This window comes from Dipodomys merriami, unplaced genomic scaffold (genome assembly GCF_024711535.1).
Source record: "Dipodomys merriami isolate MVZ:Mamm:240054 unplaced genomic scaffold, mDipMer1.0.p SCAF_3, whole genome shotgun sequence".
Classification (NCBI taxonomy): Eukaryota; Metazoa; Chordata; class Mammalia; order Rodentia; family Heteromyidae; genus Dipodomys; species Dipodomys merriami.
In genome coordinates this window covers 17532981-17677159 of record NW_027204492.1, presented here as the reverse complement: position 1 = coordinate 17677159, position 144179 = coordinate 17532981, and the positions used below count along the sequence as shown (strand labels likewise).

The window sequence follows — 144179 nt, the reverse complement described above, 5'->3', positions numbered from 1 at the left end:
GGATGGGAAGGGGAAACAAAGGAGGAGGCTACAATGCTTGATAAGAAATGTACTCATTATCTTGCCCATGTAATTGTAACCCCTCTGTATGGTATTTTCACAATAAAAAAAAAAAAAAAGCTGGTGAGAATGCAGGAAGAGAAAGAATCAGGGTAGGGGGAAGTTCTTTTACCTCCTGCATTTCGTTGACCAAATTCCCACACTGTTGGTGGGAATGTAAATTAGTACAGCCACTATGAAAATCAATATGAAGATTCCTCAAAAATCTGTAAATGAAACTACTTTGTAATCCAGCAATAGCACTCTTAGACATACACTCAAATCAATAAAAGTCAGTATACAATGCAACAATAGCCACATTATGGAACCAGCCTACATGCCAACAAATAAATGTACAAAGAAATGTGGTGCTTTTATCTTATTTCATAAAATCATATTTGATATTGATCAGTTATCAAAAATATATCTAATGAGATGAATAAACCTACTTGAACTATGAGATAGGTTAAATAACACTAATAATAATAATAATACTAAGTTAAAATAAAATGAAAACAATGTTTTTTCAGACCAAAGATTAATTAAGGAACAATTTAAGTAGCACAAGCAAAATCCAAACATGGTTAATTGTTAAACATCATTTTTATATGCATTCTCATCTGAAGGAATATAAATTTTTTTCATTTTATGTTAATATGAAAATAGGTTTATACATTTTAATTTATACTCTTTTGTCTTGAGAAAAATCCAGGGGCTGGGTAGATGGCTCAGTGGTAGAGCACTTGCCTTGCATGCCTGAGGCCCTGGGTTCGATTCCTCAGCACCACATAAGCAAAAAGAAAAAAGCCGGAAGTGGTGCTGTGGCTCAAGTGGTAGAGCTCTAGCCTTGAGCTGAAGAGCTGAGGGACAGCGCCCAGGCCCAGAGTTCAGGCCCCACAACCGGACCCTCCAAAAAAATAAAAAATAAAAAATAAATAAAAATAAAAAAATAGAAAAATCCAAACCAATTCCATTGGAATTTGCATCTAAATTGCAGTTTAGATCATTATAAAGTAGAGGTAGCAGGCTTTATGAACAAAGACCATTAAGTCAATACAAAATGGATTACCATTCCATCATAAAGGGAAACAAAATTATATCGTTTATGAGAAAATGGATGGAACTGGATATCACCATGTTAAGTGAAATAACTTCAAGACTCAAAAATACAAATGTCAGATTATCTCTCATATGAAGAATCTAGATTTCCTTGAAAAGACATAAAAGCACAAGGGAGCCTATTTAACAAGAGGAAGTACACTTTGAAATAAACATATTAAGTGAAGTAAGCCAGATCCAAAGAACATAGGTCCTGTGGTTTCCCTCACTTGTAATAATTAGTATATGTCTATGATAGTTCTAACAGATAATAGCTCAATAGCTATGTCCATATGACCATACAAGATGATGCTAAGCGAAATGAACTCCAAGACATGGATATAAGAGGTTTGTCTTTGTTGCTGTTATCTTTAATGTACTATGTGATTTCTTGTTTCTTTTGTGTGCCCCCCCCCAAGATTCATCCCATTGTCACTGTATTTGATTTTGGTACCCTGGGTGTGTATACGTGTTTATCTGAAATAGGGAAGGGAAGGACAGCAACAAAATGGTGAGACAAAGACAAAGGGAGAAACAATGCAACAGTGATGCTACTAAGACAATATGTCGGAAATGATCTGTGCAGCTAGGGGTTAGGAGGAGGGAAAGAGGGAGAAAAATGAGGGAGACAGTAACAAGCTTAACAAGAAATGTTCTCAATTTGAGGATTTGTTGTTGGGGGGTTTAATTTTTTGAGTTCCAAGTATATTTTAGATATGAGACCCTTGTCCGTTGTATGGCTAGTAAAGATCTTCTCCCAATCCGTGGGTTTTCTATTGACCTTGCTAGCTATGTCATTTGCCCTGCAGAAGCTTTGCAACTTTATGCAATCCCATTTGTCCAACCTTTCTTTGACCTTGTTGTGTTTCCGGGTCTCTATTCAGAAAATTTCGGCCTGAGCCAAGGAGACCTAGGGTTTCTCCTATTCCATTCTGTAATGTTTTCAGAGTGTCTGCTTTGAGTTCAAGGTCTTTGATCCATTTGGAGTTGATTCTGGTGCAGGGTGATATATAAGGATCAAGCTTAAGTTTTCTACATGTAGTTAACCAATTTTGCCAGCACCATTTACTGAAGAGGTTGTCTTTCTTCCATTCTATTGTTTTAGCTCCCTTATCGAAGATTAGATGGCTATAGGTCTGTAGGTTCATTTCTGGGTTTTCAATTCTATTCCATTGGTCCTGAGGTCTGTTCTTGTGCCAGTACCAAGCTGTTTTGATTACTATGGCTTTATAGTAGAGTTTGAAGTTTGGTATTGATATTCCTACAGCAGTGTTCTTTCCGTTGAGGAGCGTTTTTGCTATTCGGGGTCTTATATTTTTCAATATGAATTTTTGGATTGCCTCTCAATAAATAAGTGGGCGAAAGACTTAAAGAGAAACTTCTCTGAAGAAGAAAGAAGGATGGCCAATAGACACATGAAGAAATGTTCAACATCCCTAGCCATAAAAGAAATGCAAATCAAAACAACATTGAGATATCACCTCACTCCAGTTAGAACAGCAAAAATCAAGAACTCTAACAACAACAGATGCTGGAGGGGATGTGGACAGAAAGGAACCTTACTTCATTGTTGGTGGGAATGTAAACTTGTTCAACCACTTTGGAAAGCAGTATAGAGGTTCCTCAAAAGACTTCACATAGATCTCCCCTATGATCCAGCAATCCCACTTTTGGGCATTTACCCAAATGTTTACAAACAAGACCACACTAAAGCTACCAGCACACCTATGTTTATTGCAGCATTATTTACCATAGCTAAGATATGGAACCAACCCAGATGCCCCTCAGTAGATGAATGGATCAAGAAAATGTGGTATATATACACAATGGAATTCTATGCCTCCATCAGAAAGAATGACATTGCCCCATTTGTTAGGAAATGGAAAGGTTTGGAAAAAATTATATTAAGTGAAGTAAGCCAGGCCCAAAGAAGCATAGGTCCCATGGTTTCCCTTATTTGCAATATCTAGTATAGGTATGAGTCAAGTGGAAAAGGTCAGATAATGTGATGTTAGGAAAATGAACCCTTAAATATGTATTTTAATGTTTTTTCTTTCATGCATGTGTTTCTAATGCATTTATAAGATTATTTCTTTGTTGCTTTGTATGTCCCTCCCCCACAGTGTAACCCCCGCTTTCACTATATTTGATGTCAGTATAACATGTGGAGGAGATGGGGACAAACAAGTCGTTTAAGGATTCAGGTGGACCTGTTGCAACAATGAGAAGTACAAAATGTCATGTCAAAACCAGCTTTACAATGTCGGTGTGGGGGGGGAGGGGGTATAATTGGGTGGGGGGAGGGGGGAGGCTGGGAAGGGAGGTGAAGGGTAAACAAAGGAGGAGGCTGCAATGCTTGGTTAGAAATGTATGCATTATCCTGCCCATGTAATTGTAGCCCCTCTGTACAGTATGTTCTCAAATAAAATAAAATGAAATTTAAAAAAAAATAAGTGGGCGAAAGACTTAAAGCGAAACTTCTCTGAAGAAGAAAGAAGGATGGCCAATAGACACATGAAGAAATGTTCAACATCCCTAGCCATAAGAGAAATGCAAATCAAAACAACATTGAGATATCACCTCACTCCAGTTAGAATGGCAAAAATCAAGAACTCTAACAACAACAGATGCTGGAGGGGATGTGGACAGAAAGGAACCTTACTTCATTGTTGGTGGGAGTGTAAACTTGTTCAACCACTTTGGAAAGCAGTATGGAGGTTCCTCAAAAGACTTCACATAGAACTCCCCTATGACCCAGCAATCCCACCTTTGGGCATTTACCCAAATGTTTACAAACAAGACCACACTAAAGCTACCAGCACAACTATGTTTATTGCAGCATTATTTACCATAGCTAAGATATGGAACCAACCCAGATGCCCCTCAGTAGATGAATGGATCAAGAAAATGTGGTATATATACACAATGGAATTCTATGCCTCCATCAGAAAGAATGACATTGCCCCATTTGTTAAGAAATGGAAAAACTGGGCTGGGAAGGTGGCTCAGTGGTAGAGCGCTTGCCTTGCATGCTCAAGGCCCTGGGTTCGATTCCTCAGCACCACATAAGCAAAAAGAAAAAAGCCGGAAGTGGCGCTGTGGCTCAAGTGGTAGAGCGCTAGCCTTGAGCTGAAGAGCTGAGGGACAGCGCCCAGGCCCAGAGTTCAGGCCCCATGACCGGACCCAAAAAAAAAAAAAAAAAAAGAAATGGAAAAACTTGGAAAAAATTATATTAAGTGAAGTAAGCCAGGCCCAAAGAAACATAGGTCCCATGGTTTCCCTTATTTGCAATATCTAGTATATGTATGAGTCAAGCAGAAAAGGTCAGATAATGTGATGTCAGGAAAATAAACCCTTAGATGTGTATTTTAATGTTTTTTTTTCTTTCATGCATGTGTTTCTAACGCATTTATAAGATTATCTCTTTGTTGCTTTGTATGTCCCTCCCCCACAGTATAACCCCTGCTTTCACTATATTTGATGTCAGTATAACTTGTGGAGGAGATGGGGAAAAACCAGTTGTTTAAGGATACAGGTGGACCTGTTGCAACAATGAGAAGTACAAGTTGTCATGTCCAAAACGAGCTTTACAATGTCGGTGCGGGGGTGGGGGGGTGGGGGGGGTGGGGGAGGGGGGGAAGGAATAGCATTGGGATGGGGGGAAGGGGGAGGCTGGGAAGGGATGTGAAGGGTAAACAAAGGAGGAGGCTGCAATGCTTGGTAAGAAATGTACGCATTATCCTGCCCATGTAATTGTAACTCCTCTGTACAGTATGTTCACAAATAAAATTAAATTAAATTAAAAAAAAAAAGAAATTTTCTCACTACCTTACCTCTGTAACTGCAACTCCTCTGTACATCACTTTGACAATAAAAATAAAATAATTTTTTTAAAGAATATAAAGGGAAAATGAGTAATGTGGGGGCAAACATGATCAAAGCACATTACATATATATATATATATATATATATATATATGCGATAATGAGGCCAATCATTTCTGCAAAAAAAAATGCATGATAGTAAAAAAGACTGACAGCAAAATTGAAATGAGTAAATGCTAAAACGAGAGGGAGATGAGAAATTGTGTACTTGAGGGTTGACATTAGGCATGGAATCAAATCTGGGAATCACACAGGATTTCAATTAAGTTAAATCTTTGCATAAAATAAGACTTTTGCGCAACTGAAGATCTAGAATTTCTAAAGTCAAGGAGTAAAACATATGGTCATATGTACATAGCTTTTGACCTTTTCTGCTTGTCCTAGATATATACTATATAAGATGATGCTAAGCAAAATTAACCCCAAGATTAACCCCAAGATAGGAACACAAGTGGTTTTATCTTTCTTGCTGTTGTTTTCATGTATTTATAATATACTATGTGATTTTTTTGTTTCTTTTGTATGTTCTTCCCCCATGGTATAACCCCTGTTTTCACTGTATTTGATTCCAGTACCCTACGTCTTGTATGTGCATTTTTCTAATTTGGGGAGGGGAAAGGAAATAACAAAATGCTGAAACAAGGATACATTGTAACGAGATGTACAAAACACTATGTTTTTTAAACTGTATTTTTTTGTCTTTTCTTTTTTGGTACTGGGGATCGAACCCAGGACGTTGTACTTGCTAGGCAAGTGCTTTGCCACTGAGCTACATCCCAGCCCAAAACACTATGTTGAAAATGAACTTTACAACTGGGGGTGGGGGAGGAGTTGGAGAGATGGGAAGGGAAGAAACGGTAAGGGAAAGACAAAGGAGGGGGTAAAAGTTATTGATAGGAAATGTAGTCATTACCTTACTCATGTAACTGTAACCCCTCTGTACAGTATCTTTACAATAAAAATATATACAAAAAAGGAGTAAAACATGATTTTACATGAGCATTGTATATGCTTACATGGCTTTTGTGTGGACTTGTTTTGTGAGGATCTTGCTTTGTAATAATACATATTAGCACCTTCTCTCAGTCATTTGCTCTTCCAAATGGCCATTGCCAATAATAGCTTTAACTCACCCCAGAAAATTCCATAAACTCTGGGCCAATGGAAGATTAGACAGCTTTGGCAAGTGATGGTCAAATATGTTTAGGGTATGAGTTAGTTTCATGAAGGAAATCTGAACTTTTGACTTGACGAGTGCTAATTCCTGCTAATTGCTAACACCTCATAATTAAATTGGCAGAAATTTCATTTCAGGGTCAGGGGATACAAAAATTGGCAGGCTTCCTTCAAGCCAGCCTTCTGAGAAGACTCTGAGATTGTGAAATGAACAGAATGTTTCCCCTCCTTAGTTCCATGGGAGATCCAAAGGGCACAGAGGATCACCAAAGAATGTTGTTTACCTCACAGTAATTACTCTTTAATGTGATTTAGACTATCAGTCTATTATATCAGTAAAAAAAAAGATAGGAAACAGTAAATAGATGCAAGCTGATGTCAAACTTCAACAACTGAAGAAATTCCTCATTAAAAATATTGAATGCTATTGGGGCACCAACCGATCACTCCTATAATCCTAGCTACTCAGAAGGAGGATCACAATTTAAAGACAGCCTGGGCAGGAAAAGTTCAGGAGAGTCTTATCTCCAATTAACTACCAAAAACGCAAAAGCCAGAAGTGACACTGTGGCTCAAATTATAGAATAATAGCCTTGAGCACAAAAACTCTGGGACAGTGCCCAGGCCCTGAGCTCAAACCCCAGAACCAGTGCATATGTACTATTATTATAATATGTGTGTACATATTATATAGATATATATACATATTTAGAGAGAGAATGCTTCCAGGTATGGTAAGTCACTGCTATAGTCCTAGTAACTCAGGAGGTTGAGACCAAAGCCAGTCTCTGGACACATACATCCTCAATATTCTTACTTCCAGTTAAGAAAGCTGGAAACAGAAGAAAAAAGCTGGAAGTAGAAACATGACACACTGTTAGATTGACAACTATGAGTGGAAAAGCCAAAGAGAGCTTGAGGGATTTAGTAGTTCAAGCCTCAGTATTCAGAAAAAGTTACGTGTGTGTGTGTGTGTGTGTGTGTGTGTGTGTGTGTGTGTGTGTGTGTGTGTATGTGTGTGTAGTTAGTTAGTTTAATGTAGGACACAAGACCTGTAGATAAATCAGGCTTTGCTGTTTGTAGTGGTCTACAGTTCATAGATGGCTTCCAATTAACATAGTCCAACATGCAATACAAGAAGTGTCCAAACTTACAGATATGATTTCAAGAATATTCACTTTCCTTCCTAGACCTGAAATTACTGGACTTCAGTGTGACATCTAATCTAGCCCACCATCTGTTTTTGTAAATAAAGTTTTATTGGAGGACAGTCATACCCACTCATTCACATAATCTCTATGGTTGTCTCTGTGCTTCAGTGAGAGTTCAGTAGTTATTAACAAAGAACCATAAACAGAAGAAACAAAATCACTGCTGATTAAAGAAGAAAGTAACCAACCATGCTTCTGGATCACAAAAGAAATAATCCTGAAAGAGAGCTGGAATAAACATAAAGCTAACGAGATCCCAGCCCAAACTGTAGAAATTTAGTAATGAAAGAGCTTGACATATAGAAGAAAAAGTAGAGGCAACTTGTGTTCCTGAAATCCTTATAACTGAAGATATTTCTGTCATGGATATTCTGAATCACCTAAAGCTTATGTTCACAAACTATAGACTGTCAGTCAAAATGAGCCCAACATGTGTTTTTGTAATTCAAGTGTGACTGAAACACCACCAGACCCATTCATTTTGTATTTTCAGGGACTATAGATTTATTACATATGCCTTTAACAGCAGGCCTGACATTTAACTATTTATTTCTTCTCCAGCCTCATCATCCTTTGGTCTTTCTCACTTGTGTGACCTTTAGATCATCTTTCAAGGGGTTTTTCTCTCTCTTAGATTAGCCTGGTATTCTCCAGCTATTGCAGCTGCATTTGCAGTCTTATTACCCATTTTCTGCAAACAGAAATGAAAGGAACTATATCTAGGGGTGATACTGTGACCTCACGACTGCATCCCAAATCATGAGTGATACAGGAAGCTTGAAATTTGAAGATTTAGTATCTGTTTAACAAATTTCTCCTAGCATATTGATTAGTGGGTCGATGTTATATCGGAAAAGTGTCTCCAGTGACATATTCTGGACCTTGTTCTGCTTAACATTTTTATCCAATGACTCAGATAAATTGTGAAAAGGCAAACTTGTCCCAATTTGATGACACAAAGAAAGCAAGAAGTCAGACGTAAAGTTTTGGATATCCAAATTAGCATTCAAAAAGACCTCAACAGACTGGAACTCTGAGTCAAACTGAACTAGATGAAGCATTCTTCAGCAAAGGGTGAAGTTGAGCATGGAGGTTAAAGGAAAATCAATTGTACAGTTACAAGAAGTAAACTAAATGGTTTCAGGGTAGCTTGCATAGAAAAATATAAGTATTCATTGTTACGTATAACATCACTAAGAATAGCTGGGTATTCTAGATGACTTTAATACAAGAATGTTGCCCCTATCCATGTATTAGGGATATATCTGAGTTTGTGGTTGAAATGTTTAGGAAGTCTATCATGTACAATGAGATAGAAGGACTGCAGCATACCTTGCACACAAAAGCATCCTGACTGTGAAGCATTCCCAAATCCCACACAGGGATTGAGAGGTTTCCCAGGCCACAAGACTTTCAATGCTAAAACCAAAAATGTCCTGAAGAAACCAAGCCAGTTGGTCACATCATACTAGGCTTCAACTGAATGTGTCTCTTTTCTATTCAGCAAACTGTTATACTTGTCCTTGCTGTATACTTGCTGCCTATTCTATCTGAGATTTTTCTTTCCCTGGATTTTCACATGGCTGTTTTCCTTCGTGTCATTTTGGTCAGAGTCCAAATGTCTCCTTCCTTGAAATCACATGTCTATAATAACAATAGTATTCTACCACTCTCTGTCGTATCATCCTGTATTATTTTGACTATCAAATTATTTTGGTGCTTGCCATTATCTAACCATTCTTTCTCTTTTGTTCGTTGCTCCATCCTTAGCAACCAGAACAGAAATGAACACAGAAAGTACTTGTAAGTATTTGCTAACTGGATGAATAAATTAATGAATAAGACTGCATGATCATGAAACCTAGATTGATACACCAAAAAGTTCTGAGAAATTTATCAAAAGATTGGGAAAATCTAGTACCTATCATCTTTCAGACCAGATCACACCAATCTGTATTTTGTGGAAATGGCTCTCATAAACATTGATTGCAGTATAGGAAAGGCGCTGGCAATTGGAATTTAGATTGCTGTATAGGGATTATTAATCCCCAGGAAAGTTGAGTTTGAGCTGTACACGTGCTCTGTGATGTGCTTTGAAAGTGAAAAAAAAGTCTATTTTCATCTTACAATTCTGGAGTCTTGCTGGCTCTGGTCAATCTTCAGAGATTTTAAGAAATTAAAAATTAAAAAGATTCAGAGGAAAATATCATAGCCAATTTCCCTTTTAGAAATACAACCATCAACTTTCTTTCTATTATGAACTTCCAAATGATATGGTTATTTTCTCCCAGGATTCTAGTCCATTCTATCATAATTAAATCCATAGCATCATTTCCCCTCAATGCTTCTGTAACCTTCTGAGAAATGGAATTGTCAGCAAGGCAAAGCCTGAATTTATCAGATGCCCTGCTTTTAGCAGAATGAGATTTCCATCAGGTGTCTGGACAGCTGAAGGCTTCCATTCCTACAGTATCTGGCCTCTATGCCAGTTCTGTCATCTTCATTCTGAAGCATTAACCATGTCCTCTGAAACAGTTCTTTGATTGCACTGCAATTTTTCCCAATTTGTGTGCCCCTAAAAAGGTTTCCCATCATATCCACTTTCAAATTTTGACAACTTTCAGAGACACTGAATATAGTATGAACATGCTGGGTGAGAAAGGAGAGAGCTACCATTCCTCTGTGAACAGACAGGAGGCATGACCCACAAAATTGGAATGTGAAGCGACTATCTGGCTGGAAGTCCTCCTCTTCTGCTGTCTTTCAATAGAGGCCTTTTCTATTAACCACCATATTCTTTGTACCAAAAAACTAAAAATCTAAAATTTCAGAAGGAAACATTAGTCAGAATCAGATGACCCAAAACAGTAAGATTAAATGTAGCCTAAAGTATATGAAGGGAAGAATCCACTTCAAGTGACATGAAAGGCTTTTATTTGCCTAAGTTGCCATTTAATAAGCACTCAAAGCATCATAGATTTTCCATAGTAATTTTTCTGCATGGTCTAGAACACAGGTAAATACATTGCTTTTGCATTAATCTAGAGTGTGTGTGTGTGCGCGTGCGGGCATGTGTGTGAGTGTGCATGCGCGCTGGCTCTGGGGCTTGAACTCAGGGCCAAGGTGCTCTCCTTTGGCTTTTTTGCTCAAGGCTGGCACTGTACCAGTTGAGCTACACCTCCATTTCCAGAATTTTGCACGTTAATTGGAAATAACAGTGTTACAGACTTTCCTGTCTGAGCTGGTTTTGAACCACAGTCATCAAATCTAAGTCTCCTGAGTAGCTAGGATTGTAGACATAAACCATCATCACCCAGATTTATTTAGAGATTTTTTTAATTTATTTATTTTTTTATTGTGAAAATACTGTACAGAGGGGTTACAATTACATGGGCAAGATAATGACTACATTCCTTATCAAGCATTGTAGCCTCCTTTTATTTTAAATATTTTTATTGTAAAGATACTGTACAAAAGTGTTACAGTTGCATGAGCAAGGTAATGAATACATTTCTTTTTTTGGGGGGGGGTCCGGTTGTGGAGCCTGAACTCTGGGCCTGGACGCTGTCCCTCAGCTCTTCAGCTCAAGGCTAGCGCTCTACCACTTGAGCCACAGTGCCACTTCCGGCTTTTTTTCTCTTTGCTTATGTGATGCTGAGGAATCGAACCCAGGGCCTCAGTCATGCAAGGCAAGCATCTACCACTGAGCCAACTTCCCAGCCCATGAGTACATTTCTTATCAAGCATTGTTGCCTCCTCCTTTGTTTCCCCTTACCGTCCCTGCCCTCCCACACCACCCCCAGCCCAGGCCAAAGATGTAAAGTTCATTTTTCGACACCATGTCTTGTACATCTCATCATCTCATTGTTGAAATGGGTCCACCTGTATCCCTATTTAAACAATTTGTTTTTCCCTTCCCCTCCACAAATTATACCGACATCAAATACAGTGAAAGCAAGGGTTATACTGTGGGGGAGGGACATACAAAGCAACCAAAAAATCATCTTATCAATATGCTAGAAAAAATAGCAAGAAAGAAAAACCATTTGAGTCCTTATCTTGGGGCTCATTTCGCCTAACATCAACTTATCTGACCATTTCTGCTTGTCTCAGACATATACTAGATATTGCAAATAAGGGAAAGCATGGGACCTATGTTTCTTTGGGCTTGGCTAACTTCACTTAATATAACTTTTTCCAAGTCTTTCCATTTCCTAACAAATGGGGCAATGTCATTCTTTCTGATGGAGGCATAGAATTCCATTGTGTATATATACCACATTTTCTTAATCCAAAGACTCCACATAGAGCTCCCCTATGACCCAGCAATCCCACTTTTGGGCATTAACCCAAATCATCACAAACAAGACCATACTAAAGCTACCAGCACAACTATGTTTATTGCAGCATTATTTACCATAGGTAAGATATGGAATCAACCCAGATGCCCTCAGTAGATGAATGGATCAAGAAAATGTAAATATCTTTTTTATAAAGACTAGGCCTCAATTCTCACCACATTTGCTGACCAGATGATTTCTATAAGGACAGTCACCAAAATTCTCATTAACTAGGTTAGAGGGAAATAAACTTTATTTAATGAGCTAAACATAGTGGATATCTCCTTTTTGTTTTCGTCTTGTTAATTTTGGGAGACTTCATTGCAAAGCAAGGATAGTCTGTAAAAGGAAACTTGTGTTGAAGATTAACATTATTGATTCTTAAACCATCATGAGTATCCAAATTGCCAAAGCACTTTCTTACATTTGAATTATGGCTACTTTTAATTCTACTTAAATATTTCTGATCTACAAATATGCAATATTGTGCCAATATTTTAAAACAACCTCAATGTATCCAACAAGGATATGTCAATTTATTTTTTTCTGTAGTCAGGAACAAAGTAACAGAACTTTGGACACCACAAGAAGAAATACCATTTTAATATTTGCACAGACACAGAAAAAATTGCATGTCATGAACTGGCATCTGTATTATTATAAATGCTGGGAAATTATTTCTAAGGTTTTTGGACACCAACCTCTTGTTATAGCCTTATTACAAGCTACCTCTGTGTAAATAAGAGAAGTATATTCAAACAAGTAGAAATAAATGTACATGATTTACCAGCACAGTTAACTCAAGATTTTCCAGCCTTCTAACCACAACTGGTAGCAAGATTTATTACCACAGCTGCTTGTTTAAACTTCTTTTCCTCGCAGTCGAAAGAATCAAATTTCTTCTTGGAGATTAGTCATTTGTGGGGGTGTCGCCAACTGCAAAATGCTTCTGTTATGAATGAGGTGCATTTCCCTGTTGCTGTCCTCCAGCCCTAAGTCAGTGAGTAATTTTCATCTCTTTATGTGTCTTTTCCGCCTACTATCAGGAACAAATTTTAATGACTTACACAGTCAAAGTTTCTTTAGTTGTTACTCAACTTGAAACTTCAGCTGGTATTGTTTCTGGTAATGTGATAAACTCACAAGGTAAGGTAGGATGAAATGGCATTCTGACACATGCCTACAAGAATGAACTCTAGGGGCTGGGAAGGTGGCTCAGTGGTAGAGCGCTTGCCTTGCATGCATGAGGCCCTGGGTTCGATTCCTTAGCACCACATAAGCAAAAAGAAAAAAGCCGGAAGTGGCACTGGGGCTCAAGTGGTAGAGCACTAGCCTTGAGCTGAAGAGCTGAGGGACAGCGCCCAGGCCCAGAGTTCAGGCCCCAGGACCGGACCCCCCCCCCCAAAAAAAAGAACGAACTCTAAGCTGAAAGACAGCTCTACATGGGGTGTGAAAGTAAGAAGAGAATGAAGGTCCTGAGTGGCCATACATGTTCTAGGTACTCTGCTCGACTCTTCTTTGAAAGAAATTATACATTTAATGTCATTACATAAGAATGCCACTGGGTATAAAGTGGATTCCTTTATTCTGCTAGAGTCTTTATGGGCATTATCTCATCTCATTCTTGGGACAATTCTCTGAGAAGCTAGGAATATTCCCATTTCACACATAAGTCACACACTGACTTCCTCAATACTGGGAAGATTATTAGTGGCTCAGCCAATATGTGAGATTCAATCCAGCTCCCTCCTTTGCTTGCTTTCTATATTTCAATATTTTGTCTTTGTATTACGAAGAGTTACCCAATTATATGCAGCACAAGTGTAAGCATAGTTTGAATAGATTGATGATATATCTAAATAAGAAAATACTAAACCCCCAAAGAGACTTCAAATTGGTCATCTTTGATAGAAGACAAATAGAACTGTGTCTTTCCTTTTTAACATTTCTAGAGACAAGCATTTAAATTTTTCTTTGTGCTCCTTTCAAAATTTCCGGGAACTGCTGCCGTTATGAAACCTTTTTATCTAATAAGTTTTCCCAGCATTCTTTAAACTCTGTTTGAAACCATGTGAATAAGGATAGGGTCTGCATATAACTGAACAAAGAACGACATTTCAGTAAGCCCATCAGTTGCTTGGCATATATTATGTCAATTTGGGCAGGTCTGTTTGCCACTGAATTGACTGTTTTAACTACATATATACTTTTTAATTTACCACCCATTAGAAAGTGTTTTTTTTTCTACTTTACCACCCATTAGTAAGTGGTTCTATTATGACATATAAGAATTATACTCATTACCTTGCCCATGTACTTGTAACCCCTCTGTACAGTATTTTCACAATAAAAAAAAAAAGGAATTATAACACACCAGGTGCCAGTGGCTCATGCCTGTAATCCTAGCTACTAGGAAGGTGGAGATCTGAGGATTGCAGTTTGAAGCCAGTCCAGGCAGGAAAGTCCATGAGACTCTTTTTTTTTTTTTTTCGGTCCGGTCGTGGGGCCTGAACTCTGGGCCCAGGCGCTGTCCCTCAGCTCTTCAGCTCAAGGCTAGCGCTCTACCACTTGAGCCACAGCGCCACTTCCAGCTTTTTTTATTTTTGCTTATATGGTGTTGAGGAATCTAACCCAGAGCCTCATGCATGCAAGGCAAGCACTCTACCACTGAGACACCTTCCCAGCCCCAAGACTCTTTTTTTAAATATGTTTTTATTGTAAAAATACTGTACAGAGGGGTTACAGTTACATGAGTAAGGTAATGAATACATTTCCTATTGAGCATTGTCACCCCCTCCCTTGTTTTTCTCCTACCATCCCTTCCCTCCCCACCTCCCCAACTCTTCCCTTCCCTCCCAACCACCCCCCCCAGAAGTCGTAAAGTTCGTAAAGTGTCTTGTACATCTCATTGTTACAATGGTTCATCCTGTATCCTTGTTTCAGCATTTTGTTATTTCCCTTTCCCTCCCCAAATTAGAAAAATGTATATACAAGATGCAGGGCACCAGAATCAAATACAATGAAAATAGGGGCTATACTGTAGGGGAAGAACATACAAAAGAAACAAAAAAAATCACATAGTACATTATAAATACGTTAAAAGCAATAGCAAGAAAGAAAAAAAACCATTTTTGTCCCTATCTTGGGGCTTATTTCACTTAACATTATCTTATATGGTCATATATACATAGCTTTTGACCTTTTCATTAATCACAGAAAAAGCTGGAAGTGGCACTGTGGGTCAAGTGGTAGAGTACTAGATATGAGCAAAGGGAGATTATGGACTGTGCTCAGGCCCAGAGTTCAATCCCCAGGAATGGTACACACACACAAAAATAAGACCACAACAAAAAGGTTGAATATTGAATATTAAAGAAGTTCCAAGTACTCACGATGGGGATCCTCAAATTTCAAAATTATTTTTTAGTTTATGGATGAACCTAAATAAAGCTTCCAACCACATTTCAGTGCAGAAATGTAGCATATTATGAACTTTTGTGGTTGTTAAAGGTAAAGCTGGTAATCTACATAAGCCTCTATTTTTTTTTGTTTTTGTCAGTCGTGGGGCCTGAACTCTGGGCCTAGGAGCTGTCCCTCAGCTCTTCAGCTCGAGGCTAGCACTCTACCACTTGAGCCACAACACTACTTCTGGCTTTTTCTGCTTATGTGGTGCTGAGGAATCCAACTCAGGGCCTCATGCATGCAAGGCAAGCACTCTACCACTGAGCCACCTTCCCAGCCCCATACCTAAGCCTCTTTTAAAGAGCAATTATCTATTTGAATCAATGTCAATGATCACCTTCCTTGATCAGATAAAAATACTGCTATTTGGGATCTCAGAGGTCAATTTTCTCTGACTCTCACAGTCATAGAACCTTCTATAAGAACAGAGAAAGACATAAATTTCTTTTTGGTGGTGGTAGTGGTAGTATTTGGTTTTGCTTTTGTGTTTATTTTATTTTGGGCCGGCAAAAAGGGGCACCAAAAGGGATGTGAACAAATGTAATTCATGCTATTCATTGTGTTCATTATCTGACTTATGAAATGATAGCCCCTTTGTATAGCACCTTAATAAAATTATATTTTAAAGAAGAGCAGAGAAAGAGAGGGGAAGGAAAAGAGAAAGGAGAGAGAGAGAGAGAGAGAGAGAGAGAGAGAGAGAGAGAGAGAGAGAGAGAGAGAGAGAGAGAGAGAGAGAGGGAGAACTTGCATTACCACTAATGGACTCTTGAACAACAGAAGTTAACTCAGAAAAACAAATGAAATATAAATTAGTTAGAACTCCAGAACATGAAAACTAACAGGGTAAGCTCCTCCTCTTCTATCCTTATGTAGATGGTCTGATGCTCTCTGTGCTTTCTCAGAAATTGAGAGACAATGTCTCCAAGGTGTCTGAATTTGTTGTTGTTAGTAATTCCCAATATCAGCAAATCTCACCTACCTTCTTGTGACTGCTATTTCAACCTGGTCACAATGTTTCGAAAGAGACTTTCAAAGAGATGGGATTGTTTAACTTCATATTCTCACATATATTTTTCTCCAAAACTTATTCTTCCCTGGTATCTGTTATTTCCCCAACTGAGAGCCCTATGTAGTGGCTCAGTGTTTTAGACACTTCCCCCAGCAGTGTCTAATCCCAGAGGTGATGCCCAGATAACCACATCCCTCTTTCTAGGGATGACTGTCTCCTATCTACCATGGATTATAACAGATTCATTGCAATCTGATTCCCTTATGTTACCCTGTGTTTGTAAATGGTTCAGTTTGCATCCAGTTGGTCTTTCTTAGTTGCAGGCACACCAATTATTGCAATCCTTGCTTCCTTGTGTGGTCACAATATCATTGACCATTTTACCTGCCAGCTGCACATCTTGCTAAAATAAAACTTGTCTGCTCAGTTGATTCTGGGTCTTGTTTTCAGCATGTTCACCGTGCTGCTGCCCTTTGCCTTCATCCTTGTTTCCTACTTGTTCATTGTGGTTGGTTGTGCTGAGGATCTGTGCTGTGAAGGCCAGGCTCAAGGCTTTCATCATCTATGTTTGTCATGCTAATGTGCTTACTCTAGTTAACCAAAGGATTCCCAGGAAGAGGACAAAGTTTTCTCAACGTTTGATGAAGCACTTACTTTCACATAAAAATTTCCTTACTTATAGTGAGAAATAAGTATATAAAAGGGGGACTTAGAAAGTTAGCCAAAAGAAGTGAAAAAATGTAATATTTCTCTTTACACTCCTCCAATGTGCAGGGGGAAAAAAAACAATGAAATCTCTTCCCATTCTTTCAATTTATGTTTTTAAGCAAACAACAATAATATTAGTGAACATTCTATGATCACCACTAGATACTCATTAACAAATTGACTATCAATATTAACATGTTTGAGGCCATATTAAGATCTAAAGCCATGATTGTGCCCAAAACAATTCATAGAAAGTCTCACAGGAACCCGTGAGACAGAGAGAGATCTTTTCTCTTTTATTAACATCTATCAATTGTAAGAAGAATTTCATTGTGATGATATTCCTGTAAGGGAGAGCTTTATGCCTTAAATTTTTATGTCCCAAGTTTTTTGTTACCAAGTGCCTTCTTTATATTTGCCCCATGAAGAGGATAAAATTTATAACAACAGTGGTTACAATAATAGTATATCATTTGTATCTCATATCACAGTTTATAGGTGTTGGGCTCTATTTGAACCTAATGAACAAATGATCATTAAACTTATACCTCTGAGTGATCATATCTCATGGCAAAAATATCTGTTCAATGCAAAGCCATTTATCTTTTAATAAGTGCTTTCAAACCAAATTATTCTTGCTTATAGTCAAGTGTCTTGAAGATTTTACATCTTTTAAATATTAACAAATGTTTTCTCAACCAACACGGTTTCTACAAATATTAAATTTCTGTCATATCAATTTCTTACAAAAATGTCTAAACTGAAATTATTATGCGTTTGCCTTCTCCTGATTCTCTGCCTTCTCTTCCACGATGTGCTTTAGCGACCCCCTGGCCATTTCAACTCCCACTTCTCATACACATTTATGAGCTTTAGTATTTCTGCTCATCCCAAGAGTCCTCAGAGCCAAGACTGTGATTATTCTTCTCCATTTAATAAGATGCAATGTGTACTTTCTATTGTTGACAGCTAACATTTATTAGGTACTTTGTATCACGGTAACTTGTTGATTATTTTTCTCACCTTAACTTTTACCAACTGACTCCAGAATTCATCCACCACATCACATTCAGAAAGTGGATATGGCTTGTTTATAACACTTCCTGCCCTCTCACAGTCTTTTTGGGGGCATATGGTTCTCTGGCCATAATCATTTCTGTTCTTGCCTTTCTTTTTCTTCACATATTTCTTCTAAATGTTGATCTTTTACAGGTTAATTTTTTTTGGGGGGGGATCCGGTCGTGGGGCCTGAACTCTGGGCCTGGGCGCTGTCCCTCAGCTCTTCAGCTCAAGGCTAGTGCTCTACTACTTGAGCCACAGCGCCACTTCCGGCTTTTTTCTTTTTGCTTATGTGGTACTGAGGAATCGAACCCAGAGCCTCATGCATGCAAGGCAAGTGCTCTACCACTGAGCCATCTTCCCAGCCCCTTACAGGTTATTTTTTATGTAAAAAAAAATTAAAAACTGATCTTTTTTTGTAAGTCTTTTGCCACTACCATAAGCAAATGGAGAGTGACACCTGCTCCCTGATTGCTCACTCACTGCCCAAAGATCAAGAAACAAAATTGAAAATAACAATTCTTAATTCATCCAGTGTGATCCTCTTGTGTTGTAGATTTTTCTTCTGAATCATTTTTCCTAGACACTAAGGTGGGCAGGAAAAAGTCACACTATGCTTAGTTGGTGGTGCCATGCATACAATCCAACACTGCTTGGATTATTGGCAATAGAATCCAAAAGCCAGAGTTCAAATTCAAGCTCTACGTGTATGAGCTACGACATCTTGGGAAAATTGTTTAACTGATCTGTGCATCCCTTTTTCAATCTGAAAAGAAGAACAGTGATAAGAATATCTTTCTCCTACTGTTACTGGAAAGATTAAATCAGTAGCCCATATATAGTGCATAGAACAAGTTTTGGCACATAGTAAGCATCTCACTGACGCTAAATACTATTTTCTGAAAGCTTAAAAATATCCCTATTCTTTTTTGTCTAAAACTTATTTCCTTCATGCATTTTTCTTTCTAGAGTGCCTCACTAAACAGTTCTCTAATTTTAGAACACAGTAATATCACATTTCCCTTTGGCTCTCATTTTCATGACTTTGCTCTTAATCTACTGGACTCCTATTCCAGTTCCTCTGACCTATGCTTGATATATTTTAAGTAGAGACAGCCCCAAACTTAGGAATGAGTTATGCCTAAAAGCTAACTCATAAGTCATCAGCCTGGAACTTAGAGCACATTTTCCCATTGAAAAAGTGTATCTACATTCCAAGAGCAGTTCAGCAACACCTATTTAGATCATTATTCTATCACTAATACTAAAAGTAGACCTAGTGCCATTTTAAATATATTTATTGGATGATAGCCTGTAAGTTCCTATTTAGGATTCAAACAGGCAATCTTAGATGAGAATGTGGCTCCAAAAATGTAAATAATCTACCTTATTGAATATGATGGTCCATGTCTTAAATCAAGTTCAAGGCAAGTCTGAGCTAGATAATAATATTCTATCTCCTCCTCCCCAAGCAGCAATATTAATCATCTACCCTGATGGTCTGTGCCCCCACCCTCATGCCCCAGTGGATGTCTAAGGAAATATAGCAAGTTCATGAGGTGGACTTCAAAATCTGCTCTACAGACTACAAAAATAATTATTTGCGGGCTGGGAAGGTGGCTCAGTGGTAGAGTGCTTGCCTTGCATGCCTGAGGCCCTGGGTTCGATTCCTCAGCACCACATAAGCAAAAAGAAAAAAGCCGGAAGTGGCGCTGTGGCTCAAGTGGTAGAGTGCTAGCCTTGAGCTGAAGAGCTGAGGGACAGCGCCCAGGCCCAGAGTTCAGGCTCCACGACCGGACCCAAAAAAAAAATAATAATTATTTGCTTCTGGGAATTAGTCACTCCATTTCTTTTTATGCTGTAGCTGGTGTTGGAAGACTTGCTAGCACTGTGCCTGAGGTCATTTATATCTTAAACATTTGCTAAGTAGCTACTGTATGCTAAGAATGTGGTATATATACACAATGGAATTCTATGCTTCCAGCAGAAAGAATGACATTGCCCCATGGAAATGGAAAGACTTGGAAAAAATTCTATTAAGTGAAGTAAGCCAGGCCCAAAGAAACATAGGTCCCATGGTTTCCCTTATTTGCAATAACTAGTATATGTCTGAGACAAGCAGAAAAGGTCAGATAAGTTGGTGTTAGGCGAAATGGACCCCGAGATAAGGATTCGAATGGTTTTTCTTTCTTGCTATTGTTTCTATCATATTTATAAGATGATTTCTTTGTTGCTTTGTATGTCCCTTCCCCATGGTATAACCCCTGTTTTCACTGTATTTGATATTGGTATAATTTGTGGAAGGGAAGGGAAAAAACAAATTGTTTAAATAGGAATACAGGTGGATCCATTGCAACAATAAGATGTACAAGACATGATGTTGAAAAACGAACTTTACAACTTTGGCATGCGGTATGGGGGGGGGGAAGGGGTACGAGGGGAGGGGGAGGGGGGAGATGGGAACGGATAGGAAGGGGAAACAAAGGAGGAGGCAACAATACTTAATAAAAAATGTACTCATTACCTTGCTCATGGAATTGTAACCCCTCTGTTCGGTATTTTCACAATTAAAAAAGAATACAAATACAAATAACATTTTCTGCCTTTGAGAGGTTCACGTTAGAAAGGAAATAAGCAGAGTCAAGTGCTACATATATTGTCCATATTTGTATAAGTATAGAGACAAATTCTAGCTGAGCTACACAGAATATATTTAATACAAAAGGTGGCAGCTTTAGTAGAGTCTTTAGAGAAAGTTTGCCAGTTGGATGTAGGAGGATAATTTTAGTGGATGCAATGTGGACAAGTACAAATTCAAAACCCTGCTTGGTGTCCTTACAGATACTACCAACAATTCAACAGAACTGCAGTAGAGGGTATGAGAAATGTTTGGGGTACTACATAAAACTGGAGAAAAAAAGCAGCAGGCCAGATTGTGAGAAGACTGCTATGCTATATTAAGAGGCTTCCGCTGTATTTATTCTATAGGTCAGCAAACTATATCCTCAAAGAGCAAATCTAGCTGTTAGCTTGTAAAGCCCACAAGCTGAGTATGTTTTTCAATTTTTTAAGAGATGTAAAAAAAAAAGAGTAAGGAACATTCCATAAAGACTGTGTGTGTCCTACAAAGTCTAAAATATTTACTATCTGGCCTTTTAGAGGAAAAAAAAAGTGTGCGGACTCTTATGGGAGGTGATAGATAACCATTGAAAATTGTTCAGCAACCCAGTAAAGTATAACACATCGCTTTTGTTTTTGTTTTTCTTTTAAATTTTATTGTAAAGGTGATGTACAGAGGGGTTCCAGTTACATAACTCAGGTAATGAGTACATTTCCTTTTGAACAGTGCCATCCCTTCCCTCATTCTCTTCCACTTTTTCCCCTCCCTACTTCACTCTCCCCAAAGTTCATTTCCATCATAATCTCTAGTGGGTTTCACTGTTGAATTGGTTCACTCTTTTTTTTTTTTTTTTTTGGTCCGGTTGTGGGGCCTGAACTCTGGGCCTGGGCGCTGTCCCTCAGCTCTTCAGCTCAAGGCTAGCACTCTACCACTTGAGCCACAGCGCCACTTCCGGCTTTTTTCTTTTTTTGCTTATGTGGTGCTGAGGAATCGAACCCAGGGCCTCAGGCATGCAAGGCAAGCACTCTACCACTGAGCCACCTTCCCAGCCCTTGGTTCACTCTTTATCCAACCATTTCATTGCTTCTCCTTTGTATTGACAAATCAGATAAACTTATATACAAGACAAAAGGTACAGAAATCAAAAACAGCTATAGAAGGAGGCTGGGAAGGTGGCTTAGTGGTAGAGCGCTTGCCTTGTATGCATGAGGCCCTGGGTTCGAATCCTCACCACCACATAAGTAGAAAAGGCTGTAAGTGGCACTGTGGCTCAAGTGGTAGAGCACTAGCTTTGAGCTGAAGAGCTGAGGGACAGCACCCACGCCCAGAGTTCAGGCCCCACTACCAGCAAAAAAAAAAAACGAACAAAAAAAAAACTACAGAAGGTAATAGATCAAGAAAAAGGGAAGGAAAAAAAAGGAAAAATGAAATGCAACTAGTATAATAAAACATTGTTTCCATTTCTTTGAGTTCATTTCACTAAGCATCATTTTATATGATCTCATGCACCAATTATTGCACCTTTGCAATCCTCTCCTATGAATATCCTCCTTTACATTCACACAGTGAGAATAAAGAAAGATGTTTTTGGTTTGCTTTTAAAGAAAGATTGCTTTTCAAGGCTGTAGGCATTCACACACAGTGAGACCAAAGTGGAGGAAACCAAATGTGCAAGACTTTTGTGCCTTTGAGCATATAAAATAATATTTATTGAAATGAAAAGAAAGATTGCTTTTTTTTGCATCAATCATGAAAAACTGATTGAAAAGGTAGAAGATTTGGCACAGGAGGCCACTACAATAATCAGAACTACGTGGCCTAAAGTGGGTAGTAACATTGTGGATTTGGAAAAGACCTTCATTCTACAGTTCCCCCATTTGGGCTGTTTTGTTTTTTCATTTTTGCATGTAATTGTGTTCCCATTCAATGTATATTTTCTCAAGCAAGATGCTTAGCATAGATATAATAAGTGATCTTAGATGTAAGGGATCTCACTCTCAACACAATTTCTTTGCTAATGCCCAATGAGCACAAAGAGATATCAAATAGTAGGTTCAAAGGTATAGAAGAATAGAAATGTATGATATATAAACTGCATTTTGTTCAAAGAAAACACTTTTATTCAGAAATACTCGATATTTCTGATTCTTTGCTTGAGTGAACTCTGATGTTCACTGCTCATCAGCCACTTCCTTTAGAAAACCATGAGATGTGTCTTATTCATCATGAATCACACCATCATGAGACGCGATAGGAAAACATCTTGAAAAAACGTTCAGAAATGCCTGTGGCATTCAGTTTATGAGTTATCTTTTTTCCAAAATTAATCCCTGTTTTATCACCTTGACCATTTCCTATGTATTTTCCACATAAGAGAAACCCACAAATAAATGTTTTCTCAGCCTGTTTGACATGTCTAATTTTATCTCAATTTTATTCCAGATGTTTTCCTAAATATCATCTCAATGGAGCTTCATAGAAATGCAAAGTCACTTTAGAGATGAGCAAAAAATTCAAGGATCTGGAAGCCAAAGGATTTGTCAACAGTTACACATTGGTTAAGTAGTAGCAGTCAGCCTAGAAGCCCATAGATTTGCTATGGTGCTACGTCAAATAAGAGGTTCAGATCCACATTTGCTCATCAATTCTTTGTGATATTCACTCACATTTTGAGCTGTGAAGTCCATTATTGTGTTGCTGTTTCACTTTCTGCTTGCATTTGTGTAGCCCAGTACACAATGACACTAACCTTACTATTTCCTCATAATGTCCTCACCCAGTCAGTAACAGACATGTGTCATTTGCTCTGATTTTTCTTATTGTTGTCCTTAATTTCTTTTCTTTTTTCTTGTTTTGGGCACTCCATTAGTTTGATCTAAAATTGAAACTAGCTACTTTTCTCTCCAAAGCATTTGGCTTCATTTCTTTCCTTGAGAGCTTTCTTTAAATTATTTTTTCATCTGTACCAATCTTCTCTGACAGCTTGAAATGAAAGCTGAGCTGCTCACTCCTTGACCATTTCTCATTGTTTTCAATTCCTACTCTTACAAGAATTTGCTCATCTCCCACTTCCTTCTGCCAAATATCCAAGCTTTTAAGAAATTAATTTCAGCTATTACCATTGCAGGATGAGAAAAAGTGCTATCTTTCATTTTATATGCCAGACCTTGACTGTCTCTTGCCTATAAATCCTGTCAGTTGTACTGATCACTTTCTTTCTATATAAGTATACTGCAAAGTGTTAGCATATGCTTCCAAATAAATTTTCTGTTAAGTGTACAGTTTTGTACACAATTTTCTAAGTATTTGGCTTCACTGGCCCATTTCCAATTATCTCTGGCTGCATTCCCTTGTCTGAACTGTAATTGAAATGTTCCTCTCCTCCAAAACCACTTTATTTTATGAAGAATGCAGAAAGGATCCTGCATCTTTAATTTACAAACCCAAGCTCCTTTCCCCAGTAATGGATATCCTTGATGATGTCTTCCAATTCATATCTCCTGTATCAGATATTTGTATGATAATACTCTATCAAAGATTCTACCCTTCTTCTGTAGTCTCTTCCTCCTTTTCAATAACACTAAAGTCCAACCCAGACACCAACTGTAAAAAATTGGCAAACAGTATTAGCATTGTTGGGGGTAATTTTTGGGGGGGTGTATTGTTGGGGGTGTAAAGGAATGAGATGGATTATTTAAGGGTAAGGAGTAATGTAAAACATTTTGTTAAAAGACAAGAATTTGAGCTAAGTTTGGAAGCAAAGGTAGTATTTTAATAAGCAAAGTGTGTTATGCAATGGATAATATTCCAAATGATGGAAAAATACACACAAGTATATAGGCATGTCACAGTGCTTTTAGAAGGGCTAGTTCCTGTTGAAAGATGAACTACAAATGACAGTATGGTAAGGTGAGGTCTTATTGAAAAACATACTGTCAAAGTTCTTTGTATTCTATAGTAAAGAGCAGCTATCAAAAACACGTGCGTGTGTGCACACGCATGCTTGTGCGTGTGTTGATCCTGGAGCTTGAACATAGGGTCTGGACACTGTCCCTTAGCTTTTCTGCTCAAGGCTAGCACTCTACCACTTAAGGTACCACTCCACTTGTAGCTTTTTGCTTGTTAAGACTTCCTGCCTAGGCTGGTTTTATCCTCTATCTTCAGATATCAGCCTCTTGAGTAGCTAGTATTACAGATGGAAGCCATCAGTGCCTGGGACTGAGTCATGTAACAAACCATTAAATATTTACTAAAAGAATGGATAAATTAGCAAACAGTTAATGTCAAAATGCTTTATATTGGGTGACTAGGAAGAAAGCACCACTCTTGGGAAAGGAAGGAAAGAAGAGGTTTTATGGCTTTGGTCAAAAGGAAATAAATTAAGCCATGGCTGTAATGGAATATTTATCATTTGAAAGTCATCCAAGTAAAGACACTCACCAAATACAAAGATATACAGGTATGAGATGATGGATAGAGATAGAAATATTAGAAACCAACCATAGAGAATCAATAGTTAAAGTTTTAAGGGTTGAGGAACTACCATGCCAAAATCAGAGAACATATCAGAAGGAATGTCAATGGAGAATATGCATAAGGGTGAGAGGAAGAGAAAGAAGCAAGTTAGTGAGGAAACAAATAAGAGGAGTTAAGGGAAGCATTCGCATACTGAAATATGATTAGAGCCAAAGGAAGAGAGAAGTAAAAAGGAGGAGGAAAATGATTACCAACACTAAAATGTTTTAGATACATGGCCGAGAATGAATTCTGAGAAGGATTCAACTTGACAATTGGGACATTATTAGAAACCTCGACATATGATAGCATAGTAAATTGCAAGGTGTAAAAGCTCTGTGTAGAAGTGGGAGAGTGGAAGCAATGATGCAGGCTTCTTTGTGTGAGGTGTAGTGACAAAAGGGAGTGAGATATGCCATCGCTCAGGAATTTGCCAGGACTGAAGGACAGATTTTTTTTTCACTAGGGAGTCCACTGTATGAGTGTAAGTATAAGGAAAGGAACTTGGCACATACAGGAAATAAATTTATACCTATAGAATTGCAGTTAAAAACAAAATCAGGGAAGTAGAAAGGGGAGAAGAGAAGATAAAGAAGAGAATGAGAGAGGGGACTGAAATTTTATAGTAAAATTTGTAAGATGAAATGCAAGGAAATATCCTATGGCAAGATCCTTTTTTAGTAAGAAGTGATAGAAGGAGCTCATTGTGCAAGCGGGGTTTAGCTTCCTCCTCACAGGCTGAAAGAAAGCATAGGTTTAGATACAGAAAAGATGCAGAAATGAGCTTAAGTTGAAAGGAGAAAAATGCTCCTTTTAAATTGCTATTGCTTCGATCTCTATTCATCTCAATTCTGTGAGCAGGACTCCATCTTCAGGGAGCCTGTGGTATTTGCTGTTATGTGAACCACACTCCTTTTTTCTGTTTCACAGATGTTTTATGTAGAAACCCCCATCTTGTCTTCTTTCTTTGGTAACAGCTAGTTTACCACAGCTTTTCCCTGCTGTCCTTACACTTTTTATTACTGCCCATTAATCCTTTCTCTACTGCTACACAACATCATGCTTTTATTCCTCACCTCACCGTAAACCCTTTCACCAAACATTCAGAATCTCTAATTCCTTTTCATTTAGACCCTCTGATGAGTGAGGACTATAACTCGTTATGATTACATTACCAAGAAGCTGAACTGTGATAAGAAGTGACAGCCAGAGAAGAGATAAGAGAGGAGAAAATCTGGAATATTTTCACAGGTTAGGGGAATAGAGTCAAATTTTTAGTTTCTTTAAAACTAAACATTAAAGAAAGGGAAACATAATGAGGGAAGGTGACAATAATGGGTCAAAATGTAATCATAGGACAAAGGGTAAACCCGTGCAACAGCCACTAGACACTATGCTGGAAATGAACTCTACAACTTGTGTAGGGTCGAGGAATGGGAGAAAATGAGGGGGGGGTAACAGTGTTCAAAAAGAAATGTACTCATTACCTTACTTATGTAATTGTAACCCCTCTGTACATCACCTTTACCATAAAATTTTAAAAAATAAAAATGTAATGTTTTTAGAAGGGTAAACAAAGGAGGAGGCTGCAATGCTTGATAAGAAATGTATGCATTATCCTGCCCATGTAATTGTAACCCCTCTGTACAGTATGTTCACAAAAAATAAAATTAAATTAAATTTAAAAAAAGAAGAAGAAAGGGCCAACCACTTTGGAAAGCAGTATGGAGGTTCCTTAAAAGATTCCACATAGAGAGGAATGGGGAAAAAACCAGTTGTTTAAGGATACAGGTGGACCTGTTGCAACAATGAGAAGTACAAGTTGTCATGTCCAAAACGAGCTTTACAACGTCGGTGCGGGGGGTGGGGGGGGAGGGAGGGGAAGGAGAAGGATTGGGATTGGGGGGAGGGGGGAGGCTGGGAAGGGATGTGAAGGGTAAACAAAGGAGGAGGCTGCAATGCTTGGTAAGAAATGTACGCATTATCCTGCCCATGTAATTGTAACTCCTCTGTACAGTATGTTCACAAATAAAATTAAATTAAATTTAAAAAAAAGACTCCACATAGAGTTCCCCTATGACCCAGCAATCCCACTTTGGGGCATTTACCCAAATGATCACAAACAAGGCCATACTAAGGCTACTAGCACAACGATGTTTATTGCAGCATTATTCACCATAACTAAGATATGGAACCAACCCAGGTGCCCCTCAGTAGATGAACGAATGAAGAAAATGTTGTGTATATACAAAATGGAATTCTATGCCTCCATCAGAAAGAATGGCATTGCCCCATTTGTTAGGAAATGGAAAGACTTGGAAAAAATTCTATTAAGTGAAGTAAGCCAGGCCCAAAGAAACATAGGTCCCATGGTTCCTCTTATTTGCAATAATTAGTACTTGTGTAGGGCAAGCAGAAAAGGCCAAAGGCTATGTACATATGACCATATAAGATGATGTTAAGCAAAATGAGCCCTAAGATAGGGACACAAATATCTTTTTTCTTTCTTGCTATTGTTTCTAACGTATGTATAATGTACCATGTGATTTTTTTGTTGCTTTGTATGTTCCTCCCCCATGGTATAACCCCTATTTTCACTGTATTTGATGTTGGTGCTCTGCATCTTGTATATACACTTCTCTAATTTGGGGAGGGGAAGGAAAAAAACAAAAAGCTTAAATAAGGATACAGGTTGACCCATTGTAACAATGAGATGTACAAAACACTATGTTGAAAATGAACTTTACAACTTCGGTGGGGGGATAGTTGTGGAAGTGGGAGGGAAGGGATGGTAGTGGGGAAAAAAAGAAGGCAGCAATGCTCAATAGAAAATGTACTCATTACCTTGCTCATGTAACTGTAACCCCTCTGTACAACATTTTTACAATAAAAATGTACAAAAAAAGAAGAAAGGTCCAGGAAGGTCAAGTTTTGAGAATGAAGATGGAAGTAATGGAGTTAGAAGATAGGAGAAGGGAAATGAAGTTTTGATCATCCATTCTGGGCTATGGAGGAGAGAGCAAGCTAGAAAAATACTGCTTCATCTGCTAACATTGAGGGGTTTAAGTGGGACTGGAGGGCATACATGCAGAGGAACATAAAATCTACCTATATGTGAGATTCTTTTTATCAGAGTAATATTTAACAGTCTACATGTAGGGAAAGATGGCCTCAGTAAGAGTTAGAAGTAGGAAAATAGTCTGATTAATTCAAATGAAATAAAAATAGGAGTTGATTGCAATGTCCTAGGAATATGCTGTGTTTGAAAAACAAGCAGCCCATTTCCCGAAGGTCAGATGACATTTATGAAAGACCAGCCCATCCCTGGAACACATAATCAACCAAAGAATAAGATACCATCATTGAAATGGAAAAGTTTGTTTGTGTACCATTAGTCTCTTGAATAAAAGAATGGTTATGTGTTTTCCAACAGATCTAAATTGGAGAAGTACTAGGTCCCTCTGCATGAATCCAAAGATTCAGGGAGGCCACTTGTCAGGCCTACATGGTCATTGTTCCATTTCTAGCAGATGGACAACATGTACCAGCATGGAATATTGAAAGGCAGCCTTTTGTGAAGTCTATCTCTTGCTTTGTAAAGAACAGAGCTGGAGGAAATAGCTACAAATGAAAGACATTAAACAAAGGGTCACCCGTTATGATTTCGTCAAAGGCCTTGATTGAGTCAGATAAGTCCAAGGACTTGCTGGTGGGGGAAAAAAAGAAAGTGAGTGAATGAAAACATGTGCAGTTTACATGACTCTGGGCTCATGCTCTAGGGATAAGGTACAAGGCGTGATGGATCCTCACAAAGAAGGGAGAAACGAAGCAGTAACTAATACACTACCCATGTAAGGAGAGCTGGAATGGAGGTAAACACAGGACTTCCTGCGATTATATTAATACCTAATATGAGCTTAGAGGATAAAGTTCAGCAGGGAATGCTACCAGTAAGATGTAGCATCCAAAATGAGTTTGAAAAAGGAATAGACGTTTTCCTGATGAAAAAGTTGTGGCAGATATTGCGCCTGGAGATAAAATAGCCTGTCTGAAGGCATGAAGGCATTAAAGGGAGAAGCAGGTGTAAACGCAAGCCGCTTTGCTTGGCTGAAGCAGTGGGGGGGGGGGGAGATATAGGAAGAGTGGGAAGCATAGGGAATGGAAAGATCATAGCTTGTAAGTGTGAGCAGCAAGCAAAACATGAAAGGTGTGGACACTAGAATGCAACCTCAGTATAAGCTGTGAGTCTGAGACTGAACTCCGAGAAAGCAAACCTATGTACATCTCATTTACCAGTTCAGTCCCAATTTCTCTGCAATAGTACATAGGACAAAACAGATGCTCCCAAAGTAACATAAATGAATTCCATGTGAAAACCTATAGACATTGTTCTAAAGGCTGAGGTTTCCTAAATAATTGCAAGCAAAGAGGTGACACAGTTACATTTGGATTTTAGATAGACGTTGCAGGCTGGATGGAGAATAAATGGGTACCAATACTAGACGTGGGGAAGATATCTGTAAAGATATAGCAGTGATGGAGGTAAGAAAACATGGTAACTGTGAATGGTATTTTTGAAGATTAGTTAGATTCAAACAATACTTAAGAATAAAATTTAACAGGACAAGATAGTTATAGGACAAAGAAGATAGATAAACATGTCAAAGATAGTACCACCATTTTATATCTCAAAAAAAAAAGGAACCATAATTACTGAAGTAGGGAATGTTAGGAAGTAAACAGATCTTTGGGGTAGAAAGAACAGCACTGGTGGGCTCATGGCATTGAGGAAAGTAGAAAAGGTGAATATAGAAAGAAAGAAAATTAGTTCTATTTTGGAAACATTGAGTGTAAGCAATCTGAGGGATACTCAGGTAGCTACATACAACTCCAGTAACCAGTAGGATATTTGCCTAAATCTCAGAGGAAGAATCTAGAAATACTTATCTTGGAATCTGCTTACAGCTAGTAGTTGAAAATAATAATAAAAAAAAAAAACCTTTCGTTGTTCCTTTAATAGCTTCTATCATGTCCAAGGCACAGTAAGCTCTGTCTACAAAGCTAAACCATTATATCCTGAATTCCTAGTGAGTTATCTTCTATCTTCTTCAGAATATTCCCTATCAAATCCCAGGCCCCAGAATCATCACATGAAAAATCCCTCAGAATGGGTGAAATTTTCCACAAGGTGTGATTAGTGTGGCTTGTAGTTACAGCTCTCAACTTCTAAAAGCACATGGGTGCCCTCTAGTGGCTATCATGATACACAACATTATTTTCTCAGCATCCTCACCTTGCAACTTGTAATTTCTTGGCTAACAATGACAATTTTTCAGGTTTGACGAAATTCTAAGTACTTCAGATTTTGTCACGTGATGAGGAGATTGGATCAAACTTTACTCTCTTAATGCAATATATTTCGAAAGTAGCCCAATCAGTTGAGTGGAAAAACTAAGCTCTGCTGTCTAGGTTCTCAGCAAGCCTCAGGGACAACCTACAAGATGGATTAGTCAATGTTCAATGAGGATTCATGGTATTGATTAAAAGCTGGCCACAAGGGCTGGGAAGGTGGCTGAGTGGTAGAGCGCTTGCCATCCATGCCTGAGGCCCTGGGTTCAATTCCTCAGCACCACATAAGCAAAAAGAAAAAAGCCGGAAGTGGCACTGTGGCTCAAGTGATAGAGCGCTAGCCTTAAGCTGAATTGCTGAGGGACAGCTCCCAGGCCCAGAGCTCAGGCCCCACAAACGGAACCCCCCCCCAAAAAAAAGTTGGCCACAAGTGGCTCATACCTGTAATTCCAGCTACTCAAGAAGCTGAGATCTGAGGATCACCATTTCAAGTCAGCCCCAGCCAGAGTTCTTAAGATTCTTATTTCCAATTAATCACCAAAAAGTCAGAGGTAGATCTGTGTCTCCACTTGAGACACAACAACAAAAACCCTCAGGATAAGAGTTCAAGCCCCAGGACCACCAGGGGAAAAAATACTGATTAATGTGTACAGAGGTTTTCCATAGCAACTTCGAATGTAGTAGCATGTTAAAAAAAAAAAAATAGGGAGAACAAGAAACACATTTGCTATTTCAAAGAAAGACTATACTCCTACACATAGCCCCTATATGTTCTATAACAATAGAATTTATAATAACCCCCTTTCCACTATCCTCACTCCAACCTGGTTGATTTACCTAATTTGTCACAGGAAAATGATACTTAATTGAAACCAAAGGAAGATACTCTTAGGGGAGGAATTCACATAGGCTTAATGCCTATGTGCCTCTGATAATACAATATAATATTTACCAAAATGAATTCTAGGAAAGGAGAAAAATAATAACCTCATCCATTTTCTGGATCTCAGGCCACTCAAGTTAGTAAGCTACTTTGCCTTCAGTACTTTTGAAATTTGCAACTCTGACATGCATATTCAAGGATGCGGCGCTGTGGCTCAAGTGGTAGAGTGCTAGCCTTGAGCTGAAGAGCTGAGAGACAGCGCCCAGGCCCAGAGTTCAAACCTCATGACCGATTAAAAAAAAAAAAAAAAGAATGTGAAGAGTACTATTCAAAGCCCTTTAAAATCATCTTTGGTGTGCATGGATAAATGGCGCCCTACCCAGTTTTATGTATTTTTATTTTATTTCCCCCCAGTTTGGGGGGAACTTTCTAATGTTATGTGTACAGACAAATCAATCGCTCAACCTATTTCCAAGAAACTTGTAATAACACTAAATATTTTTCAAACATTACCTTAGATAAATATCAGAAAAATAATACAATGAAACCTCATTTGCTTGATAAAGAATATCTTGTTTAGGGCTGGGAAGGTGGCTCGGTGGTAGAGTGCTTGGCTTGCATGCCTGAGGCCCTGGGTTCGATTCCTCAGCATCATATAAGCAAAAAGAAAAAAGCCAGAAGTGGCGCTGTGGCTCAAGTGGTAGAGTGCTAGCCTTGAGCTGAAGAGCTGAGGGACAGCGCCCAGGCCCAGAGTTCAGGCCCCACGACCAGACCCCCCCGAAAAAAGAATATCTTGTTTAAAACACAGCTAATATTAAAATGAAAAACTGAATACTTCACTCATGAGCAGCAAAAAAGCAGCAACACTTTGTTTTTTGTTTTTTGTTTTTTTGTCGGTCGTGGGGCTTGAACTCTGGGCCTGGGCGCTGTCCCTCAGCTCTTCAGCTCAAGGCGAGCGCTCTACCACTTGAGCTACAGCGCCACTTCCGGTTTTCTGGTGGTTTATTGGAGATAGGAGTCTCACGGTCTTTCTTGCCCGGGCTGGCTTTGAACCGCAATCCTCAGATCTCAGCCTCCTGAGTAGCTAGGATTACAGGCGTGAGCCACCAGCGCCCGGCTAAAGCAGCAACACTTTGTAAGCAATAGTATTGACGTTTTAGCTAGCAGAGTAAGACAAGTCTATAAAAGAAACACATAATAGAAACTCACTATTTACAAATAACATTATTATCTACATAAAAATGACTAAGAATCTCTAAAAATCTTCTGCAACTGATAAGTGACTTTCCTATGTTGTAAGATACAAAATCAATATGTAAAAAAGTATATTTTATTAGCATACATTAATTGTATAATGAGGTTTCTTTGTGATACTTCCATGAATAGGTGCAATATGTTTCAATCAAATTCATGCATTCTACCACACTTCCTAAAACCTCCTCCTGTCTTTTTTTCAAACAGTACTTAGTGGCTTTGATAGTTTGATATTTATATATTATATATAAATATATATTATTTTGATGTTGATCTTCATCCTCCATTGCCCTCCCCCTTCCCACTAAAATTCCCTGCAGGAGCCCCCGTTTACATTCATGTCGTATTATTATTGTTATTATCATTTTAGGTCTCAATCCTTCAAAAGAGCTAAAATATACATTTGTCTCTTGGAATTTAGCTTAACTTGCTCAACATTCATTTCCTTCAAATAACACTTTATTCTTTTATTTAATTGTCATAATACTGTACAAAGGGGTTACAATTACATGGGCAAGATAATGAGTACATTTCTTATCAAGCATTGTTGCCTCCTCCTTTGTTTCCCTTTCCCATCCCTTCCCATCTCACCCCACACCCTGCCAAAGTTGTAAAGTTCATATTTTGACATAACATCTTGTACTTCTCATTGTTGCAATGGGTCCACCTGTATCCCTATTTAAACAATTTGTTTTTTTCCCTTCCCCTCCACAAAGTATACCAACATCAAATATAATGGAAACAGGGGTTATACCGTGGGGGAGGGACATATAAAGCAACAAAGAAATCATCTTATAAATATGTTAGAAACAATCACAAGAAAGAAAAAACAGGGGCTGGGAAGGTGGCTCAGTGGTAGAGTGCTTACCTTGCATGCATGAGGCCCTGGGTTTGATTCCTCAGCACCACATAAGCAGAAAAAGCCCAAGTGGCGCTGTGGCTCAAGTGGTAGAGCACTAGCCTTGAGCTGAACAGCTGAGGGACAGTGCCCAGGCCCAGAGTTCAGGCCCCACGACAAGGGGAAAAAAAGAAAGAAAAAACAATTGAATCCTTATCTTGGGGTTCAACACTTTATTCTTTACAGTTGAATACTACTCTGTTGTGCATAATATCACATTTTCTTCATCTAGTCATCAGTTGTCTAGACTGATTCCACAACTTGACTACTGAAAATAGTGCTGTGAATAGCATTGGTGGGTGTACAGACACGTCTCTTGCATGTTGACTTATACTCCATACTCCATACTGATTTCTATAATGGCTGCACTAATTCACATTCCTACCAACAGTGTCAGTGTGCCTTTTCACCTATCTTTTTGATAGCATTTGCATACATCATAGATAAGTACTTAGATAGATATCTACAATATACCTAAAGTTTTGTGCTGACTTTGATAGTAATTATTGTAAAAATGGATTTAAAAGTTCAAGGAACTAGAACAGCTACTGGTAGTTTTGAAAAATAACAAAATGGAGGGAATTAATCTACTTAATTTCAAGCGTTAGTACAGAAGTACAGTACAGCAATCACACGATGTGGTTTTGATAGAGGGATACACACATACATTAATGGAGCAGAACACAGAACCTAAAAATAGACACAGACAAATATGCCCATTGATTTTCTTGACAAAGGTGCAAAAGCAGTTCAGTGGAGGAAAAAGAGCATTGTCAACAAATGGTATAGGAGTAATTGGAAATCTATAAGCAAAATAGTGGACCTTGGATGAAGATTCATACTTTATGCACAAATTAGCTCAAAATGTGCTATGGACATCAAATGTAAAGCTATATAACATTCAAGGGTAAAATGTACAAAAATCATTGAGATATAGAAGAAAGCAAAAAACTCTTACATTTACTTGATCCTAAAAGCATAACCCATAAAAGAAAAAAATAAGATCTATGAGTCTATTCAAAGAATATAAAATCCAGCTAGTAGAACAGAAAAGAATTTGTGTTGATAATATATTTTTTAAATTCTAATATCTACATTATATAAAGGACTTATATGCAGGGCACCGGTGGCTCATGCCTGTAATCCTAGCTACTCAGGAAGCTGAGATCTGAGGATCACAGTTCAAAGCCAGCCTGGGCAGGAAAGCCTTTGAGACTGTAATCTCCAATAAACCAATCAGAAACATGAAGTTTCAGAGACTTTCCTACCCAGACTGACTTTGAACTGTGATCCTCAAGATCACAGCTTCCTGAGGAGCTAGGATTACAGGCATGAGCCACTAGTGCCTGGCTAGGAAGCTTAAATGCAGATCTAAAACAAGCTCTTGAGTGTTACCCAAGCCTGCTCACGTCTCTAACTAGTCTCTCTCTCCCCCATCTCTCTCCTACCTTTCTCCCCCTCCCTCCCTCTCTCCCTTTCTCCCTCTCTCCCTCTCTCTGTCTCCCTCCCTCCCTCCCCCTCCCTCCCTCCCTCCCTCTCCCCCCTCTCTCTCTTTCTCTCTCTCTTTCCTTCCATGTTCAGAGATTTCTTTCTCTTCCATCCAAGCATGGCCACAGATGTTTTCATTTTCCTCCTTCCACATACATTTTTTTAGCTGCTGTAAACTAGAAGACATAAAGCAGAAGATAACAGGGAAAGTATCCATGAGTTTTGGAACACAGGGTTTTCTCTCCATCCCCATTCTGTCATTCCAAACTGACTTCTGAGGTGAGGTTTTGTTCCTAGTTGGTAGAATTTCCCTTAATTTCTTGATTGCCACTTGTGGGTATTATTCTATGACTCTGTGTGTTCATGTGTGTGTGTGTGTGTGTGTGCACGCATTCACACACATGCCATTCCTGGGTCTTGAACACAAAGCTTGAAAGCTGTCTCTGAGCTTACTTGCTCTACCACTTTAAACCACAGCACCACTTCTGGTTTTCTTGTGATTCATTGGAGATAAGACCCATGATCCTCAGATCTCAGCCTCTTGAACAGCCAGGATTACAGGCGTGAACCACCAGTGCCCATCTATTCTATGCCTTTTGAAAGTGTCTCTTCTCATCTTGATGATGGACCCTATGCAGGCCTCCTGACCAAGGACTTCTAACTGTCCCTTTCTCCAGTGGACAGTAGGTATGTCCATGACTATCCAGATAGGTGACATTTCACTCGTAAAACCTTGCTCACACTATTTCTGATGGGGCTTCTTTCCTACCTCGCTTTTCCAGTTTATACCAAAGTTTATTCTGCTTCACAGCTCTCAGTCTTCTTATTTCATTTCTATATTCTGACTTGTTTTTGCCTTCAACTCAGAGGAGGCTTGGCCATTTCAAAGAACAAGATATGCTCTTTGGCCTTTTCTATGCCCCTAACTATTCAAGTAGTAAAGTACTGTATGTGCTCTCCTGAAAGTGGAGTGGAATTGGTCACAGACATAATGCTAACAGAGTTTCCCATCACAGCCATGTACAAGACCTGTGCTGGCTTCACTGCAAACATCTCCATGGAAACCAGGGGGAAAATATTTGTTTGGAGCAGCTTAAGGTCAAGTCCCTATGGCAGGTATTCTTCCACAATGAGTGATACAGGTAAACGTGACTCAAGCAAAAGCAATGCAGGCTAAGACCTAGATGGACAACCTTCTCCCCAGCCAACCATCAACAGTCACTCTGAGGTTTCTCAACCCACACTATTACCAACTGCCACAGTTATCGCCATCTTTCTTAGCTTCACTACCTGTTTGAGTCTGTCGATAATCATGATCCACAGAGTGCTGATGACTCCCACATTTCATCCTAACTACTTAGGAAGCTGAGATCTGAGGTTCGCAGTTCAAAGCCAGCCCAGGGAGAAAAGTCCACGTGACTCTTATCTCCAATGAACCACCAGAAAGCAAGAAGTGGAGCTGTGGTCCAAGTGGTAGAGCACTAGCCTTAATAAGAAAAAAAAAAAAAAAGCTCAAAGACAGTACCCAGGCCCTGAGTTCAAGAGCCAGGACTGTCACATTAAAAAAAATTCATGACTGGCCTGGGAAGGTGGCCCAGTGATAGAGTGCTTGCCTTGCATGCATGAGGCCCTGGATTCGATTCCTCAGCACCACATAAGCAGAAAAAGCCAGAAGTGGCACTGTGGCTCAAGTGGCAGAGTGCTAGCCTTGAGCTGAAGAGCTGAGGGACAGTGCCCAGGCCCAGAATTCAACCCCCACGGCTGACAAAAAAAAAAAAAAATCATGACTCTGCACAGAACACAGAATCTTGTGTACAGTAAGTACTTGATAAAGAGTAGCTTTTTTTTTCAAAGCTGAGGACCAAACTCGGGATCTTGCAATTTCCAGACAAGTGCTCTTCCACTGAGCTAAATCCACAACCCCTTGATAAACATTTTTTGGGGGAGGGGGGTCTGTCATGGGGCTTGAACTCTGGACCTGGGCGCTGTCCCTCAGCTCTTCAGCTCAAGGCAACACTCTACCAGCTGAGCCACAGCGCCACTTCTGGTTTTCTGAGTGGTTTATTGAAGATAAGAGTCTCATAGGCTTCCCTGCCCAGGCTGGCTTTGAACTGCAATCCTCAGATCTCAGCCTCCTGAGTAGCTAGGATTAGAAGCGTGAGCCACTGGCACCCAGCAAATGAATTACAATTCTTGAAAATGATAGATCTAGGCTGGGAAGGTGGCTCAGTGGTAGAGTGCTTGCTTCGCATGCATGAGGCCCTGGGTTCGATTCCTCCTAAGCAGGAAACAAAAAGTCAGAAGTGGCACTATGGATCTAGTGGTAGAGCTTTAGCCTTGAACTGAAGAGCTGAGGGGCAGCTCCCAGGCTCAGAGTGCAGGCCCCACGACTGACCAAAAAAAGAAAGAAAGAAAGAACGAAAGAAAAGGAAGAAAGAAAAGGAAGAAAGAAAGAAAAAGAAAAGAAAATGATAGATCTTAGATAGATCTTTGCCATTTTACAAAAAAAAAAAAATCCCAGCGGGGCGCTGGTGGCTCACGCCTGTAATCCTAGCTACTCAGGAGGCTGAGATCTGAGGATCGCTGTTCAAAGCCAGCCCGGGCAGGAGAGACCGTGAGACTCCTATCTCCAATAAACCACCAGAAAACCGGAAGTGGCGCTGTAGCTCAAGTGGTAGAGCGCTCGCCTTGAGCTGAAGAGCTGAGGGACAGCGCCCAGGCCCAGAGTTCAAGCCCCACAACCGACAAAAAAAAAAAAATCCCCGTGACTTATTTGTACTTTCCTATGTTTTAGTTGTCTTTAGACACAGTACAATTATACAATTAACAAGTGAAACATTACATAATGTAACCCCTCTGTAAATCCTTTATAATAACACTAAAAAAACTAAATCATTTTCATGACAATTAAAAATTAAAATAAAAACAAGTGAAAGAGGTAAGAGTTGAACTCAAATGGTTTTATCCAAGATGCTTTTTCTGAGTATGTGTGTGTATGACTAGATGTATATATACACATACACACATATATATAGGCTCAGTAACACAATTGAAAATGTAGAAATTGGGGAATATGGCTTAGTTCTAGAGTGCTTGCCTAGCATACATGAAGCCCTGGGTTCGATTCCTCAGTAACACATAAACAGAAAAAGCCAGAATGGTACTGTGGCTCAAGTGGTAGAGTGCTAGTCTTGAGGAAAAGAAGCTCAGGGACAGTGCCCAGGCCCTGAGTTCAAGCCCCAGGGACTGGCAAAAATAAATAGATAAATAAAATGTAGGAATCATTTTGAAATTTCTCAGTTCTATCCAAGGGAACAGAAAAAAAATGTCCACATCTGTGAAACTCTTTAGAAAGATGACAGGGCTTAGGCATGAACTTATAAATCCAAATTTTACTGTAGATGAGTAGACAAATAAAATGTGGTATAAATACACCATGGAATACTATTTAGCCATGGAATCCTGTCCCGTGCAGCAACATAAATGAGCCTGAAAGATGTTATGTGAAATAAACCAGACACAGAAAGACAAATACTATTTGATCTTACTAACTTACAGAATCTTAACAAGCTGATCTCATAGAAGTAAAGAAATGAGTAGTAGTTACTACAGGCAAGGTGGTGGGAGAAATATTGGTCAACAGTTGTGAGAAAGTAATATTACAATTAAATAAGAGGAATAAGTTCTGTCGGTCTACTATACAGTAAGATGACTATAGTTAGCAATATTACATTGTACACTTCAAAATAATTAGAAGAGAATTTTGGAATGTTCATGCTACATAAAACATGGTGCATGCTTGACATAATGCATATGCTAAATACTTGGATTTAATCATTATGCAATACATAAATGTATCAAACCATTCCCGTGTACACAGTAAGGGCTTCAATTCTCTTTTTACCCCTGTAATGAAAAGAAAGAGGATATGGTATATAAAAGCTACTAGTTTGTAAAATTCAAATTTTCCATATTGTACCTGGACTCATTCTGTAATGTCTATGACCCAGATGAAGATCCCAGTACAAAGCCACAATTTAATGGATGTTTAGTCCCAATGGTGAAGTGGAAGAATTTGGGTTAGATTAAATAACTGCCATGAGTCCTAGGAGTCAAAGGGTAACTCCCAGCAAAGCTGTTTGTTAGCATCTTTTGGACACTGCTGTACATGCTGTGCAACCCCAGAAATGATAAAGACATTCTATTCTGCAAAAGAATGAAAGGAAAAAAGTGGCTTGATGGTAGGGAATGATGGCAGGAGCCAATGGCTCACCCCTGTAATCCTAACTACTCAGAAGGCCTACCTGGGGCAGGAAAGTCCATGAGACTCCTCTCTCCCTCTCCCTGTCTCTGTCTCTCTGTCTCTCTCTGTGTGCCTCTGTCTCTGTCTCTGTCTCTGTCTGTCTCTGTCTGTCTGTCTGTCTGTCTGTCTGTCTGTCTGTCTGTCTGTCTGTCTGTCTGTCTGTCTCTCTCTCTCTCTCTCATGTGCGTGTGTGTGTTTGTGTTTGTGTGTGTGTGTGTGTGTACGCATGTGCCCATGCTGGCGAGAGGCTGTCACTGAGCTTCTTAGTTCAAGGCTGCTGCTCTACCACTTGAACCACAGCTCCACTTTTGGCTTTTTATTTTGTAGTTACTTGGAGATGACAGTCTCACTGCATTCCTGCCAAGGCTGGCTTTGAACTGCAATCCTCAGATCTCAGCCTACTATGTGGTAATGATTACAGGTGTGAGCCATCAGTGCCTAGCCAATGAGATACTTATCTCCAATTGACCACTAAAAAGCTAGAAATGGTTCTGAGGCTCATGTGGTATAGCTCCAGCCTTGAGCAAAAAAAAAGCTTCAAGACAGATCCTAGGCCCTATGTTCAAGCCCTAGGACTAACACAATAAAGAAATACATACATACATACATCCATACGTACGTACGTACATACATAGGTACATACATAGAATAAAATAATGAGGGGAAAGATAGTCATTGTTTACTAAGTGAGGTCTGTTTGACCACTGTGGACATTCTTTTGCGGGAGTGGGGGGGGGGGAAGAGTGATGAAAACATTCTCTAATTAGTGGGGTTGTTTTGGAGTTTTTTTTTTTGGGGGGGGGGCCTTGAACTCAGGGCTTGGGTGCTGTCCCTGAGCTTCTTCTGCTCAAGGCTAGCACATTACCACTTGAGCCACAGCTCTACTTGTAGCCTTTTCTGTGCATGTGGTACTGAGGAATCGAACCCAGGGCTTTGTGCCTACTAGGCGAGCATTCTACTACTAAGCTACCTTCCCAGCCCCAGTGGGTTTGTTGTTATTGTTGTTGTTGTTGTTTTGGGGGAGGTTGGTTATTTTTGTTGGTCGTGGGGCTTGAACTCTGGGCCTGGGCGCTGTCCCTCAGCTCTTCAGCTCAGGGCAAGCACTCTACCACTTGAGCTACAGCGCCACTTCCATTTTTCTGAGTGGTTTATTGGAGATAAGAGTCTCATAGACTTTCATGCCCTGGCGGGCTTTGAACTGTGATCCTCAGTCTCAACCTCTTGAGTAGCTAGGATTACAGGTGTGAGCTACCAGTACCCAGCTTCCAGTAGTTATTTTCGTAAAACTTGATGAACACAATAAATCTCATTGTCTGTCATCTAAAGTGGTGAACATGATGATATATGAATTGTATGTCACTTTTATTAAAACAGAAGGGAGAAAATGGAGGACACATGGAGGGAGGAAATTTTGTAGTAAGCTGAATTTGATGCGCAATTCTGCATTGCAGGAACCTCAACGTCCATGGCCAGTTATACTTCAGAAGCAGAAGAATCTCCTTGTTGAAGCATGATTACTGACCTCACAGTAGCATTAACTGAATGGCCCTAGAGCCCATGCTCCCAATACCAAACATTTCAACAAGAGAGTACAGGTTTCTGCCTGTGAGTGGAGGAATATGATTCTGTTTTCTCCCATACATTTCCAGAGAACATTAAGATTTCAGAAATGTATGGTGAGCTCTCAGCTCATCCCAGAGCATAATAACACTACCAATATCTAATCTTTGTGGAAAGCTGGTTCTAATGAACATTTAGTGACTCCTGATACATTTATGAAGACAGAGACACAAGCCACACAGGATCTCTAAATAGGAAATGGCAAGAAAGAGTACATATTGATAATTTACTATCAAGGTCCAACATGAAAATTTAGCATAGGCTGGGAAGATGGCTCAGTGGTAGAGCGCTTGCCTTGCGTGCATGAGGTCCTGGGTTCAAGTCCTCAGCACCACATAAGCAGAAAAAGCTGGAAGTGGTGCTGTGGCTCAAGTGGTAGAGTGCTAGCCTTGAGCTGAAGAGCTGAGGGACAGTGCCCAGGCCCAGAGTGCAGGCCCCAAGACCAACAAAGAAGAAGAAGAAGGAGAAGGAGAAGGAGAAGGAGAAGAAGAAGAAGAGGAAGAAGAAGAAGAAGAGAAAAATTAGCATAGTTGACAAATGCAGTGTGCTTTATTATCTGAAGGGCATTATAATGAACATTTTAGAAATAATTCATTTATGCAACACTGTAGTCTATACCTGTAATACCAGTACTAGGGTGCTGAGGAGTTCAAGACCAGCCTAGGAAACAGCAAGACCTGATCAAAATAACCCCGTGACACATGTGCAGCTGCCACCCCCATGGTACCTATGAGGGAATTTAGGCACACAGAGGCTAAGTAACTAGCTCAAAGACACACAGCTACTAGATGTGCTCTATGTCTTCAAAGGCTCTAGCACTCCTGGAATGCTACACAACCTGAGCCCAGTCCTCTACCATATAGGAAAGAGAGATATTAGGATTGGGGGACTTAGGGATAGCCAGAGATGACTGCACTCACCCACAGCTCCCTTGTCCTATATGGCCCACCGTGTATGGTGCAGAAGGGGAAAGAATTGTAAAGGGAGAAGTTTCTGGGGCAGGCAGGAAGTGCTTTTCGTCTTTTATTCCCTCAAATGTGTATGTGAGAGAGGAGAAGGGAAGGCATTTGGGAACCAGGTTTGTCCTGAGCCGTAATTTCACCCTTGGGACCAGGACAAACTTGACCTATGGGAAAGTTGCCCCAGCCCTGGAAGGGTCAGTGAGGCATCCTGCCGGGATCTCTGCCTCCATCTAGTGGCCCACATTGGTATATGACACTCAACTTTAAATGCCCCAGTGAAATTGTGGCAATCAGTGGGAGAAGAAGCTAAACTGTGCTTACCTGGAAGTTTGGGACCATCTGGGAAAACTAAGAAAACAAGTCCACTTGAATAACATGTAGAAGCAATTCTGGAACATTTCTCCACGGTAGACTTTATGATCTACATCACACATGTAAACAACACAACTGAAAGGTGAGAAGTTATATCCCAGAGAAATGCAGTGGTCCTCCATTTGCTTCAGCCCCAGATGTGGGGATAGAAGAAGGGGTGTGGGAGGATCCCCAGCACTGTGATGTCTGCTTAGGAGGGCATCACCCAGGCAGGAATGTCTTGGTGAAGTGTAGGCCCTCCTGGCATTTGGAGGATAGGAAAGGACCTTCCCAGAACAACCCCCATGCTGGTAGATTGGAAGATTTAATATAGTGAAAATGGCCATATTGCCAAAACCAATCTACAAGTTCAATGCAGTACACATGAAGATCCCAATATCTTTCTTCAGAGACAGAAAAAAATCATTCCTAAAATGTATATGAAGTTTCCAAATACAAAATTGAAAAACAAAATTTTACTATATAACCATAGAGAAAGAAAAAAACAGCCTGGTAGATCTGGAAATGTGGCTCAGTGGTAGAGTGCTTGCCTAGCATGCATGAAGCCCTGGGTTTGATTCCTCAGTACCACATAAACAGAAAAGCCAGAAGTGGCGCTGTGGCTCAAGTGGTAGAGTGCTAGTCTTGAGGAAAAGAAGCTCAGGGACAGTGCCCAAGCCCTCAGTTCAAGTCCCAGGAATAGCAAAAATAAAGCCAGTATTGGCACAAAAACAGGCCCAAAGCAATGGAACTGATTAGAAAGCATATACATGAATCCACCCCCCTTTGTTTTTTTCTAAAGAGCTCAAAGTTTGTGTTGGAGGGAATGTCCTCTTCAAAAAATAATGCTGGAGGCTGGAGGGGGGGTGGCTCAGTGGTAGAGCACTTGCCTTGCATGCATGAGGCCCTGGGTTCGATTCCTCAGCACCACATAAGGAAAAAGAAAAAAGCCAGAAGTGGCACTGTGTCTCAAGTGGTAGAGCGCTAGCCTTGAGCTGAAGAGCTGAGGGACAGCGCCCAGGCCCAGAGTTCAAGCCCCACGACTGGACCCCCCCCAAAATAATAATAATAATGCTGGTTGGATTTTTGAAAGAAAATGGACATGTGAGATTAGGCTATGTGTCATTTAAAAAAAAAGAATGGCACCTTAGGATTGCACTATTTTATGCATTATTTTATATGCTTGCACTTTAATCTCCAAAGAAATGATGTATGGTATCCCCGTTGTTTCTTATTATTAATGAGCTTTTTCCTAAGAGAAGGCACTTCATTCTATTTTACTATACTAAATTAGTTTCTTGGAGGTAGATTCCTTTTTTGAGTTCTTTATTTCCTTAGCCATAATTTTCTCTAGGATCTTGGAATTCCTTCTTGTTTATTTCCAACAGAATATAATTTTAATTTAATGTAATATAAATCATATTTGGCGATCAGCACATGTGTATGTCCTCTTCTAGCAATGACTACCCAATTGTTACATGTATAAAACCCTGTAAAAAATATGTGCTGTAAAATTTGAATGCAAGAATAAAAGGCCTGAAAGGAAAAATAAAAAATAGAAAAAACAAGCCGGGCGCCGGTGGCTCACGCCTGTAATTCTAGAGGCTAAGATCTGAGGATCGTGGTTCCAAGCCAGCCCAGGCAGGAAAGACCGTGGAACTCTATGTCCAATAAACCACCAGAAAACCGGAAGTGGAAAACCGGAAGTGGCGCTGGGGCTCAAGTGGTAGAGCCCTAGCCTTGAGCTGAAGAGCTGAGGGACAGCGCCCAGGCCCAGAGTTCAGGCCCCACGACCGACAAAATAAATAAACAAACAGTGCTGGCAGCCCTGCTGAGGAGGTCAGTACATGGACAGTGGTTCTGAGTGAGAAATGGGATGAGCTGAATGGCTTTGGGACCTGAGATTGCTTCAGGAAGGTCCTTCCACGAGTCCTGCCATGTACCCAACTCACTCAGAACCCTCCTGTGCAGCTTGGGCCTGCACCACGCTGTGGACCAGGGCATCTCCAGAGAACCGGGCCTCTCCTGACTTCTGTCTACCTTCTAAGGGTGGGATCCCAGCTCACAGAGCTGAGCCTTGGGCTCCCCAGATGATGTGGAGATTCCCAGACTGGAAGCAGAGTAGGGAGAGCTTCGTTTCTTTCAGGCTTACGATTCTTCTTTCTGAACTCCACGTACCTTTCGCTGACAGATCCAGGGTAAACCTGCTCACATGACCCTGGCCCAGATTCTGCTCCTCAGTTCCCTCCCAAGACCCCTGCTTAGTGGCCCATTCTGGCCTTGGTTCTTCTCTCTCCCTGTGAGCACAGCCCCAGACTCCCTTCCCCTTTGCTCTAGGCTTCCATGTGACCACTGGCGCAGGGGTATGTTACACCTGTGCCAGAGAGGGCATGAGAGTAAAGAAATGAAAGCAAGCTGCCTACTGCTCTCCAAGGTGTGACCCCTCCTTGCCAGCTGTATCACTGCATCCACATCGCCCAGGCCCTCCAGAACCCAGGTAGGTTCAGGTTTGGGGGACAGCTGGGAGAAGCCCTGAGTTCCCAAGAAAAAGGACTTTGAGTCGTGTGGCCATGTGGCCCACAGCAGGGCAAAGGGTGGAAATACACACGGGACCCTACTACAGGGGTCACTCCGTGCTCTCCGTGGCCAGAGCACGGTTGGCTCTGATCTGTGTCTAAAAAGAGCACAGCGGATTTCTTCCAGGGCTGTGGTTCAAGGTCAGCATTCTCACAGAAACAGCAGATCAATCAACCCAACCACTAAGCAAATGATAACGATTTTAATTCAACCACAAGGCAAATTACGGTAAAGAATGTGGTACACAGAGACATGTGAGAAAAGAGGAGGGCAGAGGAGAAAAGGGAGAGAGGAGAGGAAGGGGAAGAAAAGAGGGAAAGAAGGAGAAAGTTAGGAAATGAGGGAAGATAGGTGCAGGAAGAGGGCAGAGCGTGGTCCAAATCCTGTTGTGGCCTCTGTCTCTCTGCTTCGTTCCCTGACCTGACACATGGTTTCCTAACAGCGCAGCATCCTTGTTCCTGAGCTATGTCCCACACCCCATCAGTCCATACCAAACTCACTTTATAGAAATTCCAATATACACTATCAAAAAAATACATTGCTGGCCCAAGCATTAGTGGCTCATGCCTGTAATCCTAGTGACTCAGGAACCTGAGATCTAATGATCTCAGCTCAAAGCCAACCTGGACAAAGAACCACTAGAAAACTGGAAGTGGAGCTGTGGCTCAAAGTGATAAAGTACTAAGCTTAAGCAAAACAAAAAACAAACAAAAACAAAAACAAAAAAAACAGGAACAGCTCCCAGGCCCTGGGGGGGGGGCCCGGCCAAGCGGCCTCCACCGTAACCCTTCCCTGCCCTTCCCCACACTTCCTACCCCTCCCCGGTTCACAACCCCCCACCCCATCTGACTTCAGTTGCTCACCTTGGTGTGGTTCACTGGGGCTGTGCAGCCTGGGGGCCGCAGCTCCCAATAGAAATCATATGACAGGCTATTTGGCTGACGGCTGATTGGAAGAACTTCAAAGATAACAGAAGACAGAAAAGCAACAACAACAAAACAACAACAATACTAATGAATTTGAGAAAGCAGTAGAGATTGGGGAAAGGGGAAAAAAGCACCTGCTTTTCTGATCAGCAACCTGGCTGGACATGAATAGTCAAGGTTCTGACAGCAATGAAGAGGATTATGATCCAAATTGTGAGGAGGAAGAAGAGGACAAGGACCCTGGGGACATAAAGGACTATTATGTGGGAGTAGTCAGCGATGTGAAGCAACAGGGAGCTGATGCCTTTGATCCTGAGGAGTACCAGTTCAACTGCTTAACTTATAAGGAGTCTGAGGGTGCCCTCAATGAACACATGACCAGCTTAGCCTCTGTACTAAAGGTATCTCATTCAGTTGCAAAACTTATATTAGTTAATTTCCACTGGCAAGTCTCAGGGATATTGGACAGATTCAAGTCCAATTCTGCTCAACTGCCTAGCCTGTCAAAACATGTCCCTGCAGCCCATCCCCCTCACCACTGCACAGTGTATATGCAGTTTGTACAAAGGAAAACCTCCTCTCTCTGACTTGTCAGCACCAGTTTTGCTGCAGCTGCTGGGAGCAGCACTGCTCAGTACTTGTCAATGATGGCATGGGTGTAGTAGTCTCTTGTATGGCTCAGGATTGTCCCCTCCATACACCAGAAGACTGTGTTTCCATTACTTCCCAATGAAGAATTGAGAGACAAATACAGGTGCTACCTATTCAGGGACTATGTGGAGAGTCACAACCAACTCCAGCTGTGCCTGGTGCAGACTGCCCCCTGGTCATTCAGGTACAGGAACCTAGAGCTCGTCGAGTGCAGTGTAATCAGTGCAACGAGGTCATCTGTTTCAAGTGTCGTCAGATGTATCACACCCCCACAGACTGTGCTACCATCCACAAATGGCTCACAAAGTGTGCAGATGACTCAGAAACAGCAAAGTACATCAGTGCTCACACTAAGGATTGTCCCAAGTGTGAGGGCTGCAATCACATGCAATGCTCCAAATGTAAACATGACTTCTGCTGGATGTGTCTACAGGACTGGAAGACACATGGCAGTGAGTACTATGAGTGCAGTCATTACAAGGAGAATCCTGACATTGTCAACCAGAGCCAGCAAGCCCAGGCCAGGGAAGCCATCAAGAAGTACTTGTTCTATTTTGAGAGGTGGGAAAACCATAATAAAAGCTTGCAACTAGAGGCACAGACATATCAGCGGATTCATGAGAAGATTCAGGAAAGGGTCATGAACAATCTGGGAACTTGGATCGACTGGCAGTACCTACAGAATGCTGCCAAGCTCTTGGTCAAGTGCCAATACACCCTGCAGCACACCTACTCATATGCATACTACATGGAATCTGGCCCCAGGAAGAAGCTGTTCGAATACCAGCAGGCTCAGCTGGAAGCTGAGATCAAAAACCTGTCATGGAAAGTGGAGCGTGTGGACAACTATGACAGAGTGGACCTGGAGAACCAGATGCTCATAGCAGAGCAGTGGAGGAGAACCCAGCTGAAGGATTTTTATGATACCTAAGCTGGGCATGACCTGCCGGGGTGAGCAAGATGTAGGTGTGAGGTCTCCCAGCCAACATTACTGCATGCTGCAGGCTCTGCCTTTCACAGCCCCAGGAAAGAAGACAGCCAGGGCCCCCAACTCCTGAGAGACACTGGCAACCACACCTCTTTTAGTCACTTTTGTTTTCTCATCTTTTTTTGCTTTTAGTTTCTACCAGGGTCGAGGCCATGTTGACTTTGCCTCTTCCCAGCCCCCCCGCCCCCCCAGGACTTTTACATCCTCCTTGGATGATTTCCCAGGCCCTAATTTCAAGACCCAGGATCAATGGCTACATGCATATGATCATATAAAATGGTATTTATCAAAATGAAGTCCAGAACGGAAACAAGGTTTTTGCCTTTGTTGCTGTTTTTCATTTTACTTTGTCTTACTTGTTCATTTATCTGTCTTTAGGAGGATAAGAGGAGCACAGAAATGAAGGGACAAAGAGTGAACAAATACAGAAGTGGTACTCACTGCTGGATAGACCTAGAATGAATCATGTTAAGTGAGGTAAGCTAAGCTCAAATATCTGTGGTACTTTTGAACAGCTAGCCATGTTACTAAGACAATTCTTAGGTTGAAGGAGTTAATATAACAAATTGTAATGACCAAATGTGTTGGTTGTTACAAAGGGACATGGGTAGGGTTTTTTGTTTGTTTGGGGGGGGGAATTGTTTCTTTTTTCTGATCCTGGGGCTTGAAGTCAGGGCCTGAGTCTTTTTGTGCTCAAGGCTAGCACTCTACCAATTGAGTCACAGCACCACTTCTGGCTTTTTCTGAGTAGTTTATTGGAGGTAAGAGTATCACAGACTTTTCTGCCTTGGCTAGGTTCAAACCACAATCCTCAGATTTCAACCTCAATAGCTAAAATTACAGCCGTGAGCAACCAGTGCCTGGCAAAAAGAGAAATCTTTATCATCAGAGTTAAAAGGAATGTTAGTAGGTGCTTTCCATGGACTTCATCAACCTACTCCAGCCATTTCACTCTCAGCTAACCATGGTGAAGAAAGAAAGAGGGGGGGAGAGAGAGGGGGAGGAGGAGGAGGAGGAGGAGCAAGAGGTGGTGGTGGTGGTGGAGGAAGAGGAGGAGGAGGAGGAGGAGGAGGAGGAGGAGGAGGAGGAGGAGGAGGAGGAGGAGAAGGAGGAGGAGGAGGAGGAGGAGGAGGAGGAGGAGGAGGAGGAGGAAAGGTAGGTAAACCTTTGACAGAAATTAAGGAATGGCCCCCTTTCTAACCCTGGTAATCAACTGCAGTTAGACTATGAGAATAACTCCTTCACCAGGAGGAAGGACAGTTTGGACTGGGATGAAAGCTACCCTTTATGGTGTGCCTGCCTAGCTCTGAGTGGAGTAATGACATTGCTCTTCCACAAAGTAAATTCCCTTGATGAATTGTCTTGTATCTCTAGCATGTCTCTTAATTTCTGACAATGGAGAGTCATGCATTACTCACAGCATTCAATACAGTGCCTCTTGATGAATGTCACCCCTTTCACCATTCTCACCCACCACTCCTACCCCAACTTTTCTTCATTTTTCTTAATTTTAGGTAATGTATTTAACTTTTTGCCATTTATGTATACAGTGCATCTTGGTCTTTGTCATCCCTTCAATATATTCACATACCCCTTGCATCATATATTAAGACAGTTGTAAACTTGAGATAAAGAATGCATTCATATAGATGAGAGAGCTTTATATAACTGTCATATATTTATATGATATATAATACGCAGTGTATATATTCAAATCTATTCCATGTATAACTGTATCATATATATGACATTTATCTTTGAGATAAATACTTTGTGCCAAGAGTAGTCATTCTCCTAAATATTTGCGTTTCCAGGATACGTGTTCCTTTTAAAGATGTGTTTGTTCAGCTTTCAGAACATATTCTCTATTAATTATTATTTACAGGAGGCTCATGGAATAGTTTGATACAGGAATGAACAGACACGTACGTTTATGTATGTTTCTTGCATGCTTCTTTTTCTTCAACTGCAAAAGGCCATCTGCGTATATTGATAATTTCGTATGGCATTGGAATGATGTTATAAATATCCGAATACCCTAGAATAAATAAAGATTATCCAGCCATGGGACAATCGTGCAGCTCTTCACTGTTGACTGTGTCCGGTGCGCATTTGGTAACAGGTAATGTAGGTGACTTCCGCTTCACGACCACCACAACGGACTGCTTTGCGGTCGCCTAATGCTATACGTTCTTTTCGACAGTGTGCTGCAGATGCGCAGACGTGGCATCGGCGTCTTCCAGCAGTGGCCGGAGACACAAAGAGGTATGTATATCTAGTACTTTATAGTATATCTAGTTCTTTGTAGTATATCTAGTACTTTATTTAAAGTCTGTGGATCTAGTATTGGCAAATTTATTGAGTTTTCCAACATATGCATGCAGAATTTCTATCAAATTCTGATTTTTTTATAAATTTTTATTGAGATTAAGTGATTACATAAAGTCTCTTTCTGGATTCTCCTGTATGATGAAAATTCATGTATGATCAACCTGTACGTGTCGATAATATTTCAGACGAGATCCGGCGCGTACAGGGTGGTATGGCCGTAGACTGTCGGTAATATTTCAATCTCTGAGTTTTGTTTTTGGAGCACGTTTTTGTCATTGGGTGCACATAAGGGTTTGCAAAGTTTCCCTCGAAAAGCAGAGCCTCTTCACTTACGGTCCTTGACTTAGATCGCAGAATAAGAATTGCTGAGCAAGTCATAATGGTAAGAAAACTTGGCAGAGCTTTATTGAGTAAGTAAGCGAGCAGACAAGCAAACAAGCAGCAAACACAAGCAGAAAAGGAGAGCTGCACTCTAACAGAGTGTGGGTGCTCTCAAACGGAGAGCGACAGCTATTTCATACCAGGGGAATTTATATGATAAAGGTAGGGGATGTGATTTAAAGTTATGCATTGGAAAGGGCCTATCTGTGCTCTTAATCATGCTTAGTGTTACATTTTTACCTCTTGGACTCATGGTCTCCAAGATTGGCCATTACATTTGGGCATCCCTTTTAAGGAATATATAAATATATTATATATATATATATATAATTATATATATAAAAATATATTTTAGGGAATATATATACATATATACACATATATATAAACGTTATCTATAAAATGTATTATATATCATATATCTTATATATATATTTGTGTTTATATAAATGTATTTAATGTTTTATTGTTATTATAAAGGTGAGGTACAGAGGGATTACAGTTAAATAGTCAAGTAAAGAGTACATTTTTTGGACACTGTCACCCCTTCCCTCCTGTCTCCTGGTTTTTCCCTTCCATCCTCGCCCACAAGTTGTATAGTTCACATTCCAAATAGTGTCTAGTACCACTGCTGCATTTGTTCACCTTTTGTCCCTCTATTTCTGTGTCTCCCATAACCTTCCCAAAGGCATATTATTGAACAAGAAAGACTGAAACAAAAAAAAGCGAAGGAAAAAACCTCTTAGCCAGGCTCCAGTGGCTCACACCTGTAATACTAGCTACTCAGGAGGCTGAGATCCAAGGATCATGGTTCAAAGCCAGCCCAGGCAAGAAAGTCCATGAGACTCTTACCTACAATAAACTACTTGGAAAAAGCCAGAAGTGGTGCTGTGGCTCAAGTGGTAGAGTGCTAGCTTTGAGCAGAGGGAGACTCAGGGGCAGAACCCAGGCCCTGAGTTCAGGGGCAGAACCCAGACCTGGCAAAAATAATAATAGTAATAATAATAATAATAACCAATCTCGTTTCCATATGCATTGCACCTTTGTGTTCCTCCCCTAAAAATATCCTCCTTTGATCTCACGGCGTGTGAATGCCTAGAGTCCTGTGTAATTTATCATGCTTCAGTGTATTTTAGATCTAGCTTCCACATATGAGAGATACAGTGTCAGTAGTCTGAAGACAGAAGAAGGGGCTGGCAGGAAATCTCTGTAGTCACAGCTGGACACCGCAGATATCAGACAGCCAGGGCAGGACATTCTATAGCTAGCTGGCAGCCAGGGAACACATCCTATAGCAGTGATAATACATTCTATAGCTGGCATCTTGCAACTATACACTAGGACCTGTGTGTGACGGGGACTGGCCATCCAGACTACGTTGCTGACCCCGCTGGGGCCAGTGGGAATGGAAAACTGGCCATGCCTGGCTTGTGGATGACCCAGGGTGATAGCTGCTAACCCAAACTAGGTATGAATAAGCTCACACAGACTTCTGCCCTGAGTGGTTGTACTAGTTTACATTCCCACCAGCACCACAATAGAGTTCCTTGTTAGTACTTTCCCCGCCTACTGTCCTCAGCTTCACCCAGACCTGAGCTCCTCCCTGCCCTAGAGTTCCCACCATATAGCTAGCTCACCACTCACTCTCTTTATCTAGACTTATCCGTGCAGGACCTTGCTACTAGCCCCAAAGCTACCACCTGAATAGGGGCAGATGCTATATGCTCGCTCTCCCAGGAAACATATGGCCCGTCTAATAAATCTTATAAACCTTTTTCTCCTGTGCATGCCTGCCTCCATGTAGTGCCCTGGGATGGCCGGGAAGGATCCTAACACTTTATTCACCTACATCCCCACTAACATTGGTTGTTCAAATTCATGAGGTTGTCCAGTCTTAACTGGGGTGAGATGGAATGTCAGAGTTGTTTTAATTTGCATTTCCTTTATGGCCAGAGATGATGAGCATTTGTGTGTGTTTGCTATTCTCACCTCTTCTTCTGAGAATTCTCTCCTTCACTCCTTTGCTTACCTGAGGGGGGGGGGAGAGGGTAATTTTCTAGCTCCTTGTATTTTGGCTATTAGGCCTTTATTGGATTTATTGCTGGTAAAGATTGTCTCCCAGTCTGTTGACTCTTTCTAGTTTAGTAACTGTGTCCTTTGCTGTGTAATACCTTTTATCAAGTCTCCTATCTGCTGTGCCCGTCAATTATCATTGACACAGGATTGTAAAGACATAGATTTTGTTACTGTTTTATGAATAAGCATCATATTTGTAATTAACAGTAAGGTATTTTTAAATGAAACAAGGATTATTTGAATGCTTTTGTGATGTAGTTTCCAAGCCAAAGATATCCTGATCCACCTAAAGGAGATAAAAGTATGTACTTTCAGAATAAGCAAAATAATAAAAACAAAAATACTGTTTTACATAGTAATTGCATCCAGGTAGTAAATGCCTAAACATTGAACTTAAGAAACTAAGATCTTAGCCGGGCGCTGGTGGCTCACGCCTGTAATCCTAGCTACTCAGGAGACTGAGATCTGAGGATCGCGGTTCAAAGCCAGCCCGGGCAGGAGAGACCATGAGACTCCTATCTCCAATAAACCACCAGAAAACCGGAAGTGGCACTGTAGCTCAAGTGGTAGAGCGCTCGCCTTGAGCTGAAGAGCTGAGGGACAGCGCCCAGGCCTGGAGTTCAAGCCCCATGACCGACAAAAAAAAAAAAAAGAAAAAGAAACTAAGATCTGGATTATGGATTAAGACTTCTGCAGATCAAATAAGACTAGATAGTCTAGTATGTACAAGACCTGGAGTGTTTTGATCCTCACAGAAACAACAGAAAATGCTATAGAAAAATAGTTCAAAGACTGTTTATCCAAAATTATGTCATCTTAGTCATTCCAAAACTTTATTTCTTAGCCAGGAGCCAGTGGCTCATGCCTCTAATCCTAGCTACTCAGGAGGCTGAGATTTGAGGTAGAAATCCAGCACCAGCAGAAAAAGCCAGAAGTGGCACTGTGACTCAAATAGTAGAGCCACTGGCCTTGAGCAAAAGAAGCTTAGGGACAGCACTCAGGCCCTTGTGTTCAAGCCCCAGAACCAGCCCCCCCGCAAAAAAAATGAGTGTTTACAATTTTCTTCATAGACACCATGTCCTCAATATTTTTTAAAATGAGGTGAAAACACAAATATTGGGATTAAGAGGCTATCAAATAAATTAGCTTCAAAACCAGAGAAAACAAGATCAATAGGAGGAAAATTAAGCAATAATAAACAATAATAATGGTAATCATTATAGTTAATTAAGGAAAATGAGTTATAATAAAGCTGGAAGTTTGTGACACACACACAGAATACAGATCTTTAGAATTTTTAGAGCAGTTTATTCAGAATTTTAATAAATGAGCGATGACTATTTTTGTAGTCATAACACAAGCCAACTTTTCCTATAGATGGAAACTTCTCATTTTTACTTCTTACAAGTTGCGATTTGAGTGTTTCATCTTGCTTTAAAAGATTCCTTCTTGTACTTGATCCACAGGTTGATCCTCCTTCTCAGCATCATTACTATCATTGTTTTCCCCTACAGAAGAGAGTTCTTCAGTGTCAGATCTCTCTGATACATCAAAAGAAGACTCAGTGGAATTCTCACTTAGATTGTTATTTGAACTAGAGTGCTGAGGTGGGAACACGGATAGAGGATTGTAGCCGAAATGCTCTGAAGCATATGGTAGAAAAATTATAGATCCTTCGAAATCAGTCAAAGGGCCATCTATATCTGAAAGTACCATTGGTGATGGTGGTGGTGGCGGAAACTGGTAAGATCGCAGAAAATAATTTGAATTATAGCCAACAGAAGAATCTATCTGGTCAGTTGTTGAGATATCTTTGAGCGCCGGTTTGCTGGAAAGCACCATGTCCAACAACTGCCTGTCATTGTCATTATAGCCAGGCCAGTCCTTTTGTATCTCTTTAAAAATACAGTCCTTTAAATTATAGGAGTGGTTGCTGGCATTCAGATTGGCTACTTGTTCAAGAATTTTACCCAGAGAAAATCTATTACATTTCTTCCAGCCATCTTTCTGTAATCGTGTAAGCAGCTCAATTTTTTTATAATCTTTCACGGCTAATAAGTGAATCAAGTGAATCACCCTTTCTCTATACTGCTTCATCTGCATATCCCTAGAGATTCGTGCCTTGTACACTGTGTGCGCCAGATTAATAGGATTTGTTCTTATCCTAGCAGGCCCTGGATCTGGAATTACTTGTGGTCCTTTCCGATTTGTAACCTTTCTTTGCATCAGTGGTGGTTCAACATTTTTGCAAGCATTCTCAGAATTATCTTCGGAGTACATTTCTAATGGAATTACCTGATAAGATACATATCCATCTTTCACTACCTTTTTCAATTGCATTTTTTAATGACTTTTGATGTAGCTTGGGTGGGATCACTATCTTTGTATGTTTCACTGTCAGAACTTGTATCTGAAAACTGAGGTATGTAGTCATACGTATTCCTGTGTGACCTTTGCAATTGGAATTCAGAAGTTGAATTCCTATGGCTCTCGCAAGCATGACTTGCCCTGAATGATGACCTCATAAACTGCAAAAGTTTGCCACTAGGGGCTGCTGTATGCTCAAATCTGTTTACATAGTAATTTTTTAAGAAAGTAGTCCCGCTTCATAGGAATTATCCCTTTTGCTACTATTTATAAATCTGTAATTATAAAATATGTTAGCCCAATGGTAAAAAGGAGTACCTTATTGAGGTAGAATTTGGAGAGATAAGATGACTGTAATGATCTAATTACTTTTTTACTTGTTTAAACTTTAATTTCAGGAGTAACTGTTAATCCAAACCAGAAGACGCTAAATTATTCTTTCAGCTTTTACATAAAACTTATCTCCTCCCAGCGAATCAAACATCAAGTACAGGTACTTGGTAATGGGAACAACAGGAGCAATAGCTTTTAGAGACTGGGGGACAAGGTTTCCATGTGATATGAGTCATGAGGACATCAATTTTCCGTTACATTTATTCTGATCCATGAGTCAGGTGTTGAGAAATGGAAATATAGGGGCTCTCACTTGCTAGCTAAAAGCATTTATTAGATTAATGATAAGCAAAATGGTTTTAGAGAGTCTTATTTCCCTTTTTCAACTTTCTAGCCATTCAGGTCTAACAGAAAGTCATTTTCATCTCTTCAGTCTCTCACATCTCACTGACAGAACAAAGATTGGCTTAGGAGGAAAAGGGAGAGAAAAATCTTGCAAGCAAAGGGACATGAAAAACAAGTAGGAATAGCTAGCCCATGTGCATTTCTGATGGACTTCAAACTGAATTAGAAGAGAGAAAAGGTCATTACCTATGAGAAAAATGAACAATCAAGAAAACACTAATGATTGATTTTTTAAAAAATATGCAATGAAGCTGGGCGCTGTTGGCTCTCGCCTGTAATCCTAGCTACTCAGGAGTCTGAGATCTGAGGATCACGGTTCAAAGCCAGCCTGGGCAAGAAAGGCTGTGAAACTCTTATCTCCAATAAACCATTAGAAAACTGGAAGTGGTGCTGTGGCTCAAGCGGTAGAGCGCTTGCCTTGAGGTGAAGAGCACAGGGACAGCACCTAAGCCCAGAGTTCAAGCCCCACAATCGACCAAAAAAAATGCAATGAATAGCGGTGCACATACTTAGATTAGACAAACACTATTGAAGTTTAAAAGCTCAGATACACTACATCCAAATGATAATAGGAGAATTTAGAACTCCTCTCTTACTGATAAGCAAAAATCATCAAAATCACTCAAAGATTAATACCAACGCAGATCAAATGAATTTAACAGATATCCTTAGATTGTTTAAATCAGCAGCTACAAAATTCACATTTTTCTGAAAAACAAAACAGGAAACTTTCCTCAAAACTGATCATATTTTCCATCAGAAAGCAAGACTTACCAAATATAAGAAAACACAAATAACTTCCTGTTTTCTATCAAACATGGTAATTAAAGTAGAAGTCAATGGCAAAGGAAACCACTGAATATAGTCAAATTTTATCTCATCTCAAAACATATCAAAGTAAAAGAAACGAAGAGTCATACAAAATTTCTCTGTAGCTGCACAGTACATAACTAGTACTCATATTTTTTCATGTCTTGAGAAAAAAGATTTCAAAAAAATAAAATTGAAGTTCCTTTGAACTTTCCTAGTTTGTCACACTGATTAAAAACAGAGGAAATGTCTATTTTAGAATGGACTCTTAGCTTGGATAAAAAGTATCCGATAAAATGGTAAGACAAAACTGTAGTATCTTTTCTTTTTTGTCAGTCCTGGGGATTGAACTTTGGGCCTGGATGCTGTCCCTGAGCTTTTCTGCTCAAGGTCAGTGTCCTAATACTTGAGCCACAGCTCCACTGCTGGCTTGTTGTGGTTAACTGGAGATAAGACTATCAGGGACTTTCCTGTGAGGGCTAGTTTTGGACTGCTATCCTCAGATCTTAGCCTCCTGAGTAGCTAGGATTACAGGCCTGAGCCGTTAGCACCTGTCAAAAATTTGTATTTTCAAAGGTCATTGCTGCTACACTCTAAAATTTTATTAATTAATATCACTTACCTACCCAGTTTGATAATGTTTCAAAACCTGGCTTCTAGACTGGCATCAGTGTCTCATACCAATAATTTTAGGTGCTCTGTAGGCTGAGATTTACGGATCAGGGTCCAAAGCTAGACTAGGCTAAAAAGACTATGAGACTCTTATCTACAGTTAACCAGTAAAAGCCTTGGAGAAGAGATGTGGATCCAGTGGTTAGGCACCAGCTGTGAGCAAGATATCTAAAGGATAGCACTCAGGCCCTATGTTCAATACTTACACCAAATAAATAAGTAAGCAAACAAATAAATAAATAAGTGAAGAAAAAATCTTATTCCTGTATCTTCCCCACACACATCCCCGCCACACATACACACACACACACACACACACACATACACACACACAAGTTCTGAGCAATCCTCTGTAAAGTACATAGGATTCATTTATACTTGGATACTTTCTTTCCTCTTTTTTTCTTTTTGAATTTTTTATTTTTTGAATACATTTTTATTGTAAAAATAGTGTGCAGAGGGGTTACAGTTACATGAGTAAGGTAATAAGTACGTTTCCTATCAAGCATTGTTATCTCCTTTACTTTCTTTCCTCTTGGTACCAGGTCTTAAACTCAGATCCTCATACTCTCATTGGCTTACTAGCTCACCCCTGACATCCTTTGTGTACCAAAACTCTATACCAGGTAGCTTGATACCTACTATTCTATACCTATTTTCAGGTTTTGTGGTAAAATAAAAACCAAAAACAATTCAAATTATTTTGGCAGCTGTTAAAGTTCTTAAGAGTCTAGTTAAAACTTAGGACATGGCTACTAGCTCTTACTTGTTCATGTTTTCTCATTATACTGGAAAAGGAACAGTTTCTGGAGCTGTGCTGTCTCCTGTCTGTGTTCACATTGCTGTGAATATCTTGGGCTATATATCTCCACACTTACGCTTCTAGAATTGTGATGTCATAATAAGCTACACATGACATGCACCACCACCTGTCTTAAAGTGAAATACCACCTCCATGTGCACTAATTTTTATTAGCTTATATCATACAGTGAGGGATCTCATTGTTACATTTCTATACATGTTTATAATATGTTCTGATCAATCTATCACTCAACCTTCTTCCCTTCCTCCTTTTCTCCCTTATTAAAACCATTACAAAAAGCTTTTTCAATCTCCTACTGTAAAACCGAATTCGGAAATCCTTACCCAAAAGACCATCAGTTGTACAGTGTTAATGTGTTGTCTAACAAACATCACTAGCCAGTTTACAACACAGGGCCCGACTGTGAGTAACAAAATTAACAGTACCAAATGCCCTTACATTTTCTTCCACCAGTCCTGACTCTGTATATCACAGCTAACTTAATTTTATTCCAGCTGTACTCATTAAGGTCCAATTTTAAGACATACTCATACCATTTGCTACATACTTAAACTTTCTGAGGTTTGTCTTCTTTGACTCTATGTCTTAAGACAATCTTTTCAAATCCTTTCTTATCCAAAAGGGATACCAATTTTTCCCCAATTCATTTTCCAAGGCTTTCTTTATTACCCTCCTCTTCTTTACAATTCCTTGAGCTTCTTTGTGGCTAGAGTTTAAAACTGCCCATTTTTCCTTTGGCTTGCAGAACCAAGTTATCTCAGAACAGCCTCAAGGCACCACTGGGATGCAGAAGCTTGCTAGATTTTAAGGCTAAGAGCAGGGCTGGGTCTCATTACTACCTGTATTGAAAACACACTCAGGTTATTACCATACCAGAGCCAAACTAGGCTGTGACCCTGAAGTGCCTAAGGCAAGCTAGTGATATCCTAACCCCCAATATCCACTCACCAAAATATGTCCCACAGATCTTAGTTTTAGCAGCTTTCAACCAGGATGTAGTCTCAGGTGATGGAATCAGGCAGTTCAGTCTACTTTTTCCACGGTAGAGGTAGTCAGGGTCACAATGTAGATTTCCTCCAGGCTATAGCAGCAGCAGCAACAGGGTCTCTCAGTGGCTCCAAGGGACTGTCCATCTCGTGCTGGGCTATAAATTCCTACACAGACTGGTTAAGGATACATTGTATAGGCTTGGCAGGCTGTGACCACTAGTTTTTAAGACTATTTAGACAATAGCCCAGGATAGTTTACCAAGATGACAACTTTTTAAACTAGATAGTTCTTTTAATAAGGCTGTTTTTCTAGGCAGATATAGAGGGCTCAGGCCTGTACTATTTCCCATGCCTTTTCCTTCTGTCTATTTTGCCACATTTTTTAAGTGACTCTGGTCCCTTGTTCTTAAAAGGGGAAGATGGGTGAAGATTCATCTTCTGTAACTTCTTTAAGCTGACTCAGGGGTGTTGATCTTACCTAGCCAGGAACCTATAACCTTAGCCTATTTTACAAAGAGGCTATCAGGGTTAGATGTCATTAAGAACAATATTTTAACTTTTGACAAATGCACAAACCTTTTCTCCGGCTACAGCCATGTGGCTTGTTTAGCCTTCTGGTTTGCAAAAGCATCTTTCTGTATGGTTTAGGCAATCCTAACAATGCCTAAGTTACCTATGCAGGCCTTCAGACAGATACCAATAGAAACACACTCTCAGGTTTACAAACATTTTTTCCGAGCAGATGGATTTCATGTAGCTGGTGTCAGCTCAAAAATTACTGCCAATTAGGGCTTTTGGCACATATAGGGGTTGGTATTTAAACTATCCCCCACATTTTATAACTTTAGCTTTTTACAACTATCACAGAGGATGGCAAGTTCCTGTCCCTTACAAGGTAGATAGTCATGGACATTAGGCATGCTTACAAGCTGTCTTCCCATGGCCTCCTGGCTCTGACCAGTTCTTGAAGAGCCATGCACAAATGACTCTAGGATCCGACATTTCTGCCATCCAAGCAGTGGCTTACTGCCTCTGGATGCTCCACCATTGCTTTCATCCCAGGACTGTCTTCTCCACACTGGGAAAAATGCCTCATTGGCATTTCCCTTAGTTGGTCTCTGGACTTGAACTCAGGGCCTGAGTGCTGTCCCTCAGCCCTACTGCTCAAGGCTAGCACTCTGCCACTTTGAGTCCCAAAGCAACTCTGCTTGCTCTTTCAGCACTCTGCTGGCTAGGTACAGGTGACAGTCTCACAGGGACCTTTTTCTGCCCGGGCTGGCTTTGAACCAGTTTGCAGATCAATGAGTCTTATAAAAGGCCACTTTACTGCAATTAAAAGCAACAAGGTGGTCAACATAGAAGTAGCTTTTAAGTATGCTCTTACCTGAAACTTATTAAGAGCCAGGGTTACATCTGACAAACTTGTAAGAATCCTCTGTGCTTTGCTCTGGGCTTTGCTGGAAACTGTTAAAAAAAAAAAAAAAAAAAAAACCTGTAAGAGCAAACTAAAATAGCAATTATTTTGGTAATCCTAACTTCTTTCCTTTGTGCACTTTTATTTTTAAACTTTATATCCAGAAATCCATTCCTAATTTTTAAGCCTCTTATTAATCTCTTTTAATATTGTATAGTTCTCATTTGCATTTAAAAAATCCCTTGAAATCTTGAGGCCAAGTGTCACTTATTGTCTCTTGGCTGCTTGTTTTAAAACAGATACACATTAAAATTTTTAAACTCAAATGACAGTTTTTTCTTAATGCAAGAATTACAGGGGCTGGGAAGGTAGCTCAGCGGTAGAGTGCATGCCTTGCAAGCATGAGGCCCTGGGTTCAATTCCTCAGCACCACATAAACAGAAAAAGCCGGAAGTGGCGCTGTGGCTCCAGTGGTAGAGCGCTAGCCTTGAGCTGAAGAGCTGAGGGACAGCGCCCAGGCCCAGAGTTCAGGCCCATGACTGGCAAAAAAAAAAAAAAAAAAAAAAAATTACAATCACCATCACTGTACCAATAAGCTAGACTTAACACCTTTATAGCTTTTAAACCACACATCCTAACCGTAGAACATTATTCAGAGCAAGTCACATTATACAAATAAACTTTTTAACCCTCTTTTAAGGCCTTCTTAATTTTAATTTGAACACATCCAAGGGGCAGTTTTAGCAATGCTAATCAGATCATCACATTGCTAATTTTTGCCATCATGTTTCCAGTGTATATCTGCAGGAAAAAGGGACAGAACAAGGATGGGCCACTCGGGCCCTCCAATGGAATGGGCACGCACCCAATCTGACTCTTTAGGGTTAGATGAACTACATTTGTGCCAGCTTGCCCTCTTCCACCATGTGTGGACTCCTCCCAGGGCCTGTCCCACCGTCTGTGGACTTTCTCAGGGCCTGTCCCACCATGCATGACCAGCTGAACTGCACTTCTGCCTATTCACCCCTCACCCTTAAGGATAGGTCTTCTGTTGGCTTCTAAGTTTTCCCTTTTTTTAATCTCTTGGTTCTCAAATGAAATACACAGTTTTAGACAGACAGAACAGGTAACGTCTTTGACAAGAGAACTAAATTCCAAACAGCCAATGCATTTTTGTTAAGCCAGATATCTTGATTACAGTATAAACAGCCTTATGCATTTTAAAATACTAGATTTTCTATTTTTTAAGTTAAAGAATCCTTAAAAAGTCATTTAAAACAATGTGAAGATTTCTTAAAATTTTTGGTAATGTCCAAACCTCATAACCTTTTGAATTTTAAACTGAAACTCACCCAATTGTTACAGCATGCTGACAATTTTTATCTTGAATATGTTCACATGCACACAAAACACTCACACAGATCTCAAAGCGCGCAAAAATCAAAATCAGTTTTACGTACATTTTCTAAAGTTTTTAAGCCAAAATTTAAGACAATATTTCTTTTAAATGAAGTACCTTTGTTGAGCTTCATTTTCCCAGGACTTGCTTGTTTAGCAAGGCATTTTACCAATCAGTTTTTTGAATCCCTTCTGTTGGAGGAAGGCTGGGGGTGGAGAGGGTCACCTGAAACTAAACTGGCCTGATTTTTACCCAGTTTTGACAAGAGCACTTTACAACTTGTTAAGCTGTCTGGAGTAGCTGAAAGTCCAGACCAGGCTCACTGCTATCTACACCCTCACCTCTCCTCCAGCAGCCTCCACTGGGAGAAGCCTCCACTGAGGCTTGTCCATGCCCCTCCTCTTGGCTGATGTAACACAAGGGGGGGGGGACTTAGCAGGGCTGTGACCAAGCCCAGCGGGAGGCAGGAAATTTTATTCCCCCAGAGATGTTTAAATAAATAACAAAAACAAATAAACACAAAAACCAAGGATTCACATTTTAAAACTGTTACCAGTTCTAAAACAGAACTAGACAAGACAACAACCAAAGGCTGAGTTGGGGACTAATAGGCCCCCAGTTTATCCCTATCAGAACTCTGTGCCATTTTCAAGCTGAATCCAGAGTTTGCTGAGTGAGCCTGCCACTCTCACCCAGACCTTCCCTACCTTAGAAAACATAGAACAGAAAATACACTGAAGTAAACAAGACAGACAAGTGGCCACAAAGACAAAATCAGGTCTCAGTGAATGGGGCGACATCTCACCGTCATACACTTACCAGGGGACTCAAACCCCCTTTACTGACCTCCGGAGGATTTTTCTTTTAGATTCCTGCAAACGTTGACCCAGGGGCCTTCCAAGACAGAGGAGAATTCCCAGTCATCTTGGGGCAAGGGAAAGAAGTCCCTAGTGGCCATCCCCTCAGACTGACAGGTTCTCCCCCATACTTGGGCCAAGGCCCAAGGCTAAGATCTTGCTGGTGCCACTTGCAGGTGGTCAGTGGCAGTTTTATAAAAAAGAAGGAGCTAGAGAGTAACAGATATTAAGAGGGTGTTAGCCAGTCTTCTCTGAGCCCTCACATCAGGATGAATCTGGGAGGAGGAACATTCCAAGAATTCCAAAAGACACACACACACACAAAAAAAACACTGAACACTGAGACAAAACACGTTCACAGTGTGCGCGTTGTAGACTGTCAGTCAGAAAGTGCCAGACTACAGATGGGTCCAAATGTCCGCACTAGTGGACAGTCTACCCTGTAGGCTATCAGTCAGAAAGCGCCGGACTCAAGGGTCCACACTAGTGGATAGTTTACCCCACTGAGGGGATCCGAAGGACATCTCCCACTGGCCCCGTTGGCTGTCTTAAAGTGCATCTGCCAAGATCTCATGCCAACCCCAATATAGAACCTGCAGGCAACTCACCAGATAATGTCAGAACAGCAATGCCTCTACCTCTACTTACCAGCCGGGTTTCTCAGGACTCCTTGGTTAAGGCATCTGGGTGGCCTTGGGGGGGATTCCCGGCCAATGCACCAAATGTAAAACTGAATTCGGAAATCCTTACCCAAAAGACCATCAGAGACCATCCAATGTAAAAGCAAAGGAGTCTTTATTGCAAGCTTGAGCTTGGTCCTCCGAGCACCAGGTAACTGGTGACACTAAGAGGCCCCGAGCCCAGGGTTATAGCACTTTTTATACACTTTTTTAGGGAAGGCAGGAACTTTGTATACATCATAGCATCGTACAACAAATTATTACACATCTAGTGCCCCAGAATTGCTTCTTCTGTTCATTCCCAGGCTGGGCTCATGGTCAACTGCATAACTCATACCTCAGAAGATGATCGCTAGTTCAAGATGGAGTCACCCAGGCCTTAGACTCTTCATTACATCACCCCCAAAGAAATTGCTTAGTTGTATGAATGTACTATATTTATAAATACAAGACCCAGTACTGGAAAATAAAAACAAAGAAAAATCTGGAATCTCTGATCAAGAGGGACTTCCTGTGAGAGAATCTATTTGGTTATTCTTTTTTTTTATTTTTTTTGTCAGTCATGGGGCTTGAACTCTGGACTTGGACACTGTCCCTGCGCTCTTTAGCTCAAGGCGCTCTACCACTTGAGCCACAATGCCACTTCCAGTTTTCGAGTGGCTTATTGGAGTGGTTATTCTTTTTATGTGTAAGTATAGAAGATTGAATTCAGGGCCTCACCCTCTCTCTTGGTTTTCTTTTTTAAATTAATTTACTTTATTGTTATTGTAAAGATGATATACAAAGGGATTACAATTACAGAAATCAGGTAATGAGTACATTTTCTTTCATGCGGTGTCTTCCGTTAACTCATTCTCTCCCAGCCCCTCCTTCCATCTCCACCCATGAGTTTTATAGTTAACTTTCACCAGTGTTTATTGAACCACACTGCTGCACTTTTCCTGCCTTTTTCACTCCACATTTCTGTACCCTTCCCCCCAACCCTCCTAAAGATATATATTTGAATACACCATACATAAGGAAAAGAATACAGAATCATCAAAAACTAAAAGTATAACAAATTTAAAAATTAAAAGAAAAAGGAGAGGTCTTGTTTCTGTATCTTGGAGTTCATTTTGATGTATATATACATATAGTATATATATTATATTATAAATAATACAGTATATTATATATAACATAGTATATATTTTATATATAATTATATGTTAATATGAAGAGGCTTGTAGGATTGTACCTTTTTGTTTCTAAGAGTATCCTCTTTTGGACTGTGTGTATCTAGAATTCTGTATAATTTATCATATCCCAGTGTATTTTAGATATAATTTCCACATATCAGAGAGAACATGTGCTATTTGTCTCTCTGAGCACGGCTTACCTCGCTTAACATGAATTATTCTAGTTCGATCCATTTCCCTGCAAATGACATTATTCTGTCTAATTGCTGTGTAAATTTCCATTGTGGATAGGAACCACATTTTTTGGATCCACTCATCCATAGTAGGGCATCTGGGCTGTTTCCATATTTTGGCTATTGTGAATGATGTGTCAATGAATAGGAATGTGCAGTTGTCTTTAGCATAACCTATCCTGACTCATGATGTTCAGGGTAGATGCCCAGGAGTGGTATGGCTGGGTCATAGGGAAGGTCTGTTTAGTTTTTTGAGGAACTTCCAGAGTGCTGTCCAGAGTGTTTGTACTAATTTACATTCCCACCAACAGTGCAGTAGGGTTCCTTTTTCCCCACAACCCCTCCAATATTTGTTGTTTTTTGCATTCACAATGTTGGCCAGTCTAACTGGGGTGAAATGGAATCTGAGAGTTGTTTTAATTTGCATTTCCTTTATGGCCAAGGACAATGGGCATTTCTTCATGCATTTTTTTTTTTTTTTTGCCATTTTCACCTTTTCTTCTGAGAAGTCTCTCCTTAGCTCCCTTGCCCACTTAATGATTGGTTTATTAGGTTTGGAACAGTGTCTTGAGCTCCTTGTATACATTGGATATTAGGCCTTTGTCTGATATATTGCTGTCAAAGATCATCTCCCAGTCTGTTGGCTATCTTTCTAGTTTAGTAACTATGTCATTAGCTATGCAGAAGCTTTTTTGTATTTTGATGTAGTCCCTCTTTAAAAGTCTTTCTCCTATCTGTTGCACCCCTGGGACTCTTTTCAAAAAGTTTCTGTCCAGCTAGGCACTGGTGGCTCACGACTGTAATCCTAGCTACTCAGGAGGCTGAGATCTGAGGATCATGGTTCAAAGCCAGCGTGGGCAGGAAAGTCCGTGAGCCTCTTATCTCCAATAAACCACCAGAAAACTGGAAGTGGCACTGTGGCTCAAGTGGTAGAGCACTTACCTTGAGCTGAAGAGCTAAGGGACAACGCCCAGGCCCAGAGTTTAAGCCCCACGACTGACAAAAAATAAAGTTTCTGTCCATACCTATGAGTTCTAGTGTTTCTTCTAATCTCTCTTGTAGTAATTTCAAAGTCTTGATCCACTTATGGAGTTGATATTTGTGTATAGTGACAAACAGTGATTCACTTTTAGTTTTCTCCTTAAGGATGCCCAGTTTGCTGAACACCAACTATTAAATAGGCTATCTTTTTCCATAGTATATTTTTGGCTTCCTTATCAAATAAAACCATATTTTTTCTTTTTAAAAAAAATTTTTGGGGGTCCAGTCGTGGGGCCTGAACTCTGGGCCTGGGCGCTGTCCCTCAGCTCTTCAGCTCAAGGCTGGCACTCTACCACTTGAGCCACACCACCACTTCTGGGTTTTTTTCTGCTTATGTGGTGCTAAGGATTCGAACCCAGGGCCTCAAGCATGCAAGGCAAGCACTCTACCACTGAGCCACCTTTCCAGCCCCTTTAAAAATTTTTATTGTGAAGCTGATGTATAGAGGGGTTACAGTTATATAAGTCAGGTATTGAGTACATTTCTTTTTTAACAGTGTCACCCCCTCCCTCATTTTCTCCCAGTTTTTCCCTCCCCCCCCCCCCACCAAGTTGTAAAGTTCATTTCCAAAGGCAGTTCAAGGAGCCAAATTAATTGAGGGTTTTTTTTTTGTTTGTTCTCATTTATTGCCTGAATGCACACATTGCTTCACAGGCTGAATGAATTAACTTCAGATCTCCTTGCAGGACACATTTTTGAGATAAGACTTTGAGCTTTTTTCTGATCCAAGAAGGTTCATCTTAGCTGTATCTTTTCCTACTTTTCATTGGACTCATATCAGTCTTGTGTAGACTGTTGCCCTTTAATTCAGAGGATTTAATCATCTTCTCCTTCATTGCTTGAAGCAGAGTCTCCACTGTATTTGATACCCCAAATAAACTGATTCATTTGAGAGGTTTGGAAATATTTGCAAACTGCCTGACTTCCTCCACACCAGCCAAGCAAACTGAGCCATAGTGGGAATAAGATCTATTCATCTTGGAATGAGAACGCAAGCAGCTTTTCCTCTCTCTCAGGTAAATACCATACACTTAGATGGGCATTTAGGAAAATGATTATGGTTTTATCGGAGCTCTTTTCAAACTCTGCTTTCATGATCATCCTATTAAGCTTCTGGTCAATCCACCTCTATTGATTAGTCTTACATCTAGCTGTTAGCTTCTAATAATTGCTGTGGATTACTGATATTTTTTACAAGGTTTATTATTTGGTGCAATTTCTGGGGCTTGAACTCAGGACCTAGGTGCTGTCCTTAAGTTTTTTTCTCAAGGCTAGCATTCTACCACTTGAGCCCCACCTCCACTTTTGGCTTTTTGGGTGCTTAATTGGAGATAAGAGCATCATGGATTTTCCTGCCCAGGCTGGCTTTGAAGCATGATTCTCAGTTTTCAGTCTCCTGAATAGGTAGGATTATATGTGTGAGCCACCAGCACCTGGATAGGTAGGATTATATGTGTGAGCCACCAGCACCTGGATCTTGCTTGACTTTCCACTCAAGACTGGTGCTCTACCACCTGAACCAAGCCTGTACTTCTGGCTTATCTCTGCTTTTAATTTGTATATTTAAACCATTAAAATTAAATGTAGTTATGTTTCAGTAATTACATTTGTTGGATTCAAATTTGATGTTTTCCATAGTTGGTCTTCTACCTTTGGTTCCTCTGTTCTTGTTTGGACTTGAAATTCAAGTTCTTCAAATTTCTCTTTGAATTTTTTAATTTATTTTTAGTGGCTCTAAAGTTTACAATATGTATTTTAACCTATGCATATACTATCAACTTGATACAATACAATGTAAAAACATTGCTCATTTATAGTTACATACTCTCTCCAATATTGTTCTATTATTAGCATATGTTACATCTATATTACAAAGCCAACAATACATTGCTGATTTTACTATATTATTATAAAACAGTATTACTGTGTATATTGTTTTCTGAATATAAGCAAATGAGAAAAAGCCTTCTATATTAACCCAGATATTTATGTTTTCTATCCTCTTCATTTCTTTTTATGTTGTATTTTGGAGATTGGAACACAGAATGTATTTATTAGGAACTGGTAACAAGGACCTTTGGTTAGCAAGTCCAAAGCCCAACACAGGAGGGCTAGCCTATGGTGCCAGAGCAAAAGTGAAGATCCAACAGCAGCTATACTCCACCCTTACCAAGGCTTAGCTCTGGCTCACAGCTCCCTTCCAGTAGCTGGGTACAGAATCAGTGGGGCACAAGGGGTTGGCGGGAGACAGAGCTAAAGCAAAGGACACTATTTGTGTTTACTTACACAGTGAACTGAACACCCAGTTGGTGCTCATAAGTGCTTAAGGAGCAAGAGCAGTGGAGAAGGGACAGCAGGCTGCACCCTGAAGTAGCTAGGACATAGGAGGCTGGGTGTGACACCTTCCCCTCTGAGCCTGTTACCAAATCTGAGAAACACTTGGAAGCAGGAGGTATCCCAGTTCTCCTGCCCATAGTGGTCTGTAACTGTGGTGCTCAGTGTGGGGCTAGAGTCAGTAGTTATTTTTCTTATTATTTTTATTATGGAAATACTGTACAGAGGAGTTACAGTTACATGAGAAAGGTAATGAGTACATTTCCTATCAAGAATTGTTGACTCCTGCCAGGCGCTGGTGGCTCACGCCTGTAATCCTAGCTACTCAGGAGGCTGAGATCTGAGGATCACGGTTCAAAGCCAGTCCGGGCCTTGAGCTGAAGCGCTGAGGGACAGCGCCCAGGCCCAGAGTTCAAGCCCCATGAACGACAAAAAAAAAAAATAAGAATTGTTGACTCCTCCTTTGTTTTTCCCCTACCTTCCCTCCCACCTCATCAACAGTCCACACACACACACCTTCCCCCCTCCCACCCTGCCCCGCCTAAATTGTAAAGTTCTTTTTTCAACATAGCATCTTGTACATCTCATTGTTGCAATGGGTTAACTTGTATCCCAATAGATACGTTAGAAACAATAGCAAGAAAGAAGAAACCACTTGTGTCCCTATCTTGGGGCTCATTTCGCTTAACATCAACTTATCTGACCTTTTCTGCTTGTCCCAGACATATACTAGTTATTGCAAATAAGGGAAAGCATGTGACCTATGTTTTTTTGGGCCTGGCTTACTTCACATAATATAATTTTTTCCAAGTCTTTCCATTTCCTAACAAAAGGGGTGATGTCTTTCTTTCTGATGGAGGCATAGAATTCCATTGTATAGATATACCACATTTAACTCTAATAACAACAGTTGGTGGGAGTGTAAACTTGTTCAACCACTTTGGAAAGTAGTATGGAGGTTCCTCAAAAGACTCCACATAGAGCTCCCCTATGACCCAGCAATCCCACTTTTGGGCATTTACCCAAACAATCACTAACAAGGCCATACTAAAGCTACCAGCACAAACTATGTTTACTGCAGCATTATTTACCATAGCTAAGATATGGAACCAACCCAGATGCCCCTCAGTAGATGAATGGATCAAGAAAATGTGGTGTATATATAAACAATGGAGTAAGTTTTTCTTTTTGTTGTTGTTGGTGGTGGTCCTGGGGCTTGAGTTTAGGGCCTTAGTGTTGTCGAGTTCATTCACTCAAAGCTGGCTCCCTACCACTGTGAGCCACAGCACCACTTTTGGCTTTCTAGTTGTTAATTGCAAATGACAGTTTCAGAGGGACTTTTCCTGCTCAGGCTGGCTTTGAACCTCCATTCTCCAATCTCAGCCTCCTGAGTAGCTAGGATTATAGCAATGAGCCACTGAGGCCCTTCTGAGTTATTTTCTTTGAACCTGAGAACTTCCCTTTCATCAGTTCTTATAATACAAGTCTGCTAGCAAGGAATTCCATGAGACCTTTTTTTCTCACTTTTATTTAAAATTTATTAAATGACATTACTCTTAGATGAAAACTCAGACAGACTTGTGACTTCTGGCTATAATCCTTTCAGGAAAGAAATTTGTTCTCAATGAAGAAAACAGAATATAATCCAATGTTAATAGGCAACTTGACTGAACGTTAATCCATTTCCAGTTGAGATTGGCATTGGACAAAGCTAATGACCATGGGACCTTTAATAAGGTCTTTATCTCACTTGGTCAGATCCTCTATATATGGGGAGCTGGGCAGGAGGTAGACAAGAGCAACCACAGGGCTAGTTGTACAGACTTCTCCCCTTTCTTCTTTTTTTTTTTTTGTATTTTTTTTGGGGGGGGGTCCGGTCGTGGGCCTGAACTCTGGGCCTGGGTGCTGTCCCTCAGCTCTTCAGCTCAAGGCTAGCACTCTACCACTTGAGCCACAGTGCCACTTCCGCCTTTTTTTCTGCTTATGTGGTGCTGAGGAATCGAACCCAGGGCCTCATGCATGCAAGGCAAGCGCTCTACCACTGAGCCACCTTCCCAGCCCCTCCCCTTTCTTCTTAATACTATCATAAGCTTGTAGTTAATTTCCACAGCACAGAAATAGTTTTGTATTATTCAGTCTCCTTGTTGCTTTTGGAAAGATGATTTTTCCAATCTCCTTTCTTGCCTTTCTGAAACCTAGCATACTTAAATATTAACTAACTGCTCATAGTTCATGAGGACGGAGTAGTAGGTTCTGTAATGTTTGTGTTCCTTCCAATATTCATATATTAAAACCTAAAGCTAAAGATGATGGTATTGAGGTGAGACTTTTGAGAGGTAACTAGATGAGTCTTCTACTCTTGTGGAGAATATTTGCCCCTTCTCCATGTGACGATGTACTGTAAGGAAGCATCTATGAGGCAGAGTTAGCCCTCACCATATACCAAATCTGATGATATATGTTGATATGTGACTTGCCAGCCTACAAAACTATGTATAAATTCTATGTTTTGTAAATTACCAAGTATAAAGCATTGTGCTATCCTACCATGGAATACACTAAAGTTGAGCTAATTCACTTTTCCTCATTTGTTTGGACTTTTGATTGTTTATTAACATTTAGTAATATGTCATTATCTGGCTTATATTAACCTTCAAAACTTTTTTAATAGAGCCATTTGTGTAAGAAGCCTCCCTCTAAATGAAGGATCAGCAAGAATAATGAGAACAAATTTGGTGAGTAGTCTTTATTTCCTGGGTATTATCTTTTAATTTCCTGAGACAAAGGAAATACAAACCATGTTGACAAATTTAAATCTAGTAAAAATGGTGTTTATTTTATTAATTATTCTAGGCTTCAGGGAACACAAATGTGGACTCCCGAAATTTGTAGCATTTTAGAAATTAAAAAAATAATTTGTAAGCTGGGTGACAGTGTCTCACTCCTGTAATCCTAGCTACTGAAGAGGCTGAGATCTGAGAACTGTGCTTCAAAGCCAGCCTGGGCAGGAAACTCTGTGACTCTGATCTCTAATAAACTACTCTGAGCAGAAAGAGGCTCAGAGGCAGCACCCAGGCCATGAGTACAAGCCCCAGGACCTGCAAAAAAAATGATGAATGACTAATATAAAAATTCAAAGAACTTCTGAATACTGACAGTTTATGGGCATATCTGTGCCACTATTGGAATCTTGAGATAATTTGAACTACATTGTATGCTAATATCTCTTCCTTCCCATGAGGACCTATATGAATTTGAGAGAGGGTAAAACTTTTTTTTTGGGGGGGGTGTCAGTTATGGGGCCTGAACTCTGGGCCTAGACACTGTCCCTTGGCTGTTCAGGTCAAAGTGAGTGCTGTACCACTTGAGCCACAACCCTACTTCCAGCTTTTTCTGTTTATGTGGTGCTGAGGAATGAAACGCAGGGCCTCATGTATACAAGACAAGCACTCTACTACTGAGCCACCTTCCCAACCCAAGAAAGGGTAAAACTTTTCAGTGAGGTCTCTGCCTTCTCCAAAGTCCTGAAGTGAGACCTGAAAGATATGAAGATAACATACATTATTAGTTGGAAAGCAAAAAAAAAAAGCTCTATTGGCAATATTACTCTAAGCAATCTACAGATTTGGTATAGTCTCTATCGTCATTTCTAATGACAATTTTTACATCAATGGAATAAGAGCTGATCCTGAAATTCATACAGAAGTATAAGACATATGAGTAGCCAAAACAATCTTAAATAAGAACACCAAGGTGGTTTGAAACCTTACTTCCATATGCCTGTAATCTTAGCTACCCAGGAGGCTGAGATCTGAGAATCGTGGTTCAAAGCCATCCTGGGCAGGAAAGTCTGTGAGACTCTTATCTCCAATTAACCACCAGAAAACTGGAAGTGGCACTGTGGCTCAAAGTGGTAGAGCACTAGCTTTAAGCTGAAGAGCTCAGGGACACTGCTCAGGCCCAGAGTTCATACCCCATGACTGACCAAAAAAAAAAAAAAAAAAAGAAAGAAAAAGAAATGAAAAGTTGTTACAAAAGTACACTTAGAGACCAGTGAAATATAGAGACTAAAGGTAACATGTATACTATGATGAACTGATTTTTAACAGAGTATTAAATTCATTCTGGTTATCCCCATACCAAAAGATCCAGTGAGACCTTACAGTCACATATGGAAAACTAAGCTCAAAATTTAACAAAGTTAATGGGTCAGGCCTACTGGTACATGCCTGTAATCCCACCTATAGAAGAGGCAGAGGTAAGGAGACTCATGGTCCAAGACTGCATCAGGCAAAAACTATCTGAACAACAACAAAAAAACACTAAAGCAAAATAGGTTGGGGTGTAGCTCCACTGGTAGACTGCTTACCTAGCAAATATAAAGCCATGGGTTCAAATTCCCAAAGCAAAGGAAAATGTTAAATTTCTCATTATAAAAGCTGAAATTGTGGAAATTTTACAGGATAATATAAGGGTAAAATTTCATGTCTTTTGATTTTTACAGTGATTTCTTAAGTAGGCTACCAAGAGCAAATCAGAAGAAAAAAGTAAATTGGATTTCACTAGAATTTTGAAGTTACTTCCATTAAAGCTATGATTAATCAGAGAAAGAGGCAGCTAGCAGAATAAGAGAAAACATTTTCAAACCAGTTATCTGAAAAGGTTCTAATATTCAGAGTATTGACACGGCATTTAAAAAGACATTTCTTATAAGAAGTTATACAAATTCCCAACAAATTCATGAGAACAGAAATATAAAATTACCTCATGACACCACTTCAAACACTAAAATAAGATTTTTTCTTTTCTAATTCTTTTCTTTCCTAACTCTGAGAATTAGTCCTTTTGCCTACTAGGCCAGGTATGTCTCCCGTCCTTTTTTATTTTTCTTTTTGCTTAAAATATAAGGTCTCAAGCTTTATGCCTGAGACCAGCCTAGGACAACAATCCTACCTCATCCTTCCAAATGGGAATACACCATCATACTCAGTTTCTGTTTTGACATGGAGGCTTCTTACCTTTGGCCTGGGATTGGCCTAGTTCCACAATTGTTTCTGGTAACTGGGATTAAAAACGTGAGGACAAGCCAAGCCAGATAGGATTTTTATTTGGAAAAAGATAATACAAGTATTAGCAAAGATGTGGAAGAAAATCTAACCTTCTTAAACTGATGATGGTTGTGAAAAACTGGACAATTACTATGGAGAGCAGTTTTACAGGAAGGGTAGAAGCAAAGCTCTTGCAGGCTGGCTCCTTGGCTCTTCTGGTCAACACTGCTATCATGCAGAAACAGTTTTAGAAATCCTCAAGCCAATATTATAGCAAGTTCTAGCTTTGAAGGAAATAGAGCCATGGAATGCCCAAAAGACCCAGACCTGAACATAGCCTCCCCAACATGTCCTCTGTAACCAGGCAGGAGCAATGCACAACAGCAGAGCCTTAGTGTGGATCCTTGAGAATGAGAGACCAAGAATGACTAGGCCTAGGCTTAGAAGTAAAGGTAGAAGTAGAGAGGAAGATTTCCAGCACTGCCCGGGTATAAACTTTATTTACTAGCTCATGAATAAAGGAGGGTTTCTCTTCTTTACTCTTCAGAGAATTACAGGAGAAATTTAGCAGCATCTGATTTCATCCTTATGGTCAAACACCAGTGTGCTTTATGATACTGTATATGAATATTATGCATAGTATATTTAAAATATAAACAATGTATATCATGTTCACACCCCAGCTGTTAGCAACTTTTTAAATTTTTGTTTTGTTTTTGTTTTTTGCCAGTTGAGGGGCTTGAACTCAGGGCCTGGGCACTCTCCCTAAGCTTTTTTAGCTCAAAGCTAGCACTCAATCACTTGAGCCACAGTGCCACTTCTGGCTTTTTCTATTAATGTGGTACTGAGGAATTGAACCCAGGGCTTCACGCATGCTAGGCAAGCACATTACCACTGAGCCACATTGCCATCCCTAGCATTTTTTTTTAATGTGAGATTCACTGGAAGCATACCAAATAAAAATATTCTGTTGAACAGGCCTGTCCTTTATACTTGACTGAATTCAAAGGAACTCAAAGGGCACAGCACAAAAATAACTGGTGAAATTTTCCTAACTTTGCTTAAGAGTAAAGAAGGCACAAACACCCTTAAGACCTCCCATTTTTCTCAGAGTAAATTTCTCTGGTATTGTCGACAATGGGAGGAACAGAGGAACAGTGCCATGACTTTATGGAAGCTACCGGTTCACCTCAGGCCCCCTACTCTAATAAGGTAGGGAAATTCGAATTGAAGGGCTTTGAAATCATGTGGTACTACATAGAACAGACACATAATCATCTCCTTTGCTGATAGGAGTCTGTCTGCCTCAAGTTTTGTGTAGACCTCAAATGATGTATTAAAAAAAAAAATATTCACAAGCCAGACACCAGTGGCTCATGCCTGTAATCCTAGCTATTCAGGAGGCTGAGATCTGAGGGTGGAAGTTCAAAGCCAGCCAGGGCAGGAAAGTCCATGAGACTCTTATCTCCAATAAACCACTCAGAAAACCAGAAGTGGCGCTGTGGCTCAAGTGGTAGAGCTGAAGAGCTGAGGGACAGTGCCCAGGCCCAGAGTTCAAGCCCCACGACAGACAATTTAAAAAAAAATTTCACATTGCCCTTGGCAGGAAAAAGACAGACAGACAGACAGACAGACAGACACACACACACACACACACACACATACACACACACACACAGCAAACAAGGGAAAAAAAGAACAAGATTTGAAAGGAGGAGGCAACAATGCTTGATAAGAAATGTACTCATTCCTTGCCCATGGAATTGTAACTCCTCTGTACGGTATTTTCACAATTAAAAAGAAAAAAAAGAAAAAAACAAGATTTGCCACCACTTAGGGCTTTGGGAAAAGGCAAAAAGGCCCAATCCCAAGCTGCTTCCAAGTTTCTTTAGGACACTCCTTCCGCCATCTGCTAGGCATTCTGGGAAGGCTAACGTAATGGCGCACGATTTGTAGAAACCAAATCCGCATGATGGCAGTAGTGCGCCACAAGAAGACCAGAGCCGCTATCTTGGAGTATCCCTCCCGCCCTTCCTGTCTAAAAAAATCGCCAACGTCTAGAATTAATTCGTTTTGTAGGATAGATCTCCCTTTGATATAAAATGGAAGCCTAAAGCAAACTCCTAAAAGATAAAACTGAACAAAAAGGCATCATTACCAAAGCTTCTGGAATATATGTTTTCTCTTTTCTTTTTAAAAAACTAATAGGCAGAAGCACAGATCATATATAAGATTTCTGGATATTGACAGTAAACACTTCCATCATGTGGAAATGGTTTCAGAAATCTAATTCCAGGAGCATTTGCTGCTGGGAAACCACAAGGCAGCTGTGAAAAATAGACCCCTTAAAAAGCCAAAGGCTCACACTTGTACTCCCCGGAACTCAGGAAGCTGAGTTCTGAGGAACATGGTCTGAAACCAAGTAACACCAAAAATTAGAGCAAAAAGCTCAATCAATGACGGCATGAAAGAGCATCTAATCTTCCTGGAACAGGACAGTCTAGTATATCCAGACAGAAGCCAGAACAGAACAGAAGCAAAATGGTACCTTTTAAAATACTAACACTAGGGGCTGGGATGTAGCTCAGTGGCCAAGCGCTTGCCTAGCAAGTGCAACATACTGGGTTCGATCCCCAGTACCAAAAAAAGAAAAAAGAAAAAATACTAACACTGTTCCCTTGGGATCATAACAAGGAGAGATTCTAAGAACATCTATTTGCCTTCCAAGCGATTTTCTAGTGTTGCCCACACTTGGAGGACCAGAAGCCCCGCCCCACGACTTCCCCTGTCCTTGTCTTCTTACAACTAGGGGTCCACGCTAGGGTCCCCAACTCTCCAGGTTCTATGCTAGCTTGCCTGCAGTGTCTAGGTCACCTTTAGAATTTAGCAGAATGTTAAAGTGGCTTCTAAGGCTCTTTGGAGCACTCTTCCCACTAATTGCTATGTCTGAGCAAAGGAAACTGTAATGGCGCACCTCTTGTACAAAGTAGTTTTCTGCTTGTAGAAACTGTATCCGCATGATGGCAGTAGAACTCCACAAGGGAACAAGAATCACCATTTGAGAGTGCACTCCTCCCGCCCTTGTGGTATTTAAAAAAAAAAAAAAAAGACCTTTTTTACTTCTGCAATCAGGCTTTTACCACTGTTTCTGCTTCTTTGGAACTGAAAAGTACCTTTTCTACATCAGAGGTCATGAAATCTGAAGTTTTATAGATAGATAGATAGATCTGCATATATATATATATATACAACAAGACAGAAGACAGAGACAGATCCTAATCCTAACACCAGTGGCTAAATCTATAAAATCCTAGCTATTCAGGAGCCTCAGATCTGAGGTTGGCAGTTCAAACCAACCTGAGAGTTCCTGAGACTCTTATCTCCAATTAACCATCAAAAAACACAAGGGCAGCTGTGACTCATATAGTAGAGCACTAGCAATGAATTCAAGCCCCAAGACCAGCACATGCACGCGCGCTCGCACACACACACACACACACACACACACAAATCAAAACAAAATATGTATATCGGTTACAATTTAGATATTTGGCTTAGAATGTCATAATTGCCACCACTTTTTTTGTGTTTCAAGAAGCAATTATGCTTCCTTACCATCTATTATCTACAATAGCCTCAGATGAGGAAGTGATCTGATAGGTAACACACACTTGTCTTAGGTGATGCCATTAAAATGAGAAATTCTTCTAAGCCTTTTTACCAGTTTCTTTGTTGAAACTCATAACAATGTACCTTTAATTGGGAAAGTCTGGTAAGAAAGATGGAACAGGTGACATTAATCAAGACGTACTTATAAACTGATTTCTTGAATTAAAATTCCTTCATAAAACTACTTACAGAAAAGAAAATCTACACACTTAATCAAACCTAAATTTATGAATACTTTACAGTGTAACTAATTTTTTTGTTTACCTGCAGGCATTCAAGGCCATGGTGCTGTCCCTGAAATTTTTTACTCAAGGTTAAGGCTCTGACTTGACCCACAGCTCCAATTCCAGCTTTTTTTCTGCTCATTTGGATGCAAGAATCATTCTAACTTTCCAGCCCTACCTGGCTTTGAACTGTGAGCCCTAAATTTCAGCCTCTTGACCAGTTAGGATTACAAGCATAAGCCACTAGCACCTAGCTATATAACTAATTTTTATTTAGGGTTCTCATTAGTAGTTGGACTAGTATCTGTAATAATTCCTTAGAAGAAGTTAGAATAATTCTTGAGTCTAAACATTTCCACTGCTAAATTACATTCCTGGTTCCAGGTAATGAGCCTATAGATCTTAGGCTGTAGCTCAGAGCTTCATAAAACACACACGTTCCTACAAAAAGTCACTGGCTATTTTCATCTTTATATTTTGACAATATCATGACCAAAAAAGAAAAACAAAACCAGGGCTGGGAAGGTGGCTCAGTGGTAGAGCACATGCCTTGCATGCATGAGGCCCTGGGTTTAATTTCTCAGCACCACATAAGCAGAAAGAAAAAAGCCGGAAGTGGCGCTGTGGCTCATATGGTAGAGCACTAGCCTTGAGCTGAAGAGCTGAGAGACAGCGTCCAGGCCCAGAGTTCAGATCCCAAGACCAGGACCCCTTCCCCCCCCCAAAAAAAAACATGACTTTGAATGAAATGCTCTAATCCCACCCACACTTGGTATAAGCCTCGGCCTTGCTTAGGAATTCCTATATTAGAAACTTATAAGCTGCTGACTTCAAAAGAAATTTCATTCTTTCGCTGGTCTATGAAAGCAAGGGAAGTGGTTTTAGACCTACGTTTGAAAATAAGGCAAAACAGTACCAGTGTGAACGTCTACAAAGCCTGGGCAAAAGTAAGACAGCCATCTTGGCTGGTGCCTTCCTGTGGCTTTCTTTGCAGACATGAAGGCCCACAGAAGGGAATACAAGGATGTCACTTGTGGGCATTCCTGGAGCACTACTGCCGTTGTGATAAAATAGTTTCTGTACAAAATGTGCCTCATGTATGCTAGCACTTAGGAGAACCAGCCTGTTAGTAGTTGGAAGAGATTTGGGCTCCAAGTTGGACATCCTTGTGTTTTCCTAGGCCTAAAAAATATGGACAGACTGGAGCCACCTTGGTTTTGATGTTGTATTTAATGAGAAAATTATATATGCTAATAAGTATTTCACTATTTTATGTGGTCTCAAGAAGGAAAAAAAAAAAGTGCCTTTAAAAAAGAATCAGATATAGGTGTCTATCAAAAAAAAAAAAAAGGCCAGGAACTGGTGGCTCACGCCTGTAATCCTAGCTACTCAGGAGGCTGAGAACTGAGGATCATGGGTCAAAGCCAGCCCGGTCAGGAATGTCCATGAGACTTTTATCACTAATAAACCAGTCAGAAAAACAGAAGTGATGCTGTGGCTCAAGTGGTAGAGCACTAGCCTTTAGCTGAAGAGCTGAGGGACAATGCCCAGGCTAAGAGTTCAAGCCCCAAAACTGACAAACACACACACACACACACACACACACACACACACACACACACACACACACACACACACACACACACACACACAATAGGTATCTGAAGCTTACTCAGTGCTTTATTTGATAGTCCTTTTAAGTTGTATATGCTTTGTTTCTGTACAGATCAAATCCACTTTTTAAAAAATAAGTGTTTATCACTTTAACTTGCAACTCATAACTCATACTCCAGAAACTGAGATCTAAAGGATCATGGTTAAAATCGAACCTAGTCAAATAAGTTTGATAAGAGTCCATTTCTAAAATAACTAGCAAAGAGCAGGACTAAGCCTCAAATGATAGTTAGCCTAGCAAACATAAAGGTTGAGTTCAAACCCAGGTACCAACCAACCAACAAATCACAACAAAGTTTTTTTTTCTATTTTTCATTAAAAAGTGGGCTTGGTGCTGGTGGCTCACGCCTGTAATCCTAGCTACTCAGGAGGATGAGATCAGAAGATCATGGTTTGAAGCCAGCACAGGCAGAAAAGTCCCCGTGAGACTCTTATCTCCAATTAACCATCAGAAAGTGGGAAATGTAGCCGTGCCTAAAAGAAGTAGAGTGCTAGCGAAGTAAAAATCTCAATGGGTAATATTAAAAGAGCATTTTTTAGCAACAGAAAACTGCAAAACCAAGGGAGATTATGGAGACAATGTATAAACACGTGTTGTTCTGTGTGAGGCATATCGACGTATTCTTCCATATTTTGCATGTTGACATGCAACAGAGACAGTTCATATGGACTGTTGAGATAAGGCAATGGACAAGTCTTACAAATTCCTGATTCAGTGGTAAGGCAGAACACAGGTATCATTTCATAGCCTTGGAGATAACCTTTCTAGGTTACTAGAGATGCATGGCATTGGATTGTCAGCACATTCTTCTTTTCATAAGGTTGGATGTCCAATTCATTTTGTGTCAGAGGAATTTTATGTAGTGGGAAAAACACTGAGCATAACATGCTGAGCAGACAAATGAAAACGTGCAAAACTGCATGGGCAACAAAGAGTGAAAATTACATCAGAGATAGCAAGAACCTGGATGAGTGGTGCTATTTGGGCTCATATTGGATTCACATGGGAAACCAAGGTAGCCCCCCCCCCCCCAACTAGTTAGCCTGTTCAGTCAAGCTGAACAAAAACCCAAAGCATCTAAATCTGCTGGTGCCTTTACCACAGAGTGGTGCTTTTTTCTAGACGGAAAGGGTGGGAGAAGAGCGCGACGGTTTCTGTAGTCTGTGGAGCGCTACTGCCATCCTGAGGAAAACGATTCCAAGAAGCAATGCACCATTACAGCTTCCTTCCCATGAGGCATAGTAAATGGCGGAAGGTATTTTTTCCTACAGGGACTTGGAAGACATGCGGACTCCAGGGTGGCCAGATTTACCTTCTCCTAAAGTCATAGAGAAAACCAGGAACTGTGACGTATCATTGTGGCATAGAAGCTGGAGAGTGTATAACCTGGAGTGGTGTGTGTCAGATGATAGTGATGATATTGAAGCAGGAAGTTGTGGGGTGGAGCTTCTGTTTCTCCGTGTTTGCAATACTAAAAGAACATGAAAAACAGATGTTATTCTTCAAATGGATGTTCTAGGAGAGTTAGCAAGAATTCACAATGTATGCATTTACTATCAGGCTTTGAGTTTATCCTAGCTATTCTCGGAAATAAAGGACAGGCCTGTTGCAAAAGAAGTTTCGATGACTTTGAGTCCAGTTTTAAAAATGGAAAAAAAAAAAAAAAAGAGGTCAAGAATGGGTTTAGTCCCATTTGATTTCCTCAGTTGCTGACTTCTTCTGTTCCTTTCTGTTTCCTTGGAGAAAATGTCCTTGGGTTGGGATTTCTGAAACTATTTCTGCAAGATGGCAGTGTTTACCTTCAAAACCCAAGAATTCTCCTTCTCCATCCGTTTTTGTTTGTTTGGGGGTTTTTGTTTTTGTTTTGTTTTGTTTGGGGAGGGGTACTGGTTCTAAGCCTTGAACTCAGGGCCTGGACAACTGTTCCTGAGCTTTTTTACTCAAAGCTACACATTACCACTTTGATTCACAGCTCCACCTCTGGCTTTTTAGTAGTTCATTGGAGAAGAGTGTCTTTTCTGTCTCTGCTGGCTTTAAATTGAAATCTGCAGGTCTCAGCTTCCTGGGTAGCTAGGATTACAGGAAGTTTCCCAGTTGCTCAAGTGGTAAAGCACTAGCCTTGAGCTGAAGAGCTGAGGGACAGTGCCCAGGCCCAAAGTTCAAGCCCCATGACCGTCTAAATAAATAAATAAATAAATACCACAATAGATGTGTATATAAATTGTTCAGTTACCTCTTTCATTTTCACTTATGGCTTTTGAGTAGGTTTTGGCACATCCCCTTAAATTTTTTTTTAAATATTGCAACTCCTGGATTTTAGAAAATGGAGCATTTATAGATATTCTTGTTTGCCTTTCTCATGACAAAATATTCAGGTTGCATTTAATATTTTTTTCCATAAAAGTCTGTTTATTTTTCTATGGATAATCTTATATTCACATCTCAAAAATAAAGAGGTTCACATTTTGCTAAAGTTTGTACCCTAAAATCTTTGAAAATATCTTATCTTCACATTCTGCGCCCTTGTCATATGAATGAATGTGTTTCAGCACTTGGATAGCTGAAGTAGGAGCATCATGAAATTCAGGCCAGCCTGGGCTTCATCAGGATAACTTGTCCTCATCAGGAAAAAAAAAAACAACAATGAAATATAAGCATAAATGTATATTGTGCATAGTATATATTTATATTACTTATATATTACAAATTTATTTATATAATACTGTATAACAATATATGATATGTAATATTATATAACAATAATATATTTTATATTATATAAATTCTAGAGAACAGTGTTGAAATTGGAATCTTTCAAATTCAATCACATAGAAAGTTCCCTGAATATACTTTGAGATGAATATATTGAATATATTCATATTTCTCGTCTAGACATCAGATCTTCACGAGTCCTAACGGACAAGAGTAGACATAACTATAGTGTGAGATGGAAAGGAAAGAAAAAGATAGTATTTAAAGCCTGTTCCATGAAGAGAAACAAGAAACAGCCATATTTGCTGGCTCCTTTGTCTATAGTTAGAGGTTATGGATTTTTTTTTCAGACAATAAGGGCGGGAGGAGAGCAGTCCAAAAATGGCAGCTCTAGCCCATTCGTGGCACACTACTGCCATCATGCGGGTATAGTTTCTAAAAGCCGTGCAACATTATATTATCCTCCATTACACATAGCAGTTGGGGGAAGAGGAATTCTAAAGAACTTTGGGAGCCATTTGGGCTCCAAGATGGAACATTTCACCTTCTCCAGAGGGTGACCTGGACAATGCAGGCATGCTGGCACAAAACCGGGAGTGGAGGGGTGGGGAGGGAAACGGATGGGATCTGGAGTGGACCCCCACTTGTCAGAAGACAAGAACACAAGAAGTCCTGGGTGGGGTTTCTGTTCCTCCAAATGTGTGCAATGAGAATAGTAATAAGAAGAATCAATTAAAAAGAGACAGATGTTTTTAGCGACTTTCCTTGTTCTGATCCCACGAAGGACTGTTAGCAGAATTTCACAAGGTACCACTTTTCTACTGGGCTTTGGGTCCATTTTAGATATTCTCAGGATATAATGCACAATCCTTATAAAAGGAAGTTTAGATGACTTTGGCAGACTGCAAATAAATCTCAGATAATTCAGTTTTAGTTTGACTTTCTAAGGTTCTACCTTCCTCAAACGGCTCGCAGTTTCTCAGAGGAAATATTTTGGCTTTAGGATTTCTGAACCTATTTCCGCAAAATGGCAGTGTTTACCTTCAGTTGACAATGTCGCCTGGAGACATTCTTCCCGACTTTACAAAAATAAAATAAAAGAGACAAAGGCTGCAAATAGTTTTTAAACGACCTTTTTTTTGTTGTTGTTTGTTTCATTAAACACGATCATCCTTTGGAATATTGTTTGGGGGTTTCCTTTTGATATCAAATGTGTGATCCGTTAAAGAAAACTGGGCTTAAATGTAGGAATTGGTGATTTTTTTTTTTTTTTATAGACAAGAAGGGCGGGAGGAGAGTACGCTAAGATGGTGGTTCTGGAGCTTTTATGGTGCTCTACTGCCATCATGAGGATATAGTTTCTACAAGCTGTGCACAATTAGAGGATCTTTCCCATGAGGCATTGCAGTTGGCGGAAGGGGTGTCCTAGAGAGCCTTAGAAGCCCCTTGGGCACCAAGCTCAGCCATTTCACCTTTTCCTAAAACACCTAAGAGACTAAAACTTGGGGTTTCATCTTGAGGTAAACCTAGAAAGCCAGGTAGACATTGACACCAAGGCCTGTGATCGGGTCAGTGTGAGCACTATCAATTCAAAACAAAATGAATGAGTGGCCATGTTTCTCAAGTGGCAGAGCATTTGCCTTGAGCTGAAGAGCTCAGGGACAGTGCCCAGGCCTGGAATTCAAGCCCACCACCGACAACACAAATAAAATAAAATAACATGAATGATTCTTGGCAATGGTTCTAGCCTCTATTGGTGGTTTCGAGCAAAAATTAGCAGAATTTCACAAGGAGCCACAATCATTAGCCACTAGATCCCTCCTGACTTCTGTGTTTTAATGTACAAGATATGTACCAACAACTTCCACTAACATATGTAGTCTGTAGTGACTCAGAGGAAGTACAGTGAAGGTCCAAGAAATGTCTCAGAAGAAATTGTAAATGGGGAAGCCATAAAATTCTGTAAAACTTTCTAAAGGATGGGCAATGGTGCCATGGGCAGTTGGGTCTAAGGAATATAATGGACATGCTCAGCATCTTCCTGTAATATGGACCATATATCTATCCATGGAATTATACAATAAAGCCTTCTAGCAATAAGAATATATACTAAGGGTTGGGAAGGTGGTTCAGTGGTAGAGTGCCTGCCTTGTATGCATGAGGCCCTGGGTTCGATTCCTCAGCACCACATAAGCAGAAAAAGCTGGAAGTGGCGCTGTGGCTCAAGTGGTAGAGCGCTAGCCTTGAGCTGAAGAGCTGAGGAACAGCGCCCAGGCCCAGTGTTAAGGCCACATGACCGACCAAAAAGAAAAGAAAAAAAAAAGATATATACTAATAAAACATATTTGAGGTGAAAATTTTAAGTTTTCAAATTCATTGTTTTGTAAATATCAAGTTTTACTCTGTAAGCTTTTGAGAGAGGGTCTTGCTATGGACCACAGGCTGTCTTGAAATTTTCTATACGGTATGGACTGTCATGGAAGTACTAAACCTGCTTTGGGCTCCTGAGAGCTGGGAGAAGAGGTATAGAACCCTACAGTATCTTCCACATTAAAGTTCTTTAGCCTCAAACTATACATCCATTCACAATTATCCATGTCCTTTTCCTACAATTCCATATCTGATTGATTATAAAGATGCCCCACAGCCCTGTTCTCTCCTCAAACTTAAGAAAAAAATTCCCTGAAACCTTTTTTCTAAGCCTCAGGGCATGACAAGTTTAATGGTAGTACCTTTGTCTAACTTGAGACCCTGTTTTGGTCACCTTTCCAGGCAAGAACAAATCAAAAATCAACAGGACAAAAAGTCATCCAGTACTCCAGTGCTTCTGTCACAAGGTCCTGTGTCTCCTCCTCTAGCCACAGGAGTAATTTATTTGTCTGCATAATTAATTCTGTATAGGCTTTAATCCACAACAACCAAACCTGCCAGATCCACCCAGTAATCAGTTGACATTTCTCTGTGCAGAATTAAAGCTCTACCATTCTACATCTTCTCTCTTGATTCAAAAGCCTAGCCAACTGAGCCCTGATTCTTAGTCTCCATAAAAGATATACACCACACCTCTGCATTTGTGCATTGCTCTGACCCAATGGCAGAAGAAATGTTTGGGAAGTCATTCAGGTCTTCACCCATTTGACCACCTGGAGCCCTACCTACCTCAGCCACTAGGATTGTAAGGAGGAAATGCTCCGGCCTACAGATTTCTGAAATGATTTCCGCACGATGGCAGTGTTGCCCCACAAGAGCCAGAGCCTTGCCTGTCAGAGTTCTACTCAGCCTTTCCTGTTTAGGAAAAAAAAAATGCCAATCACAAAAACTGGTACTCAAAATTTGGTTATCTGCCTTTTTTTTTTTTTTTGGTTGTTCCATTGAAGGAAACATGTTCCTCTTTGGGTTTAAACTTGATAACAAGTAAGATTCAACATAACCCATTCAATCCCAAACCTCCTTACCTCCCCGGACACACCAATTGAAAGACAGAATAGAATATCAAGAATCTTCTCTTTTGGGGCTGGGAAGGTGGCTCAGTGGTAGAGTGCTTGCCTTGCATGCCTGAGGCCCTGGGTTTGATTCCTCAGCACCACATAAGCAAAAAGCTGGAAGTGGCGCTGTGGCTCAAGTGGTAGAGCGCTAGCCTTGAGCTGAAGAGCTGAGGGACAGACAGCGCCCAGGCCCAGAGTTCAGGCCCCACGACCAGATCCAAAAAAAAAAAAAGAATGCTGTAAGAATCTTCTCTTTTGAAGAACTCACATCCCACAAGACCAAATCTTTGTGCATTATTCTGGGTCTAGTATTTCCTCATGATGTCTAATTGTCTTGTGGTCTTGGGGTCAACCTCAGGAATCCACTGCTAAAACAGAAACAGGAATCATTTACACTTCAGGATTTAGAGAAGACAAAACCTAGGCCTAGGACACTCAGTTGTCACTCTGGTTCACTTTCCAAGTTCTCTGGGAGTCCTGCTTTAGTGGTGCTCTAAGAACAGGGTCCAGAGAGCTCTCAAGACTTAATGTTATGTGGCTGGAAATGTGGCTCTGTGGTAGAGTGCTTGCCTTGCATGCATAAAGCCCTGGGTTCGATTCCTCAGTACCACATAAATAGAAAAGGCCGGAAATGGTACTGTGGCTCAAGTGCTAGCCTTGAGCAAAAGCAGCTCACGGACTGTGTCTAGGTCCTGAGCCAGGAGAAAGAAAGAGAGAGAGAGAGAGAGAGAGAGAGAGAGAGAGAGGGGAAGAAAGGACGGACAATGTTATGCATAATGCCTATATTCCTATCAGATCACAGGATTTGTCTAACAGTTTCATCAACCTTGGAGCATAAGCATGTGTCCTCATTTTTAAAGGGCCTATGACTATTTCCCATGGCTTTACTGTGGATACCTATTACAGTTGTTCATTTAAGGAGCAATCTTCTACTTTCTCATTAGTAAGGACATCATGCTTTGTGACAAACATTCAGAAACTAGCCATATACTAACAAAGAGAAAAGCACTGTTATCTAGCTTTGTACTAAACATCACTAACGGTTTGCTTATTTACTTCAATTCCTTCAGCACCAAGTCAGAATGTTCTACATAAACCATGAAAAATTTGCATATAAATTGACCAGTTACACATTGCATTTCAGAACAAATGTTTTGCTTTTGATTCTGTAGATGTCAAAAACCATCCATAATTCATAAACTTTGAAAATTACATATACACAAAATATTCACCAAGTGCCCATGGCTCATACCCATAACCCTAGCTCCTCAGGAGGCTGAGATCTGATCTGGTTCAAAGCCAGCCCAGGCAAGGAAAATCCATGACACTCTACCTCCAATCAAGTGGTAGAGTGCTTGCATTGAGCTAAAGAGCCTGGGACAGCATGCCTAGGCCCAGAGTTCAAGCCCCAGGACCAACACACACACAGACACACAATCTTGTTTGCTTTGTTGACCAAATAGTGTTCATGTAACAATTATTATCCAAAAATATTATTTATGTAAATATGTGTATAAATATGCATTATGGAAAATGCATGTATATTGTGTAACACTTATAAAATATATGTATATATCTGTATAAAAATCTCAAATATTTTATGCCTGCATTTTTAACCTCCATTTTTCTTTTTTATACTCACTGAGACTTGAATTCTTAGACCTCTACCTCTTGAATGTTTTTTTGTGGTTGTTGCTGTTCAAGCCTTGAGCCACAGCTGCATTTCCAGATTTTTATTGGTCAATTGGAAATGAGAGTCTCATGGACTTTTCTTCCATGGGCTGGCTTCAAGATGCAGTTCGCAGACCTGAAACTCCTGAGTAGCTAGGATTACAGGACTAAGCCTTTGGCACCTGACCTGGTGGTTAGTTACTTAAATGTAATGCCATGACCACTTCACTTCATAGGAAGACATGTCTGGGAAACAATAATACAAGAAAATCTTTTTTTTTGGGGGGGGGGGTCCGGGTGTGGGGCCTGAACTCTGGGCCTGGGCGCTGTCCCTCAGCTCTTCAGCTCAAGGCTAGCGCTCTACCACTTGAGCCACAGCACCACTTCTGTCTTTTCTCTTTTTGCTTTTGTGGTGCTGAGGAATCGAACCCAGGGCCTCAGGCATGCAAGGCAAGCGCTCTACCACTGAGCCAACTTCCCAGCCCCAATACAAGAAAATCTTACCTTCAACAATGAAAGCAAACGAAATGTTTATAGTTCAAATTCTGTCACCCAGTGTTGAGCACTGATGGATTTATTCACAGTATTAATAGGTTGATGTAACAGCTTCACCATACTTAAATTTATGAATACTTGAAGTTATAACTAATTTTAGTTTGAGGTTTACATTACTATTTGGGCAAGTATCTGTAATAATTCTTTAGCCATTTCAACAATTTGAGGCAATTGGATAGCAATGCTGCTAAATGATTCCACTGGTTCCAGGATATGAGCCTGGAGATCTTAGGCAAACATACCTGTTCCTGCAGTAAGCCACTGGATAGGGTACTTTCTAATTCTCCATGTCATGACAACAGATCCATACGAAATTCACATCAAATAGAATTGTACTAACTGACTCAGAGAGAGAGAGAGAGAGAGAGAGAGAGAGAGAGAGAGAGAGAGAGAGAGAGAGAGAGAGAGAGCACCAACCTGACTTGCAGTAAAATCCTAATTCTCCCCACACTGGGTATAAGACTTTAGCTTGCCTATGACTTCCTATTTAGAAATTCTAAGTATTTACTGGCTTAGTATGACATTTACCCTTCCAGATTCAATACTAAGACATCCCAAATGATCAGGTGTTTTTTAAGGCATTAGAAGACGTGTTTTTAGACCTTAGTTTGGCTACAAATGGAAAATAAAACAAAACTACAGCATTTTGAACTTACTCCAAGCAAAATGTTAAGGCAGACATGTTGGTTGGTGCCTTCCTACAGTGTTTGTCCCAGACAGGAAGGGAAGAAGAGCAAAGATAGCACTTATGGGTATTTTCACAGTACCAATGCCATCATGAGGAAAGAATTTCAAAGTAAGTTGTGCTGTTAGCAATCTCTTCATGAGGCCTAGCACTTGGGGAAGAACCATCCTGTGGGCAAGTGCAAGAGACTTGGACTCTAGGCTGAGCATCCTTATGTTTGGCTGAAGCTAAGCATCACCCAGATAATTGAACAATCTTGGTTTTGATGCTGTGTTCAATGAGTAAAATATATATGCTCCTAAGCAATTTCGTAGTAAAGGAATCAGGTAATGTTTATTTGATATGGTCAGATTACAGTATTTCTGCCTTGCTTTTTTTTTGGCGGGGGGGTCTGGTCATGGGGCCTGGGCACTGTCAGCTCTTCAGCTCAAGGCTAGCGCTCTACCACTTGAGCCACAGCACCACTTCCAGTTTTTTCTTTTTGCTTATGTGGTGCTGAGGAATCGAACCCAGGGCCTCAGGCATGCAAGGCAAGCCCTCAACCACTGAGCCAACTTCCCAGCCCTCTGCCTTGCTTTTTAGAAGGCATTTATGTACTGTTGAAGGCCATTAATAATTTTTTAAAAATGATTTGTTTCCCTTATTATTTGTTTCCCTCCTTGTACCTGTGGCTCACAACTGTACTTCTAGCTACTATAGAGGCTGAGATCTAGAGGACTGTTGTCTGAGTCCAGCCTGGGGACAGAGAAGTTTGCTAGATGTCCAAACTAACAAATGAAATGCAAGCCTCAAGTGTTAGTCAGTCTAGAAGCATGAGGTCCTGGGTCATCTCCTCAAGTAACTGCCAAAATACTATCAAACCCTCCCACAAAAGTTTTGTTTATTTATTTTTGTCAGTCTTGGGTCTTCAACTCTATGACTGGATCTTGTCGTTACACTCTTTAGCATAAGGTGAGTACTCTGCCACTTGAGCCACAGCACTGCTTCCGGTTTTCTGGTGGTTTATTGGAGATAAGAGTATAACGGACTGGGGGCTGGGAAGGTGGCTCAGTGGTAGAGCGCTTGCCTTGCATGCATGAGGCCCTGAGTTCGATTCCTCAGCACCACATAAGAAAAAAGCCGGAAGTGGCGCTGTGGCTCAAGTGGTAGAGCGCTAGCCTTGAGCTAAAGAGCTGAGGGACAGTGCCCAGGCCCAGAGTTCAGGCCCCACAACCGGACCCAAAAAAAACAAGAGTATAACGGACTGGATTCCTGCCCAGGCTGGCTTTGGACCATGATTCTCAGATGTCAGCCTCCTGAGTAGCTAGGGTTACAGCCTTGAGCCACCGGCACCCAACCCACAAAATTTTATCAACTAATATTCACAAGTGTAACAACAATGATATTGAAAGTGGTTTATTATTATTATCATCATCATCATCATTATCACTGAAACCTACAGTAAGCACACAGAACATTAAAGAAGGTATATGGATTACAATGTATACATATGTGGTGGTCCAAGTAAACCGTTGTTTGACATGCAACTGGAATAGTTGCTAAGGATTGTTGAGGTTAGGCTATGGATAGGTCTTACAAATTCATTATTTAGTGTTAAGACAGAGAGGACTCATTCCATAGCTTCTGAGATAAAAAGGGTTACTGGAGATACAATTAGATTGTCAGCTCATTCTTCCTTTCTTAAGGGTAGATACTCAATTCATTTTTTGCGAGAAAAATTGGATGTCATAGGAAAATAGTGAGCATAGCATGCTGAGCAGTGCTCTGTAAAATGAAAAAGAACAAAACTGCATAGGCAAGAAAGAGGGAAATTTTACATCTGAGATACCAAGAGCCTGGATGAGTTGGCTATGCAGCCAGTGAACCTGTTCCACCAAGCTGAACAAAACACAAAGGAGCCAAAGTCTGCTGGCGTTTTTTTTTTTCTTTTTTTCTAAGCTGGAAAGGCGGGAGGAACACATGCAAACGCATGCAAACGCGCCTCAATGGAACAAGACTGCCACCATGCGGAATTCGTTTCCAGAACTGCTGCATACTTACAGCTTTTCTTCCCATGAGGCATAGCAGTTGGCGGTAGATGTTTTCCACAAAAATGTGGAAGCAGGCTGGGCCCCACGCTGGGCCATTTCACCTACTACTAAGGCCATAGGGAGATACAAAAATGGGTATCATTGTGGGGCAGAACCTGGAGAGTAGGGGGATTGGAGCAGACCCGCATATGTCAGACATTACTGATGCCGGAAGTCATGGCATGGACCTTCTGTTCCTGCAAATTTAATGACATTGAAAGATGATAACAAATCACCATAGATAGATAGATAACAAAGAATGGTTCTAGTCCCCTTTGACTACCTGAGAGTTTACTCTCGGCCACTTTGGGTTTTCATGGACAAAATGTACTTGGATTGAGATTTCTGAAACTACTTCCGCATGATGGCAGTATTTACCTTCACTAGCCAGAAATGGACTGCATGGGTTCTTCCACTTTTTAAAATAAAAAATGACAAAAGAACACAAAAACTCCAGATTTTGATAACCTCATTTGTTTAAAAAAAAAAAGTCACTAAATGTCCCCCTCATAGTCTTGCTTTCACTTTCCATTTGATATCACCATAATATTCACTACACAAGACTGTTTGATGCCGGGCAACCCGAAATACCCACCTTAACAAAATAGCATCTCTCTCCAAAAACTGAAATCCACATGATCAAGTCTTCCCCTTTTGTCTTCTTTTACAAACGATCTCCAGTGTTTCCTCATGTCATCTAGTATCTGGTTGTTGTGGGCTGGAGATAAATTTTAAGAATCCATGTCTGGACAAAAGATAAAATATTTTTAAACTGAGAATTAAACAAATTCTAAGGCAGGTAGATCCAGGACATTTAGCTGACATTCTAATTCACTTCTCATTTTCTTTGACAGTTGCACTCTATTCTGATTTGTAGATCCACTGAGAGGCAGGTTTATTGGCATTCCAGGAGCAGGGTCAGGGTGGCACTTAAAACTGAATGCTATGTACAGTGCTCTACTTGGAGAGAAGTAAATACCAGCTGGAATATCAATTACAAAAAGAAAAAAAAAAGCACATGATTTGTCCCATGGTTCAATCGTTCAATCATTTAAATAGAAAAACAACCATTCCCCTCATACTATTAAAAGGACTATGAGGGCTGGGAAGGCGGCTCAGTGGTAGAGCGCTTGCCGTGCATGCATGAAGCCCTGGGTTCGATTCCTCAGTATCACATAAGCAAAAAGAAAATAAAGCAGGAAGTGGCGCTGTGGCTCAAGTGCTAGAGCGCTAGCCTTGAGCTGAAGAGCTGAGCGACAGCGCCCAGGCCCAGAGTTCAGGCCCCACGACCAGACCCCCCCCCCAAAAAAAAAAAGGACTATGAGTGCTTCCCAGGGCTCTACTTTGGGAGCAAAGTACACTTTATCACTTACGACTCAATATACTTTTTCACTGATAATTAAATTATATATTGTACAAAGGATTCTCAAACTAGCCACGTGCTGATCAAGAGAAAAGCACTGTCCTCAAACTTACAATTTCTTCATTACAGAGACACAAAGTTACACATTGCATTTTAGAACAAATATTTTCACTTATGACTCCTGGGTAGGTTTTAGAACTTTCTTTAAAAAAAATGTTTTAAGGGCGGGGGGCTGGGAAGGTAGCTCAGTGGTAGAGTGCTTGCCTTGCATGCATGAGGCCCTGGGTTCGATTCCCAGCACCACATAAGCAGAAAAAGCTGGAAGTGGTGCTGTGGCTCAAGTGGTAGAGAACTAGCCTTGACCTGAAGAGCTGAAGGACGGTGCCCAGGCCTAGAATTTAGGCCCCACAACTGACCAAAAAAAAAAAAAAATATATATATATATTATATACATATATATATATGTATGTATATGCATTATGCCCACCTTCAGTCCTCAGCTCCTTTCATTGATCCTTTCAATAGATAGATAGCCTAGTTAGGAGAAAATGTAGATTCAGAAGCATGCTCTTGTTTGCCCTGCTCATGAAAAAATATTCAGCTCTCATTTAACATTTTCTTCCATATAGAAATACATGGCATTTCATATGCACTTGATATATACTATGAAATAATGTACATGTACATTTAATACATATGTAAACAAGAAATTCAAGTTTCATATTTTACACAAGTTTTTATTCCTATTTGAAAATACATCCTCAGCCTACCCTCTTGGCATATGCCTGAATTTCAGCAGTCAGGTAACTGAGGCCAAAGGATCGTGAAATTCAGGCACCATGTCAAGAAGAAGAGGCCAAAGGATTATATTCACAGCAAATAGGGAAAGCACATTTCAAGACAAGGTGGTTGAACTTGGCACCTTTCCAATTTAATCACCAGCTGCTGGCCTGAGACACATTACAGATGGATATAGTCACATCTTTTCTCATCAGGACATCTTATCTTCACACGTGAGAACTGGAATCCTGATAGAGAATGATGGATATAAGTTTTAGTTTAGTTCCAGGTGGAAAGGGGCAAAAACACAGCATTGTAACCCTGTTCCTTGAATGGAAACAAATGGGCTGCCTTCCTTGGGTGCTCCTTTATCTTGGTTTGTATTTTTTTCAGACCATAAGGGCGGGAGTAGAGCCCTCCAAAATGGCGGTCTTTGCACACTTGTGGCATACTACTGCCACCATGCGGATACCGTTTCTATAAGCAGTGATCTATTACTCTTTTTTTTTTTTTTTTTTGGTCCAGTCGTGGGCCTGAACTCTGGGCCTGGACGCTGTCCCTCAGCTCTTCAGCTCAAGGCTAGCGTTCTACCACTTGAGCCACAGCACCACTTCCAGCTTTTTTCTTTTTGCTTATGTGCTGCTGAGGAATTGAACCCAGGGCCTCATGCATGCAAGGCAAGCGCTCTACCACTGAGCCACCTTCTATCTTTCCTATTGTCATAGCAGTTGGTGGAAGAGATGTTCTAAAGAGCACTGGAAGCGCTTTGGGCTCCAAACTGGACCTTAAACGTTTTCCTAAAGTCACATGGGATATCTGGACACATGCGTCTTGACACAGAACTTGGGGAGCTGGAGGCCTCAAGTGGACCTGCAGTTGTCAGGGCATACTCACATTGGAAGTGTGAAATGGGGCTTCTCTTACCATTAGAAGGCCTATGAGTGTTTCTCATGGCTTTAATGTAGATGAGTATTTACCGATCAAGAGAAGAGCAATTTCATCAAGCTTTGTATTAAGCACCACTAACTTTTTTCATTAACTCTCCAATTGGTTCAATACAGAGACACAAAGTTCTGTATAGACAGTGAAAGAGTACAAATTCTCATACAGTGAACACAGTGAGGGAAAAACTGGGAGAGTGAGAGAAGGGGTGACATTGTCCAAAAAGAAATGTACTTATAACCTGACATGTGTAACTGTAACCCCTCTGTACATCACCTTTATAATAACAATTTTTAAATTAAAATAAATCCAATAAAATGAATAATTATACATTGCATTAAGAATACAAATTTTCATTTGTGATCCTTGGATAGTTTTGGCACTTCTACAAAAAAAATTTTAACAACTAAATTTTAGAAAATGTAATATTTACCAAGGCATTCTTGTTAGCTTTCTCATGACAACAAAAAATCATTTTCTTCCATTAAAATTTTGTTTATTTCTTTAGAGATGCATATATATGTATGCATACTTAACACACATTTAAACGAGAAAGTCATGTATTTCATATTTACTTTGGATGTTTATCCAAAATTCTTATCTGAAAATACATCTTTAAGGTCCAGCCTCTTTGCACGCGCCTGAATGTCAGCACTTGAGTAGTTGGGACAGCAAGATCATGAAATTCAGATCACCCCAGAAAACATCAAGAACACACCATGTATATAGGAAGGAAGGAAGGAAGGAAGGAAGGAAGGAAGTGATATGGTGGAGGATGTAAAGATGGAATATGATATTTGACTTGGATTGCGTAAAATAGGTAATGAATGATTTTAAGATATAATGTAAGTGTGCTGTGGATAAGACTTCCCTGGTAATTCATTACTTTAGCTAGTAACTATAATTGTAACTCCATAACCCAGTAACTCTGTAACTCTGCTTCTGCTGTTTTCTGAGCAATGGGAGCCCTAAAGCCAGAGGACCATCACCACCCTTTGTTCTATTCCCCTGCTTCCCCGAGCAAAACCTTGGCAGGAAATTTAAACTTAAGGTGTGCATTTCTTGTAATAATCATTGGCTAAAACCAACACCCAGCCTCCCCATTTCCTCGCCCTATCCCAAAATGCTTAAAAGCCCATGTGGGCTGGCACTGGGGGCCATTTCCTGGGATCCCAACTCCAGGTGCAGTCCTGGCACGTCAGAGTTTTCAGCTCAATAAAATCATATATATTTTCAGTGCAGACTGAGTGGTCTCTCACTGCCCCTCCCCAGGAAGGGAGGGAGGGAGGGAGAGAGGGGGGAGGGAGGGAGGGAGGGAAGGATGGATTACATTTTTTAAAAAGGGAGGGAGATGTTACATTTTTTAAAAGACAAAAATTTAAGAAAACATGACAAAGTGACATATTTCAAATTCAGTCATCCAACAGCTGTTCCTGACACATATGAGATGGATGTATTCTCACTGTGTGTTGACATAGGACATCATCACACATCAGGATGAGTCCCTTTAAAGAAGGTTGAGGCAGACACCGATTCTTTAGAGGTGGTACCCTGTAATCCTAGCTACTGAGGAGTCTGAGATCTAAAGATTGCTGTTCGAGGCTAGCCCAGACAGGAAAATTTGTGAGACTCCTATCTACAATGAACCACAAGAAAATTGAAATGGAGTTATGGCTAAAGTGGTACAACACTACCAAGAGCTTATTGGCAATGTCCAGGCCCTAAGTTCAAGCCCGAGGGCCTGCACAAGAACATACACACAGGATGTAGGCCTCATATTGATTTCTGATAGAAAATAAATAAAATATAGGAGTCTCTGTTCAATGATACTTAAGAAATGAAGCAGCTGGCTCCTCTATCTAGGGTTAGCAGTGTTTTTGGTGTTTTTTCAGACAGAAAGGGCGGGAGGAGCGCACTCAAGATGGCAGCCCTGCTGCATTTGCGGTGCGCTGCTGCCACCATGCGGACACAGTTTCTAAAGCCCCGGCGCCATTACAGCTTCCACCCAGTTTAGACATGGCGGCTAGAGGAAGCTGATGTCTGCGGGAACAAGCAGGACACAGGGGGCTCCACGCTGGGCCCCTCCAGCCCTCGTAAGGCTCCAAGACAGGCCCAGGCAGCACTGGAGACATCTTTGGGGGAGAAGCGCCAAGCGTGAGGGGCCTGGAGGGGACCAGAGTGGTCAGGCGATGATGGCGCACGGGAAGCGGTGGGGCCGGAGAAAATCTATGCAAAGAAAATGCCGGTTCATCGGAACATGTTGGTTTTATTTGGGTCACTTAAAGCAAAATGAACAGTATTTCACAAGGTAGCACTGTGCCCCTTTCTACCACTTGAGGCACAGTGCCACTTCCAGCTTTTTCCCTTAATGTAATACTGAGCAATCAAACCCAGGGCCTTATGCACGGCAGACAAGCACTCTACCACTAAGCCACCTTCCCAGCCTCTCTAAACACGTTATGTAACATGGAGACAGGCTGCAGTGAAAGACATAGCACAAAATTTGCTAAGAGCAAAAATGTCTGTTAAGATGAAATCACAGATGTGGAAGACGTATAATTTTGTTTTAAAACTTTCCAGAAATTCAGTGAGTTGGACTGGGGAAAAGTGGGCAGGGAATACAATAGAAATAGTGAACTTATTCAAAGGTCCCTGTACACTACCATGGTATTATCACAATGAAACCTTCTGGTACTGTTTTTTTATTCACTTTGAATTGGTCTTTCAAACAGGGCATTACTATGGTACTATGCAAGTCAGGCTTTCCTGAAATTTTTCATGTAATAGAGACTGGCCAGGAATTATTGAACCTGCTTCAGCCTCCTCAGGCATCTTCCAAAGAAAATTAACAGTACTGGAGACACGAGCCCACAAATGCTTTTTTACTAATTCATATCCTCCCTACCTGTATCATAACAAGGATCTTTCACAAGTCTCTTCTCTCCTCAGATTTAAGAAGAAAATCCCATCAAGTATTTTTTGATGGCCTGGGGGTTTGACAAGTGCCTTTCTCATTGAAGAGATTCTGTACTGATCACCTAACAAGGCAAAAACAACAACAACAACAACAATAATAATAATAATAATACTAATAAAAGACACAAGACAAAAAACTCACCTACAATTCTATTTCTGCAACTAGGATGTGTAGGATCTTCCCAAAACTTCTCCATTTCCTATTACCATTTATTTGTATGAACCTCTTCAGCTAGCTCAAGGAGGAATTTGCTTCGAAATTCTGTCTACCACATCCACACCAGATGCTTCCCAATTTCCCCATTAATTGTCTAAGACTTACAGAGTTCTAAGCTTTTCTTTCCAAGACACAGTCTAAACAGATTAGTACTCCACCATAGGAAGTGTGAAACCCTGCCCTACCCCTTCTTGCAGTCTGTGTATAGGACCTCTGTCTTCAGGTTCTATATCCAAACTGTGCATTTGTGCTTTTTGCTTCTGCATATCTACATTAAAAAATGGTATGTTGTTTGGATCCTGGCCCATTTGACCTCTTAATACCTTCATCAGAGCTAGCACTTGCCTGGAATGGTTTTGCTTGGGGATTTGTGAAACTACTTCCGCATGATTGCAGTGTTGCTCTTGAAAAGCCAAGAAACTTGGCTCTTGCTTGGCAAGAGTAGAGTTCCACCTTTCCTGTTCCAAAAAAAATTCTGGAAGAGACAAAGGCAACACCCATTTTGGTTTCTGGGTTTTCTTGTTGATTTTCTGAATTTGATGTCAGATTCAGTACGTGTGAACGAGTTTGATCACGAATCACCCTCTCCCCTGCCCAAAGTAGTTAATTAAAAGATAACAAGCTGGGCACTGGTGCCTCAGTCCTGTCATCCAGCTTACTCAGGAGGCTGAGATCTGAGACTCTTTGTTCAGATCTAGCAGAGGCAGAAAAGTCCTAGAGATTCTTATCTCCAATAAACTAGAAGGCAAAAAACTACAAGTGGTGGTGTGGTTCGAGTGATAGAGTGCTAGCCTTGAGCAAAAGAAACGTAAGGACCTGGGCTCAGTGATAGAGCCCTTGCCTTGCATGCATGAGGCCCTGGGTTTGATTCCTCAGCACCACATAAGCAAAAAGAAAAAAGCTGGAAGTGGCACTGTGGCTTAAGTGGTAGCGCACTAGCCTTGAGCTGAAGAGCTGAGGGACAGCGCCCAGGGCCAGAGTTCAGGCCCCACGAGCAGCCCTCCCCCCCAAAAAAAAAGAAAGAAAGAAAAAGAAAAGAAAAGAAACAAAAGGACCTGAGTTCAAGCCCCAGGATTGCACCAATAGCAACAGCAACAACAACAACATAAAATGAGATCTGAGAAACTCATCCTTAGTGCATCTTCTCTTTTCAAAAACTCAAATTCCACAGGACCAAATTTTCCTTCAGGCAGTGTTCTAGATCCAGTTTCCACATGACATTCCATTGTCTTGTGGTCTTGAGTGGAACCTCAGGGATCCACATCTAGAAATGAAAAAAAAAAACTTTTAGACTGGACAAGAGCAAAGCTGGGGCCCAGGACAGTTGTCATCCTGGTTTACTTCCCAAGTTCCCTGGCAGTCTTGCTCCATGTTAGGACTTGTCACCAGGACTAGTGATTCCAGTGGGAGGGAGGCTCTTTAGTGCAGTTATAAGCATCCACAGACCTCTCAATGCTGTGTATTTTGCTCTATTTTGGCAAGACACATGTGTTTGAAGGAATATAAATATGTCATAAAGAACATGATTTTATTGCACACTTTCATCATTGGTGCACAAGCATGTTTCCTCACTATTATAGGGCCAATGACTGTTTCCCTTGGCCCTACTATGAATGTACATTGCAGTTTTTCATTTGGGAAACAATCTTAATTTTTCTCATTACTAACTAAATCATGCATTGTACTACTATGATGAAGCTTTGTATTAAACATCAATAACCTTTTGATTATTTATTCTAATTACTTCACTACAGAAATACAAATGTCTGTGTATACACTGAAAGTTCACTACAAATTTGCATATAAATTGAATGCTTACACTTTACATTTATAAACAGATATTTTTACCTCTGATTCCTGAAAGCCTTTGACACTGGCATAAAATGTTAGCAAGTAAACATTTGCATAGAACTTCATAAAGTTATTTTGCTATGAACATATATACTTATGTAAATATGTTTCATACATATTTTAGATGCTATATATACTGCATTTTTGCTATTATAAGAGGTGATGTACAGAGATATATTGCATATGTATACTGGAGCAAATAAGATTATTGTTATTATTCAAAAAATTTTAAATATATTTTTATTATCTTTAAGTATTTGTACAAAGGATTTGGCATTCAAAAAAGTAGGCTATAAATACACTGCATCTTGCTCAATGTCACACTTTGAGCAAAATCTTGAACGGACTAAAGCAAAATGGGCTTATGAAGAGCTAGGCCTTCTCTACCCCATTTCTAGACATATCTCCACCCAAATGCACACTCCTGAATGTGTGAAGTGTTATCATGAATCAAGATGAGCTATGTTAGCTATATTCTGATCTATTTCTTGTCCCCTTGTACAACTACTTGACAGATTCAGGCCCATTGTCTTTTTTTTAATAAGTTGTGGTGAGGTTTGTTTTGTTTGCTTGGCAAGTTTTTTATCTTCTTGTTTTCTTTATTTCTTTTTATTTTTGCTATTGAGAGGCAAGAGTTATTTAGATATTGTGGATGTCAGAACTATTGAGGATAATTGCCTGGCAACTATTTTTGTCACTGATGTTATTGTGCCTGTTATATACCCTTGAAGCTTAGTCTTTTTCTTTTTTCACTTCTGTTTATTGTGCTTTTGGCAATATATGAAGAAAGTACTGTCAAATCCAAGCACATCAAGATTTACCTCTATTTTCCTGTCAAATTTGATACTTGCAGCTTTTCCAGTGAGAATTTGGATCCAATTTGAGTTAATTTTTAAATATGATATGTGAAGTAACGATCTCAGTGAATTCTTACGTATGTGGCTAGCCAACTGCACCAATATCATTTGCTAAAGACTAATGAGCCACTGAATGACCTTGATAACTCTATTGAAAAATCACTTGACCCTACTCTGTTTAGTACATCACATTGAGCTCTATAGCTATTGCTATTTTGAGTAACACACTGTGTGCATTTTGATATTGGGAAGTAGAAGTTCTCCACCTTGTACTTTTTATTTAATAGCACCACTCACACAATCAATCCCTTTACCTCCACAGCCCCACTGCTAAGATGATCCCTACAACTACAAGATAAAAAGACATAACTCCTCTTTGGCCTTTTCATGAGGCCTGCAAACATCCAGGTAATTGGAAGCACCTTCAGAAAACACAGTTGATCTTCCACTGTGTTTTATGCAAGTGAGTGAGCGTTTGTTTCTGCTTGAAGTTCTGACATTGCTATAAATAAGGGTCCTTGGCACTGTAGCTTAATGACATTGTGTAAAAACCACTTAACTCTTCCTTTAAGCGGCTAGAAATGACCTGCACAAATCTAGACTGTCTGTATTTGTCTTTGAGTGGGTTCCTAAGGTCATGACCACATTGGGAGCAAGCAAAGGCCCACCAAATGATTTTCTGTGTCAGGGTCTCCTGTTAGATACCTGTCCATTGCCAGTCCTTCACTTTTCATCATCTATACCACGAGAACTACGGTGTCTAGGTCTGTCTTACTTCTTTTTGCTAAAGAAGATTGTCCCTGCTTGGAGGCCACGATAATTTGAAATCACTATAGGCCAATATATCTACAAATGCTCGGCACCATAAGAAAAACTACAATGGTGCAATGCATAAACTATATCCCCATGATGGCAGCAGTGCTCCATACAGCAGCACAAGCGCCATCTTGAGTACTTTTCTCCCGCCCTTCCTGCCTGAAAAAAATATATATACTGCCCAGAGCTAAAGACACCAATAAGGATGCCTGTATTTTTGCCTCATTTGACAGAACAAAAAAAATCCTATAATTTGGCTTTGTGTTTTCTTTGAAGCTAAATTCAGGAGCAACACCGTCCATGACTATCAATACTCTGGTCTTTTCAAGAAATACATGTTGGGCTGGGAAGGTGGCTCAGTGGTAGAGCGCTTGCCTTGCATGCCTGAGGCCCTGGGTTCAATTCCTCAGCACCACATAAGCAAAATAAAAGCCGGAAGTGGCGCTGTGGTTCAAGTGGTAGAACGCTAGCCTTGAGCTGAAGAGCTGAGGGACAGCGTCCAGGCCCAGAGTTCAGGCCCCACGACCGGACCCAAAAAAAAAAAAAAAAAAACATGACCTTGTAAATGGACCTTTCCATTCAGGCATGATTTACTTCACCCTATGCTCCTTATCCAGTAATTCACTATGGCATTAAATTGTGTCCTTCTGGGTGTAAATTTGGTAGACAAAGCTGGAAACCTGGGAAAATGCATCAAGTCTGCAAGACATCTTCACCAGTCCCCCACCCCCACCCCCCAAAAAATCAAACTCAAATGATATTTTTGTGGACCTGGTATGGTTGTCTAATAAATTTCTGTTAACAAATTCTCCCCATGGGCTGGGAATGTAGCTTAGTGGTAGAGTGCTTGCCTAGCATGCATGAAGTCCTGAGTTGGCTTCCTTAGTACCACAAACAACAAAAGCAGGAAATGGCACTCTGGCTCAAGTGGTAGAGTGCTAGCCTTGAACAAAAGAAGCTCAGGGACAATGCCCAGGCCCTGAGTACAAGCCCCAAGACTGCAGAAAGAAAGAAAGAAGGAAAGAAAGAAAGAAAATCTCCCCAGCTAATACATAAGTGGATTAATCTATTCATGAAGATAACATCCTGATAGCCTAATTACTTGCCAAGGCTCCTTTCTCCAAATACCATTAGCATTAAAACTTACAGTTTTAAGTTTCCAACACAGGAATTCCGTGGTACACACAGGCAAACCATCCTATCAGTCAGTTCAGCTATCTATCTTGGTCTTTATCTGTGAAAAGAAAATTCAAGCAAGACAATCAGCAGTTAAAGTGATAGGAAAATATTTGAGGAGTATGATTCAGGGGGTGAGATTGGTTGAAGCACTGTGCTAACATGAATGAAGATGGAAAAATGGAATCCTTCCTTAGAACTAATATAAGCTAATTAAGAAACTTAAAAAAATGTCTGTTAGGAAAGTATGTGTCAGGCCCAAACACTTACATAAGCCAAGTAAAGAGACATGACAAACGGCAGGAAAAAATGAGATTTACTCTGTGGTATGGACATGAGACTGAAAACCAGAATTTTTGACTAACTTCAGTCATATCCAGGACCCAGACTTGAGTGTTACATTTAAGAAAAAAGAAAAATCTGGACAAGGGTATGAATAAACAGTCCTAGTTCAAGCAGTAGGTCTTTATCTCCATTCTGGAGCTCCTAGTTTGGGAGAAATGACTATGATTACTATTGTCATTTAATGGGAGCAATCTGGTTTGTCTGAGAAGATTCTCCCTGCTCCAGGATGTACCCTCAACCTTACAGTAATTGCCCTGATTTGGGAGTGGTATGCCCCGCAAGGCTCTGCTGTTCTTTGGGGGATAGTTTCAGTGACTTGTCATAAAGATGTTACTTGCTCCATCCTGTCTTGTCTGGAACCGAAAGTTATTGCTAAGTTAAAGTAGACAGAGTGGCTTAGCTCAAAGAAAAATACAAAATGGAGGCAGAGATATAAAGCTTTTTTTCGTGCTTTAGTTCCTTTGTATGTGCAAGGAAGAAGCCAGTGCTTTTCATGAACAAGTACTTGATACAAATAAAATTTTCAATAGGCTGAAGACAGAGTGTTTCTCAGATGAGGATGAGACAGTACTAAGCCTTTAGGGTTTGAAATTGAAATTGCCTATGAGAAATTCCTACCCCTAATTCCACCATACAAGGCCTGAGGCCTGAGTCAAGAAGTTTTAAATATACTACAGTGTTTTCTCTCAGAAAACCTGTAATCTATTCTCTGGTATCCCAAATTTTTCCCTTTAAGGACTGGAGGTATTGAAAGATTTTCCATTTCAGGTTTTCTTTGCATATCCTCATCACTCATTGGTAGATGCTACTTACTACATACTACAATGTAAGTCTAAAATTTTAAGCAGAAAACTCAACAGTGTGCTGTTTTAAAATAGTATTTTTCAGTTTATCTTTTCAATTAATCTCTATTTTTATGGAAGGATTAAAATGTTTACAAGATCGTCATGCTCATGTAAATTCATCCTCAGTAAAGCTTTTTAAATACAAACCTGATATAATCAAAGCCACACTGTATATAACATCCATCAATTTTAATATAGTTATTTCTAGTGGGAAACTAAATCGAGGAGAGAGAAGGGGAGAGAGAGGGGGAGGAGGGCAGATTTTGAATTGTTTGCTAGAGAAGTTTTCCTCTAAACTTTAAGCAATTTCCTTTTATTTCTGCTCTCATCCACCAAATAACTAAATACTAGAGAAAAAACAGAGTGAAGTAAATCACACCTGAATGAACCGATTATTAAAGTGGAAATTTACTTCCAGAAAGGATAATAGGCGTGATTGAGAAGGCTGGATTTAGGCCTTAGTTTACTTTCATATGGTAAAGCAACTTGGTGCCACAAAACTGGACTAGAAAAATAGGCCAGCCATTTTAGCTGGCTCCTCTATCTAGGGTTAGCAGTGTTTTTGGTGTTTTTTCAGACAGAAAGGGCGGGAGGAGCGCACTCAAGATGGCGGCCCTGCTGCATTTGCGGTGCGCTGCTGCCACCATGCGGACACAGTTTCTAAAGCCCCGGCGCCATTACAGCTTCCACCCAGTTTAGACATGGCGGCTGGAGGAAGCTGATGTCTGCGGGAACAAGCAGGACACAGGGGGCTCCACGCTGGGCCCCTCCAGCCCTCGTAAGGCTCTAAGACAGGCCCAAGTGGTGCTGGAGACATCTTGGGGCAGAAGCGCCAAGCGTGAGGGGCCTGGAGGGGACCAGAGTGGTCAGGCGATGATGGCGCACGGGAAGCGGTGGGGCCGGAGAAAATCTATGCAAAGAAAATGCCGGTTCATCGGAACATGTTGGTTTTATTTGGGTCACTTAAAGCAAAATGAACAGTATTTCTCAAGGTAGCACTAATCTACTGGGGTTCGGACCCTCTTGGCTTCTCTTTGCTATTGATAGGTCTTTTCCAAAACAAGTTTTGTTGTAACCTGGAGAGACAGGCTGCAGTGAAAGAGACAGACAGCAAAGATGTCTGTTAGATGAAATCACAAATGGGGAGGACATATAATTGATTTAAGACTTTTCAGAGATTGAAGGGGTTGGACTGGGGGAAAGGGTGTAGGGAATACAAGACAAATAGCGAACTTATTCAAAGTCCCTGATACACATTTATGGAATTATCACAATGAAACCCTCTGGTACTTTTTTCTAAATTTACTTTGAACTGGTCTTTTATGAGTCTTTCAGACAGGGCATCACTATGGATCTCAGGCTCTTCTGGAACTTTCATTGTAATATATACTGGCTTCAGCCCCCTGAGGTCTGGGCTAGTTGGTGTGGACCACCACAGGTATCTTGTCAAGAAAATTGGAAGTAGTGGAAGCATGGGCTCACAAATCCTTTTACAGTAATCCATAGCCTCTCCTATTTCTTCCATATCTAATTAATGCTAAAAATGCCTTATCTGTATGTTTTCTCATATGACTTAAGAGCAAAAGTCTGTCAAACCTTTTGTCTAGCGTAGAGGTCTAACAAGTTCAGTGACAAGTGTTTTTGTTTGTCCTGATCACCTGACAAGGCAAAAACGATCAAATAAAACGTGGAAAAAGAAAGAAAAACAACCACACAAGACAGAAAAGTCAGCTATCACTGCACTCCCAATGCTTCAGCCACCAGGACTTGTGGGCTTCTTCCTGACACCTTCTCCGTTTAGAACTCCATTGTTCCTGTGAATTTCTTCAACTACTCAAAGGAAGAATTTGCTTCAGAGTTCTGTGCAAACTGTGATCCACAACACCAAACCAAATGCTCCCATATTTCTCCAGTAACTGACTAAGATATGGAGAGGTCTAAGACTTTCTCATCAGGACTATCCTCTGCTCAGGGCAATAGTCTTAGAAGGACTGAAGCTCCACCCTTCTTCCTGTCCCTGAACTTACAGACTTGGGCCTACCAGATCCTGGTCCTTTCATCTTAAGGAGTCACACAATGTGTCTGCATTTGCTGCTGCCCAAAAGCAGAGAAAAGTTTGGGGGAAGTTAATGTAGGCCTAGATCCAGTGGACCTTGTGGAGCCCTTCTTTCCACTGTTAGTAGGATTCCAAAGAGGAAATGCTCCCGATTTGAAGATTTCTGAAACTATTTCCGCATGATGGCAGTGTTGACCAAGAAAGGCTAGAGCCTTGCCCATGGGAATTCTGCTACCACCCTTCCTGTTTGAAAAAAAAAAATGCTAGATAGGAAAAAAATGGCACCATAAATTTGGTTACCTGTCTTTTATTAATTGAAGGAAACCTCTCTTAGGATTTTTACTTTGAGTTTAAACAATATCAAAGTAAGATTCAGCACACAAAACTAGGTTCAATCCCATCTCCTACTCCCCCGCCCCCCAACCCCCACCCCTACTCCCACACACAGATTAAAAAACAACTGGTGAAAATGGAACTGGTAAAATTGAGGGAATGATGAAAGGGTGACATTGATCAAGATGTATTGTCATAATCTAATTTGTACAACTACTTTAAAATATTTTTAAACATTTAACAATTTTAAAGGTTCAAAGAAATTGAATAGGTCTGGGAAGGTGGCTCAGTGGTAGAGTGCTTGCCTTGCATGCATGAGGCCCTAGGTTCGATTCCTCAGCACCACATAAGCAAAAAGAAAAAAGCCGGAAGTGGCACTGTGGCTCAAGTGGTAGAGCGCTAGCCTTGAGCTGAAGAGCTGAGGGACAGTGCCCAGGCCCAGAGTTCAGGCCCCACGACCGGACCAAAAAAAAAAAAGAAATTGAATAAAATGAAATCTAAGAGTGACTCACCCTTACTTATCAAGCATCTTTTCAAATCTGAAATTTCACATGACCTAATTTTTCTTTATGCAATGTGCTTTCTCTCCTGTTTCCTCATGATGTCCCACTGTCTTGTAGTCATTCATAGGAAGTGAACCTCCAGCATCCATGACTAGAAAAAGAAAAGGAAGCATTTACACTTCAGGGCTTAGAAAGAGAAAACCTAGGCCCTAGGACACTCAGTTGTCATCCCGGTTCAAGTCCCAAGTTCCTGCGAGTGCTACTCTATACTGTGATTTGACACTAGGACTTGTGAGTCCAATAGCAACTAGGCTTTAGTAGTGCTTTAAGAGCAGGATCTACCACAAGACTGAATGCTATGTACAATGCTCTATATAGAAACACATACATGACTCCCTCTCAGTTTCATCACTTAACATTGAACACATTTTCCTTTACCATGAAAAGCCTTATGATTCTTTCCAATTACTTTAATATAAATGGGTATATAGGAACAGGCTTTTATTTCTCACTGGGAACTCAGTCATGCAGTGGGCCAAGGATTTAAAAACTGACCAAAAATTGTTATCAAGCTTTGTATTTAAACACCACTAACCTTTGGCTTATTTAATTCCTTCAGTACAGAGACACAGGACTACAAATATGTTTGCATATAAATTGAACAGTGTATTTTAAAAAGGTATTTTTGTATCTGATTTCTGGGTGATTTTTAGCATTTTTATAAAAAAAATTTAAGAAGTAAAACTTGACACAACCTTTATGATTGACATCTTCATTTTACATAACTTTATACAATTTATATACAAAAGGCGATTTTACTATAGAAATATAAATGCATTCCATATATTTTATAATACATATTTGAATTATGTCATATATATTGCATATATATTGCACTGAATTAGGGATATTTTATTTTATACAATTTTGGGGGGGAGGAGGTCTGGTTTTGGGGCCTGAACTCTGGGCCTAGGCGTTGTCCCTCAGCTCTTCAGCTCAAGGCTAGTGCTCTACCACTTGAGCCACAGCACCACTTCTGGCTTTTTTTTTTTTTTTTTTTTTTTTTTGCTTATGTGGTGCTGAGGAATCGAATCCAGGGCCTCATACATGCAAGGCAAGCGCTCTACCACTGAGCCATCTTCCCAGCCCCTATACAATTTTTAAATAAATTATTTTGGTAAAATTTTATCTTCATAGCATGGCACAGTGGCCCTCACCTGTAACCCAGCATTTGGAAAACTGAAGCCAGAGTATAATGAATTATAGACTAATATATATAAGCAAAAAAAAAAAAAAAAAAAAAGGCCAGGCATTAGTGGCTCTTGCCTATAATCCTCACTACTTAGGAGGCTGAGATCTGAGAATCACAGTTCCCAGCCAGCCTGGGCAGCAAAGTCTGGAGACTCTCCAATTAACCACCAACAAAATCCAGAGTGGAGCTGTAGCTCAAAATGGTAGAATGTCACCTTTGAGCAAAAAAGCTCAGGCCAACATCACTAGGCCCTGAGTTCAACCCCCAGGACCAGCATCAAAAAAAAAAAAAAAATTGTGTGTTGACATACCTCTGCATATAAAACTAACACATTTCTCTTTAGGTGAAACTGTAGATATTGTTACTTCACACAAGTCTCCAGTAGCACCTCACACCACTGTCATTTATCCATTTTGGTACATTTTATTTTATATTGGATATTTTATATTATACTAGTGTACCTTTAATAAATTACCAATTAGAGAATGTGTGAGCAGGCCATCCCCCATGAGAATAACCACTTTTTAAGATGTCTGTGTCACACTGCCCAAAGCTACCTATAAATTCAATGCAATACCCATCAAAAATCCAACAATGATACAGAAGAAGCAATCCAAAAATTTGTATGGAATAATAGAAGACCCCACATACCAAAACAAAAAATCCTGGGGCTGGGAAGGTGGCTCAGTGGTAGAGTGCTTGCCTTGCATGCATGAGGCCCTGGGTTCGATTCCTCAGCACCACATACGCAGAAAAAGCTGGAAGTGGTGCTGTGGCTCAAGTGGTAGAGCACTAGCCTTGAGCTGAAGAGCTGAGGGACAGTGCCCAGGCCCAGAGTTCAGGCACCATGACTGGCAAAAAAAAAAAAAAATCCTTAGCAGGAAGAACAGTGCTAGAATATTAATACCAAACTTTAAAATCTATTACAAAGCCACAGTAATAAAAACAACTTGGTACTAGCACAAGAACGGGCCTGAGGACCAATGGAACAGAATTGAAGAACCAGAAATGAATCCACAGTCCAATAACCACCTAATCTTTGATAAGATAGCCAAAACCACAGGATGGAAGAAAGCCTCTTCAAGAAATGGTGCTTCCAAAATTGGCTATATATGTGCAGAAAACTGAAGCTAGAGCCTTATATATCACCCTGTATCAAAATTAATTCCAAATGAATCAAAGACCTCAATGCAAGACAAGATACCCTGAAAATATTACAGGAAGAAATACGGAAAATACTAGAACATCTAGGCATGACAAATTAAAGAAAGGCTGAATAAATAGGATTATATCAAACTGAAGAAAGTTTCTGCATAGCAAAGGTCATAGCAAGATAAATAGAAAGCCCATAGAATGAGAGATCTTTACTAGCTATACATCAAACAAGGGCCTCAATTCTAAAATACATTTAGAGCTCAAAATATTAAACTGTCCCAAAAACAAAGCCTCAAAGAAACAACAACCCCATTAATAAGTGGGCTAAATTACACTTAGAGACTCCTCTGAAGAGATAAGAAATTCCAGTAAAACACACAAAGAAATGTAAAATATCGGTTGTCATAAAAGAAATGCAAACCGCTCAAACATAGACCCAAATGACCACAAACCAGCCCACACTAAAGCTTACCAGCACAACCACGTTTATTACATGTTTATCTTTATATAGATAAGATATGGACTCAACCCAGATGCCCCTCAGTGGATAAATGGATCAAGAAAACATGGTATATATACACAATGGAACTCTATGCGTCCATCAGAATGACATACAGAAATGGAAAGTCTTGGAAAAAATTATACTAAGCAAAGTAAGCTAGACCCAAAGAAACATAGGGTCATGGTTTCCCTCGTTTGTAATAACTACTCTGTCTACAATATTTTTAGCAGAGAATCGCAATGACTCAATATCTATGTGCATATGACCATATAGAATGATGCTTATTGAAATCAACTCCATGATATAGAAACAATTTTTCGTACTGTTTGCAGTTATTTTTTTCCTTTGGTTTATTCCCTGTTGTCACTGCTTTTTATTTCTGTACAGTTGTCTTATATATAAATTCACTGGACACTATATTGAAAATGAACTTTACAACTTGGAGTGGAGGGGAGTCAAGAATGGAAAAAGTGGGAGAAAATGAGGGAGAGGTAACACTGCTCATAAAGAAATATACTAATTACCTGACTTATGTAACTATAACCCCCCTGTATATCACTTTTAAAATAAAATTTAAATTTAATAAAATGTTTAGGTCATGTATTGTTATCCTTCTCTTGTTATATAAAATCTGGCCTCATAAAGCCAGACACAAATTCTGTCATAATTGTTAAAGTGAGTTTTCTTCACTTATAGCTAGAATGTTTTTCAAATAAAAATATATTCTGGCCGGGCATCGGTGGCTCAGACCTGTAATCCAAGCTACTCAGGAGGCTGAGATTTGAGGATCACGGTTCAAAGCCAGAGTGGGTATGAAAAGTCCATGAGACTTATCTCCAATAAACTGCTCAGAAAACCAGAAGTGGTGCTGTGGCTCAAGTGGTAGACCGCTAGCCTTGAGCTGAAGAGCTGAGGTATTCAGGCCCAGAGTTCAAGCCTCATGACCAACCAAAAATTTTTTTTCTGATAAGATTGATGTATTTAAAAATAGTAGCACTTTTAGTTGGGTATAGTGAAGCATTCTTGCAATCCTACCACTCAGGAGGCTGAGGAAGAAGCATGGCTTTAAAGACGGTATTAGCTATTAAATTTTAAGCTTCTTTTAAAAATGGAGGTACACTATTTTTACGATATAACATAAAATTATGTTTTAATTGGTATGTTCAGTGGAATATAGTGTATTCCTTTGCAAGCATTACCTGCATTCGACATTTAGTTTTAATCATCACACAGGAAACAGTGGATCCCCATCCTAATTTATAATTTATTAAAGGTACACTAGAGTAAAATACAAAACATCAAGTAAAATACTAACATCGAATAAAGAAAATGTCCATTTTAGTGTATGTGAAGTAGCATCATAAAGTGGATAGTTTCTATTTTTGCAAAGAATAGTAATATTCTGTATGTTTCCATGTGTCTTTTTAGCCAACTTTGTGAGATAGAGAGAAATATTAAGCGTATTGATTGTATCGTGTTTTGATGGTGTTTTGCTGTTCAGTTACTAGTTCTTGTTTCAAAATACAAGAGAAAACTTGTCTCAAATACCAAAAGAGAAAAACAAAGATACAATAACCTGCAATTCCAACAACTCCTGATGGGGTAGACAGGAGGATTGCAAGTTCTAAGTCAGTCTGGACAACATAGTGCCTTCCAAGGCAGCCTGGCCATTTAGGGAGGAACTGTCTCAAATTTAAAAAGGGTCTCAGGGAAGTGGCGCTGTAGCTCAAGTGGTAGAGCGCTCGCCTTGAGCTGAAGAGCTGAGGGACAGCGCCCAGGCACAGAGTTCAAGCCCCACGACCGACAAAAAAAAAAAAAAGGGGGTCTCAGAAGAGTTGTAGAGTACTTGCCTGGATTACTTAGCAATATTAGGTTGAATGAGCAGTACTACCAATCTAAATTCAAAGTAAAAGGTTTTGGTAGGAGCATTTCAGTTTGTGACTTTTTTCCCCCCCGCCCAGACTTCACTCAGTCTTAAAACAAAGTCTTGCTATTTCTGCCTTCATCCAGCAAATGTATCCCATGAATGAGACAAGTTAATTCTATGGCCAACTAGAGAAACACAGAATCAAGTAAATCATACTAAAGGGAACAAAGTCCAGTGGAAAATTGCTTCCTAAAAAGGGAAGAGCTCTGAAGGTGGATCTACGCTTCACTTTGCTTTCAGATGGAAAATAAACAACAAAAAAATGAAACAATGCGGCCCTGACCCACCAAACCAATCAAATTTGCTAATGTGTTTGTTTTGAGGATTTTTTTTTCAGACAGAAAGGGCGGGAGGAGCGCACTCAAGATGGCAGCCCTGCTGCATTTGCGGTGCGCTGCTGCCACCATGCGGACACAGTTTCTAAAGCCCAGGCGCCATTACAGCTTCCACCCAGTTTAGACATGGCGGCTGGAGGAAGCTGATGTCTGCGGGAACAAGCAGGACACAGGGGGCTCCAAGCTGGGCCCCTCCAGCCCTCGTAAGGCTCTAAGACAGGCCCAAGTGGTGCTGGAGACATCTTGGGGCAGAAGCGCCAAGCGTGAGGGGCCTGGAGGGGACCAGAGTGGTCAGGCGATGATGGCGCACGGGAAGCGGTGGGGCCGGAGAAAATCTATGCAAAGAAAATGCCGGTTCATCGGAACATGTTGGTTTTGTTTGTCACTTAAAACAAAATCAAGAGTATTTCACAAGGTAGCACTGTGCCAATGAAAGGATAGAGTATTTGAGGCAGTGACCATTTGTTGCTTGTTTCAGAGCAGAGCAACACGTGGTGCTAAACCACCTGGTTGTGTGCCTTTATAAGACCTGCAAATGCTTAGCTCGGGGCTCTCCTCCTAGGCTCCACTGTGTTGGAGTATAGGACAAGGCCCGAGCTGCAGCCCGTTTAAATAAAACAGCTGTAGAGTCTGACTCTCGGTGGTCTTCTTGGTGGGGGTCCTGCGACCTTGGCATAACACCAAGATGCTTTGAGTCCCTATTCCAATAAATATAGATCTATTCCAATAAAAAGTTATGTAATTTTTGGTATGCTGTAGGTCTCAAATTTTCTGAGGGCCAAGAGCTATCTCAGTTCACAAGGGAGGGCATAGGTTTCTTTCTGTCAACTTTACCGAAGGAAATGGAAGTCCTTGAGGGTGAGTACACGTCACATTAAACTACTCTCTGTCCTCTTTGTCAGATTTGAGAAACCAAAACTCAAGTCTTTCCTTTCTGTTAGTATTGGAGGTCTAACAAGCTCAAAGGTAGAACCTTTACCCAGCATATAACATCTCAATTTGATTCCCAACATGGCAAATGAACTTAATAAAATGGAAAAATCAGCTACTATTCCATTGATGCTAACTCCAAGAAATGGAAGATTCATTATCACCAGCTCTTTCTTTAGTATCCCCATCTCTTAGTAAAACTTGAACTCGGGTCCATAATTTTGTGTAGACTTTGACCCACAACAAACTTTGTTGAATTCCACCTGTTATTGGCTAAGACTTAAAGAGGTCCAACATCTTTCTTCGGATACTTGTTAATAGGCCAAGACTCTACATTGAGAAACTCATGCTTGTCCCTAGTCTGCTTGTGTATCTCTTGGTAGCAACAAATCTACTCCAGGATTCTCAAATGTCCAATTTCTCTCATACCTTTAAGGTACAAAAGAAGGCCTTGCTTTGACTCCAACTCCCTTTGACTCAGATAGACATAAATGGTGTTGGATGAGTTGAATCTATTTCCTGATGGTGGCGGTATGGTTCCATATGTTCCCAAAAGCTGTCTCTTGGCATGCTCTACTCCCGCCCCTACTGTCTGAAAAAAACACCAACTATACTCAAAGCACCAGGAACCAGGAAAAGGAAATCTGGCTGCCTATGGTCTTGCTCACTTTCTTGGAACAAGCTCAAAAAATGCTACTTTTTTTTGCTTTAGTTTTCTCTCTGAATCGAAACTAAGGCTGAATACCACCACCCAAGAGCTTTGCATCTTCTGAAATGAAATTCTCAGTCTTCACTTACATAGTTCTGCTGCTCACTTGGTTTCACTTTTCAGGATCACTGTACTAACACTTTGCTGCTTTGAGAACAAATTTCAGACAGGTTTAAAAAGAAACAGCTAGCTACCTGTGGCTTCCAACTACAATTCTAGCTACTCAGGAAGCTGAGATCTAAGGGTCAGTTTAAAGCCAGCCTGGGAAGGAAAGTTCATGAGACGCTTATCTCTAATTAAGTCCCCCAAAAGCCAGAAGTGGCGATGTGGCAAGTCTTAGAGGTTTAAGGCCCAAGCTTTGAGTTCAAAAGCAGCAGTTTTTCTCCATTTACTGGGTTATAAGAAATGGAGGTTCCAGTTTGCTTGGAAATCTAGGAGGCAGGTTTAAATATTTCTGAACTATAGGAGCCAGGAAGGGAGATTCAACATAGAGTTTAAAGTGGAAAGAGACAGGAGATCCAAAGTCAGTCCTCTAGACAACAGAGCAGGCTAGAACAAGGCCTTACCCCTGTAGGAGATCCAGGTCATGGCATCAAAATGTTTTCTCTATAAACAAATATGTACTTTTTCTTTCCCTTTCAACCTAATTTCATCACATCTTGGCTTCTCCATTTGCCCTCCTTGCTCAAGTCAATGGGATTGAGAGTGTGGGTGTGTCCCTATACCCCCAACAAGCACATAAGGGGTTTCAAGATATCACTTTGAATTTGCATATTTCATGATGTTGATAGCTCAAGGAGAAAAGATCTTATTGTCCAGATAAACCAGCTTGTCTGAGGCACAGAGACTAGAGACTACTGGCTATGGCCCAGCAATGGGCTCTGAGCAGTTTCCTCAATTGGGGCCACACCAGTTTTTCCTGCCCCTGAACTTCCTGGTACCTGGGACCTTTCCTGGCTCCCTAATGGCAAGCTCCTATATCTGGACAAAATCCTCTGCCAGTCTAGCATGGAGCCTTTACTCAAAACTCCTAGAATTAGTCAAGAAAAGCTAGAATAGATTAATTTGAAGTCAGGGGCTACTAAACCTCTCATGTGACTGGGCCATTCTACACTGTGAAAATATTCACAGTAGTGAACTATGGTTAATTGCACTGGATGATCTGAAACTACATCCTCATGATGGCAGTAGTGCTCTATACATGCTAACAAGGTCTCCTTGTCACGCGCTCTCTCCCGCCCTTCCTGAAAGAAAAAAAAGTATGCCAAACAACCAAAACAGCAGGAAACATGATGGTGGTTTTGCTTTTTGTCCAATTTGAACAAAACCTCCATCTCACAACTAGTTTTCCTTTTGATTTCCATCTGAAACTAAACTGAAGGTAAAAACCACCACTCTTGGCAGACATTTTCTTTTTCTACAATTCAATTTCTGCCAGCAATGGCGAGACACCTATAATCCCAGCTACAAAGGTATGCTGAAACAGGAAGACCATGGGAGCCAAGGAATTACAGGCCAGCATGGCCAACACAGGCCCTACCTCAAAGGAAAAAAGAAATCTATTTCCACTAGGTCTAACCATCACAGTTCTATTCATGTCCAACTAACATAACTATCACTAGCATCTTCTCTAGAATCTCTATCATCAGTCTCTAGAATCTATTCTTAAACAGGAAGAAGGCTACGAGTACTAACCAATGTGTCCTCACTTGGCTCATCCCTAAGTCCCTCAAGGAGTACTGCGTTTTCAAGATAAAGACCTAGGTCTTGGGGTTCCAGGTGTGGCTCACTTGGTACAGCACTACTCAATGAACGGAAAGCATCATTCTAAGTCCAGGTCTAGGACTAAAAAAGAAAGATAGGCCTTATGTGTTGAAATGTTAGCAGCCATTTGTCTAGGGTTTTAGAGGACCCCAACCATAAGAGAAATGTATTCCATTCACCAGTTACTCAAGTGTTTTGTCCAGAGATATCATATACCACTGGAGAAAAGCACTTTCTCATTGCCATAAAATAAATTTCAGCTGCTTTTTTTGACTTCGTTGGTGTGTATGTGTGTCATCATTTATCTTTGAAAGATAAGTTTTAAGACCTTTTTTTCATTTCAATCTAAGTCATAGTGGTTGCCCAAAACTGAGAAATAGTAAGTATTCACTAAGTACTGTCATAAAACCAGTGAAGACCACTGATGACATTTTAGATCATGTCCTTGTTAGTCCTTTCAATATACAACAAAAATATATTTATATTAAAGATTGGGTGTTGGTACATTATGATTTGCATACAAAATTTTCACTCTTGACTCTTGAGCAACTTGAAAAAAGTATACAAAAATTTTAAGTCTTCACTTGAGTAGATAAACAAAAATGTTTCATATTGTACCATTTATTATGTTTTATATATAGTATGTATAACCAGGCACTGTGGCTCATGTCTGTAAATCCTAGCTATTCCAGGGTCTGAGATCTAAGGATTGCAGCTCAAAGATAGCTCAGGCAGGAAAGTCTAGAAGACTCTTATCTCCAATTAATCACCAAAAAGCTGGAAGTGAAGCTGTGGTTCAAACAGGAAAGTGCTAGCCTTGAACACAAAAGCTCAAGGATAGCACCCAGGTTCTGAGTTCAAGCCCCAGGATGTGCATACACAACATTAAAAGTGAGGCCTTTAGGGAGCTGGGAAGGTGGCTCAGTGGTAGTGCTTGCCTTGCATGCATGAGGCCCTGGGTTCAATTCCTCAGCACCACATAAGCAGAAAACGGTGGAAGTGATGCTGTGGCTCAAGTGGTAGAGCGCTAGCCTTGAGCTGAAGAGCTGAGGAACAGCGCCCAGGCCCAGAGTTCAGGCCCCACGACCAACCAAAAAAAAAAAAAGAATGACAAAAAGTGAGGGCTTTAGGGACTAGAAAGAATATGGAAGAGTTCAACAAGACCAAGAGGGAGTAGTAAGAGGAATAGAAGGGATGAAGAGGATCAATGCCCATTATACACATGTATAGATATGTTTCAAGGAAACCCATTACTTTGTACAGGTTAACAAAAAAGAGTGAGCCTATCAATTTTCATGTTTGTAGCTGTGCATATTTTAAATAAAATTATATTTTTTTCAATTATGTATTTGGATAACATTGGTTTGCCATTTTTAAAATTTCAAGTACATTAAAAAAGTTTCGGTTATTATCTTTACTTCAACATTCGAAATTTTTAGTTAAGGGCTGAGGACATGGCTCAAATGATAGGGCACTTGCCTAGAAAGCACAGGGCCCTGAGTTCGAAGTCCAATACTACCAAGGGGAAAAAAAAGTGAACTATCAGAATTATCACTCTAGAAAGTTACATCGTTGTTAGGTTAACAGATTTCCAGATACTTCCTTGATACCATTTCAGTCATTTTAATCCATATTATTGTAACCAACTTGAAGTAATCATGTATATAATAAGTAAAAGACTAAAATAAGGCCAGAAATAAGTTAAAAAGCAATAAAGTTACAAAAGTAAAAATTTGTTGGCTTTTTATTTTGGCTTGTCATGGGCTTAAACTCAGGATCTTTGTGGTATTCTTAAGCCTTTTTGCACTCTACCACTTTGAGACAACTCAGCGCCACTTCCAGTTTTCTGGTGGTTAATTGGAGATGAGTCTCAAGGACTTTCCTGCCCAGGCTGGCTCTGAACCATGATCCTCAGATCTCAGCCTCCTGAGTAGCAAAGATTACAGACGTAAGCCAGCAGCACTCAGCTTTGGTGACTTCTTAAAATTTTATTTCTCTTGCATTCAACAACTGGAATCATTTAGTGTGAAGTTTTAACATTTTGTTCTCTTTCATCTCTGTGTCAAAGGTGTGAACATCTCCCTGATGAAGACGTAGAAGGTGGATTTAAACTTTCCCCAAAGCTTCAGAAGATTATTTGCTAGTTTAACCTGGAAAATGGACCCTTTGCCCTTCTTGCAAGAGAACCCTCAATGGTCATCCTCTCTATTCTCCTGTGGAGTATGGCTATGTGGTACTTTCAACAGGCAGTCCCTGGACAAAGGCATACTCATGCATAAAGTTAGCCATCTGCCCTTTGAAGAGGTGAATCAATTCACAACATTTCTCATTTAGTAGGAGCTTGTCCAATTCTACAATTACTCAAATGAAGGGATGTTAATAGTTGTTTTTATTGAAGTGTTCATTTCTAGAAAAAAAGTCTGCATAGCCACTGTAGCAGTTATCTCTTGGGCCTAAGAAAATGCCCCCAGACCTTCAAATTATGTATAGCTTCATTTCTACTAATATTCTGGAATTGATAGGTTTGGCACAATGACACATATTCCTTTTGTTCAAACCTTCCTTGTTTTAGTGGCTCTCAGGCACCAGAAAGCTCACCAGTTGATGTTAGATGATACTGAAGCCCCTCCCCCAACCTCAGCTTTTCAAGACTAGTAACTTGTCCTAGCCTACTGTCTATGGGGCAAACCAAGGAGACAAATGTTCAGAATAACTCCCCGAAAGATCTAAGACTCACTAGCTAAGTATCTACTGTACTGACAGCTGCCTACAGGAGCCCGTAATCCCACCCCCTAGTAGGTTCTTTTTCAAGAACCTGCTTTTGCCCAGGGCTCCTCATTTGAAATGAAATATGGCAGCTCAGGACCAAGGTCCACACAACTTTACAAAAGGCTCAACTTTTCTCAATTTCCCAGCTTCTCAGAATCCTCTCTCACAATTCAGGGTTTTGACAGACTCCTTCCTCTTGGTGGCAGTATTGCTCTGGGAAAGCCTCCTGGGCCTTTCTGCTCCAGCCCATTCAATCTGAAAAAAAGAAAGGAAGGAAGGAAGGCAGAGAGGGAGGTAGGGAGAGGGAAGGAAGGAAGGAAGGAAGGAAGGAAGGAAGGAAGGAAGGAAGGAAGGAAGGAAGGAAGGAAGGAAGGAAGGAAGGAAGGAAGGAAGGAAGGAAGGAAGGAAGGAAGGAAGGAAGGAAGGAAGGAAGGAAGGAAGGAAGGAAGGAAGGAAACAATAGACAAAGTTGTCAGAAAACAAAGCTACCATGCCATTTGCTTTGTTTGTGGACAAATCTGCCTATTTTGACCACTTTTGCTACTATGTCCCCATTGAAATCAAACTGAAATCTGTTTCACTGTTTTGTAAACTCTACTTTGTTTTCTAGAATTCAATTCCCGTTCTATCAAGGCTAGGCAGGCTTGCTCTGCATTCAAGCTTGATTCCCAACATTTTCCCAAGTAATTTGCTTCTGTGAGAGATTCTCAGCATTCCAGGATTAGGAAAGTAAAGAACCGGAAATGGCCTGGGGAGAAGTGCAAATCTAGGTACCAGATCAGGTAATTTTTCTCACGCCAGAATCTCTGGGAGTCCTCCATTTTCTGACCTGAATCTTTTGTGTTCAGTTGTAGGCAGCCATGGCTGAAACCTCACAAGGAGGAATTAGTTCCCAACTCCAAAGTTCCTATTAGAGTCACATATATAGTTGAATTTATATAAATTCCAGTTTAAAAAAATCATGTTAGCCTCATACTTTAATCATTTATTACCATAATCATGTTTCCCACACACATGCTCTGATATGGCCTTTAATGGCTTCCTATGAATTTATATATATGTATGTGTATGTCATAACAGTTAATGTTTTCCCATAAGTAAACCATAGTGGTTGCAAAGAATTTAGAAAATCACCATATGTTGATCAAGAATAAAAGCACTATCATAACATCTTACATTAAGCACGAATCACTTTCAACACACACATAATTCTCTATTGATGGGTGATACACTACAACAATGAAATTTGGTTTACATGTGCATCACATTTTAAATGTAAATTTTTCTTTTATAATGCCCGAATAGACTGAAATTATCTTGAAACATTTGTAAGACTTGAATTGTAAGAGTAAAGAAAATTTTCCAAAGAACAACTCATTAAAGAATATTGGGTTCGGGCTGGGAAGGTGGCTCAGTGGTAGAGTGCTTGCCTTGCATGCATGAGGCCCTGGGTTCAATCCCTCAGCACCACATAAACAGAAAAAGCTGGAAGTTGTGCTGTGGCTCAAATGGGAGAGCGTTAGCCTTGAACTAAAGAGCTGAGGGACTGCGCCTAGGCCCAGAGTTCAGGCTCCAGGACCGGCAAAAACAAACAAAAAAAGAATATTGGATTCTCACTTTTAAATTTTACTCATAGAACATAAAATATCTATAATACCACCACTGCAGAATCTTAATATCAAGGCCTGCTTTATCTAATCATTGCTATGTACTAATGAAACCAGAACAGCAGGCTTATAAATTAAAGATAGTTTTTATATACATCTTTAAAAATTATAAAAACTTTGGATCTTCACGTTTTGTTTTTAAAAGCCATACAGAAAATAGGATTCAATGAAGGTGGAAACTGGTCGTTTTACAAACTAGTTAAAGAGAGCAACTCTCAAAGATTCACAACCAAGTGTGCAACAAAATAACTATGTTAATTGGCTTGACTTTGGTAATCATTTCACAGTGTAAACATATATAAAACGGTGTTTTGTCTTACAGGTATCCAATTTCATTTGTTAACTGCACCCCAATAAAGCTGGAAAAATTATATTGGTTTAGAAAGGTGTCACCTTTCCTATCCTTCACCGGAATCCACAGTCTTTCAGTTACATCTCTTTATAGAAACCTAAACGCAAATACAGGTAAGACTAGTTATACTGAGATTTTTAAATTGTACCATATGTTATTAGGTTTCACACTGGCCATAATTGTAAATATAAAACTGTTTAAATGTTTACACATGAGTACTTTCAAATAGCCATCTATGCATGTTTGCCTCTCTCAAAACATAATTGCATGCTGATTGGTGGAAAAGTTTACCTGCTGCTAGCAATGTATTCAAATGTTGAGAAATTATCAAGTAGCTAAAGTAGAAAGTAAAAGGCACCTAATTCACAAGAAGAAGCAACCAAAATCAAATTTTGAAAAAATTGTTCTTGTACTTGGGGCTTTAAAAAAAAAGTATCCTCATCTGCAGCTTAAATACATTCAAAAATATCATTAAATATCCTTTGAAATACTGACATGCTGTAAAATTGTGCCTGTTTTTTTTTTCTTTTCGTTTTAGAGAAACCATCACAGTTCTTTACAATGTACCTGCTCCAACAGCCATGCAGGAGGAAATGAAGTATGATCACAGGTCACTCCACCTCAAGCAGACTCAAACAGACTTTTAAATGTTGACTCACCTTCAATCCTCTTCACTTTGTTGTTGGCCCCCATTGGTTTGTGCGTGGCTTGCTCTCCCTCTTGGCAAAGACTGGATTGTTCCATTTCTCTTCAAGGCCCTTCTAGCTCCAAGCAATCTGGATGCTCCTAAGATTTCCATTTCCTTGAAACTGTCCAGTCCTTTTGCACCCTGACTCCACTACCTAAAAAACAAAACAACAACAACAAAAAAAAAAAACCCCAAAGCGCCTGGATAACACGTGTCCACAATCCAGGGGCTGGGGGGGGGGGCAGGGAGAGGAGGCCAGGTACTTTGTCTGCTGGTGGCTTTCCCTAGTCCCGCCCACACTAGGAGGATCCTTTCCCAACCCAGAGCTTCCTCTATCTGCACTTCCGGGCAATTACAGGCTTAAAGTCTTGCCTTCCCAGGGGCTACCTTCCGCTCAAGCCCCCACCCCGCTCAGGATCAGAAATAGAACTGGCTGTCCCCAGGCCAAATCACGTGACACGCAGTGTGGATCTTTCCAAGTTTAAGGAATAGGATCCTCCCCCTCCTCCATCCTCACCCTAAGGAGGGAGACTTGAAGCTTTTCTAAAACTGTCCTTAGGATGGCAATGTTGTCCCAAGAATTTAATACTAATGTTGCTTCTATTCCCCACCCCCCACACTTCCACACACACACCCACTCCCATTCCCTCTCATTCAATGTTAAAAAAAAAAAAAAAAAAAACTATGACCAAGAGACAGAAAACACCAGAAACTATAGTTTTGTTGTGCTTCTTGCCCACGGTGAAGAAATCGCTTCACAGGGTTGTAATTCTGCTCTGGGTTTCCTTCTGAAAATCAAATCAAGGTCTAAACCTACTCTTATTCAGCGTCTTTTTGGTTCAAGGAGTTAATTTTCTCCTATTGAGTTTTCACAATTCTGCTTTTTCTTCACTCAGCATATGTCTCTTCACATTGCTGTCATGGTACAAAATTATCTTGGAGTAACAAAAGACAAACGCCGGGATCCAGGGCTAGTAAGAAGAGAAAATGGTCACACCTAAGGGCTTAGCACGTGTTCGCAGCTGCACGTGTGCTTCTTGACCTTGCTTGCTTCCCACATTCCCTATGGGGCTTACTCTGTTTGCTGGCCTGGGTATTAGCCCTGTATGTTGATGAGAAGCTATTAATTGTCTGGAACTCTGAGTTATGTGAATAAATACTTGTTAAGACTTCATATTACAGATAGGGACAGGAGTGAGAAAAATAAGAAAAATTTTTTTAAAAGACTCCACACTACAAGTCCCTATAGGAGTATACACATACTCAACATAAATTCTAGTTTGAGGAAAATGATTTAGTCTCATTATCAAAGATTAGAACACTGGCATGTTTTCATCATTATTATTCAGGTAAGTGGCTTCTTACGACTTTATTGTGTGAATGTCACTTGGGAACAGATCTCATAGTATTTTCTCTTAAGGCATGCTACTAATCAAGAGTAAAACATTATCATCCAGACACCAGTGGCTCACACCTGTAATCCTAGCTGCTCAGGAGGCTGAGATCTGAAGATCATGGTTCAAAGCCAGCCCAGGTAGGAATTTCTGTGAAATTCTTATCTACAATCAACTACCAAAACCCAAAAACCCAGATATGGAGTTGTGGCTCAAGCACTAGAGCACCAGCCTTGAGAACAAAAGCTAAGGGACAACTCCAGGCCCAGAGTTCAACATCCAGCACTAGCACACATATGCACAACAAGTAAATCACTGTCATAAACATCATGCATTAGTAACTACTGGTGAGCATTTAGATTTTTCCAACACACACATACAAAATCAATTTCTGCGTACTCATTTCAATGTAGACACATAAACTATGTTAAGCTTTGTATAAAATAAGTTCATATTAATATAGTATATTCTTGTATGTCCCAGTTTGGTATGATATTTTTACCACTTTCCTGGGCAGTCTAAAATCACCATGAAAATTTGGATGACCTATGTTTTGGTAAATGAAATGCTGGCAAAGAGCTCTTTGGCACATTCACTCAAAATATTAGAATATCAACAAATAATTTTTACATCATCAAACACTTTTTTGAATACCTGGAAATCTAATGTTCATGATCCCACCTTCAGATATTATTTGAAGACATGTTTTCTAATCTTTATTACGTTAACATGTACTATATATATAGTACTATATGTATATATAGTATTATATATAATATTAATATATTAATATTATGATAATTATGTAATTGATACATTAATTATGTTAATAATATATTAATGTATAATATATTAGATACCATTTATATATAATCAATATGTTAATTTTATATTAGTATATATAATACTATATATACATATAGTACTATATATACGTATACTATATATAGTATATATATGCATATATAGTATTATATATACATATAGTACATGTTAGCATAATATACTATATATATCCTCTAAATATTGAATCACAACTATACACATGAGATATACCAATCTACTGTATTTTTCCCCTTCTTTTGTGGGGACTGCAGTTGTGTTTGTACATGTGTGCCTGTTTCTAGGCTTGTGTGCGGAGTTTGTAGAGTGACTTTAAATAACATAACATCTCTATATGGGATTTTCTTGTGGTTTCAAATTTACCTCTTTCCACATTCTCCTCTGGTCTTTCATAAAAATGACTATTGAAATGTGCATGAAGCCCCCAGTTAGATTAGTCAGTATCACATAAACAGAAAAGGCTGGAAGTGGTGCTGTTGCTCAAGTAATAAAGTGCTAGCCTTGAGCAAAAAGCAGCTCAGGGAAAGTGCTGAGGTCCTGAGCTCACGTCCCAGGACTGGCCAAAAAAAAAAAAAAGACTAGATTTTATGTTCTTTTACAAGATCTTTGTTTCCATGACCATTTCAAATAGGACTTTTAATCATTCCAGCATGTACATAGAGCAATGTTTCTCTCCTTCCTTCCTTCCTTCCTTCCTTCCCTCCCTCCCTCCTTCCTTCCCTCCCTCCCTCCCTCCTTCCCTCCCTCCTTCCCTCCCTCCCTCCCTCCCTCCCTCCCTTCTTCCTTCCTTCCTTCATTCCTTCCTTCCTTCCTCCCTTCCTTCCTTCCTTCCTTCCTTCCTTCCTTCCTTCCTATCTGTAAGCTTGAACTCTGGGGTCCCTCAGCTCTTCAGTTCAAGGCTAGAGCTCTACCACTTGACCTACAGCGCCACTTCTGGCTTTCTGATGATTAATTGGAGATAAGAATCTCATGGACTTTCTTGCCCTGGGCTGGCTTTGATCCTCAAATCTCAGCCTCCTGTGTAGCTAGAATTATAGGTGTAAGCCACCATCACTCAGCAATGTCTGATTCTTGTACAGAAATGATGTCTATGTGTATTTTGTTGTGCTGTTTTGGGGGCTTGAACTTAGTGCCTGGGCATCTGTCCCTTAGGGTTTGGGTTTTTTTTCTTTTAGGATTTTTTTTGGGGGTGGGTGGGATTTTTTTTTTGCCAGTCCTGGGGCTTGAACTCTGGGCCTGGGCACTGTCCCTCAGCATCTTTTGTTCATGACTAGTACCACCACTTGGGCCACAGCACCACTTCCAGCTTTTTCTGTGATTAACTAGAGATAAGAGTCTCCCCCAAGATGGACAAAAAAAAATGGGGCTGGGAAGGTGGCTCAGTGGTATAGTGCTTGCCTTGCATGCATGAGGCCCTGGGTTCAATTCCTCAGTACCACATAAGCAGAAAAAGCCAGAAGTGGCTTTATGGCTCAAGTGGTAGAGCACTAGCCTTGAGCTGAAGTGCTCAAGGACAGTGCCTAGGCCCAGAGTAAAAAAAAAGAGTCTAATGGATTTTGTTGGCCAGGCTGGCTTCAAACTGCAGTCCTCAGATCTCAAGTCTCCTGAATAATTCCGATTACAAGTGTGAGCCACCGGTGCCTGGCTTGTACCTTAGTTGTTTGTTGTTGTTTTGTTTTGTTTTTCGCAAGGTGTAGCCGCAGCTTCACTTCTGACTTTATAGTAATTAGAGATAAGAATCTCACAGACTTTTGTTAAGCCAAATTTGGAAATCCTTACCCAAAAGACCACCAGAGACTGTCACCAATGTAAAAGCAAAGGAGTCTTTATTGCAAGCTCGAGCTTGGTCCCCCCCCCCCCATACATGTCAGCAGCCCATGACGCTGAGAGGCCCCGAGCCCAGGGTCACAGCACTTTTTATACATTTTTTAGTGAAGGCAGGGGCTTTGCATACATCATAACTTCTTGTAACAAATGACTACAAACCATGGGAAAATCATAAAACAACTCTAGAGTATGATTGGCGCACTACAAAGCGGGAAAGAACCAGAAATAAGTTGTTGGTTAGATCAAGGGGGCTGAGGTACTTTAAACTGGTTGGCTTGCCCCACAGGGGAGTCTCAAGAGGATAGTTGCTAAACTGCAGGGTGTCTGGTTTAGATCATGGTCACCAGACCCCAGGAGGGGCAGTTCTGGAATTTCAGATACCTTGACATACTGTCTTGAGAAAACACCATCTGTGGTTCTGAGAATTGTTTGTGCAAGGCTTGCTATCCTAATTCCTAGCATTGGGGCTGCAGTGGGTCAAGGGTTAAGTTGCAGAACTGAGATGGGGGTCTTAAGTGAAATGGAGTTGCTTAGGTTCCTCACTTTCCCATCAGAGCTGGCTTGAAACCCAAACTCCCAAATCTCTGCCTCCTGAGCAGCCAGTGGCATCAGGCTAATGTCTATTTAAATAGAAAAACACAAACTAAAAATAAACAATGTTTTATAATTTTTTATAACTTGCACTCTTATTAAGTGTACACATAGGGACCACATTTTCCTTTTGTGCTGTGACTTTCAAAAGCAAACTTGGCTATGTTTCTATATTTCAATCTTGAAGCCTAGTTAAATAACAGATTCTACCCTGTATTACTATTACTATGATGACTGCTACTACTACTATTACTACTGACAGGCTATAGTATAGTGCAGGGTATAATATAGTATAGTGCAGTCTAACCTCAAACTCATGATCCTTCTGTTTCAACCTCACTAGTGCTAGGATTACACTTGGCTCTACTTTGTATTCTTTTGATTATCTGTGTGCTGGTCCTGGGGCTTGAGCTCAGGGCCTGAATGCTGTCTCTGAGCTTTTTCAATGAAGGCTGGTGCTCTACTACTTGAGTGACAGCTCTACTTCCAGCTTTGTGTTAGTCAGTTGGAAATAAGAGTCTCATGGACTTTTCTGACCTGGCTAGCTTTGAACTGTGATCCTCAGATCTCAGTTTCCTGAGTAACTAGGATTATAGGCATGAGCCCCCAGCACCTGGCTCTACCTTGTATTCTTTTCCCCCCCTAGTCATAGAGCTTGAACTCAGGGCCTCTGGGCAATATCCCTGAACTTTTTCACTCAAGACTAACATTCTACCACTTTGAGCCACAGTGCTACTTCCTACCTTGTATTCTTAACAGGGAAATCATACTAGAGTTTGCTTATTATATAATCCTGTAGAGAATAAATGAATATGGATAATAATACTTTAGAGAATAAGTGCATAATGTGGATAGACAAAAAACATCTATCCCAGGAATAATCAGCATAACCTTAATTTAAACAATGGCTTTTCAGGTCCACCAAAAGCACAGGCAAGCAAAGAAAAAAAATGCATTAATTGGACTTCATCAAAATAAAAAAAATTAGAGGGGGGTGAATATTATACAATGAACATAACTAATATTACATATATGAAAATAGCATAGTAAAACCAACAAGAAACTTAAAACAGGAAGGGAAAACAGAAAGGGTTATAAAAGAATTCTACTTAAAAATGTGAGTCTGATCAAAGTATATTATATGCATGTATGTACATATCGCAATGAAACTCCTTGGTGCAATTAACTTATGCTCATAAAAATAAGAAATTTGTGATTGAAATAATGCCATCAAGAGAGAGGAAAGACAGCCTATAGACTGAAAGAAGATACTTGCAAATCACATAGCTGATGAGGAACTGGTACCCAGCACAGGTGGTGTCAGTTTTCTGCCCCCTGAAGAACGCCTTGCAACACTTCCTTCTTTGCACATTTGCTCCTTCCAGAGTCTTTGCTTTTGTCTGAAAACATTTCACCTTCATTGGTGGAGGGTATTTGCAATAGATAAAGAACTCTGGGTTGAATCTCTTTTTTCCCCTGTCACCACTTTCACTAGGATGCTACAATGCCTTCCAGCCTCCATAGGCACCGAGGAGAAAGCCACCGCTTTCTGAATAAAACATGTAATAAATGGTAAGCTTAGCTTTTCACGTCTATGGGGGAAATGACTGCCTTTGCAATAAATGGTCTTGGGCCCACCGGTTGGGTGTATGCAAATGAATCTTTGCTCTGCTTTTACTCTGCACACAAACAAATCAATTCCATAGTCCCCTTTCAGATAGTCATGGTAGGAAAATTCATCAAAAACTGGCCCCAATAGTATGGATATCTGAAAAGGGAGGACAGGGGTAGATTTGAGAGTTGAAAATGGACATCTGACTAACACAGAGGTTGGCAAACTAATCATCCACTTATCTGGATTTGTAAGGTCTCAAAATTAGGAATGATTTATATTTTTTAATTAGTTAATTTTTGGGGGTCCGTAATGGGGCCTGAATTTGGCCTGGGCACTGTCCTTGAGCTCTTCAGCTCAATACTAGTGCTCTATCACTTGAGCCATAGGCTCCACTTCCAGCTTTTTCTGCTTATGTGGTGCTGAGGAATCGAGCCCAGGGCCTCACGCAAGGGAAGCACCCTACCACTGAGCCACCTTCCCAGCCTTGATTTATATATTTTAAAACAGCTTTCCTTTTCCACCCCCCCCCCCGCCCGCCCCCGCTTTTTTTTTTTTTTCTGGTGATAGGGCTTGAGCTCGGCCTAGGATCTGTCCCTAGTTAGTGCACTACCACTTTGAGCCACAGTGCCACTTCTGGTTTTCTGGTGGTTAATTGGAGATAAGAGTCTCAAGAACTTTCTTGCTCAGGCTGGCTTTGAACAGCAATCCTCAGATCTCAGCCTCATAAGTAGCTAAGATTCCAGGTGAGAACCACCGGCACCTTTCTTCCCTTTTTTTTTAGCCAGTCCTGGGGCTTGAACTCAGGGCCTGGGCACTGTCCCTCAGCTCTTCAGCTCAAGGCTAGCGCTCTACCACTAGAGCCACAGTGCCACTTCTGGCCTTTTCTGTTTATGTGGTACTGTCACGGGATGGAGGTGAGGTTAGTGACGTTTCCCTTTAAAAGTAGGAACTCTTCACTTAGGGTACTTGACTTCAATTGCAGAATAAGAATTTCTGGACAAGTCAGGATGGCAAGAAAACTTGGCAGAGCTTTATTAAGTAAACAAGCAGGCAAGCAGAGAAAAAGCAAACACACACAGAAAGGCAGGGGTGCACACTAACAGAGTGTGGATGTTCTCACAGGGAGAGACACACAGCTCCTCGGGCTGTTGGGGGTATTTATATGGTAAAGGCAGGGGATCTGGCTTCAATGTTATGCAAAGCTGGGTTCTCAGTCATTGCTCTAACTTTTTCTGAGTTTCCAGGTAAGAATGCATCCTGCCATAAAACAGATCCTTATCCTTGAGGCAAGAAGGCGCCTTGCTGTCTGCATTTTGGGGCTGGTGGCTGAAGTTTGGGGAAGCGTTTTTCTCAGGAAGGCATTCATAAATGCATCTCCCAGCAATGAATGCATCCTGTTGTCTCTCTTTGAAGCAAAGATAGCATTTTTTCTGAGTAATTTCTGAGTTTCTAAATAGCATGTTTCTGAGTTAACCTTCAGCAGGCCTCAGTTTCCTTAGGTTATCCTGCTTCATTTCCCCTAAAATGACTTTAGCTCACTTAATCTTAAGGGAAGTATGTGAAGGACTATCTCCTATATTTGCTGTAAGCTGACCATTCCTCATTTTCCCTAATTTATCTGGCTTCATGCATGCTAGGCAATCACTCTACCACTAAGCCACATTCCCAGCCTCCTTCCCTATTTTTAGTGGGTTTTTGTTATTCTATTTTCATAGATGCTTATGAAATACTTTGATCGTATTATCACCTTTTTTCATTCCCACCCCACTAGTTCTCGATCTCAGACAAGTCTCTCCCCACATTGTACACTTGTGCCCTACTTTTTTTTTATGGGGGATTGTAAATTCTACATATGAGTACACGTGATTTGTCTCTGTCTTATTCTGCTTAACATGATTCCAATTCCATTCATTTCCCTGCAAATGATACCATTTCATGTTTCTTTATGACTGAACAATACTTTCTATCACACTTTGAAGGAAGTCTCACTGTGGTCTAGTGTATACTTGCTGTTCATGAAGATAATTTCACTGAAGTAAATGGAAGGATATAGATGAACATTTCATATTAGCCCAAGCCCCAGAATGACATATAGACACAGTTTATAACCTTATCTATGATACAGCTTTACAGAAAATTATAGGAAATCACTCCTGAAGGAAAGACAGAAGTCAAATGAATTGCAGCAGCTTACCTTTAACCGCTTATAACACAAAACACGGGGAGATCCTGTTGGACTTCTAACATTTTTCTTGGGATCACACAAGTGTAATTTGAGGCAAGAAGGCGCCTTGCTGTCTGCGTTTTGGGGCTGGTGGCTGAAGTTTGGGGAAGCGTTTTTCTCAGGAAGGCATACATAAATGCATCTCTCAGCAATGAAGCCTGCACAACACATTTGAATTTGTCCTAATGTCTTGATAGAATATAATAAGTCTGTCCTTTAGTAACCAAGAACTATTCTTGGGCATAAAGTTAGCACCTAGGAGACCATAGACTATGTCAGACAACAAGATACACATTGGACTCTGATCATATAAAATAATATTTATCAAAATGGACTCCAGGAAACGGAAAGAGCAATTTTGTTTTCTTTGCTTCTTGTTGCTTATCTGTCTTTGGGAGGGTGAGGGGGGGGCACAGAAATGGAGGGACAAAGGGTGAACAAATGCAGCAGTGGTACTCACGAGACACTAGGTGGAAAATAAACTTTATAATTAGTGGGTGGGGACAGCAGGGAAAAATGGAAAGAGAAGGGAAGGTGACATTGTCTAAAAAGAGCCAGGTGCCTGTAGCTCCTGTCTATAATCCTAGCTACTGTGATCTGAGGATCACAGTTCAAAACCAGCTCGAGCAGAAAAGTCTGTGGGACTCTTATCTCCAATAAATCACCAGAAAACTGGAAATGGTGCTGTGGCTCAAGTGGTAGAGCGCTAGCCTTGAGCTGAAGAGCTGAGGGACAGCACCCAGACCCCATGACCAAAAAAAAGAAAAAAAGAAAGAAAGAAAAAAAAGAAAGAAAAGAAAAAAGAAAAAGAAACATACTCTTTACCTGACTTACGTCTGTAACCCATCTACATATCACTTTTATAAAATAATAAAATAGTTACCAAAAAAAAGATACACCTTGGCATCTGTCACTGATACTCTATACTAGATGCCCATGAGACCACTATTATAAAAAGTATTATAAAAAGACTTCAGGCTGGGCGCTGGTGGCTCATGCCTGTAATCCTAGCTACTCAGGAGGCTGAGATCTGAGGATTGCGGTTCAAAGCCAGCCCGGGCAGGAGAGACTGTGAGACTCCTATCTCCAATAAACCACCAGAAAACCAGAAGTGGCGCTTTAGCTCAAGTGGTAGAGCGCTTGCCTTGAGCTGAAGAGCTGAGGGACAGTGCCCAGGCCCAGAGTTCAAGCCCACGACCGACAAAAAATAAAAAAATAAAAAAAATAAAAAGACTTCAGAGAAAGAACGATCAGGACTATATCACCATTTACATTTTGCTATCATATTCAAGGTCCAATATTTTCAGAGCATTCTGACCTTCACAACCTTCCTACCCACATCTTTTATCCCAAATTAAAAGTTCATCTGGTCACTACATGCTAAGGTTCTAATCCTTTTTTCTTTTGTCTGTCCTGGGGCTTGAACTCAGGGCCTTGGCTCTGTCTCTGAGCCTCTGTGCTCAAAGCTAGTGCTCTACCACTTAAGCCACACCACCACTTCTGGTTTTTGAGTATTTTATTGGAGATAAGAGTCTCATGAGGTCTTTTCTGCCCAGGCTGGCTTAGCACCATAATCCTCAGATCTCAGCTTCCTGACTAGCTAGGATTAGAGGCATAAGCCACTGGCACCTGGATATGAAGAGTTTTTTGTTTATTTGTTTGTTTTTTGAAACACCAAAGCCTAGATGCAATAAGTAGATATTCTCATTTTATTAGTTTGAGATAGGGCTGAGGTATCAATAGTTAAAGCCACTCACCTGATCCCTGCTTTCTGTCTCCCATGCCCAGGTATTTCACATTTTCATTGTTTTTTTTTCTAATATTTTTTATACAAGTAGTAGCATGGGCATCTAGTGTAGAGTGTGAATGGTGAGTTGTGATAAACCGGAGAAGAGATGCCTCCTTTATATGGGGCAGATTCCAAGGTGTATCTTTTTTTTCCTTTTTTCTTGTTTTTGTCAGTCGTGGAGCCTGAACTCTCGGCCTGGGCGCTGTCCCTCGGCTCTTCAGCTCAAGGCTAGTGCTCTACCACTTGAGTCACAGTGCCACTTTTGGCTGTTTGTGCTTATGTGGTGCTGAGTATAAGTGGTTCCGTTCATTGATCCTTTCGCTGAGGACTTGAACCCAGGGCCTCATGCATGCAAGGCAAGCACTCTACCACTGAGCCACCTTCCCGGCCCTCAAGGTGTGTATGTGTGTGTGTGTGTGTGTGTGTGTGTGTGTGTGTGTGTGTGTGCAGTAAATTGTCCCCAACAGGGGACAGTTACTGCTCAGTAGAGACAGGATCATATCTAGTTCACATTGTCTTGAGAATATCCAATTCAAATAGTGATAATCATTAGGGCAGCAAACTAACAGAAAGAGATGTAGGGATGGAACCCCTCAGAGAAGAAAGCAGAGGGTAAGAGCCTAGATAACGTTTTGAATCGAATAAGGGGGGAGGTCAGCTAATCAGATTTGGTAACTTTGGACTGTAGGCCTGTCTACAACCATGTTGTGGATGGGACTGAAGCCAAAAGCAGGAGTAAAAGGTGCTAGATTTGGAGGTAGGATGAGGCCAGGTGGTCTAACCTTACACCAAAAGCAAAGAAGGAGAGAATGGTGGGGGGAGCAGTTGGGACTGAAAGACTTGGAGGTTTTCCCATCAGGCCTTCTTAACCAAAGAGGGCTCTGAAATCAGGGGAAAATCCTTCCCTTACCCAAATACACAAAAGCCCACATGTCATCTACACAATGCCCTAGAAGGTGTCTTAAGAGCAGATATCTCAACGCTGGGGCCCCGCCCACGTCCCCTCTTCCTTCCCATGCCGCCTCTGGGGCTGACACACGTGGAAGGCCCTGCCTCTTTCCCGGACGCGATTTCTTCAGCAGCTGTGTGTCTTCCAGGTGTGGATCTGGATCTGCTAACATCCGCGGGGAAATGGGCCAGAACTGCTTTTCCACGTCGTTCAGGGTAGGGGCCTTGTTTTTTGTCTTCCAGGGTGAACCCATTTAAGCCCCCAGCTAAGAAACCCAGCTTGACCTTTACACACAATTTCACAGGTGCTTTGAGTTAGGTGTCATGTGCCATTATGGTCACTAGATGGAGACAGAGATCCTGGCAGGACGTCTCACACTTCCTGGGCTAACATTCCTTAGGTCCAAAGGGTGAAATTAGGGCTCAGGGCAAACCAGGCCCTCGGTGGCTTCCCCTCATCTCTCTTACACACATTTGAGGGAATGAAGGATGAAAATCGTGTTCTGCCTGCCCTTTACAATTCCTCTTCCCTTCCCTCTTCTCCTGTCATATAGGACAGGAGACCTGTGGGCGGATGAAACCATTTCTGGCTGCCCCGGAGTCCCCCAACCCTACTGCTTCCCTTTCTGATGTGGTGTAGGACTGGGGCTCAGGTTGTCTTTGGACTTCAGCATAATGATGACAGCCATCAGGAAGGCTAGAGCTTTGGCTGAAAAGATGGAGCACATCTAGTAGCTGTGTGATTTTGAGCTAGTTACTTAGCCTCTCTATGTGCCTAAATTTCCAAATGTGTACAATGGGCGTTGCAATACCCTTGGGTCATGGGGTTATTGTAATGATGAAATACATATGTGAAAATTTTGAGTATGTATGTAGAGAGGTAATATGCATACAAGCATGTATACATATTTGTATACATGAATGGGGGAGGGGGAGAGAGAGATTGAGAGAGAGAGAGAGAGACTGAGAGAGACTAGTGCCATATTGCACTAGCATTAAACACCTGAGCTCTGTGATTCTTCTGTTTCAGTCTCCTAAGTAGCTGGGACTACATGCCCAACCTCTGTGTCTGGCCAAAGCAATATTTCTAAAATACTTACGACAATTCTTCGTACATATCAAGCACTCACTACATGCTAGGATGCTAATTGTCATCTTTTGCCTTCATAGTAAATTTTCAGCAACTGTTTTGCTTAATGTCTCTCATTTGGAGCTATAGTGTGTCTCTGGTTTCATCATCTAGGTCTAGGTCTGGCAGATGTTAATTTCTCTTTCAAAGACATATATCTGTGTTTGTGTGTGTGTGCGTGCGTGCGTGCAGTCCTGGTGTTTGAACTCTATAGTTGAGCTACACTTCTAGCTGCAAAGAATTATTTTTTCACTTGACAAGAATTTTTTGTGCATAACATGATATTTAATAAAACATGTACATTGCGAGATCAGTAAACAGAGCTAATTAACATTTGACTTACCACATGTATTCTTTTTTTTTTTTTTTTTGTAGGAAGAGCGCTTGAAAGCTACCTTCAGCAATTTTGAAAAATAGTGTAAAGCTGGGCACCAGTGGCTCACGCCTGTAATCCTAGCTACTCAAGAGGCTGAAATATAAAGATCAGGGTTTGAAGCCAGCCCAGGCAGAAAAGTCCTGGTGAGACTCTTATCTCCAATTAACCACTCAAACAAACAAACAAACAAAAAACCAACATAGAAGTGGAGCTGTGGCTCAAGTGGTAGAGTGCTAGCTTTGAGCACAAAGAGGCTCAGGGACAGTGCCCAGGAGAAGTTCAAGCCCCAAACTGACAACAACAACAACAAGAAGACAATATTGTACATTGGCTGGGCACTAGTGGCTCACACTTGTAATCTTAGCAACTCAGAAGGCTGAGATCTGAGGATGGCACTTTGAAGCATGCCTGCAGAGGAAAGTCCAAGAGACTCAAGCTATAATTAACCACCAAAAAGCTAGAAGTAAAGCTGTGGCTCAAGTGGTAGACTGCTAGCCTTGAGCAAAATAGCTCAGAGACAGCTCCCAGGCTCTGAGTTCAAATTCCAGGATCAGCAAACACAGACAAAAAAATCTGTTTCAGTAATGTGAGAATATATGAAATGCTGATGTACAACAAAAGATTTGTATTAGCCATAAAATATGTTTCTCATAAAAATTAAAGATGGAAATAAATGGGGAGATACACTGTCTTTATAAAGATAAGACAAAACAAAAAAACATGTCTTTATATAAAAGAAAACCAAACAAAACCTTTAAGGCTGGGGGTGTAGTACAGTGGTAGAATACTTGCCTAGCATTCATAGGTCCTGCAAAAAAGAAGGAAAAAAACCCCAAAATGCTCCAGTCTTTTAAAATTAGGATGGTAGCAACAGGATTTTCATCAATTGCCTTTTGCAAGCTATGTGAGAATTGTTATTAGTGAGTGTAGGGACACTGCTGTCAAATTTTGACAAATGCTTTCTCTTCATGTATTGAGGAAAAATGTTTTTCTCATTTAGTCTATTAATGTGGTGAATGGCACTGATTCATTTTCAAATGCTAAACCAATCTGGGCAAGAGAAATTATTCTGGAAATTGGAAGGTAAGCATCATCACCACCGCTAACAATACCATATCATAAACTTCAAATTTGCTGAGAGCAGATCTTAAGTGCTGTCATCACAAAACCAACAAGAAAAGAACACAAAAAGTGGAAGATAAGGAATATAATAATGAACTTGATGACAGGCTGTTTCACAAAGTGCACCAATATGACATCCATTTCTATACTTAAGAATATGTATTTTGGTTAACCAATAATACCTGAGTAAAGCTAAAATAGACTAAATCAAAAAGTTTTTTAATCCCCAAGGTAAAACTGCTACTCATCTTGAGTGTATTGTGTTATGCTTTTTCCTGACGATAGTAGCACATTTAGTGTTTGTTGATGAAAACACTGGCTTTAACACTGAGATATTAACATGAATGACATACCTCTGTTAACCATTTTACTAATTTTGTTTGAGTGTTTGAATAGGTATGGGGTACATCCAATGCTTTTTGTCTTATACATTTAGGAGAAAAATCATATATTCCTACATTAGGCCTTATGAATATAAAAATTATTTTAATAGAGTTCCTAAAATTGAAACACTTTGTATTCCTAAAATAACAGGACTGATTGTGTATAATTTTACTGTGCTGTTAGACTTTTTTTTCTTTTTTTTCTGACAGTACTGCGTTTGAACTCAGGCCCTCTTGCTTGCTTGGCAGGCACTCTACCACTCTAGCCATTCTACTAGCCTTTTTTGCATTCATTTTTTTCAAGGTAGGTGTCACTTAATTCTGGGGCTGGTGATCTTCTGGATCATCTGGATGGTGATCTTCCTATTTGCATTTCTGTGAGTCACTGGGATGAGAGGCACGTGCCATTGTACTCAACTATTGGTTAAGATGGATGTTCATGGTTTTGATTTTTTTCCTTTACAGGCTGCTTTCAAACTATAATCCCAGGGGCTGGAATGTAGCTCAGTGGCAAAGTGCTTACCTAGCAAGTGCGATGTCCTGGGTTCGATCTCCAGTACCAAAGACAAACTATAATCCCATTATCTCTACCTCCCAAGTACTAGGGTTACAAGCTTCAGCTGCTGTGCCCACTTTGGGAGTTTTTAAGGAATATTTAAGTTTTTGTGTCAATATAAGTAACTGTGATATGTGAGATTTTTTCCCCCATTTTTGGTTTCTTTGTTTGTTTTGTATATAGATCCATGTTATCCTGGGCAGGAAAGCCTGTGAAACTCTGATTTCTAATGAACTACCCAAAAGCCAGAAGCAGAGGCGTGTCTGAAATGGTAGAAAAGCAACTTTGAGCAAAGAAGCTAAGGGACAACACCCAGGCCCTGGGTCAAGCCCCAGTACTGGCACAAAAGAACAAAAAGTAAATATCCACAAGTTAACTAGAAGGTAGACAATGGCCAGCAGTAAATCCTAGGAATTGTCTCCAGCACTCCTGTCACAGTTCTTCAATAAGAGTGAGAGCAAGAACAATCTTAAAAACATATGGTGCACATAGAAGAGTGAATGTAGCAGCAGGACTTAAAGAATAAAAAATATTTTCAGAGACTTAAGTCATACAGAGTGAGAAAGTATTGAAACTTTCCTACAGGATAAAACATTTACAAGGAGAGAATCTTAAAATGTGCCTGATTTGAGGTAAGACTTCAAAAGTCATTGCTCCTCTATACATTACCATTTTAATAAACAATACCTTGTTTTTTTTCAAATTATTGCTTTTTTTCTTTTTCTTTTTTTTGCCAGTCCTTGGGACCCGGGTGCTGTCCTTGAGTTTTTTACTTCAAGGGTACTGCTCTACTACTTGAGCCACAGTTCCACTTCTGGATTTCTTGGTGATTAATTGGAGATATCAGTCTCAGGACCTTTCCTCTCTGGGCTGGCTTTAAACCTTGATCCTTGGATCTCAGCCTCCTGGCAGACATCACGCCTTTTGATAGGGAAGCTGAAACCTTGTGTTTGAAGACAAGGTAAGAAATAGGAAACAAAGTGAATCAGGATAACTGAAGGAAACAGGCCTGGTGAAGGCAAGTCAGAAATATGGTATTTAGAAACATAGAAGTGTCATCTCTGCTTCAAAGAGAGACACCAGGATGCATTCCTTCCTGCGGGACACTTTCCTTACCCCAAGAATGAACACTTGTCTGACAGGATGTTTGCCTTCCTGAGAAAAATGCTTCCCCAAACTTAAGCCATCTCCTGCCACAAAATACAGACAGCAGGATACCTCCTTATCTCAATGATATGGATCTGTTTTATGGCAGGATACATTCTTACCTGCAAACTCAAAAAGTAACACCAGGTGTGATTAGAGCACAGACACAACCTAGCTTCACATAGCATTGAAGCCAGACCCCCTGCCATTACCCCACAAATACCCCCACTCATCCCCCATCCGCCCCCCTTGTGTGAGTGTGTGTCTCTGTGTGTGTCTCTATCTCCCTGTGAGAGCCCCCACACTCTGAATGTGGCCTGCCCGAAGCTTGAAGCTTGTCTGCCTGCTTGCCTGCTTGCCTGCTTGTTTACTTACTCAGTAACGCTCTATCAAGTTTTCTTACCATGGTGACTTGTCCAGAAATTCTTATTCTGTGATCAAAGTCAAGGACCCTAAGTGAAGAATTCCTATCATTAAGAAGAAACTTTACTAACTCTTACCTCCATCTGGTGATAAAAGTACACTGGCAAATTTCAGGACTTCGAAAGAGAAAAGCAAACCAAAATGCATGAGGAAATACGATCATTCCTATGACTGCCACAAAAATTAATGAATTAACTTAGCTTTAAAAGTAAAACTATTCACCAGGCGCAGGTGACTTACGCCTGTAATCCTAGCTACTCAAGAGGCTGAGATCTAAGGATCATGGTTTGAAGTGAGTCTGGGCAGGAAAGTCCATGAGACTCATTTCCAGTTGACAACCAGAAAAACAGGAAATGCAGTGGTGTGTCAAGTGATAGAGCATCAGCTTTGAGCACAAAACCTAAGGGACAGAGCCCAGGCCCTAATTTCAAGCCCTAGGAGTGGCACAAAACACAAAACGAAAAAGAAAAACTATTTTGCCAAACAAACAGAAGAGGGCGCTATTGAACTGCAAAAACTCCAAACTACAACAACTCCATGAACCAATTGGGCAAAAATATAACTATCAGGAGAAACAGAAAGCACTTCTACTGCTGAAATCTCATTTTGCGCCCCCCCCCCACCTCCCCCGCAACGCAAAGCCATTATGATGACAGAGAAATTCAAACAACACTCCTGTATTGTTGTAACAAGTTACTGGCTGGACACAATACAATATAGGTAAAATCAAGCCTCTAAACAAAAATCTATTTCCTTGCTTTTTTTATTCCATATTCTAGAGTCCAGTCACCATCATGGTCCCTTCCTCCATCTTCAAAGTATAAGCAAAGATGAAAAAGTGGGAAATACTAACTACAACTAGGTTTGGAATTGGAAGTATTTGTATGAACTCATGGCATCACAAGTAACAGATAAATAGATGTAGAAGACTACAAGTCTGTCTATTTGTATATGTTTACATAGGCATGTACTGATGTGTCTACTTCCTGGCTCAGATTACTCTGAGAACCATGAAGCAATGACAGCATAGTGGATCTACGCACACTTAATGGTTAGATCTTTGTTGACAAAGGCCAGTCTCAACAAAAATGAATCAATTATTTAGAGCAGTGATAGATCTCAGGACTTGAATGAGAAGAATACATGAAAAGTGTAGAGCATCATGGCAAAGAATAGTAAGGACATAATAACATTAACATGACAGTGAGCCTACCCTCACGTGTATACTACTAACCACACCAGGCATGATTTGGCTATTAGTAAACATTACAACAGTAACAGATTAAAGATAACCCATTAAAAAGCAAACCAAGAATTCATTATGCTGAAATTTATTTCTTTTTTTAAATAGGTAACTCTTTCTTCATTTAGTTGTTGGTGAGACTGGTGATTGAACTCAGGACCTCATGCTTGCTACCAGACAAGTGCTCTACCACTTCAGTCGCTCCATCAGTCTGTATACATTAGGGTTTTTTGTTTGTTTTTTTGTTTGGGTTTTCTTTTGGTCATGGGGCCTGAACTCTGGGCCTGGGCGCTGTCCCTCAGCTCTTCAGCTCAAAGCTAGCACCCTACCACTTGAGCCATGGCACTACTCCCAGCTTTTTCTGCTTATGTGGTGCTGAGGAATTGAACCCAGGGCCTCGTGTATGCAAGGTAAGCACTCTACCACTGAGCTACCTTCTCAGCTCCTTTTTCTTAAACTTCTGAAGTGCACTGTATTTTTTTGTTTTGTTTTCATTTTTGTTTTGTTCCTATTTCCTGGAATTCACTTTTTTTGCTTTTTGCCAGTCCTGGGGCTTGAACTCGGCCTGGGCACAGTCCCTGAGCTTCCTTTGCTCAAGGTTAGTACTCTACCACTTGCACCATAGCACCACTTCAGGCTTTTTCTGAGTGGTTTATTGGAGATAAGAGTCTCAGGGAGTTTCCTGCCCCCAGTGGCTTTGAACCACGATCCTCAGATCTCAGCCTCCTAAGTAGCTAGGATTACAGGCATGAGTTACCCGCACCTGGCTCTGGAGTTCATTTCGATAAAATTTTTTTGTATGATCAGATGCACATAAGCATTGCACCTTTATGTTCTTCTCCTAAGACATTATTTTTGTAGTAGGGTCAAAGCCAACCTGGATTATGATCCTCCTATCTCTTCCCCCATCTCTGCCTCCCAAATTGACCCACTGCAGAAAGCCTGGCAAATCTCATTCTCACAGTGGATTGTTGGTTTGTTTTTTGAAGTGGAGTATTGCTACATAGCCCAGGCTGACCTTAAACTTGCAGTCCTCTTGCCTCAGTCTACTGAAGATTCAGATTAAAGGCCTGCACAATCATACCCAGCCTTATTATGATTATGAATTAATGAGTGCAGAAAGAACGATGGCAGTAGAAAAAACACCATTTGTCAGCCATTCTACTAATGAAAGACTCAAGCAACAATCCATGTTAAAACTAAGAGTAAATGTGTGATCAATTACATAGTCTTAAGGTATGTCATTTTAACTTCACAGTGGAGTAATCTAACAGATATGGATTTAACAAACTCACTACAAAATTTACTGAACTAGTAATGGCACAAATAGCCTATTTTTGGTTTTGTTTGTGTGCGTGTGTGCATACACACAGACTTTGCTGTGCTTGCAGACTTTGAAATGCGATCCTCAGATTGAGGATCCTGCGTAGCTAGGGTTTCAGGCATGAGCCACTGGCACCTGCTTTAGATTGACATATGCTGCTCCCTGAAAAGATGGCCCCGGGAGTAACCACTTCTGTGATATTCCTGCTCAAAAAGTATACCTTAAAAGCCATGTGGAGGCATGAGGAAATTTATTGTGCAATTTACTGTTACTCACCCCTCAAGATCATGAAAGACAAAGAACCCCCCCATCAAGTGTTCCAGATTAAATGAGACCAAATAGAAAGACATGACAAATACATAGAATTTGTGGACATTATTGAAATAATTATGAAAACATGAATAAGGTGTGTAGATAAGCTAATAGTACAGCATTAATGTTAATTACTTGGCCTTTTGTAATTACTTTGGTATGAAAGACAATGACCTTGCTTTTTTGGAAATACAAACTCAAGCACTGTGCCTGTATCTTACTTTCAGACCAGACGAGGCAGTGGTTTGGCTATGGATCGCAACTTGCTTTCAATGAGTCTGAAAAATATACACACAAGCACATATACATATGCACATATAAAGATAATGCAAATGTACTAAAACAGCCTTTTGCTTATATTCATGGAAAGTGTAGAGAAATCTTTTGGACTATACTTTTAACTCTTCTATAGATCTGATATTAGATCTAAAAGATTTTAAAATATCATTATATAGGAACTCATGCCTGTAATCCAAGTAACTCAGGAAACTGAATTCTAAGGATCATGGTTCAAAGCCAGCCCAGGCAGGAAAGTCCTTGAGACTCTCATTACCAGATAATTACAACAAAACCAAAAGTGGAGCTGTGGCTCAAATGGTAGTGCACTGGCCTTGAGCAAAAACAGCTCAGGAACAGCCTAGACCTTGAGTTCAAGCTCTAGCATGAATATGCGTATGTGCGCACGCACATGCACGTGCACGCGCGCGCACACACACACACACACACACACACACACACACACACACACACACACACACACACACAAAACCTCATCATGCTTAATAAAAGTGTTACATTAGTGCTACGTGATGGAGATTTTTTTTTCTCTTTTTTTGGTCGGTCGTGGAGGGCCTGAACTCTGGGCCTGGGTGCTGTCCCTCAGCTCTTCAGCTCAAGACTAGTGCTCTACCACTTGAGCCACAGCATCCACTACCAACGTTTTCTGTGTATGTGGTGCTGAGGAATCGAACCCAGGGCCTCATGCATGCAAGGCAAGCACTCTACTACTGAGCCACCTTCCCAGTCCCTTGATGGAGATTTGTATAATAGGTTAAAATGCATAGTCCCAAGGCATATTCTAATGAAAAAACATATAAAACAGAAATTTTACAAAGGACATAATAATAACTTCAGGGTATAGCAACAAAATAGTGTCATACTTCGTGATATTATGCAATGAGAAGGATACAACTTCTGTGGTATTACTAACTAAAGAAGTTGCATGTAATTAAGTAGCAGACTTACATTAATTTTTTTCAAAGGAAAGTCTGAAAAATAAGTGGCTTAAGTTCTTGAAAAAATGTGCTGGTAACAAAAGATGAAGACTGAGGAACTTTTTTTTTTTTTGCATTAAATAAGGGTAAAGGACATGAGAAAGAAACCCAATATATGACCTTGGACAGGAAGTATGTAAAGTGAATCCGAAAGTGTTGTTTCTTTTCCGGTGGTCTGGAATGGTTCAAGCTACATAAAATCATATGATTTTGGAAGGATTTATAGACTTTTCCCATGAAATTTTCTGTCTGGTGAAATTTTTTTACTCTCTTAAAGATATGTGGTTTTATGTTGTTTACTGACTTGAGCTCCTAGACTGACGCTATCTTCCCGTTCCAGCCCCCTGTGTAATAGGAATGACAGACATGCTTATCATTTAATGGAGGTACATCCTTACCTAAACTTGCTTAACTTTTTTGTAATTAGTCTTTAAATCTTTCCTGACTTAATTCAACCGGACAATCAGTGCTTGCCAAAAATCATCTAAACATTTTAATGTATTTGCACTGAGTTGTAGAAACTTTATTTTCTGGCTCAGAACAAGAAATATCTATTATCTCTCACAATTTTGTGGGCTGATTTGGGGCTTCTTCTGAGGCATTTTGTAATGGAGTGTTGTTCCAGGCATCTTGTTTTATGATGGGTGGATTAACTATAGCCACTTCATGATGAGTTTTTAGTATTTCACATTCTGATGATTTGACTTAACTAGAGCCCAGTAGGAGTGGCTTTGCTAATCAATAGTAGTTGGCAAAGAAGGTCATGCATCACTTAAAATGCTTTGGAGGTTGGCAGTAATAATGCCAGAGGCTATAAAGAGGACTTTGATCCTCCATAGACATCTTGACACTTCTAAAATCATTGAGTCTTGAATCATAGTCAAGCAGCAGAACAGATTTATCACAGCTTGAACCCATTGTAGGGCCTTTTCTTCTGGCGGATACTAGGCAAAGTCCTTTAGAGAAATAGATTCAAATATACATACATATATAAGAGAAGACTTATATATAGAGATTTATTTACCTATGTATCTATATACATAGGTATATAAAAGGGAATTGGCTCATGTGAATGTGAAGGTCAGGAAATTCTAAGCTATGTTATCTACAAGCTGGTGAACCAGAAAAGCTGCCAGTGTAATTCTATCAGAGTCCAAAGGCCTGATAACTGGGGAAACCTGTAGTTTAGCTGCAAGTCTAAGGCCCGAGACCCTGAGAGGCAGATGGCATAAATACCAGCTTTTCAAGTCCTGAGATCCATGAGCTTTGTTGGCTGAGGTTAGGAGAAAATGAGAAAATGGATGTCCTACCTCAAAAGGCAAGTGACAATTCAGCTTTCCTCTTCATTTTTGAACCACTCAAACTCTCAAAAGGTTTAATAATGCTTATCCACACTTTTACTAAGTCCATCAATTCAAATGCTAACTGCACTTGGAAATCACCTTTACAGACACACAAATAATGTTTTGCCAGGTACTTGAGTACCCCTTAGCTTGGTCAGCTTGACATAACATTAACAATGCTAAGTCCTCGAATATACAATTGGGAGGTGGTTAAATTGAAGGGTGGTATGAAGTTACAGGAAGAGTGTCTCTGAGAGTGTGTGACTGAGGAGTATTTCTTTCCCTGCTACTGTCCCACTCTGCTTCCTGGCCACCATGAAATGAACAGTTTTCTTAGTCACATGCTTCTCCCATGATGTACTGTTTTACGAAAGGGACAGAAACATGAATCAGCCTCCTATGGAATACAACTTCTGAAACTGAGAGTCAAAATAAATCCTTCCTTCTTCCAGTTGTTTCTGTTGGGTATTTTGTCAGTAAAGCAAAGGTCTGACCAATATATTCAATAAAGACAATACCATGGACAGAATTTCACCTAACGTGGTGCCCTTATTCTGCCTATGATAGAAAACGTAATAATCCCTTCTGTAGAAGAGATGACAAGGATGAGTGAATTAGCTGGGTGTCAATGGTTCACACTTGTAATTCTAGCTACTCAAGAGGTTGAGATCTGAGGATCAAGGTTCAAAACCAGCCCATGCAGGAAAGTCCGGAGAGTCTTACCTTTAACTACAAAAAGTTGGAAGTGGGAGCAGTAACTCAAGTGGTAAAATGTTTGCCTTGAGTATAAAAGCTCAAGCACAGTGCCCAGTCCCTGAGTTCAAACCCCAGGACAGACACAAAACAAAAAGATGAGTAAATTAATTCTTCTAGTATTCTATTTGCTAAATATTATGATGCAAACTTCACAATAGGTAAATACTGATATGAAGTGGATATGCTTTATTTACATAAAGTAAAAAGCAACAATGATATTTATCTAACATGTACATGTACAAAAATATGCTCATTAAAAAATAAGAATGAATGTGGGTGCAATAATTCATATCTACAATGCTAATTACTGTGAGGGATGAGATGAGAAAGACTGCATGTCAAGGCTAGTCCAGGTAAAAAGTTCATGAGTCCTCTCCTCAACAGGAAAAGCTCAATGGGGTGGCCTGTACATGATATCCCAGCTGTGGTGGGAAGCAGAAAGAGGAAGGTTATGGCCCAGGCTGGCACAGGCAAAAGGCAGAATAAGCAGATTGGAAAAAGTAGAGCCATGATTCAAAGAGGTAGAATGCTTGCCTAGCAAGTTCAAAGTCCTGAGTTCAAACTCCAATCCCACTTAAGAAAAGAACCATTCATGCCATAGTTTACTATGTGGTAAGCCATGTTTGGTAAATGAGCTGGTGAAAGGATCTCTGGTCTACTCTCTCCAAAATCTAAAAAAGCCTATAATTTCATGAGGTTATCTGTTATGCTCTCAGCTCTATATATCTTCCTAAAATTTCTTAAGTTCATTAGCTCTACTTATCCATAGGACTGTGCAATAATCCTAGCTTCTTTGCCACGCTCTGGTGGCTCATGCATTTAATCCTACTCAGGAGGCTGAGATCTGAGGATCATGGTTCAAAACCAGCCCAGGCAGGAAAGTCTGTGAGACTCTTTTTTTTTTTTTTTTTTTGGTCCGGTGGGGCCTGAACTCTGTGGGCCTGGGCGCTGTCCCTCAGCTCTTCAGCTCAAGGCTAGCGCTCTACCACTTGAGCCACAGTGCCACTTCCGGCTTTTTTCTTTTTTCTTATGTGGTGCTGAGGAATTGAACCCAGGGCCTCAGGCATGCAAGGCAAGCGCTCTACCACTGAGCCACTTTCCCAGCCCCAGTCTGTGAGACTCTTATCTCCAATAAACTACTAGAAAACTGGAAGTGGCGCTGTGGCTCAAGCGGTAGAGCGCTTACTTTGAGCTGAAGAGCGCAGGGAAAGTGCCCAAGCCCAGAGTTCGAGCCCCATGACCGACAATAAATAAAAAATAAAAAATATAAATAAATAAATAAATAGCTACTCACAAACCTGAGATCTAAGGATGTTTGTTCATACCCAACCCAGGCAGAAAAGTCTGTGAGATATTTTGTTGTTGTTGTTGGTGGTGGTGGTCATGGGGCTTGAACTCTGGGCTTGGGTGCTGTCCCTCAGCTCTTCAGCTCAAGGCAAACAGTCTACTACTTGAGCTACAGCTCCACTTCCAAGTCTGTGAGACTCTTATCTCCAGTTAATCACCAAAATACTGGAAGTGGAGCTGTGGCTCAAATGGTAGAGTAGCAGCATTGAGCAAAAATTCTAAGAGACAGCACCAGGTCCTGACTTCCAGCCCCAGAACTGGCACAAAAGAAAGGTGATTATGTTTAGCTTTATAAACACATAGAGTAACGTATGCTTATATATATATATATATATATATATATATATATATATATATATATATATACAGATATGCATATACAGAGATATGTGTTTAACATATATGCAATTGTGGGAATGCTTGAGTAGATTAGGAATAGGAGAAAAAAAGACAATGATAGAAAGTAAATAGAACCTAATTCTATTGCATGTGTGAATAGAGATAGCAAACTCAAACTCACTAAAGCTATTGAATAATTGGGGATAGGAGGTTGGGAGAAGTGAAAGTAGGTTTAGACGTCAGTTGGATTGAGGTATATACCATAATGAAGGCCCTTAAACAACACCCATAGCAAAAAAACAAATTCTAGGAAGACGCACCATGTCCTGTGTGAGGTGTGGGTATGACTGGCAGTGGGGAGGGTGAATAGAAAGGGTGAAGAAGGGTGAAGAGTGTCAAAATTCTTTTGGGCAAGAGTGGAGAGGGGATGAGGGAAACTCACTTTACAGATCCAGGTATATGGTAAGCTTATAGGGACATGTCAAAATGAAACTTGCTTCTACAAGAAAATGATACTAAGAAAAAGTAAAAGAATAAAAAAGAAAAGGAGTGTCTTCCCTGTGGATTATTTTATAATAGAAAACAGGAGAGTTGATATAGCACTGACATTAGAGAAGTGAAGCAATTCCCCCCATCATCACAAAGATAGACATTACTTCTTTCCTCTCCAGATGCCCAGATGTGGCATCACCCAAGCTCTGATCCTGGACTAGCTGGAGGAGCCAGGTTTTCTTCCCAGAAATCCCTTTACACCACTCACTTTGCCTCCTATGTGATGAGAACTTGGGTAGCCAGCCCCTCAGCATGGCGGACCCTTTCCAACCACAAGGAACACTCTGTTCCCTCTGCCTGGCCTGAGTTGTCTCTTGTAGCTGGAGTCTACTCTGTCCCTAAATTCAGATTGCAGAGGAAATAGTGCGTGGAACTCCCTGCCTTCTTCCTTTTGCCCATAGCAAATAGGATTTCTGTCTGCTTATACAACCCATCCCCCTTGAATACTTTCCCCAAACCCAGAGTTAAGTGGAATGAATGCACAGGGGTTGTCCTGTTTCCTGCATCATGAAAAAAAATGGGAAATTCAGTATGTGTTTACACTGATAGCAAAGTTAAAATAGCTCATCTCATGCTACATTGTCAAATGAAGGCTAGCACAGACATAAACATGGTCCCTAAAAAGATTCTGTTAGCAGAAAGTATGAATTGACTCATTTACTGAAGTACTGTTTGAGCAGATGGTGTGATTAACAGCTAACATGTAAGCCACGTTGGGAGTTGA

General features: G+C 40.4%; 3 long non-coding RNA genes, 1 other non-coding gene and 1 pseudogene across 7 annotated transcripts; 3 read left to right on the top strand and 2 right to left on the bottom strand.

Moving 5' to 3' along the window:
• The first annotated feature begins 46031 nt into the window (after positions 1-46031).
• LOC138839356 (E3 ubiquitin-protein ligase ARIH2 pseudogene) lies at positions 46032-47315 on the top strand (annotated as a pseudogene).
• Positions 47316-49587: 2272 nt separating this feature from the next.
• Positions 49588-124891, top strand: LOC138840057 (uncharacterized). 2 transcript variants are annotated; one of them, XR_011376036.1, is made up of 7 exons: positions 49588-49637; positions 70368-70431; positions 115192-115427; positions 116503-116674; positions 117882-118024; positions 118450-120133; positions 124750-124891. It is a non-coding gene; the product is annotated as an uncharacterized lncRNA (long non-coding RNA). The 2 variants fall into 2 exon arrangements; XR_011376035.1 differs by lacking the exons at positions 116503-116674; positions 124750-124891 and having other exon boundaries at positions 118450-118579.
• On the bottom strand, positions 53532-62411 carry LOC138839355 (uncharacterized). 3 transcript variants are annotated; one of them, XR_011375952.1, is made up of 4 exons: positions 61491-61719; positions 59945-60024; positions 58520-58734; positions 53532-53668 (listed from the first exon to the last, which is right to left on the bottom strand). It is a non-coding gene; the product is annotated as an uncharacterized lncRNA (long non-coding RNA). The 3 variants fall into 3 exon arrangements; XR_011375953.1 differs by lacking the exons at positions 53532-53668; positions 61491-61719 and adding an exon at positions 62220-62411 and having other exon boundaries at positions 57216-58734; XR_011375951.1 differs by lacking the exon at positions 53532-53668 and having other exon boundaries at positions 57216-58734.
• Positions 83576-118655, bottom strand: LOC138840058 (uncharacterized). The gene is made up of 6 exons (XR_011376037.1): positions 118571-118655; positions 104559-104700; positions 100439-100525; positions 95480-97031; positions 90085-90234; positions 83576-84309 (listed from the first exon to the last, which is right to left on the bottom strand). It is a non-coding gene; the product is annotated as an uncharacterized lncRNA (long non-coding RNA).
• Trnaa-ugc (transfer RNA alanine (anticodon UGC)) lies at positions 91092-91155 on the top strand. The gene has a single exon. It is a non-coding gene; the product is annotated as a tRNA-Ala (tRNA).
• Positions 124892-144179: the final 19288 nt, after the last annotated feature.